At 42.0% G+C, this 144179-nt stretch overlaps 3 protein-coding genes across 3 annotated transcripts; 1 reads left to right on the top strand and 2 right to left on the bottom strand.

Moving 5' to 3' along the window:
- Positions 1 to 10413: 10413 nt before the first annotated feature.
- On the bottom strand, positions 10414 to 55119 carry LOC121570116 (V-type proton ATPase subunit B, brain isoform). The gene is made up of 14 exons (XM_041881611.2): positions 54844 to 55119; positions 26292 to 26347; positions 25554 to 25652; positions 25379 to 25472; positions 24703 to 24780; positions 23887 to 24026; positions 21488 to 21589; positions 20516 to 20613; positions 20165 to 20288; positions 15663 to 15813; positions 14934 to 15016; positions 14612 to 14716; positions 12909 to 13038; positions 10414 to 11349 (listed from the first exon to the last, which is right to left on the bottom strand). The coding sequence occupies exons 1-14, from the start codon at positions 54947 to 54949 to the stop codon at positions 11207 to 11209; spliced, it is 1509 nt and encodes a 502-aa protein (XP_041737545.1). The 5' UTR covers positions 54950 to 55119; the 3' UTR covers positions 10414 to 11206.
- Positions 55120 to 76661: 21542 nt separating this feature from the next.
- Positions 76662 to 87761, bottom strand: LOC121582917 (ventral anterior homeobox 1-like). Its single transcript, XM_041899075.2, has 3 exons — positions 86675 to 87761; positions 84031 to 84218; positions 76662 to 78766 (listed from the first exon to the last, which is right to left on the bottom strand). Exons 1-3 carry the CDS (start codon positions 86889 to 86891, stop codon positions 78239 to 78241), a joined length of 933 nt encoding a protein of 310 aa, XP_041755009.1. The 5' UTR covers positions 86892 to 87761; the 3' UTR covers positions 76662 to 78238.
- Positions 87762 to 104950: 17189 nt separating this feature from the next.
- LOC121583283 (cytosolic phospholipase A2 beta-like) lies at positions 104951 to 140954 on the top strand. The gene is given in 16 exon segments (XM_045226397.1): positions 104951 to 104959; positions 105347 to 105419; positions 105624 to 105760; positions 126160 to 126288; positions 126387 to 126427; positions 126568 to 126581; positions 135284 to 135417; positions 136290 to 136320; positions 136323 to 136404; positions 136563 to 136785; positions 137045 to 137167; positions 137450 to 137585; positions 137792 to 137935; positions 139865 to 140034; positions 140239 to 140425; positions 140713 to 140954. Coding segments are annotated over 16 exon segments (1875 nt in total).
- The last annotated feature ends 3225 nt before the right edge of the window (positions 140955 to 144179 follow it).

Genomic DNA, 144179 nt, shown 5'->3' with positions numbered 1-144179 from the left:
ATGCTGGAGGAAACAGGTACAAAAGTATCTATATCCACAGTAAAACAAGTCCTATATCGACATAACCTGAAAGGCCGCTCAGCAAGGAAGAAGCCACTGCTCCAAAACCGCCATAAAAAAGACAGACTACAGTTTGCAACTGCACATGGGGAGATCGTACTTTTTGGAGAAATGTCCTCTGGTCTGATGAATCAAAAATAGAACTGTTTGGACATAATGACCATCGTTATGTTTGGAGAGGGGGTGGCTTGCAACCGTGAAGCACGGGGGTGGTAGGATCATGCTGTTGGGGTGCACTTCACAAAATAGATGGCATCATGAGGAAGGAAAATTATGTAAATATATTGAAGCAACATCCCAAGACATCAGTCAGGAAGTTAAAGCTTGGTCGCAAATGGGTCTTCCAAATGGACGATGACCCCAAGCATACTTCCAAAGTTGTGGCAAAATGGCTTAAGGACAACAAAGTCAAGGTATTGGAGTGGCCATAATAATATGCCATCACAAAGCCCTGACCTCAATCCTATAGAAAATGTGTGGACAGAACTGAAAAGGCGTGTGTGAGCAAGGAGGCCTACAAACCTGACTCATTTACACCAGCACTGTCAGGAGGAATGAGCCAAAATTCACCTAACTTATTGTGGGAAGCTTGTGGAAGGCTACCCGAAACGTTTGACCCAAGTTCAACCATTTAAAGGCAACGCTACCAAATACTAATTGAGTGTATGTAAACTTCTGACCCACTGGGAATGTGATGCAAGAAATAAAAGCTGAAATAAATAATTATCTCTACTATTATTCTGACATTTCACATTCTTAAAATAAAGAGGTGATCCTAAATGACCTAAGACAGGGAATTCTTACTAGGATTGAATGTCAGGAATTGTGAAAAACTGAGTTTAAATGTATTTGGCTAAGGTGTATGTAAACTTCCGACTTCAACTGTACATACACTATATGAAAAGTATGTGGACACCCCTTCAAATTAGTGGATTCGGATATTTCAGCTACACCTGTTGCTGACAGGTATAAAAATAGAGCACACAGCCATGCAATCTCCATAGACAAACATTGGCAGTAGCATGGCCTTACTGAAGAGCTCACTGACATTCAATGCGACACCATCATAGGATGCCACCTTTCCAACGAGTCAGTTTGTAAAATGTCTGCCTTGCTAGAGCTGCCCCGGTCAACTGTAACTACTGTTATTGTGACGTGGAAACGTCTAGGAGCGAATCTGGGTTTAGCGGATGCCAGGAGAATGCTACCTGCCCAAATGAATAGTGCCAACTGTAAATCTTGGTGGAGAAGGAATAATGGTCTGTTTTTCATGGTTCGGGCTAGGCCCCTTAGTTCCAGTGAAGGGAAATCTTAACGCTACACCATACAATGACATTCTAGACGATTCTGTGCTTCCAACTTTGTGGCAACAGTTTGGGGAAGGCCCTGTCCTGTTTCAGCATGACAATACCCCTGTGCACAAAGCGAGGTCCATACAGAAATGGTTTGTCGCGATCCGTGTGGAAGAACTTGATTGGCAGGCACAGAACCTTGACCCCATCGAACACCTTTGGGATGAACTGGAACACAGACTGCGAGCCAGGCATAATCGCCCAACATCAGTGCCCAACCTCACTAATGCTCTTGTGGCTGAATGGAAGCAAGTCCCCATAGCAATGTTCCAACATCTAGTGGAAAGCCTTCCCAGAAGAGTGGAGGCTGTTATAGCAGCAAAGGGGGGACCAACTCCATATTAATGCCATGATTTTGGAATGAGATGTCCGACGAGCAGGTGTCCACATACTTATGGTCATGTAGTGTATCCCAACCAGAAGCCATCGATTACAGGCATCATCCATACTGAGCTAAAGGCTAGGACTGCCACTTCCGATGAGCAGGACACTAATCCAGGCGCTTATAAGTAATCCTGCTATGCCCTCTGACAAACCATCAAACAGGAAAAGCTTGTACAGGACTAAGATCGAATCCTACTACACCGGCTCTGGCGCTTGTCGGATGTGGCAGGGCTTGCAAACTATAACGGATAACAAAGGGGAAAACAGCCGCAAGCTGCCCAATGACGCAAGCTAACCAGACAAGCTAAATGCCTTCTATTCTTGCTTTGAGACAAGCAACACTGAACAATGTATGAGAGCACCAGCTGTTCCGGACAACTGTGTGATCACGCTCTCCATAGCCAATGTGAGTAAAAGCTTTAAACAGGTTAATATTCACAAGGCTGCAGGGCCAGACGGATTAGAGCATGCGCTGACCAGCTGGCAAGTTTCTTTACTGACATTTTCAACCTCTCCCTGACCCAGTCTGTAATACATACAGTGGGGAAAAAAAGTATTTAGTCAGCCACCAATTGTGCATGTTCTCCCACTTAAAAAGATGAGAGAGGCCTGTAATTTTCATCATAGGTACACGTCAACTATGACAGACAAAATGAGAAAAATAAATCCAGAAAATCACATTGTAGGATTTTTTATGAATTTATTTGCAAATGATGGTGGAAAATAAGTATTTGGTCAATGACTAAAGTTTCTCAATACTTTGTTATATACCCTTTGTTGGCAATGACACAGGTCAAACGTTTTCTTTAAGTCTTCACAAGGTTTTCACACACTGTTGCTGGCATTTTGGCCCATTCCTCCATGCAGATCTCCTCTAGAGCAGTGATGTTTTGGGGCTGTCGCTGGGCAACACAGACTTTCAACTCCCTCTAAAGATTTTCAATGGGGTTGAGATCTGGAGACTGGCTAGGCCACTCCAGGACCTTGAAATGCTTCTTACGAAGCCACTCCTTCGTTGCCCGGGCGGTGTGTTTGGGATCATTGTCATGCTGAAAAACCCAGCCACGTTTCATCTTCCATGCCCTTGCTGATGGAAGGAGGTTTTCACTCAAAATCTCACGATACATGGCCCCATTCATTCTTTCCTTTACACGGATCAGTCGTCCTGGTCCCTTTGCAGAAAAACAGCCCCAAAGCATGATGTTTCCACCCCCATTCTTCACAGTAGGTATGGTGTTCTTTGGATACAACTCAGCATCCAAACACGACGAGTTGCGTTTTTACCAAAAAGTTATATTTTGGTTTCATCTGACCATATGACATTCTCCCAATCCTCTTCTGGATCATCCAAATGCACTCTAGCAAACTTCAGACGGGCCTGGACATGTACTGGCTTAAGCAGGGGGACACGTCTGGCACTGCAGGATTTGAGTCCCTGGCGGCGTAGTGTGTTACTGATGGTAGGCTTTGTTACTTTGGTCCCAGCTCTCTGCAGGTCATTCACTAGGGTCCCCCCGTGTGGTTCTGGGATTTTTGCTCACCGTTCTTGTGTTCATTTTGACCCCACAGGGTGAGATCTTGCGTGGAGCCCCAGATCGAGGGAGATTATCAGTGGTCTTGTATGTCTTCCATTTCCTAATAATTGCTCCCACAGTTGATTTCTTCAAACCAAGCTGCTTACCTATTGCAGATTCAGTCTTCCCAGCCTGGTGCAGGTCTACAATTTTGTTTCTGGTGTCCTTTGACAGCTCTTTGGTCTTGGCCATAGTGGAGTTTGGAGTGTGACTGTTTGAGGTTGTGGACAGGTGTCTTTTATACTGATAACAAGTTCAAACAGGTGCCATTAATACAGGTAACGAGTGGAGGACAGAGGAGCCTCTTAAAGAAGAAGTTACAGGTCTGTGAGAGCCAGAAATCTTGCTTGTTTGTAGGTGACCAAATACTTATTTTCCACCATAATTTGCAAATAAATTCATTAAAAATCCTACAATGTGATTTTCTGGAAAAAATATTCTCAATTTGTCTGTCATAGTTGACTTGTACCTATGATGAAAATTACAGGCCTCTCTCATCTTTTTAAGTGGGAGAACTTGCACAATTGGTGGCTGACTAAATACTTTTTTTCCCCACTGTACATGCTTCGAGCAGACCACAATAGTCCCTGTGCCCATCCCTATAGCCTCTGATCTGGCGGACTCACTAAACACAAATACTGTGTTTGTAAATGATGCCTGAGTGTTGGAATGTGCCCCTGTCTGTCCGTAAATTTAAAAAAATTAAATAATTATGCTGTCTGGTTTGCTTAATATAAGGAATTTGATGTATAGCATTTACTTTTACTTTGTACTTTTACTCAAGTATGACAATTTAGTACTTTTTCCACCACTGCTCTATACAAGGCAGTGTCAAAGGAAGGCCCTAAAAATGGTCATAGACTCCAGCCACCCAAGTCATAGACTGTTCTCTCTGCTACCGCACGGCAAGCGGTACCGATGCACCAAGTCTGGAACCAACAGGACCCTGAACAGCTTCTAACCCCAAGCCATGAGACTGCTAAAAAGCTACCCAGACTATCCGCTTTGACACTTTTTGCACTAACTTTTTGGACTCATCACATACGCTGCTGCTACTGTTTATTATTTGTCACTTTATTCCTAGTTATATGTACATATCTACATCAATTACCCCGTACCCCCGCACATCACCTCGGTACTGGTACCCCATGTATATAGCCAAGTTATCGTTACTCATTGTGTATTATTACTTTTATTACTACGTGTTTTACTTATCTATTATTTCTGTATTTTCTTTCTCTTTGCATTGTTGGTAAGGGCCCATAAGTAAGCATTTCACTGTTGTTTACAAAGCATGTGATGAATAAAATTTGATTTGATTGAATTGGAGCCTAAGTACTAAACTCAGCAAAAAAAGAAACTTCCCTTTTTCAGGACCATGTCTTTCAAAGATAATTCGTAAAAATCCAAATAACTTCACAGATCTTCATTGTAAAAGGGTTTAAACACTGTTTCCCATGCTTGTTCAATGAACCATAAACAATTAATGAACATGCACCTGTGGAACGGTCGTTAAGACACTAACCGCTTACAGACGGTAGACAATTAAGGTCACAGTTATGAAAACTTAGGACACTAAAGAGGCCTTTCTACTGACTGAAAAACACCAAAAGAAAGATGTCCAGGGTCCCTGCTCATCTGCGTGAACGTACCTTAGGCATGCTGCAAGGAGGCATGAGGACTGCAGATGTGGCCAGGGCAATAAATTGCAATGTCCGTACTGTGAGACGCCTAAGACAGCCCTACAGGGAGACAGGACGGACAGCTGATCATCCTCACAGTGGCAGACCACGTGTAACAACACCTGCACAGGATCGGTACATCCGAACATCACACCTGCAGGACAGGTACAGGATGGCAACAACAACTGCCCGAATTACACCAGGAACACACAATCCCTCCATCAGTGCTCAGGCTGTCCGCAATAGGCTGAGAGAGGCTGGACTGAGGGCTTGTAGGCCTGTTGTAAGGCAGGTCCTCACCAGACATTACCGGCAACAACGTCGCCTAAGGGCACAAACCCACCGTCGCTGGACCAGACAGGACTGGCAAAAAGTGCTCTTCACTGACGAGTCACGGTTTTGTCTCACCAGGGGTGATGGTCGGATTTGCGTTTATCATCGAAAGAATGAGCTCTACACCGAGGCCTGTACTCTGGAGCGGGATCGATTTGGAGGTGGAGGGTCTGTCATGGTCTGGGGTGGTGTGTCACAGCATCATCGGACTGAGCTGGTTGTCATTGCAGGCAATCTCAACGCTGTGCGTTACAGGGAAGACATCCTCCTCCCTCATGTGGTACCCTTCCTGCAAGCTAATCCTGACATGACCCTCCAGCATGACAATGCCACCAGCCATACAGCTCGTTCTGTGCGTGATTTCCTGCAAGACAGGAATGTCAGTGTTCTGCCATGGCCAGCGAAGAGCCCGGATCTCAATCCCATTGAGCACGTCTGGGACCTGTTTGGATCGGAGGGTGAGGGCTAGGGTTATTCCCCCCAGAAATGTTTGTGGTCCTCTGTAGCTCAATTGGTAGAGCATGGCGCTTGTAACGCCAGGGTAGTGGGTTCGATCCCTGGGACCACCCATATGTAAAAATGTATGCACGCATGACTGTAAGTCGCTTTGGATAAAAGCGTCTGCTAAATGGCATATTATATTATTTATTATTAAATGTCCGGGAACTTGCAGGTGCCTTGGTGGAAGAGTGGGGTAACATCTCACAGCAAGATCTGGCAAATCTGGTGGCCACACCAGATACTGACTGTTACTTTTGATGTTGACCCCCACTTTGTTCAGGGACACATAATACAATTTATGTTAGTCACATGTCTGTGGAACTTGTTCAGTTTATGTCTCAGTTGTTGAATCTTGTTATGTTCATACAAATATTTACACATTAGGTTTGCTGAAAATAAACGCAGTTGACAGTGAGAGGACGTTTCTTTTTTTGCTGAGTTTATATCTATTTTTTATTTTGATTAATAGCAGAGTTACACTACAGAGGTAGGCCTAAACTAGCTTTGTTGTTAACATACTGTAGGCAACACAAATGTTGCCATGTGGTCTGATCCTAAGGTTGACCTTATTGGAGCTCATCTCTTTATGTTTCTTTATGTTTCAATCTTGAATATCATACAGATTATTATATATTTTTTTTTTACATGTCTTTGGTTGGTCATGTTCAGTTGCTTTCACAATTAGCTTTACATCTCAAGGTCAGAGGTAACGCTGAAGGATGAGACGACTAGGACATAAACATGAGCATTTCTGTAGACTCACTTACTGTGAAATCTGATACTTTACTAAGAAATGTACTTGACACACTTGACAATATAAGTATGTATGTTTGCATTTTCTGTTATGTCAAAGCTTTGCCATGAACCACATATGTTCTCTTTTCAATTTAAAAGGTGAACTAATATTACCAATGCGACTGAGGTCTTATCTATTCTGCTTTCCGGAAAAACCACATCAGTGGAACTATGAAAACATTTTCTAGCCCCTGATGTTAGACTTTGTAACTTTGAAATATAAAATCTTACTTTAGCCAGTTTGGAGTTGTTAAAAAACAGAAACATTCAGAGAGATGCTTAATACTCTAAACATTGACATAATGTGCAGGCATAATCACAAACCTCAGTGAAAGAGAACAGTCTTACTGCCACTTAACTAATTGAACATTGTAGTCGAAGGGGAAACATAGGAATTAATGCCGTTAACACAGGCCGTTCCCTTCCCAATGACACCTAATTAAAACTTGATGAACGTCTCTGCCTGCGATATAAAAGTTCCTCCGGCACCCTCTCCACGTCAGTCATTCAATAGCACTTAGCTGCCAGTTTCATCCCAGCCTCTCTCTTGCTCTTCTCTTTCACAGATTCCATAGTGCCCAACTCACTCAACACCAGCAAAGGAGGTCTTGAACTAAATGACACGTTAATTGTAATTACTGGTAGGCATGGTAAATAAACAGGCCTGGAAGTGGAAAGTGTACAAGTGCGGGGCGACAGGGGTTCCGACACGTCAGAATTGGCAGTGTTAATTGTAAGTTTCGGCCTCACCATCATCGCTCCATCTTTTTCTCCCCTCTTTTCCTTCCTATTACCCCAGTGCCGACGTGCTGCATAATGGTATCAGCGCAGACAGAGCAGTGAATGAAATTGTATCTGCAGCCGTACGGAAGCCTTGATGAGGGGGCAGATGCCTTTGTGGTGTTATCATTACAACACAATGGTCATTTTGTCATCAACCTTGCCATCGCCAATTGAAAAGACATGATTGTGTGTTGGGGGCTTTTTCTCTCTCTCTCTGTAGCCCAGTTGTTTCGTTGTGAATAGGAGCAATTTTCTAAGAGCTATGAAATCACGTAATAGGTCCTAATATGCAGCTGCTTGGCATAGCAAAGCAGCCTCTATTAAAGTGGAAGTCAAACACAATATGTGTTTTTTGACTGGAGAAACACTGGATGTAAATTATGAGCAAAGGCCACATTTATTCAGATAAAAATCCCTCGACTGCAGTGATTACAAAGAACAACCATTTCAAACATCTGACATTTTTCTAAAATTCCAGAGATCAAAGTCACTGGCTTGAGTGGCTTGTGTGATACATTTTGGTTTTAAGAAAAACTGTCCCTGCGAAATAACACAGAAATACATTGTATTTCAAGCACATTTGTATGTGTAAGGAAAAAGTAAAAGTGGAGAAGTGGCAGAGACGATGCTTTAGGTGTAATTTTGCATTCTGAACACTGTTTCTCTATTAAACTAAAGTTTAATACATTGTGCATTGACAGGAGCGCAGCAAGAGTAAATAAAGCTGTGCTACCACTGAAAGTAAAGGGTGTGCCTTTTACCCAAGGTAAATGTCAAACATACACAGTTCATAGCGAGTCCAATATCTCTTTTTCATTAGTGTCCTACCTTCACTGAGCCAGTCAATGCAAGATCAGACTCCACTTAAACTCAATCGGAGTTAGCTTTTCTCCCTCTGAAAATCTGAGGTTATGAGGATGATGGGCTATGTAATAAAGCTTCCCAATATGAATGAAGATTATGTGAACCTTAACAAGTGCTATATAAACCACCACCACATAGCTTTAAAGTGAAATAATAAAAGCAAAATCATCCAAAAGTCAGACTATATTGATGGCCCTGAGGCACAATGCATACACTCTTAGAAAAAAAAAAAGGTGCTTTCTAGAACCTTAAAGGATTCTTCAGATGTTCCCATAGGAGAAACCTTTGAAGAACCCTTTTTGGCTGCAGGTAGAAATATAACCCTTTTGGTTCCAGGTAGAACCCTTTCTATAGAGGGTTCTACATGGAACCCAAAAGGGTTCTACCTGGAAGCAAAAAGGGTTATCCTATGGAGACAGCCGAAGAACCCTTTTGGAACTCTTTTCTTCTAAGAGTGTAGTGTATGAGATTGTTGGCCAAGATCTCGCGATACATGGCCCCATCCACCCTCCCCTCAATACGGTGCAGTCGTCCTGTCCACTTTGCAGAAAAGCATCCCCAAAGAATGATGTTTCCACCTCCATGCTTCACGGTTGGGATGGTACTCATCCTTCTTCTTCCTCCAAACACGGCGAGTGGAGTTTAGACCAAAAAGCTCTATTTTTGTCTCATCAGACCACATGACATTCTCCCATTCCTCCTCTGGATCATCCAGATGGTCATTGGCAAACTTCAGACGGGCCTGGACATGCGCTGGCTTGAGCAGGGGGACCTTGCGTGCGCTGCAGGATTTCAATCCATGACGGCGTAGTGTGTTACTAATGGTTTTCTTTGAGACTGTGGTCCCAGCTCTCTTCAGGTCATTGACCTGGTCCTGCCGTGTAGTTCTGGGCTGATCCCTCACCTTCCTCATGATCATTGATGCCCATGATGTGAAATCTTGCATGGAGCCCCAGACTGAGGGTGATTGACCGTCATCTTGAACTTCTTCCATTTTCTAATAATTGCGCCAACAGTTGTTGCCTTCTCACCAAGCTGCTTGCCTATTGTCCTGTAGCCCATCCCAGCCTTGTGCAGGTCTACAATTTTATCCCTGATGTCCTTACACAGCTCTCTGGTCTTGGCCATTGTGGAGAGGTTGGAGTCTGTTTGATTGAGTGTGTGGACAGGTGTCTTTTATACAGGTAACGAGTTCAAACAGGTGCAGTTAATACAGGTAATGAGTGGAGAACAGGAGGGCTTCTTAAAGAAAAACGAACAGGTCTGTGAGAGCCAGAATTCTTACTGGTTGGTAGGTGATCATATACTTATGTCATGCAATAAAATGCAAATTAATTACTTAAAAATCATACAATGTGATTTTCTGGATTTTTGTTTTAGATTCCGTCTCTCACAGTTGAAGTGTACCTATGATAACAATTACAGACCTCTACATGCTTTGTAAGTAGGAAAACCTGCAAAATCGGCAGTGTATCAAATACTTGTTCTCCCCACTGTATGTGACCAGACTGGCAGTGGATAATCAAGTTAGTTCAGTGAGTCCTGAGAAGTATCATATGATTTGCACAAGACTCACCTTTGGCCATATTTTACGATCTCAGGTCTGATCTAGGCTACGAGTGCATGTTTTTGTTAACTTGGGCCTATATACGATCTATGACTCGGACAATTAATATAAAAAAATATTATTTGAGTTTGGATTTCGATTTGGCTTTTTTGCTGAGTCACTACTAAGCCCTACTGCAAGTGTGAGACCCATCAACCTTAAAAGGGGCAATCTGCGATTGCTCCATCCTTTTTGGGATTTTTTTTATTCATAAATACCCATTGATTCTTGAAAAGTATGACTTAAAAATGCCTCATGAGCTTAGTTCAATGGTCTTAACCCATCAGAACCCAAAATGTAAGCTTGTTCTAATCCTTTATTTGTAAACAAACACTGTATAGCCTCAAAACATGGTTTAGAGTATAATTTTGTTATCATGGATGGTCAGTCCTTGCATCCATAGCTCTATCTATGAATTTGACAGTGGTCACATTTCTAAAGCCCCATGCCTCAGGTGGGATTACAAACATGTCATATCCTTCATAGTTCTAATATAATTTATTTATGGACAGAAAACAGAAGAATCATAACACACGTATTCGATTCCTGCAAACAAACAAGAGAATGAACAATGAAACAGGGGAATGTTTACTATTCTTTTTACAGCACATACATATAGCAATAACAAATAATGTAAACATCCTTTTCTTTCAATAGTAATTACATCAAGCAAGAGGCCAAGAAAAAAGCAATTAGTCTACAAAGTTTGACATCTACAATATAAATCAATTTCAAGTTGCCCAAAAGTTTGTCCAATATCGAAACCCTCACCTCAAGCCTATAAAAGTAAACATTTAAGTATCAATGATGTTCAGTGTAATAAATTAAAGTATGTCATGACACTTTCAGACCTCCTGGGTGTTTGATGAAGTCCTACAATTTGACATATGGTTCACAAGTAATTGCCCCCCCCATCTGAAATAAGTGATTGAAGTGCTATCTTCAGGGTGACAGTAACAAACATATTGGACAAATTTAAACCATTGAAATTTGAAAGAGAACACACAATCTAAATGTATAGGATGTTTTACCTTTTTGGAAAGTTTCATTTACTTTAGGTGGGGACAACATTCAATGAACAAAATCCAACAGTAACATACCCCAATAAATAACAGGATAATTATTTGATTTAAGGGTAAGTTTAAAACTCTAAATAAAATGTAGAGATATAATCACAGACACTACCCATACTAGATTCTGGACACAGATACAGTACAATACATATACAGAGGGAGCTGAGATTATTGCTCTGTTCTCTGAGTTGAGGGGCTCTCAGTGACGAGCTGCAGACTCCCTGGGGTAGAACTCAGCCAGGGTGCTCTGGGGAATCCGCTTCAGCATTTCTTTGGGGAAGATTCGGAGCAGCTGCCAGCCAATGTCCAGGGTCTCATACACAGTCCTGTTGTCATAGGGGCCTGAGGGGTGAGGTGACAGTGTTTTAGGTATTGAATGCTATGACATTTGACAATATTCCGTATGACGACTAGTTGCCAATTTATTATTTTATTCAGAGGTTTTAATAAGAGTATGAATAAAACAATATTCCCCAGTGATTCACTGATATTTTTCATGACACTTGTTGTGGGCGTCATGTTCAACTCAGGTCATAGAGCGAACATGTCTGAAATGCACCCAACACTACATCACAGCTTACTCTATTGGAAAGAGATAATTGATAGGCTTGATATTAAGTCAATAATCATATTGTGTCACAATCGGATTACAAGCATTAGGTCCCTGTGAAGCATAGCCTACAATAGTGCAATCCCTGCTTTGTAATCTCATTATCTGAAGGACAAGAAGACTGAACGGCAGGCACTTGTTCTTTGCCCAAAAGCCGGCCCCATTTGTCTATTTCAGCTGAGAGAGAAGATGCAAAAGTCTGACATGATAATTTCATATTATTTCTATGGAGTGAGGTATTCTATATGAGGTTTCAATTCACATCAGTAGACTCATCAATTCTAATGAGATTCTCATTTTAATGGATCGCATTAGGCTTTGACTCATGTTGAAAAAGGAATTCAGGCTCACTATAAACTAGGCTGGATAGAAAAACACACAAATCCTTCCTTTAGCAATCTCATCAATCCAAGGACAAGTGTGAGAATAGGTTTGGCATAATGCTTTGACGACATGCACACATTATCGCTGAATGTCACCAAGTTGTTGGAAAATCTATCCATTGGTTTTTGTTTCCCTCTGCTGATAAAAAAATAATCATGCCTGAAGGCATTGAAAATTAACAACTTTTACTAACAAAGACCTGAAGGAAAGAAGCATAACATGCAGCATTTATTCATAGTTCTTGGTTAGAGCTAAGAACTGGCAGATAAAAAATCCAGCGATGTAGCATTATACGATAATATCTGCAATTAATGACAAGAAAAACAAAATGGTTTATTAAGAAACATCTAACAAACCTAGCTTAAATGTGATTCAACAATGCAAACAAAATATTATTAATCCATTAATTCATTTCAATATCATTGGGCAATATCAATCTCCATTTTAATATCACACTTGAATGATACCGCTATGCAGGCAGAATTTCTGGTAATAAGGTCAAAGACCTCGGGCAACACATAATCAGTCAATGATTTAAAGGAATTTGCGGAATAAAAGGTAGCACAACCATAAGATAAAGGAGAAGCCAAGGTGGCAAAGGTATAATATCTCATATTTAACGCGACAATATTTAGACAAGCAAATAAAATCACCAGAAAAGATCTCCGTGCAGGAGTGTCAATGACCTGGCCAAGCCTCCCACTTAACGGTGTGAAAAGCCTGCCAAAACACCCATTCATTCTGGTACAAAATACTGGACCCTGGGAGAATGCGACATACAGTGCGGTTGCCATGCCACCGTTTTCACCTTTTGATTTGATCATGCCATACGACTAGAATATCACTACGCACGCTCTCTGGTTGTGGTGCTACTGTCATAGGTCTCATCTGTTTTTCAGCATCTTACCCTGAGCGATGAAGTTCTTCTCAAACTTCTGCAGGAACTCCAGGTAGAGCAGATCATCGGAGGTGAGGGCCTCCTCTCCCACCACGGCCTTCATGGCCTGCACGTCCTTACCAATGGCATAGCAGGCATACTGAGAGGGATAGAGGCATGGGAAAAGAGGTAGATAAAGACATGGGGATTCAAATCCAATCAAATTCTATTTGTCACATGCACCGAATACAACAGGTTTACCTTACCATGAAATGCTTACTTACAAGCCCTAAACCAACAATGCAGTTAAGAAAAATAATTACTAAATAAAATAAAGTAAAAAATAAAACAATAAAGAGGCTATATACAGGGGGTACCGGTACCGAGTCAATGTGCGGGGGTACATGTTAGTGGAGGTAATTTAGGTAATATGTACATGGAGGTAAAGTGACTATGCATAGATAATAAACACCGAGTAGCAGCAGTGTGAAAAAAAGAGGGGGAGGGGGTAGCCATTTGATTAGCAGTCTTATGGCTTGGGGGTAGAACCTGTTATGAAGCCTTTTGGACCTAGAATTGGCGCTCCGGTACCACTTGCCGTGCGGTAGCAGAGAGAACAGTCTATGACTAGGGTGGCTGGAGTCTTTGGCAATTTTGAGGGCCTTCCTCTGACACCGCCTGGTATAGAGGTCCTGTATTGAAGGAAGCTTGGCCCCGGTGATGTACTGGGCCGTACGCACTACCCTCTGTAGCGCCTTGCGGTCGCAGGCCTAGCAGTTGCCATACCAGGCAGTGATGCAACCAGTCAGGATGCTCTCGATGGTGCAGCTGTATAACTTTTTGAGGATCTGAGGACCCATGCCAAATCTTTTCAGTCTCCTGAGGGGGAATAGGTGATGTCGTGCCTTCTTCAAGACTGTCTTGGTGTGTTTGGACCATGATAGTTTGTTGGGGATGTGGACACCAAGGAACTTGAAGCTCTCAACCTGCTCCACTACAGCCCTGTCGATGAGAATGTGGGCGTGCTCGGCCCTTCTTTTCCTGTAGTCCACGATCATCTCCTTTGTCTTGATCACGTTGAGGGAGAGGTTGTTGTCCTGGCACCACACTGCCAGGTCTCTGACGACCTCTCTATAGGCTGTCTCATCGTTGTTGGTGATCAGGCCTACCAACGTTGTGTCGTCGGCAAACTTAATGATGGTGTTGGAGTCGTGCTTGCCCACGCAGTCATGGGTGAACAGGGAGTACAGGAGGAGACTAAGCACACACCCCTGAGGGGCTCCCGTGTTGAGGATCAGCATGGCAGATGTGTTGTTGCCTATCCTTACCACCTGGGGGCAGTCCATCAGGAAGTCCAGGATCCAGAGGGAGCTGTTTAGTCCAGGGTCCTTAGCTTAGTGACGAGCTTTGAGGGCACTATGGTGTTGAACGCTGAGCTGTAGTCAATGAACAGCATTCTCACGTAGGTGTTCCTCTTATTCAGGTGGGAAAGGGCAGTGTTGAGTGCAATACAGATTGCGTAATCTGTGGATCTGTTGGGGCGGTATGCAAATTGGAGTGGGTCTAGGGTTTCTGGGATGATGGTGTTGATGTGAGCCATTGAGAGAGAAGCGTGGAGGGAGGTCAGTGAGTTAAAGGTGCTGTATGCAACAAACGATTAATGTGTATTGTTGTTCAATAGAAATTAGGCTTGGTTATAGAAGATCTTTGGCTGTGGGTGAAGTGACAATTACCAGTTGGTTGGAGACATCAGCATGGTCTTTACGGGTCATTCCTTCACCGATGGCAGACTTCATCAATCGAGACAGAGACGGCAGCACATTGATGGGTGGGTAGATCTGAAAGAAAAGCATGAAATAATAGAAGTTAATTCAATGTTCAACAAAGAAGTTGTAAACAAATGAACATTGGGCAACAATTGGACAATTGTCAGGAGAGATAGAACTACAGTACTCAACAGCTATAGACAGTCCTCAATAGTCAGGTACAAAGGGTGGGTTTGAGACATTAGTGAGAATGTGAATACATGTCTATCATCAGTGAGTATGTCTGTACCTGTCTGTTGTGCAGCTGTCTGTCCACATAAACCTGTCCCTCAGTGATGTACCCAGTGAGATCAGGAATGGGATGGGTGATATCTGGAAAACACAGTTAACATGGAGGTCAACATCAATAGATAATATCCAGGGTTAAAGTCACGATAAATCAAGTGGCCTTTATCAAAAGGATATGCACGCATACTGTACATTCAAAGCATGCACTGAGCACGGTCGTAAATCACTTTTCCCAAAATAAATGTAAATGAACCAGGCATACACTTTAAAATGTCTACAACTTACAGTAGAATGCTTATAGATACTGAAATGCAGATCCAATGTAAAGTTTCCCAATTTAAGGACAATGAGTGTTTTGATCTACATCCACAACTTGGGAGTGTTTTGATCTACATCCACAACTTGGGAGTGTTTTGATCTACATCCACAACTTGGGAGGATATTGCTCTAAAATACGCTGGCACAAATTTCTCTGTGATGTTAAAAAGGTGGGACTCCCATTCAAAAACAGATTGGACGCCCATCAAGATGTTACCATAGTAATGGCAAGCAACAATTTGTTCCCTGGCAAAAAAAAATATTGACCGCATTTCAGTGACGAAACAGGAGATTCAACAATATTGCTAATGTGACAAGTAAATAAATAAAACAAGAATTAAACATTTATAAATAAATTATTTTCTAAATATATCTAGGTTGTTTTTCTCTGAGAAAAGCCGGCATGTCTCACCATCGTTGGGCATGGTGAGGATGGGGATCTGAGTGATGGAGCCGTTCCTGCCCTCCACTCTCCCGGCACGCTCGTAGATGGTAGCCAGATCAGTGTACATGTAACCTGGGAAACCACGACGACCAGGGACCTCCTCTCTAGCAGCAGACACCTGGGGAGACATGGGACAAAGAAGTGAGCCATAGGTGGAACCAGGTAATAAGAGATGGGTCCCTGAACACAAACTACTGAACATTTCATTGCTAGAGCATATGATTGAATCAATGAGCATGAACTCGTTCATTATTTTATGGTATTGGAATGTGCATCGGGATTTAAAGTGAAACTGACTGCATTTTAGCAACATTAAATCTTATTCAAATCTGTTCATATACACTCCCAGGAAGAATGACACTTTAAAAAAAAGATTTTCTGACGTAATTTTCATGTTTTCATAAATTATTAGAATGTTTGGGAATTACATATACTAAGACATTTGTGAAATTTCTATAGCAATATAGAGTGGGAAAGTGGCCGTGCGTTTGGACAATTAATAGACAATGCTGTAAATTAAACCAAATAAAAACAACAAGCAATTTGCCAAAAGGGCCTGCCATCATTCACTTTGAATTGGACTGGGTGTTTACAGGCAATTGCAACAGCGCGACTTTAGATTATTAGAACGCATTCGGCAAAAGCCACAAAATACACTTGAATGGATTTCTGCAAATATGTAGCTAAATACCACAAGAGTCCTCTTACATTTGGGAACTTTACAGTCCCATTGATCAAACAACCATAAAAAAGGTAGAACATCTTTCCCTATATGCACATCAACAACAAGATCAACAACTAATGCTAGCCAGAGCAAGATTAGCTAAAAACTAATGAAGGAACATTAGATAAACCCTGTCAAACTTTTTCAGCTAGTTGGCCGTCAAAATTGCACTGATAAACGATGGGGAATAGCCTGCTCGAGCCTTCTGCAACTTGCCTGCCAATGCATGCCTTGTCCCAACCAAGCACCCAAGCTAACTGGCTAAAGTTGGCTAGCTTAGTAGCTAGCTACTTCCAGACACAAATGAGAGAACACCTCACTGACCATTTTACTCGCCCTAGCAGAGCTGGTTAGGCTGTTGACATGTTTTATAGCGTGTTCGTGACTAACTTACTTATTTTGCCTATGTTTACTGACACCAGTCATATTCAGCGGGTCTTGCTCGTTCGTAAATTCATCAGTTATTCTGCGCTCGGCACACTCAGACAAAAAGTGCTAGATAGCTAGCCAGAGTGAATTTGTTAACTGGATAACAGTCGTTCAGCATACCTAGCTAGCGAAGCGATTCACATTTCTTACTAGCTAACCAAATGACACATGCATCTCTAGCTGTGTAGCCACCGAAAAAAGATACGAGGGGTAAAAAAAGTCAGTCACTCAAACTTCTCCAATGACATTATGTCCTCCTAGCAGCTAGCTAGCTAGTTAGCTAGCTAATGTTAGGCTCTTTGTTTTTAGCTTGCTACATAAATAGATACGCTAGCATATTAGCCACATGACAGACTTGTGATCATTGCCCTTGCTAGTTTGATTGTAGTGACATTCCCAGCCTTAGTTAGATTCGTCTGTTTTTGTCCAAAATATTGAGTCATTGAAACTGAAACAGTGCATCCTGAATGGAGGCAGCAAACAATGTACCAGGCCAGCTGTGATTTACAACCTGATTTTTTGGACTACCAAGAAATGTATTGGTGAATTATATGAATCATGCATTTAACTGCATCCATCTATTCTGGCAATAATGCCTTAGTGTACGTCATGGAATGTTGAGTCAAATAGAACCTATTTTTAAAACCTCTTATAAAGTTGGTTTTGTAGCATAAACTGGGAATTTGATATTGTTGACTGATATGATCGTCTGTTTCATATCTGCACAAGTAGTTAAAAACACTGTCAGTTCCACTTTAAAATTCCCTATTCATTTCTTTCCCATATCAAACCACTCCCCCTAAAGGAGGACAAACTAATAATACTGTACTATATTCTAATGTAATCACCTGTTGGGAGCAGGTTGAGAGCTTCAAGTTCCTCGGTGTCCAAATCACTAAAAAGACTTAAAATGGTCCAAACACAGTCGTGAAGAAAGCACCATTGAGAGCAATTTCACTGGCTGCATCACTGCCTGGTATGGCAATCGCACCGCCCTCGATCGCATGGCGCTACAGAGAGTGGTACGGACAGCCCAGTACATCACTGGGGCCGAGCTCCCTGCCATCCAGGAAATCTATTTCAGGTGGTGTGGTAGGAAGGCTCGGAAAATCGTTAAAGAAACCAACCACCCAAGCCATAGACTATTCTCTCTGCTTCCGCACAGCAAGCGGTTCCGGTGCATCAACTCTGGCACCAACAGGCTCTTGAACAGCTTCTATCCCAAAGCAATAAGACTGCTAAATAGCTAACAAAATAGCTACACAGACTATAAGTTAACCTTGTATCCTCATTGACCTTTTTATTTTTGTCTCTATGCACACTCACAGGGCCCTACACACTCACTCCAACATCATCTGCTCACTCACACATAACATACATTTACAGTGCCTTCAGAAAGTATTCAGACCCCTTGACTTTTTCCACATTTTGTTACATTACAGCCTTGAATTCTAAATAAATCCCTGACAGTGTCACAAGCAAAGCACCCCACACCATCACACCTCCTCCATGCTTCACGGTGGGAACCACACATGCGGAGATCATGCATTCACCTACTCTGCGTTTCACAAAGACACGGCGGTTGGAACCAAAAATCTCAAATTTGGACTCATCAGACCAAAAGGACAGATGTCCACTGGTCTAATGTCCATTGCTCGTGTTTCTTGGCCCAAGCAAGTCTCTTCTTCTTATTGGTGTCCTTTAGTAGTGGTTTCTTTGCAGCAATTCGACCATGAAGGCCTGATTCACGCAGTCTCCTCTGAACAGTTGATGTTGAGATGTTTTGGTTACTTGAACGTGAAGCATTTATTTGGGCTGCAATTTCTGAGGCCGGTAACTCTAATGAACTTATCCTCTGCAGCAGAGGTAACTCTGGGTCCTCCATTCCTGTGGCGGTCCTCATGAGAGCCAGTTTCATCATAGCTCGATGGTTTTTGCGACTGCACTTGAAGAAACGTTCAAAGTTCTTGAAATTGTCTTAAGTAATGGACTGTTGTTTCTCTTTGCTTATTTGAGACCCCTTGACTTTTTCCACATTTTGTTACGTTATCGCCTTATTCTAAATGGATTAAAATAGTTTTTTTCCCCTCATCAATCTACACACAATACCCCATAATGACAAAGCAAAACAGGTTTAGACATTTTAGCAAATGTATTAAAAATAAAAAACTTAAATATGACATTTACATAAGTATTCAGACCCTTTCCTCAGTACTTTGTTGAAGCACCTTTTGGCAGCGATTACAGCATCGAGTCATCTTGGGTATGACGCTACAAGCTCGGCACATCTGTATTTGGGGAGTTTCTCCCATTCTTCTCTGCAGATCCTCTCAAGCTGTGTCAGGTTGGATGGGGAGTGTCACTGCACAGCTATTTTCAGGTCTCCAGAGATGTTCGATCTGGTTCAAGTCCGGGCTCTGGCTGGGCCACTCAAGGACATTCAGAGACTTGTCCCGAAGCCACTCCTGCAATGTCTTGGCTGTGTGCTTAAGGTCGTTGTCCTGTTGGAATGTGAACCGTCACCCCTGTCTGAGGTCCTGAGTGCTCTGGAGCAGGTTTTCATCAAGGATCTCTCTGTACTTTGCTCCGTTCATCTTTCCCTTGATGCTGACTAGTCTCCCAGTCACTGCCGTTGAAAAACATCCCACCACCATGCTTCACCGTAAGGATGGTGCCAGACGTGACGCTTGGCATTCAGGCCAAAGAGTTCAATCTTGGTTTCATCAGAGAGTCCCTTAGATGCCTTTTGTCAAACTCTGCCATAAAGGCCTGATTGGTGGGAGTGCAGCAAAGATGGGTCTCCCATCTCCTTCTGGAAGGTTCTCCCATCTCCACAGAGGAACTCTAGAGCTCTGTCAGTGACCATGGGGTTCTTGGTCAACTCCTTGACCAAGGCCCTTCTCCCCCGATTGCTCAATTTGGCCGGGCGGCCAGCTCTAGGAAGAGTCTTGGTGGTTCCAAACTTCTACCATTTAAGAATGATGGAGGCCACTGTGTTCTTGGGGACCTTCAATGCTGCCGAAATATTACTAAACTGTTGGAGCTAGGAACATAAGCATTTCGCTACACGCCCAATAACTTCTGCTAGATATGTGTATGCGACCAATTTGATTTGTGGAGGTTTTCAATATCACAACCATGTAGGGTGTACTGACCAGCACATTGAATTTGCTACCCATATTCAAAAGAAAAGTTGTGTCTCTCAAACGTTGACAGAATTAATGTGCAAGTCTGACACTTCACAAAAATAAAGTATGAGTTATTTTTTTCCCCAGGAGTAAACAGTAGACTTCCTTGAGTTAGTTTGGTTGCCCACCTCTCTCAGAGCTTCGGCGTAGGAGCTCATGTCAGTCAGGATGACCAGGACATGCTTCTCACACTGGTAGGCCAGGTACTCAGCTGAGGTCAGAGCCAGGCGAGGGGTGATAATGCGCTCAATACTGGAGAAAGGAAAGAACAAGGAAGGAATTAAATGTTTCCACCATTAACATAAAAAAAAGGTAGGAATAGACAATACTCTGTTGAAAAGGTGAAAATGACAGTCTTGCCTTTATACAGCAATATTATACAGACACTTTATTGCAGTGAATCCATGATTCCATAGATGTACCATACAATTATTTATTAAATTACTGATTTGGCACCGAGCTTATGCACATAAACTCACGTGGGGTCGTTGGCTAGGTTCAAGAACAGGCAAACATTGTCCATGGATCCATTCTCCTCAAAGTCTGACTTGAAGAAGCGAGCAGTTTCCATGTTCACCTGAAAAGATAGAAGGTTAGAAAACAGTTAGGTTCAAGATTACACACCAAGTTGATAGTAGAAGTCCTTGAACATTCTTCAACAAAAGCAGGAATATATTAAGTCGCCCATGGGCAAGAAAAACAAAAACATGCCTACATCAGAAAAAGGAGCTCCTGGTACAAATATCACAACAAATTAGGGTAAATTCTTCCTAAAAACTATACAGAGAGCAATGTAGTGCAAATTATGCTGCAGCTTACTGGTTCAGCAGGTTTCAACTCAAGGTAACTTAATATGTTCTGATATGTGAAAACAGGGTTAAGTGTTAATCAGATGTTAAAGAGGCTTAATACGCTGTCCTTTACACAGTGTCCTTTTCCTAAATTGGAATCTCCTTTACATATGCTTTAAAATGTCCTCATCCCTTTTCATACCCGTCCGTCCCTATGCATTGCATTTCCGCTACCCTGTTACAAAGTTAGTGCTTATGTTACAAAGCCCTCAATGGTGTGTGAATTAGCCATCAGCAGGGAGAGGATAAGGGGGGCCAGAGGAGCAGAGGTGGGGGTCACTAACATCTCTGCCACAGGTCACAGAAGATTCCCCACCCAGCGTTAAATAGGGATGAGCAGCTGAACTAGAGAGAATTTGATACTGGCCGGCTGAATGTGTTCAAGACGGCTGAATAATAACCTGTCGACGTGGCCAGAATCTGCTCAGAGGAGCAGACGTAACAGGGGACTTAAACGCTAAGTCACTTGGTGAATGAGAGTGAGAAAAGGAGAGGGGGAAGTGTCACGGTGGGGTTAAGAGGAAGGATTAGCCACACACACTAGAGGAAAAAACAGACAATTTATATTTTTTAAAGTATATCTAGTGCCGCTCAGCTCACCCCCATGGCGGCAAAGACGATGGCAAAGTTATCATCGCTGTAGTCCATCACATCCTTGGATTTCTTCACCAGGCCGGCCTGACGACAAATCTGGGCAGCAATCTGAAAACCAAAACGAAGGATTCAAAATGATGAAAATTGAAACATTTAATGTTGATAAAACAGCCAGTCTATTAAAATGTTTGGACATCAGCGAGCGCCCCGTCCAGCTAGCTAGTTACTGGCGTGTTCTGTGTGTATCCACGTGCTCCCAACTATGCTTGTGTCTGAGGTGCATAGTTGGATAACAACTCTGTGATTAGGAATCTAGAGGGGAGGAATTTCACGCTTATCGCTTAATGTAACGGTTGCTGCCTGTTAAATCAGGGCTGACCTCTCAGTGCACCCTGAGCTGAGACACCTGGCCCATAGAGAACAGCGGCACAAATGACCCCATGACAACTGTTTAATGAAACGAGAAGAGTTTTATACCATTCCAGTGACACGAGAAGTCGACCAGCATCATTAGTCAGACAAGGCGTACCCTGTTCACTGTTTTTAGTACAGTGACGGTCATAAGGTCATAATGAGGCTGTTTGCAAACAGTGACGACTGGTGAGAGAACAGCCACCTCAAGCGTTAACGACCTCATGGCTGGGCTACCAATCCTACATTAAATCAGTGCTATTCACACAATCACCTAATCTCCTCTCGCCACCATTGTCTTATTAGTTTAATTCGTTTACCAGTTCAACCACAGCGGCCATCACGTTCTTTCTCCAAGGCTTTAGAAAAGAGCATTCCTTCAGTCATGGGAAACCACGGACACTGTCTGATATGACAATATGAACTCATGAAACTATGCAGTATAGTCTTAAACTTGTTTAAGACTGTATACATGAACTATTGAAACTCCTAACCTTGTTTTCAAAGTCAATGTGCAATAGATTGGTGATCCAGACTTTTTGGGTTAGTCCTTTAGCACTGATATTTTTTATATTTTACCTGAGATTTCAAGTGCTCATCGATTAGTGGAGAGGTAGTAGAGACTGATAAAACTAACATAGAATGAGGCTTGTAATAAGAACATGTTGGAATGGACAATGATTCTGACTTCCTTAACACTGCCCCTGCACTTATGATGAGCCATAAATCCCAAGATTGAGTCAGATGAACAACAGTTAAGCTGGCAATGACAGAGATTATTTGTCATCCCATTCCAAGTTCAGTCAAAGATAAAACCCTGATGAAAACACGTTGGTTTTACTTTTAACAATAAATAAGCCCTTTTACCAACTTCTTCTGTCCTCCAAGAGTTGCCGAATGTCCTCTTCACTTGAGTTCACTCCAAGTAAGTGAACTCTGGCACTTTTCCACAATAAGTTAACTTTTCCAATGAATCTGATTTTAAATGACTGTCTGCTATAAGCAAATCGTTTCAACTCTGTTCTCCAAATCAAAATTAAATACTTCACGGCACCAGTGGAACTCTGGAGGTTTGGTTGGTCCATTCTATTTTTAGGCGGTGAGACAGGAAGTGAAGTCCAGACGGCTGCCATGTGCCCATAACTAACACACTGACACACAGAGACATGGATCTGACTCATGCTTAGAGGCAGGTTGGCAACTAATAGCGTTAACTTAACACTACTCATTTTTGACATATTCAATAGCTTTCAGGTAGTGCCGTACAATAATGCTATACGCTACCTTCAGGTTCCTCTTTAGTAGGTTTAATGCAATGCGTTCAAACCATTTGGACTAAAAAGGCTGTTAATATATGAGCCTAAAATGAAATGGAGAACAAGCATCTAGTTTAACAGTGTGTCTGATACACAGACTATCAAATGTGACAGGTGCATGATTGTACAAACACTACAAGACATATGGAGTGAGTAAAATGAGTAGATGTGTGAATTTCTGGAGTGCTGTGTGTGAAGATGGAGAGACAGGGAGAAATAAGAAAATGCCCTCCACAAGCAGTAAAATGTCACAGTGGATATCTGAGATGTCCTCCAGACCCACTTTTCTGGTTCTACTAGCTCCTGCACCACAGGAACAAAACAATTTAATCTCCTCCGCCTATTAGCACAAATCATTTCAATTAGCTGGTAACACACACACACACACACCACAAGGGTGTTTGGCAGATAAATTAAGCACAGAAGAATAGATTACAACATACCAAAACAGACAACACTAAATTAGAATCAACCTGGCAGCGATAATAAAAATCGCTGAGGTGTCTAACAGAATGGACTGCCTCATGTTTCAGATCACATTAGTCCATTGGTAATGATAGAAAACCCATCTCCAATGCTATTGACTGAGGCTATAATATGGCAAAATGCAGCCGAAGGCACATATAGCTTATGCATTTGTGTGTCCTAGCCTTGTCAGACCTAGCATCTCCATCGTACCTCGTTGTGGGGCAGGCCGGCTGCAGAGAAAATGGGGATCTTCTGACCTCGGGCGATGCTGTTCATCCCATCGATTGCAGAGATACCGGTCTGAATCATCTCTTCAGGGTAGATACGGCACTGAGGGTTGATGGGCTGGCCTGGGACAGAAACACAGACCAGAGGGTTAGCCACTTCCAACCAAGGTATTGCCCAGGTAGAACTCATATTAGGGATATAAACAGTAGAGATGGCCTTATAATAGTTTCAATTCAGCTTTTTACACTGTATGTGCAGTTGCACACATACGTAAACATAAACGAAGGTTTAGAAAAGAAAATGAAATGAAATTAGTACACTTGTGGGAGATGTTCGAAATCCACAAAAGGTTTCACATCCATACATGGTGCCGAGATGGAACGAAAGGTCAGACCGGAGGTCAGGGTCAAAGACCTTATTGCCCTTCAAGATGGAAGACTTATGACGCTCAAGTCATCTATTCATTGGGATGCCATGCCTACACAATGGCATGCTACATGTGACAGGGCTCAGGGATGGGATCAACAGTCAAAATAAAGACAGTGTTTGGCCTTGTGGCAGTGAGATGCAACTAAAGACTGAACTCACACTTTACAAGCTAATGCATAGCTTCACATCGAAGTCCACTAGCAGAGTAAAGATGGGGTTGATCCGCTGTAAGCTCAGTATACTAAGAATATAGTCGAGGTACCATGTTTCTATTTTTGCACATCAGGGTCAATTGCATTTCAACACAGACAATGTTATCTAGGAATATCTTTCACTTCCTGAATGAACTGAATTATAGCTCCGTCCTACCCATGATGTCCAGGTAGTCCTCAGCCAGCACAGTGGGGCCACGGTCAATGGGCTTGCCTGAGCCGTTGAAAACACGTCCTGAAATGAAAGACATTCTCTATTAGTTTAATTTCATATTACATGGATCGCTATCCACATAATTATCTCTATCTCTGATTCGTTAAAAAATATGAGCAGTTACTTGAGGTTTCAGACAATGGTAGAGATGCTGCATTTTATATTTTCAATTCATTTAGGCCCATTATTAATGATCCTTGCAACAGATGGTTCACTCAACTATCAAATACACCTAACCTTGAGTCCCACTGAGGTGGTATGACTGGGATATAAATAACAAGTCATACAAGCCTCAAAGATTCTCTTCAATGCTTTGTTGCCCTAATTTGCTCACGGAGAAGACTCAATGCAGGACTCAAATAGAGGCATTAACAGGGACGAGGTAAAATGGAGCAGAACAATTGTATTTAGCACACTAAGAGAGTAAAGCTTGCATGGTATTTTCTTCTTTGTGTGAGAAGGAGGGTGGGCGGAAACAGTTATACAGAGTGATGAAAACAGATGTAGAAGAGCTCTAGAGAGCAGCCTAATTTAGTCTTAATCAGTGGTAGATTTCATGCTTCCTCCTGCCTAGCGCCCGCCGGATGCCACTCAGCTTGTTTTGGAAAGCTCATCTTACCCAGCATGTCCTCAGACACAGGTGTGCGCAGGATGTCACCAGTGAACTCACAGGCCGTCTTCTTGGCATCAATACCAGATGTCCCCTCAAACACCTGAAAATGACATTAAACAGTATCTTTCAGTCATTTGTGGTTTGTGTGTGTGTGTGTGTGTGTGTGTGGCGAGGTACTCACCTGTACGACAGCCTTGGTGCCAATCACCTCCAACACCTGGCCACTCCTCCTGGTGCCATCAGGTAAAGTCAGGTGCACAATCTCGGCATACCTGGGAAACTGCCACATAAAAAGGTCGGAAAACTCCATTTAACAAGCATGTTTCTTTCAGTCTTTCAAAACAGAAAACATACATGACCAGCAATTAGGCTAACCCTGCAGAAAAGAACACTATCAATTTCACTAAGCAAGCCAGAACACAACTGATTAAAGAGAAGTAAGCTCAGAAACACAGAACAAAAATCTCGCATAATTGCGTCACATGCTCTTTTAAGTTCTGGGGATGATGGGAGATGTTAAGGGAAAGATACAAACGCGATTTGCAAAGTCTCCACCCCCCTTAACGGAAACTCTCTGCAAGTTTCAGGCAAGTCTATGGGCCAAATGTTCCCTCCCCTTTCTAAATTCAAATGATGCAAGCATCGAGAAATCGTGATTTGTTCTAAATGATCAGTGATGAAAAATCTGCATACCGGAAAAAAGTTCCTTGTTAGTCATCGCATCCCAGTCTGTTGACAGAAGCTACGATACCATTTATGTTACGTGCGTCTGTCCAAGAGAGATTAAAGGCTTGCACACATCGCACCGAACGTGGATCTAGCGTTTGTCTGCTGATCGAGGTGCTAAGTACTCTTGGTCAGGAAATGCTATTGGTGCGTCTGAGCCCTAATAGAGAAGTTATTTTAAATCTTTAGTCACCTTCACATTATCCAGAATCACCAGGGGGCCATTCACTCCAGACACAGTAGAATATGCTGAAATAGAGAACAATAATAGTTTTTTTTAAAAATTGCATCATATATGCAAAATGAATGACCTTCAGTATAGGGGAAAAAACATATCTGACAGTCCCAAGAGTGGGCTTAATGTTAGACAAGAGTTGCATCACCTTTTAACTAAAATGTTAAAAGCAACAGTGACTGAGTTCAAGAAAGGTGCATGGTGTTTTTGCATGAAAGCCAACAATCATATAGTAATAAATTAAGTAGTCTTTCTTAAAGACACTTATGTTAGTAATTACAAAGTTACCTTTTGTAAAGGCGTTTAAATGGCTTTCATGCATTTCATGGCCAAATGTTAAGACCAGGCAAATATCAAGGAAAACATGAGATGCGCTTTGAACATATGGGATAAAATAGAATTTAAATAGGCCAAAGTCTACAATTTATTAAACAATAGGCCAGACATGTAGAGGTGAACGTTACTTAATTACTTTGAATTTTGTAGAACTATAAGTTAGGCCTGCCTAAGCACAATCCATCATTAATTCCCTGTACTCACAGATTCACCCCAGTGTCTCTGATTTGGCTAGTTTGTTAGGTTTTTTGGCTCCCACCATCTATTTTGTCTAAGCAATAAAACAATTAATGATTAGCCTAATTACTCATTTCTTAAAATTACTTTCACCCATCTCCATAACATCCGTTTTAGATGGATCAAGGAGAATTCAGCCATCTTTTGTGTTCACTTGGTTCCGGGACCCTTTGAAAATACACATATTAGAACACTAACCGCCTGAAGGGCCACATCCCTCCCCTAAGGGCGGGCCAGGAGCCCAACACCACACCAGCGCTCAAAGCCCTCCCAAACACACATGGTATGGTAGATACCAAACTTTCTACTATAGCATGGGTGGGCCGCTTTGGTTCTCTTTTGTTTATTTCCTGCTTCCAAAACACAAACACCGGCTCTCCCCATCAAAACCATCAATTGGCCAACCAAGGCAGGGCAAACTAGGCGATCATGCCCAATAATTAAAAAGAAAATGTTTTGGTGAATCTTTTCATCTGAACTAGAACTTTTAACTAACCAAACTCACCACACTGGGTATTAAGGAGCCCAAGCAGTCACTGTCATGGGAAATATGCAGGTGGATGAATAGGTGGAGGCGGGCCAGGAGGCTATCATTAAAATAATGACTGCCCCTAAAAAGCAACTTATCATTTTGAAAACAGCCTAAGTGCATCAATACGAGTCAGAAACATTTATTCTAGTGTCAAAATTGACTACAAAGTGTAAATAGGATAATTTGTCATAAAGTTAATCTTATCCAAAACAGAGATTTGCGAGATGCTAGAAAAAAAGTGTCACGGAATGAAGGGTACCGTAACAGTTTTCTACTTCTTCTAGGCTCTGTCGCAGCCGGCCGCGACCGGGAGACTCATGGGCGGCGCACAATTGGCCCAGCGTCGTCCAGGGTAGGGGAGGGAATGGCCGGCAGGGATGTAGCTCAGTTGATAGAGCATGGTGTTTGCAACGCCAGGGTTGTGGGTTCGATTCCCACGGGGGGCCAGTATAAAAAAATATGTATTCACTAACTGTAAGTCGCTCTGGATAAGAGCGTCTGCTAAATGACTAAAATGTAAATGTAATGATATCATGGTGGTCCGCAAACAACCGTTTAAGTGCATGCCGCCACCTACTGTGCTGGAATGTACGATCAATCATGATCTGCCCAATTCTGTACTACCACGAAAATAAAATAAAAAGCAAATAAATCCCTACTAACTTATACCACACCCTCCCCCCAAAACCCCTCCCCAACCCACCTACCCCATTAAACTTGATCTATATCATGCTGAAACACTCATGTGCCGTAACAGTTGTCCTTGGGTTGGGTTTATTTAAATCCTGCCCACATGCCCACAGCCCCCAAGTAATCATAAATTGGGTGCGACCCAATCGTAATTCCCATGGGCAATTTGCTTTGACATTTGATATCCCTATGGGGCTAGTTAGGGACCATCAGTAAATTACATGGGACAATATTTTAAAATGTCAATTGCTCCAAATTTCATTGACTATAACAACTAAAAGGGTGTGCAACATGAAAATAATGTCCCATTTACATTGTGGAATTTATTGACGGTCCATTACTAGCCCCAGAGATAGGCTATCCAATGTCAAACCAACTTTGTCACGGTTGCACACCAGCCAGCTGATGCTAATTTGCGAAATAAATTGGCTAGCACTAGCTGGCCTAGGAGACTTCAAGACAAGACCTGGTTAGACTGTTTCAAGTTATCTAGAAGAGTGAGGGACTTACTGTGTACTGTTTTGGCAGAGTGAATGTACAAACGTTTGCAACGTGCGAACACACACAAGAGACACTCACATTAAACCACCGCCCCAAGACAACTCGTTTGGCTTCAGTCATGGCCGCTGCATTTCTTAATGACCAAGCCGAAAAACTAGGCCAAATCAGGAAGGTCAGCCCCCCTTTAAAGGCCCAAGTATGGACAAACAGAAGAGCATAGGTGTGGTCCAAAACTTTGTCCTCTTACTTTCTTTGGGAAAACATTAGCTCTGCTGACATTGGAGCCAATTTTGCAGTGTCTGCAAAAACCGGGGGCCTCCCGTCTGCTTCTCCTCGCACATCTATAGCACGGGGAGGCGAAGTGAAGAGGCGTACGGGGGCATTGTTTTCACCAGGTCTTCCATCATGCCCTTGTGTTTCTTTTTTTGTGTGAACCGTCAATCTCTTGGCCAATATCAAAGCTGCAAGGGAATTAGAGCAGACTGGTTCTAACACAGAGCACTAAAGCCTGGCGGGGTGCATCCACTATGCCACTAATTAGGCAGCGGCCAACAAATAACCTGTCAATGCACTATAGCGCTATAGCCATTTCCCACACACACCTGCATTTCAACCCCTATTACCCAGACAGGCTGTAAGAGAGAGATGGGGAAGAGAATGAGAGAGTGTGAGACAAAGGGAGCGCTCAAGTGTGATAAAAGGACCACCACAACAGAGGGGCACTAGTTTCCCCTTCCTTCTCCAAATAAACTGCCTATGCTCGGCCGACTGTCTATCAACTCCCTGCACCGGGAGTAAAAATACATTTGTAGGAGGCGAAAAGAGACTATTTAAGATTTCAAAATCTACACTGCAATTATGCAGCACCTCATCTCATCTGATCCTGATAGAAACATAGAGCCTACCGGTGAAAAGGCAATTACAAAGTCACTGATTAATTCCCTGTTTTGCCTCCCTCTACCCTACGGCACAGGCCTTGAATGTAGGCTAATGAGTAGTCTAGCATTAATTAACATTGCTAAGTCGCAGTGCGAGACCACGATCCCCTCCGTCTCAAAACTGTTTTATTGAAATGATCTCCTAATTAGCTATGAATCCTGGTTAGCTCTATTTCATAACTTGGCACAACATGCAAGTAGGCCTATATGAATGAAAAATAAGCATGCAGTGGTGATAATCATGATGTAGGCTAGCCTTAATGCTATCTTGACTCCTGATATATTAAATTATGAACTATGCCACACCATAATATAGCCTAGCATTTGAGTTTTGGTTATAACTAGCCTGTCGATAAAAAAATATATAGGCCCATCTTTGATTATAATTTTCTTATTTAGGTTAGGGGCCACTTTGATGACATTTTGTCAGACTAGAAACCTTGTATTTAAACATTTAAATTAACCTCGCATCTAAAATCAGGAAAAATTTAACCTAATCTCTGAGGACTTCTCCTTCATAGCCTAAAACCCTCGCGTTTCCACTTGAAATTGTTCCCAAAACTAAAAATACAAAACCATAGATGCAGAAATATGCAGAAGCACCGTAAATATCCCAACAACAATGAGTAGTGCAGGCCATCAAAAATGTGTCATATACTCCTAGTCATCAGCACGCCCTTCTCTCCTATTGGCTCACAAGCTCAACAGTCATGGCGGAATTAAATAAAAGATTAGCCTCATGATTGACATGATTATGCATTCACCTCAGACAAATCTTGTATCCAAAAGCCCCCTTTAAAAAGCAGGTAAATGTATGCGTTGTACAATTTTTCTGTTTGCCCCTTTCACCTGAGACAAATTGCAGAATGTATGTTGGTTGGTCATGTTAGACCTGTTATGGACTTAATAGCTACACTTACCCTACAAATTATCCATATATGGCTCAAAGGATATACATATGGCTACTTACTGAAGGGTTATAATAATTGATGTAAGAAAACTGTGGATGTATAATTGTACATCAACCTTTTATGATCTTTCCATAAGTCCAAAAAGCTGTAATGGAAAATATTTGAAAACAGAAATGGGAACATAAGCCCAATTTCAAGATAAGCCTATTTGCAAACGTTATCTTCGCATTTATTGTGTGAAAAAATGACACTAGTTGCATCTGGTGGATGGTACCCTCTTAGAACACAAAAAGTCCTTCCAACAAAGCAAATACAAGGTTGTGGTGCATTGCACTGACACATTTCAATTATGGTTTAGACTAGGCCCACCAGAACTTCCCTAATAATGAAAAACAATTCAGAGACGTCCTCTGAGACAGTTGCACACTGCTCAAAAAAAAAAAAAAAAAAAATAGTACCCACTCATTACACAACATCATGATTAATCAATGCGCTACACATTCATATAATGTGATGTAGCAACATTTTCCATTAGTTTCGAAAAACTTTCTCCACCCCTCTTTTGCTACTTGAGCTCAAGTGCAGCGGTCCCCTGGCTTGGCATGCAACGGCAGTGTGGGTCACCCTCCGGCCTGTTCAGCTGCCAGAGCCCTTTGTGTACAAAGATGTTAATTGGTCCTAATCCGCCACTAGAAACTGTTTTGGTAGCCTGACCTCACACCCTGAAGGACACCTTGGTGTGAAATACTAAAGGGCCCATTCAAGTACAAGAGAAAAGAGGCACAGAGCATTCCAACACAATTCAATTTCCCAGCTAAAAGCGGGGGCTCTGTGGGTGCTGGGATTGGGCACAGCATCATCCAAACACATGGTACAAAGCAGTGGTAACAGTGATGTGCAGCTCACAATCAAGTTCTACCCGACCACAAGCACGCACAGGGGGCTTCTCACAGGCCGCCAGGAGATGGGAATGCTAATTGGCCCAAGCCTGAAACCAGGGAACCTCCTTAACTCAAACATGCAACTCTTTGCCAACAAACCCACTCAACAGAAATTTGCTTGGATCATTCTAAACCTAACTCAACCTCCATGTCATCAGAAGGTGGTTTGAAGTCTGATACAAATCTGATTCCTGGCCATGTAACTTGTTTCTGAATGGTCAAATCTGATTTATTTGCCCTCAAGTGGTTTTTTAGACTGTTATTTGGCATATCTTGTTGCTTGCTAGCTACTCTGTTGACAGTTTGACAATTAAAAAACGTGGTAGCTAACTAGCTTGTCAATCAACCTGGTCTCAGGGCATTTTGTATTATTCTGTATGTAAACCCGAGACGCTTCATTTAGTTTGATATGTTACGAACGTATTTTTTTCAATGTTAAACGGCCTGAACGGGACATCGTCCTTTATACACCATATTTCCAGCAATACTCTGGACCTCGTAGGGTAAGATTTTAACAGAGACAGAAAAGGAAGCGAGACATCCCACTCCCTCATTGTTTCTGGTTCATATACAGTCAATTAACTAAGTGACCAGAACCAGCTGCTATCGCATTGGTGTCTATGGTTAGACAGGATCTGACCATTTTCTTCAAATGGTAAATGGCCTCAGTGAACTTTCTCAGAGAGGGTTTACCCCCGTCAGAATCTGTCCACGATGAGCAGATAGTCTGCTTATCCTGTCTGCCTTAATTCATTTGGGACAACGACTCCCATTGTTAGGGTCGGAGACAATACCATCTCGTCATTATATACAGTATCTCTGACTATCTTCATTTATCCACCATCTTCGATTTCCTTGCTATAGGAAAGGATGTATAGAAATATGACAATTCCAAAAATTTGCCCTAGAACTGTGGTCCCGTGTGGCTCAGTTGGTATAGCATGACACTTGTAACGTCAGGGTTGTGGGTTCGATTCCCATGGGGGACCACTATGAACAAATATGAAAATGGATAAGAGCGTCTGCTAAATGATTAAAATGTACTGTAGACAAGCATTAACATACCAATGTCAAAATAAAACCATAAACATCCTCATCCTCATTAGGCTAACAGTTTTTGTGGTGCAATTTCAACAAGATGTAGGCCTAACTGTTAACAATTCAATCATTTTTCAGGCTGGTGGGTGAAAATAAGCCTATTTCTACCACAGCACAAATAAAAGGAATGTAAATACTATTGGGTGGCAAGAGCCATGTTCCCTCAACATTTTTTGGTCTCTGAGCAAATTTCATGTCTGCTGAGCACAAACTTGAATGTTGTGAAAATTCTGTGCAAATTCCAGCACGCATTTACTGTGAACACAGACTGTACCCGCTTTAAGTTACAGTTTTAACAGTGGTCAAGTAGGCTACTGTGGCTATTTGATCATAATGTAGGCCTACCAGAGTGGCCTACCATCAACAACAATAGAGAAAATGCATAACATAACATTTGAACATTGAAATAGCTGTTCTATCATTCAGCTTACAGTAGCAACCAATGTGTTGTGTTCAATGTATGCCTACATTACATGAGACTTTGAGAAAAAAACAAAATACATGGCTTGACATTAACCTGTTTATCCACTTGTCCTTCAGACAAGGAGGTGACTGAAAATGTGTTGTTTGATGCAAGAAACCACTTTACAAAATAAAATACATTATTATTCCCATACCATTATTACAGAGAATCAGACAAATTATGCTACCCTCTGCCTATTGGCTACTTAGCTTATTCAAGCCTGTCTCAAAATAGAACACTGCCCCTTTAAGACAAAAAAAAACAGCTCTTTACCTGACTCGCTTTTCAAAGATGTCTAGAAATGTACACATTTTGTGCTCTTGTAGGAAACAATCACTCCCCTATTGCTGACTACAAATGATCTATGACTGGGCTAATAACTCACTAACTAGCAAAGGATATGAACAAAATGTGCACACGTGGCTACATGCAGCTTTTGCTTTGATCTCAAAACAAGCGCATCTACTCGACCGCTCATGCTGTAAACACAGTCCAGTTCAAAGTAAATGGCATAGATTCATATATGGCAATGGTCTATTTGCATATAGGTCTACCGCAGCTCTGATTGGTTATGCCACACTCGTCTGTATAGAGTACGGGCTGAGTAGTGTGTGTCAATACAATATAATTCTACTCCGATGCATTCGGTCTACAACAAAATCTCTTGCATAGTTCATTTGGTTTCGGTATGTTGCATTGAAAGTGGCTAATATTGCGTAGATTCGATCACAATTGCCACAGTAAAGGGAAACGCTGAGTGTTAAAAGGGAAAACTCTAGAACAGTGGTCACCAACCTTTCCTGAGTCAAGATCACCGAGTCAAAACGCAAGCCAAGAACTACCAAAGACGCAAGCCAAGAACTACCACTCAGATTTCTACAGTTAGTGCATTCATCTTAAGATAGCTAGGTGGGACAACCACATATCACAGGCATAGAAAGTAAATGTTTCCTAAATAACGTAGCTATCAGTAGAGTCAGAGCTAGGGAGGGGGGCTATTTGAGGTAGGCTATATGATCACACCGGTAATCGACCCGTTCTTATATTACTTGTGAAGCACAGATGAGTGACTATACATTTAAATAATTTGCTTTTTATTTATTTTTTACTGGGCTGATGGTGCCTGCATCTGATGGTCAGTCTCAGTGGAGGGAGAGAGCAGCAGACAGAGTCTGCCTCAACATCCCTCCACTGACACTGACCAAAAAGGGACATCTTCAAGCTGATGGCGAAACTCGAGTCGCACCGCATTATTTCTCCCTCATGCACAAATTCATGTTGTTACTCCTATGAACAGAGAAAGTGAAATATTCCTCAACCTTCAAAAAAGACTCAAGCCGCTAATAATAACAACGACGCAATCCAGGCTCTGTCGTAGCAACCGGGAGACCCATGGGGCGGCGCACAATTGGCCCAGCGTCGTCCAGGGTATGGGAGGGAATGGCCGGCAGGGATGTAGCTCTGTTGGTAGAGCATGGCGTTTGCAACGCCAGGGTTGTGGGTTCGATTCCCACGGGGGGCCAGTATGAAAAAATTAAAATAAAATAATGTATGCACTCACTAACTGTAAGTCGCTCTGGATAAGAGCGTCTGCTAAATGACTAAAATGTAATGTAAATGTAGCCTATAGATACACTTTCCAACACATTCATTACTTCTGCAGTGCTTATTGTAGCGCTGAGTGGAAATAGGAAGAACACACATTTTATGGCTTATAAAAGTGTTGAATGCAAAGTGTTGACAGTGCCGAGTAAGAACTTAAACATGAACTCACTCATAAAAACAGCAGCCCTTTGCTGTATTCGTTGACAGTCTCTCTAGTCATGTTTTAAACTTTTTCAAATCTCACAGTATCAACTTTGCTGTAGCTTTCTTTTATACCTGCTACGTTACTGCTCTCTGGGCCCACCGGGAAGGCGGAGTTTGTACCTTCAGCCATATGAAATGGTTAAAAATGGAAACAGTTCACCTACCTGGCGCGCAGGGCAGCTGAATCGGGCGCCAACAGCCCGAGAATATAAATAAATAAAAAAGGAACACAATGCTTTATCGTTGGGTTTTTTACATAAATGTTTGCCGATCGACTAGGAATGCCTTGGAGATCGACCAGTCCGGGTTCGTGACCACTGCTCTAGAAAGTTGAGTGAAGTTCAATCTCGTGCTTCTCTCTGTTGGCGGATATTTCTGAGCAGCAGTCCCGGGAGAGCTGCATGGCAGCTTAGAGGGAACATTGGACGAGTCAAGATGGACCTTGTCAAACTGAATGAAAGCAACCTTCAGAGAAAATCTCAAATCAGTGTAAGAGAGATCACAAACGGAAACCAATTAATAAAAATATATATTCTATGGTACAAGGACAGCTGAGCAGGATTATGTTAGATGAATATGACATTGAATAGCCTAATCAGCCTGCTTCCTGAAAACACTAAAGGCTATAAAAGCCTCCATACAGGCATTGGTATGTTACAGACTAATTTCTTGAAATGGCAGAACCTCAAACTAGAAAGTGTCACACGTTTCTGAGAAGCCAAATTCCAAACCAATAGAACGTCTCCCCCTGTATGATGGATTGGGGAAAAAAAAAAAAAAAAAAAAGGAGGTTTAAAAAAATTAAGTATCTGTTGAAATATTCCAACAGTGATCATACAAAAATGTAAGCATGTAAATAATTAAAGACGTTTATCAAATAGTATGAATAGGTTTAATTAATGAGTAACCTAGGTCAGGGGCATTCACCAAAAATGGGGATGCTGCCAAATTCGCCGTTACCTTGCTCTTTCATGTTTCTAATGCTCGGCTCTTCTAACAATGCTTCTTATAGTGATGACAACCCCATCAAATGAGCAGGCTTTTAACCCTGCAGGTAGATGGCCCCAACACGTATAGGACTCCCCACCTGACTCCATTGATTGGGTAGTGTATAATCAGGCTTGAAACGGGGTAGAATTGGCTGGCAGGGTGGGAACACTAATCTGTGGGATATTTTTGCTGGCAGGGAGCATACTGATGGGGACACCTATTCAGAGAGACAGCTGGTTAAACCCAGAGCCTCTCTGCAAAAGGTGGCAGAGTAGTGCAGTTACTATAGATCGAAAGAACAGCCACGCCACAGCAGCAGTTTAGAGCCATTTGCTGGGGCGAGGAGCATTTCGTCACTCTTGGTAACCGGTCTTTACATTTTCTGCCTTAAAATTAAATCTAAATAGGGATTAAATTACATAGTTTTTCCTACAGATCTACACAAAATACTGCACATTTTCTAAGAGAAAGAAAGTTACAGAACATTTTCCAAATTATAATAAATAAAATGAACTAAGATGTCTTGACTACATATTTCTTCACACCCAAGAGTTAATACTTGATGGATGCACTTTTGCCAGCCATTACAACTGTGAATCATTTACAATAATATTCTACTAACTCTGCACAACTCTTAAGGCAACATACACCCACCTGCCAGTTTATTAGGTACACCCATCTAATCTCAGCAAAAAAAAGAAACATCCCCTTTTCAGGACCCTGTCTTTCAAAGATAATTCGTAAAAATCCAAATAACTTCACAGATCATTGTAAAAGGGTTTAAACACTGTTTCCCATGCTTGTTCAATGAACCATAAACAATTAATGAACATGCCCCTGTGGAACGGTCGTTAAGACACTAACAGCTTACAGACGGTAGGCAATTAAGGTCACAGTTATGAAAACTTAGGACACTAAAGAGGCCTTTCTACTGACTGAAAAACACCAATAGAAAGATGCCCAGGGTCCCTGCTCATCTGCGTGAACGTGCCTTAGGCATGCTGCAAGGAGGCATAAGGATTGCAGATGTGGCCAGGGCAACAAATTGCAATGTCCGTACTGTGAGACGCCTAAGACAGCGCTACAGAGAGACAGGACGGACAGCTGATCGTCCTCGCAGTAGCAGACCACGTGTAACAACACCTGCACAGGATTGGTACATCCGAACATCACACCTGCGGGACAGGTACAGGATGGCAACAACAACTGCCTGAGTTACCACAGGAACGCACAATCCCTCCATCAGTGCTCAGACTGTCCGCAATTGGCTGAGAGAGGCTGGACTGAGGGCTTGTAGGCCTATTGTAAGGCAGGTCCTCTCCAGACATCACCGGCAACAACGTCGCCTATGGGCACAAACCCACCGTTGCTGTACCAGACAGGACTGGCAAAAAGTGCTCTTCACTGACGAGTCGCGGTTTTGTCTCACCAGGGGTGATGGTCGGATTCGCGTTTATCGTCGAAGGAATGAGCGTTACACCGAGGCCTGTACTCTGGAGCAGGATCGATTTGGAGGTGGAGGGTCCGTCATGGTCTGGGGCGGTGTGTCACAGCATCATCGGACGGAGCTTGTTGTCATTGCAGGCAATCTCAACGCTGTGCGTTACAGAGAAGACACCTCCCTCATGTGGTACCCTTCCTGCAGGCTCATCCTGACATGACCCTCCAGCATGACAATGCCACCAGCCATACTGCTCGTTCTGTGGGTGATTTCCTGCAAGACAGGAATGTCAGTGTTCTACCATGGCCAGCGAAGAGCCCGGATCTCAATCCCATTGAGCACGTCTGGGACCTGTTGGATAGGAGGGTGAGGGCCATTCCCTCCAGAAATGTCCGGGAACTTGCAGGTGCCTTGGTGGAAGAGTGGGGTAACATCTCACAGCAAGAACTGGCAAATCTTGCGCCGTCCATGAGGAGGAGATGCACTGCAGTACTTAATGCAGCTGGTGGCCACACCAGATACTGACTGTTACCTTTGATTTTGACCCCCCCCTTTGTTCAGGGACACATTATTCAATTTCTGTTAGTCACATGTCTGTGGAACTTGTTCAGTTTATGTCTCAGTTGTTGAATCTTGTTATGTTCATACAAATATTTACTCATGTTCAGTTTGCTGAAAATAAACGCAGTTGACAGTGAGAGGACATTTTCTTTTTTTGCTGAGTTTAGTACTGGGACCCCCTTTGCCTCCAGAACAGCCTCAATTATTCGGGGCATGGATTCTACAAGGTGTCGGAAACGTTTGTTGCTCAGTTAGTATCAAGGGACCTAACATGTGCCTGAAAAATATTCCCACACCAGTACACCATCGCCACCAGTCTGTACCAGGCAGTATGGGTCCTCACTTGGATTGATTTCTGCAAAAATTGTGTGGCACGTTCTTAGTCCACATTTTCATTTTCTTTCATCTTAAGACAAACACCCACAGAAAAGTTATCTGACAAGCCAGTTGCTTAATTACTTGCAGAGAGAAAGAATGAACACAATAGAATTGTTCAAAGAAATAAGATTAGGTTGGGTTTTGTACATAGAAATTATTTCATTGTGACATCTGAGGCATTTGTTTATCATTAGCCTACTACATCATTACCATTCTTTGCTTCTTTACAAAGAAATAGACTGCCTTGTCTTTTTATAACGCTGTCCGTGTGCAACTAAAACAATGGGAAGCCATCTACTGGGTTAATTGCTTTTGTTGCAATTGACATGAGAGACAAAGGACCTTTATACAATTAAAGTCAAAGACTGACTGTACACCTCTGTATATTTTCCTCCATTTCAGAGAACATTTTCATTGCCTAGCTCAGACGCCTGTTGAGTCAGTGAAGTACTACAAAGCATTGGTACATCGTGATCTTATAGCCTAGGTTGCATTCATATACTGTAGCTAGCTAAGGGAAATGGTTTCTTTCAACCAAGTCTCTGAAGGTACAGTAGGCTATATAGCAGTCCCTCCAGGATTTCATAGGAATTTGTGATATTTCCATCCAAAAATGCTAGATTTTTAAAAGACGTGCCAGCTCATGCACCATTAGAAGAACACAGAGAGGGCTAAACTGTTTTGTAAAGATTGCTTTAGATTGTCATTCATCATTTGTGTGTTCAAATGGCTGCCCGGACTATCAGCACGCACTCTGAATGGCGGCTGTTCAATAGGCTATGATGTTTGATGAGAATTAAAAATGGTGCAATCTGGCATACCTACATTAGAGGGGATATTTGAAAAATAGATTAGAGGGACAGTGAATAACAGTCAGATGGACAATGAGGCATGTGTAGCCTACAACATATGAGGTACCATCTATTTTCTATGCAAAGATAAATACATTGAAGCATTTATCAAAATCAGATTTTTCATTGGTAGCACTGGTGCTGCAAACTTTTAAAAGGTAGGAGCACTAGAATACATGTTTCTATTGATTGAGATATTGGGCCTATATTAATTCTAGCTACTTTTTAAGCACGTTATGAAACTAATATTTAACCCTGTAAAAGACGTGTTTATTATAATAATTAAAATGTTGATACAGAAACGTTATTGAAATTGCAAAGTCATTTGTGGAATATTAAGTTTCTATATTGTGTAAAAGCACTACCTATTGAGATGCAGGGCTTGACATTCACTTCCAATATGGAAGTTTACATACACCTTAGCCAAATACATTTAAAAACTCAGTTTTTCACAATTCAGTCCCTGTCTTAGGTCAGTTAGGATCACCACTTTATTTTAAGAATGTCAGAATAATAGTAGAGAGAATGATTTATTTAATATTTTATTTATTTCATCACATTCCCAGTGGGTCAGAAGTTTGCATACACTCAATTAGTATTTGGTAGTATTGCCTTTAAATGGTTTAACTTGGGTCAAACGTTTTGGGTAGCCTTCCACAAGCTTCCCACAAAAAGTTAGGTGAATTTTGGCCCATTCCTTCTGACAGAGCTGGTGTAACTGAGTCAGGTTTGTAGGCCTCCTTGCTCACACACACCTTTTCAGTTCTGCCCACAAATGTTCTATAGGATTGAGGTCAGCGCTTTGTGATGGCCACTCCAATACCTTGACTTTGTTGTCCTTAAGCCATTTTGCCACAACTTTGGAAGTATGCTTGGGGTCATTGTCCATTTGGAAGACCCATTTGTGACCAAGCTTTAACTTCCTGACTGATGTCTTGAGATGTTGCTTCAATATATCCACATAATTTTCCTTCCTCATGATGCCATCTATTTTGTGAAGTCCCTCCTGCAGCAAAGTACCCCCACAGCATGATGCTGCCACCCCCGTGCTTCACGGTTGGGATGGTGTTCTTCGGCTTGCAAGCCTGCCCCTTTTTCCTCCAAACATAACGATGGTCATTATGGCCAAACATTTCCATTTTTGTTTCATCAGACCAGTGGACTTTTCTCCAAAAAGTAAGATCTTTGTCCCCATGTGCAGTTGCAAACCATATTCTGGCTTTTTAATGGCGGTTTTGGAGCAGTGGCTTCTTGCTGAGCGGCCTTTCAGGTTATGTCGATATAGGACTCGTTTTACTGTGGATATAGATACTTTTGTACCTGTTTCCTCCAGCATCTTCACAAGGTCCTTTGCTGTTGTTCTGGGATTGATTTGCACTTTTTGCATCAAAGTACATTAATCTCTAGGAGACAGAACGTGTCTCCTTCCTGAGCGGTATGACGGCTGCGTGGTCCCATGGTGTTTATACTTGCGTACTATTGTTTGTACAGATAAACGTGGTACCTTCAGGCGTTTGGAAATTGCTCCCAAGGATGAACCAGACTTGTTGAGGTCTACAATTGTTTTTCTAAGGTCTTGGATGATTTCTTTTGATTTTCCCATGATGTCAAGCAAAGAGGCACTGAGTTTGAAGTAGGCCTTGAAATACATCCACAGGTCCACCTCCAATTGACTCAAATGATGTCAATTAGCCTATCAGAAGCTTCTAAAGCCATGACATCATTTTCTGGAATTTTCCAAGCTGTTTAAAGTTACAGTCAACTTAGTGTATGTACACTTCTGACCCACTGGAATTGTGATACAGTGAATTATAAGTGAAATAATCTGTCTGTAAACAATTGTTGGAAAAATTACTTGTGTCATGCACAAAGTAGATGTCCTAAACGACTTGCCAAAACTATAGTTTTAACAAGAAATGTGTGGAACGGTTGAAAAACGAGTTTTAATGACTCCAAACTAAGTGTATGTAAACTTCCGACTTCAACTGTATGTAGCATAAGAAGCAAGGTTCACGAAATCAATAATTTGCTAGTAACAGATGACATTCATATTCTGACTATCTCTGAAACTCACTTAGATAATACCTTTGATGATACAGTGGTAGCAATACATGGTTATAAGATCTACAGAAAAGACAAAAATGCCAAAGGTGGAGGTGTGGCTGTTAATATTCAGAACCACATTCCTGTAAAGCTTAGAGAGGATCTCATGTCAAATACTGTTGAAGTTATATGGCTACAGGTTCATCTGCCTCATCTAAAGCCCATTCTGGTGGGAAGCTGCTCTAGACCACCAAGTGCTAACAGTCAGTATCTGGATAACGTGTGAAATGCTTGATAATATATGTGATATCAACAGAGGTATATTTTATGGGTGATATAAATATTGACTGGCTTTCATCAGGCTGGCCACTCAAGAGAAAGCTTCAAACAGTAATTAATGCCTGCAACCTGGTACAGGCTATCAATCAACCTACCAGGATAGTTACAAACAGCACAGGAATGAAATCAACATGTATTGATCACATCCAAATCCATCGGATGTAGGGATCACAATATAGTAGCCATATCTAGGAAAACCAAAGTTCCAAAGGCTGGGCCTAATATAGTGCATAAGAGGTCATACAAGAAGCTTTGTAGTGATTCCTATGTTGTTGATGTAAATCATATTTGTTGGTCCGTGGTGTGTAATGAGGAGCAACCAGTTACTAAAAAGCATGCACCCATTAAGAAAATGACTGTAAAAACTGTTAAATCAACATGGATTGATGAGGAATTTAAAAATTGTATGGTTGAGATGGATGAGGCAAAATAAATGGAAAATAAGTCTGGCTGTAAAACCAATTGGCAAACGTACTGCAAATTGAAAAATCATGTGACTAAACTCAATAAAAATAAGAAACTACACTATGAAACAAAGATAAATGACACAAAGAATGATAGTAAAAAGATTTGGAGTACCTTAAATACAATTTTGGGCAAAAAAGCAAACTCCGCTCCATCATTCATTGAATCAGATGGCTCAATCATCACAAAACCCACTATTATTTCCAACAACTTTTTTAAAAAATTGTATTGCCAACTACTTTTTCTCCCCAATTTCGATCGTCTCATCGCTGCAACTCCCCAACGGGCTCGGGAGAGGCGAAGGTTGAGTCATGCGTCCTCCGAAACATGACCCGCCAAACCGCGCTTCTTAACACCCGCCCCCTTAACCCGGAAGCCAGCTGCACCAATGTGTCGGAGGAAACACTGTTCAATTGACGACCGACGTCAGGCGCCCGGCCCACCACAAGGAGTCGCTAGAGCACGATGAGTCAAGTAAAGCCCCCCCGGCCAAACCCTCCCCTAACCCGGACGCCGCTGGGCCAATTGTGCACCGCCCTATGGGACTCCCGGTCACCGTCGGTTGTGACACAGCCTGTGATCGAACCCAGGTCTGTAGTGACGCCTCAAGCACTGCGACGCAGTGCCTTAGACCTCTGTGCCACTCGGGAGGCCATTGCCAACTACTTTAATTCATTTTTCATAGGCAATATTAGCAAATTTAGGCATGACATGACAGCAACAAACGCTGATACTACACATCCAAGTATATCAAACCAAATTATGAAAAGACAAGCATTGTAATTTTGAATTCCGTAAAGTAAGTGTGGAAGAAGTGAAAATATTATTGTTGTCTATCAACAAATGACAAGCCACCGGGGTCTGACAACTTGGATGGAAAATTACTGATGATAATAGCGGACAATATTGCCACTCCTTTTTGCCATATCTTCAATTTATGCCTACTAGAAAGTGTGTGCCCTCAGGCCTGAGGGAAGCAAAAGTTATTCCCCTACCTAAGAATAGTAAAGCCCCCTTTACTGGCTCAAATAGCCGACCAATCAGCCTGTTACCAACCCTTAGTAAACTCTTGGAAAATTGTGTTTGTCAAAAGAATTTTCCTGTAAAATAGCATTGTATCTGGTCAGACTTTCAGCACGCTTATTGGGAAGGACATTCAGCAAGCACAGCACTTACACAAATGACTGATGATTGGCTGAGAGAAATTGATGATGAAAAGATTGTGGGGGCTGTTTTGTTAGACTTCAGTGCGGCTTTTGACATTATCTATCATAGTCTGTTGCTGGAAAAACATGTGTTATGGCTTTACAACCCCTGCTATATTGTGGATAATAAGTTACCTGTCTAACAGAACACAGAGGGTGTTCATTAATGGAAGCCTTTCCAACAAAATCCAGGTATAATCAGGAATTCCCCAGGGCAGCTGTCTAGGCCCCTTACTTTTTTCAATCTTTACTAAGGATTTGAGGAAAGCCAGTGGGTCTATGTATGCGGATGACTCAACACAATACACATCAGCTACTACAGCGACTGAAATGACTGCAACACTTAAAGAGCTGCAGTTAGTTTCAGAATGGGTGGCAAGGAATAAATGAGTCCTAAATATAAAAAAAACTAAAAGCATTGTATTTGGGACAAATCAGTCACTAAACTCTAAATCTGAAGTAAATCTTGTCATGAATAATGTGGAAATTGAGCAAGTGAAGGTGACTAAACTGCTTGGAGTAACCCTGGATTGTAAACTGTCATGGTCAAATCATATTGATACAGTAGCTAGGATGGGGAGAAGTCTGTCTATAATAAAGCGCTGCTCTGCATTCTTAACAGCACTATCAACAAGGCAGGTCCTACAGGCCATAGTTTTGTCGCACCTGGACTACTGTTCAGTCGTGTGGTCAGGTGCCACAAAGAGGGACTTAGGAAAATTACAATTGGCTCAGAACAGGGCAGCACAGTTGGCCCTTGGATGTACACAGAGCGCTAACATAAATAATATGCATGTCAATCTCTTCTGGCTCAAAGTGGAGGAGAGATGGACTTCATCACTACTTGTATTTGAAGTACTGGCACACAGCTCGGACACCCATGCATACCCCACAAGACATGCCACCAGAGGTCTCTTCACAGACCAAATCCAGAACAGACTAAGGGATACACACAGTACTACATAGAGCCATGACTACATGGAACTCTATTCCACATCAAGTAACTCATGCAAGCAGTAAAAATATATATATATATATTTATTTTTTTAGATTAAAATATGGAACAGAGGGGACCATGAAGCAACACAAACATAGGCACAGACACATGCACAGAAACACACGATAACATACGCATACGTACACATGGGGTAGTAGAGTAGGGGCCTGAGGACACACCTTTATATGTTGTGAAATCTGTTGTGAATGTATTGTAATGTTTTTAAAATGGTATAACTGCCTTGGCAGCAGCTAATGGGGATCCATAATAAATACAAATACAAGTGTTAAGTATATTTAAAAGCAAATACTTAGACTCTTACTCAAGTAGTAATTTACTGGGTGACTTTCACTTGAATCATTTTCTAAGATTGAGAGATTGAATATATCCGTAAACACTCCAGCCAGCTTGTCTGTTTCTTGCTCTGAGGACGCGGCTAGGGATGCCGTCTGGCCGACTTGAGTAATACATTTAAGCGTGTTAACCCTCGCAAGTTAAGGATCATATCACCTCCACCTTACCAGCCACCCTAGACCCACTGCAATTCGCATACCGCCCCAATAGATCCACGGATGAGGCAATCGCCATCGCACTGCACAGTCCCATCTGGACAAGAGGAATACCTACAGTATCTAAGAATGCTGTTCATTCACTACAGCTCAGCCTTCAACACCATTGTAACCTCCAAGCTCATCATTAAGCTCGGGGCCCTGGGTCTGAACCCCGCCCTGTGCAACTGGGTCCTGGACTTCCTGACTGGCCGTCCCCCAGGTGGTGAAGGTAGGCAACAACACCTCCACTACGCAGATCCTCAACCCAGGGGCCCCACAAGGGTGTGTGCTCAGCCCCCTCCTGTACTCCCTGTTTACCCATGACTGCGTGGCCACCCACGCCTCCAACTCAAATCATCAACTTTGCAGACGACACAACAGTGGTAAGACTGATTGCCAACAACTATGAGACAGCCTACAGGGAGGAGGTGAGGGACCTGGCGGAGTGGTGGCAGGAAAATAACCTCTCCTTCAACAAAATGAAGGAGCTGATAGTTGACTTCAGGAGACAGTAGAGAGCACGCCCCCATCCACATCGACAGGGCCGCAGTGGAGAAGGTGAAAAGCTTTAAGTTCCTCGCCGTACCCATCACTGACAATCTGAAATGGTCCACCCACACAGACAGTGTGGTGAAGTCGCAACAGCACCTCTTCAACCTCAGGAGGCAGAAGAAATTCAGCTCGGCCCCTAAGACCCTCAAAAACTTTTACAGATCCACCATTGAGAGCATGCTGTCGGGCTGTATCACCGCCTGGTAGGCCAATTGCACCATCCGCAACCGCAGGGCTCGCCAGCGGGTGGTGCGGTCAGCCCAACGCATCACCTGGAACACATTGCCTGCCCTTCAGGTGATTTTAACATGTGTATGAATACTTATGTACACTGAACAAAAATATACGGTCAGTCCCGTGTAGCTCAGTTGGTAGAGCATGGCGCTTGCAACGCCAGGGTTGTGGGTTCGATTCCCACGGGGGGCCAGTATGAAAAATGTATGCACTCACTAACTGTAAGTTGCTCTGAATAAGAGCGTCCGCTAAATGACTAAAATGTAAAAATGTAATCTGTCACACTGATCCTCAACACGGGGTCCCCTCAGGGGTGCGTACTCAGTCCCCTCCTGTACTCCCTGTTCACCCATGACTGCATGGCCAGGCACGACTCCAACACCATCATTACGTTTGCCAACGACCCAACAGTGGTAGGCCTGATCACCGACAACGATGAGACAGCCTATAGGGAGGAGGTCAGAGACCTGGCCGTGTGGTGCCAGGATAACAACCTCTCCCACAACGTGACCAAGACAAAGGAGATGATTGTGGACTACAGGAAAAAAAAGAGGACTGAGCACGCCCCCATTCTCATCGACGGGGCTGTAGTGGAACAGGTTGAGAGCTTCAAGTTCCTTGGTGTCCACATCACCAACGAACTATCATGGTCCAAACACACCAAGACAGTCGTGAAGAGGGCACGACAAAGCCTATTCCCCCTCAGGAGACTGAAAAGATTTGGCATGGGTCCTCAAATCCTCAAAAAATTCTACAGCTGCACCATCCTGACTGGTTGCATCACTGCCTGGTATGGCAACTGCTTGGCCTCCGACCGCAAGGCACTACAGAGGGTAGTGCGTACGGCCCAGTACATCACTGGGGCCAAGCTTCCTGCCATCCAGGACCTCTATACCAGGCAGTGTCAGAGGAAGGCCCTCAAAATTGTCAAAGACTCCAGCCACCCTAGTCATAGAATGTTCTCTCTGCTACCGCACGGCAAGTGGTACCGGAGTGCCAAGTTTAGGTCCAAAAGACTTCTCAACAGCTTTTACCCCTAAGCCATAAGACTCCTGAACAGCTAAATCATGGCTACCCGGACTATTTGCACTGCCCCCCCACCCCATCTTTTTACGCTGCTGCTACTCTTAATTATTTATGCATAGTCACTTTAACTCTACCCACATGTACATACTACTTCAACTACCTCAACTAGCCGGTGCCCCCGCACATTGACTCTGCACCGGTACCCCCCTGTATATATAGCCTCCCTACTGTTATTTTATTTTACTTCTGCTCTCTTTTCTCAACACTTTTTTGTTGTTGTTTTATTTTACTTTTTTATTAAAAATAAATGCACTGTTTGTTAAGGGCTGTAAGTAAGCATTTCACTGTAATGCCTGCACCTGTTGTATTCGGTGCAGTTGTGTCACACAACACAATGCCACAGACGTCCCAAGTTTTAAGGAAGCGTGCAATTTGCATGGTGACTGCAGGAATGTCTACCAGAGCTGTTGCCAGAGAATGTCATGTTAATTTCTCTACCATAAGCCGCCTCCAACGTCGTTTTAGAGAATTTGGCAGTATGTCCAACCGGCCTCACAATCTCAGACCACATGTATGGCGTCGTGTGGGCGAGCGTTTTGCTGATGTCAAAATTGTGAACAGAGTGCCCCATGGTGGCGGTGGGGTTATGGTATAGGCAGGCATAAGCTATGGACATTTTAACGATGGCAATTTGAATGCACAGAGATACCGTGACGAGATCCTGAGGCCCATTGTCGTGCCATTCATCCGCCACCATCAAGTTTCAGAATGATAATGCATGGCCCCATGTCGCAAGGATCTGTACACAATTCCTGGAAGCTGAAAATGTCCTATTTCTTCCATGGCCTGCATACTCACCAGAAATGTCACCAATTGAGAATGTTTGGGATGCTCTGGATCGACGTGTACGACAGCGTGTTCCAGTTCCCGACAATATCCAGCAACTTCACAAAGCCACTGAAGAGTGGGACAACATTCCACAATCAACAGCCTGATCAACTCGATGTGAAGGAGATGTGTCACGCTGCATAAGGGAAATGGTGGTCACACCAGATACTGACTGGTTTTCTGAACCACGCCCCTACTTTTTTTTTTTTTTTAAGGTATCTGACCGACAGATGCATATCTGTGTTCCCAGTCATGTGAAATGCATAGATTAGGGCTTAACTTAATCATTTCAATTGACTGATTTCCTTATATGAACTGTAACTAAGTAAAATCTTTGAAATTGTTGCGTTTATATTTTTGTTCAGTATAAATTAGATTTCTGGATTTCATTTTCAATAACGTGTATAATCGTGTAAAAACATGTTTTCACTGTCATTATGGGGTATTGTGTGTAGATGAGTGAGAATGTTTTGTTTAATCAATTTTGAATTCAGGATGTAACAACAAAATGTTGTTCTTCACATTACAGTCTCTGGTAAACATACACTATATCAAATAAAATCTGTGTTTATTTGTCACATGCACAGGATACAGATGGTGTAAACAGTACAGTGAAATGGTGGATTCTTGTATAGACATGTAGCTAGGTAGCTAGCTTGCTAAACAATTAACCATAATCCCAACTAATGCCACATTCAAAACAACTGGGAAAGAAACTAACTGGGAAAATGTGATTTGAACGGTCATCCAACTCGGAATTCCGACTCGGAAAGTCAGGCCTCTTTCTAGAGCTCCTACACAGATCATACACGTAACGTTAGTTAGCGAGCCAGTCAGCTAACGTTAGCTAGCTAACGGTACGCTTTAACTTGCAATGAAAATGAGTTATTTTTCCCATAAATCAGGGGTTTCCTCATTGGCTAATTCATTTTCAGAGTCAGAGAGAGTAAGCATGGCACGATCATCCTCTAGAAAGTACTCCAACATTTTCCCACTTAGCTTTGTCGATAGCGCTATTAACTTCAGGGCAGCAATGTTGAGAGCAGTTGCAAAACATTTTAAAAAGCTGCGGTAGACAGGATTATCCACAAATACTTAGCAGTTCATGTTATAGACAGAAGCATGCTACACCAATCTGAACTAATTTCTCAGCATGTCCAGCCCATCCATTATCTCTGCCAATCATAGCTAGCATGAAGGTTCCTGTATTTTTCAGTGGGTAAACCAACTAGGCTCGTTATTTAACTATTTAATTAACAGATGGCATACAAGTTTGTTATTAAGGCACATGAAAGTTCACATGTTCCAGAAGGAATTTCTGCCTTTTTAAACAACGTTCAAATGCTATGAAGTAGTGACGTGCGAAATATGCCTAGTTTATTGAAACGGGTCACATATGGTCACCAAGAGCAGAAGGCTGAATTCAGACTACAATATGGTTCGAAGGTTGTGTTTGTACTGCCTTTAGCCGGAATCAGAGACAGCAGAATGTTGGCCAGGCCTATTTTCACACTGTGGTGAAGAATAGATGGCTGAAAGGCCCAATACACCACTGTTAAAATGCCTGAGAGATGGAGGCATATCACAGATGGATGGTGACTCCATTAACCATTACTTCAAATAATATGATTTCTCTCTATGTTCTCTTTCATATGATCCTGTATTAATTATTTTGGCCACTACTCATGAACACATCAAAGGCACAAGTTATCAGTTATGTAAATAGTTTATTTTAATTTGTATGACTCTGAGCTGCAAAAAGAGACTATTAGCCAAGGACGTCGGAATTTAGCAACAACACAAATGCGGACGGGTATTTTTGTCCTGACAAGAAAAAGGCATTGCAAGTTCCAGTTCAATTGATAAAGCTAGTCATGATTTGTTATTATTCACCAAAGAGAGTACTTTGATAATGGGCAGTTACGCTGAGACTCAGATTTTTCACTTTAAAATGTATGATAAACAAATACCATTGATTCTAAAGTTAAACTAACCATACAACTCTATGCACAATGACTACTTTGAAGAATTCACAGTAAATAAAAAAATACACATTTACTAGAAAAACTGTGCAGATGAAAAGTTTGGTAACAGAAATCAAACTTTGTATATGCACAGTTCTACCTTTAAATGTGTTGTACAATTTTATGTGGAAATTGTTGAAAGTAGTCATTGTGCATAGATTTCTATGGTTTGTTAAACTTTGAAATAAATTGTTTGTTTGGTATACATTTGTAAAGTGAAAAATCTGAGTCTCAGCGTAATTTCGCTACCATGGAATTTGCCCTACTGCTAACATGAGTCAATTCACCTAAATTGCAGTTGGCTAGGCTATATCTTGGGTGCCAATTTCAACCATTTAATGGATATTTTAGAACGGGGCATCAGCTAGGCAATTAGTTTTAATATTTGCAGTGTCGTAGACAAAGTCATTGTCAAACATGTTTAAAATATATATTTACACAGGATGGCAATACAAGAGGGAATGAATCAATGAAAGAATGCATGACACCATCAGAGACGAATGGCAGCGAGACGCCCCACAGGCAGTTTTTTTCTGGTTCAGTAAAAGTAAATGAACTTAGTAGACCAGACCAAGCTGCTATTGCATTGGTGTCTATGGGAGACACATCCCGTTAAATAGACCGGAACTAACCATTTTTTCAATCAATGGTAAACCAAAGACTGTATGAAAATGCTTCTCCAATAGAAATCCCCGACCACACTTGTAGGCGATGTCATGTCGACGATGGCTAGCTAAGCTTATGCGCAGGAACAAGTCATTGGGTCTAGCTGTCGTCTCGAGCCTAACTGCACAGGCCGTCAAATCAAAGGCACTCCTTCGATATAAAGTTGTCTTTGACGAAAATGAAAACGTGTCAGTTTGTCACTTTCACAGGGTTGGAGTAATAACATGTTGAAGTACTTAAGACATTGGCTCGAATCTAGGTTGTGCCTTTACATTGAGAAATTTAACAACTAAGGAAGAATTGTTTGCTTCTCTCATTGACTTCTCAAACCCCGGCCAGGTCTGTTTCACAAGCGTTCCCGGAAGTCTTGCGATGTTGCACCTCTGGGTTTAGAAACTCTGTCGGTAAACTGCCTGAGTGAACCATCTTCATTTAAACAACAGCTGATTTGGAATTCCCATTGTTACAGTCTATCCTGCACATGATATACTAGACAACATAAACACATGGCCAGTACATTCCTAAAAAGTGCCATTGTTTACAACGTTACCTAGCAACTACTACTTCTACAGATCCACTGTCTCTTCTGCCCAGCCACGCAATTTATAAATTTGATATCCACTGTAAAAAGCACCTAGACATTATCTTCGACATTTGCAACACTTTTGCAATACTTTACATGGCAGCCAATACGAATAGAACTAACGACCAGAGAACGCCTAAAATTGCACTTGACAACCAGTTTTAGTGAACGTAGTATCACGTTTTGTTGAAGAAATGTATGATTTGGGAAAGAATGTTGCTTTTTTATGCTTGAATCATGATAAGCTGTTACCATACTATTTACCAAGAAAGTAGATCTATATTTTTCGTAGCTGTCTATTTACCACCACAAACCGATGCTGGCACTAAGACCACACTGAACGAGCTGTATAGGGCCATAAGCAAATAAGCAAATGCACATCCAGAGGCGGCACTCCTAGTGGCCGGTGATTTTAAGGCAAGCAACACTGAACAATCCGTGAGAGAACCAGCTGTTCCGGACGACTGTTTGATCACGCTCTCCGTAGCCGATGTGAGTAAGACCTTTAAACAAGTTAACATTCACAAAGCCACAGGGCCAGACGGATTACCAGGACGCGTACTCAGAGCATGCGCTATCTAGCTGGCAAGAGTCTTCATTGACTTTTTCAACCTCTCCCTGACCCAGTCAGTAATACCCAGGGGTCACGTTAGAGTTCAGAAGTCTGCATTTACAAAACGTAGACCATCAAAAAATCTGCGCTTTAAACAATTTCACCTGTGTTTTATATTAAAAGTCAGTGTTTTTCTACTTCAATTGTGATCAGTGGCGTGCAACTATAGTTTTCCTTCACAGAAAATATATTATTACAACACATTCGGCTGAAAATAGCTTCATTTTCATCAGATGACAAAAGAAGTGCAATGCTATTTGGCTAGCAGCCACACAAGTAAATGATCTTACAATTAGCTTTTTTGCAAAAACGATGCATGCCCATTATATCTCTAAATGTTTATTAGAAAGAATGTAGCCAGCTACATTTCCTAATGTTTTGTTTGAAGTGAATCTTACATTTCACTGGAGAAAGTAGGCTATGCTGAGAAAAGTACCGGAAAAAAGTAGCTACACATCTGTCAGAGCGCTGCCATTGGTGAATTATCCTACGAGTGGAGAAGTGCAACTGAAGCACAAAATGTGTCTGATGCCGGGCAGAAATTACAATAAGAAGCATTTTAGATCTGCATTTACAAAACGCAGCAAGATTTCTTAGGAGTAATTTTTTATTCTTCATGAAAAACACACAATTCTGCATTAACGCGAGCCCTGAATACCTATGTTTCAAGCAGACCACCATAGTCCCTGTGCCCAAGAACGCCAAGGTAACCTGTCTAAATGACTATTGCCCCGTAGCACTCACATCTATAGCCATGAAATGCTTTGAAAGGATGGTCATGGCTCACATCAACACAATCATCCCAGACACCATGGACCCATTCCAAATCGCATACTGCCCCAACAGATCCACAGATGACGCAATCTCGATTGCACTCCACATTTCCCTTTCCCACTTGGACAAAAGGAACACCTACGTGAGAATGCTGTTCATTGACTACAGCTCAGTGTTCAACACCATACTGCCCTCCAAGCTCATCACTAAGCTAAGGACCCTGGGACTGAACACCCTCTGCAACTGGATTCTGGACTTCATGACAGGACGCCCCCAGGTGGTGAAGGTAGGCAACACATCCGACACACTGACCCTCAACACGGGGGCCCCTCAGGGGTGAGTGCTTAATCCCCTTCTGTACTCCCTGTTCACCCACGACTGCGTGGCCACGCACGACTCCAACACCATCATTAATTTTGCCAACAACACAACGTGGTAGGCCTGATCACCGACGATGATGAGATCGCCTATAAGGAGGTCAGAGACTACAACCTCTCCCTCAACGTCAGCAAGACAAAGGAGCTGATCGTGGACTACAGTAAACGGCGGGCAGAGCACACCCCCATTCACATCAACAGGGCTGTAGTGGAGCGGGTCGAGAGCTTCAAGTTCCTCGGTGTCCACATCACTAAGGATCTATTATGGTCCAAACACACCAACATTCTTGAAGAGGGCACGACAACACCTCTTCCCCCTCAGGAGGCTGAAAAGATTTGGCATGAGCCCTCAGATTCTAAAAAAGTTATACAGTTGCGCTATTGAGAGCATCTTGACTGGCTGCATCACCGCTTGTTATGGCAACTGCTTGGCATCCAACGCAAAGCGCTACAGAGAGTAGGTCGGACGGCCCAGGCGGTGTCAGAGGAAGGCCCTAAAAAATTTTAAAGACTCCAGCCACCCATGTTAGACTGTTCTCACAGCTTAAGCACAGCAAGCAGTATCAATTCAAGTCTGGAACCAACAGGACCCTGAACAGTTTCTACCCCCATGCTAAGTCTGCTAACTAGTTAGTTAAATAGTTCACCAAATAGACCCTTTTTGCACAAACTTTGACTCATCATATGCTGCTGCTATGGTTTATTATCTGTCACTTTATTCCTAGTTATATGTACATATATACCTCAATTACCTCATCCCCCTGCACATTGACTTGGTACTGGTACACATTTACATTTACGTCATTTAGCAGACGCTCTTATCCAGAGCGACTTACAGTTAGTGAGTGCATACATTATTGTTATTTTTATTTATTAATTTTTTTCATACCCCCCCCGTGGGAATCGAACCCACAACCCTGGCGTTGCAAACGCCATGCTCTACCAACTGAGCTACCATCCCCTGCCCTAGACGACGCTGGGCCAATTGTGCGCCGCCCCATGGGTCTCCCGGTCGCGGCCGGCTACGACAGAGCCTGGATTCGAACCAGGATCTCTAGTGGCACAGCTAGCACTGCGATGCAGTGCCTTAGACCACTGCGCCACTCAGGAGACAGTGGTACTCCTTGTATATAGCCAAGTTATCATTACTCATTGTGTATCTATTACTACTTTAAGTTTTACTTTTGTCCATTTTCTTTCTCTCTGCATTGTTGGGAAGGGCACATAAGTAAACATTTCACTGGCCAAGGTGGTCACACCAGGGTTTCCCAAACTCGGTCCTGGGGCCCCCCCTGGGTGCACTTTTTGGTTCTTGCCCTAGCACGACACAGCTGATTCAAATCATCAAAGCTTGATGATGAGTTGGTTATTTGAATCAGTTGTGTAGTGCTAGGGCAAAAAACTAAAAATGCACCCTGGGGGGGGCCCAGGACCGACTTTGGGAAACCCTGGTGTACACCACTTGGCTTCGCCTTGTGGCTATGACCAAGTCACAGCCATGATAAAAATGTCTGAATACAGGGCCTCATGTATTATTGCTTAATTATCCACCATCTTTGACGCAATCCTCTCAGCTGGGTCGTCACTAGTTACCACAGCCACAAAGTCACAATCCACGCCTATTCCTACAATGTCTTCTTAAAATCGGATTTTAAGCCTAACTTTTACCACACTGCTAACCTTATGCCTAACCTTAAATTAAGACCAAAAAGCACATCTTTGTTTTCATGAATTGTTACGTTATAGCCAATTTGACTTGTGTCTGTGGTAACTAATGACAATCAACTGCAGGCCTGCAGCCTCACGTGATTACGTCATATAGTAGGCTAATCAACCCATTTGTCAGTCTATATCCTTCCTAGCAATAATTTCCACACCACAAACCAATACAATTAGTTAGTTACAATTTCCATGACATGCAGCAAAATCTAAATCTTCTGTAAATTACAGAGTAAAGGCGTTGATTGCCTGACACGCTATATTTTGTTATCGCATGGTTATTCATTCTGTCAGGAGCAGTCAGCTGACTTGGCTATGCTAGCTAGTTAGCTTATTTTCCCTTGAAATCTAGCTAGCTAATCAAATCAAATCAAGCTAATGATGTTCACATAACGCTTGATGATTAACCAATATAGTAAATAGTTACATGCATAGCTATATTTATAAGTTAACGCTAATATTAAACTGGCAGATTACATACTTTTACATAACATACAAGCAAAGATTATAAATTGATTGTTTTGCAAAACAGCTCCACAGACAGGTTAGCTAGCTAGCTAGCTGGCTAATATTAGCTTGCAAGCTAGCCATTTCACTCCTTCAAGCATTTTACTTGTCGCTGCAGTGACAGTCGGTAAAGTTCTATGTTAATGCAAAATGCATTTTATATTGGATATTTCACATAGACTGTAAGTATTTGTTTTCGAGCAAACAATCCAGCAGCTAGCTAGCAAGCTATGGAGAATCACGCATCTGGCTAGGTAGCTAACTACGTACTCAGCCTTGGTTGTGAGATGTAGTTTCTGGTCACAGCCTGTGTGTGTGTCCTTGCCACAGCAGGACCGTTGATGTCCATTGTCCTGTTTCCCACCAATGTTGCCATACTTAAATAAACGAAACCCTCTACCTGAGCTACAGTATAGCTGGTGTGATTCTAGCTAGTAGCTGAGGGTATTAACTCAAAGATACTGGTAACAAGCTAGCTCCTTCTGTATGGTACTAAATGACACTGCAGCGGCTAGTCATATGACATTGGAAGTCACGACAGAGGGCGCGTTCACATTATCTTTGCAGTTGCCTGCGCGCGCCTCTGTGTATCAAAGACAGCACATTTTTCTGAATATAAACGCTACATAGTGAATATGGGATACAGACCGATCCTATGCTAAATAATGATTTAACACGACTCTCAACCGAAAAATTGGAGTAAGGTGACCATTTTACACACTTGATAGATTTGATAATGCCAAATTAAAATGTGATTATCTATACTGAACCAAAATATAAACGCAACATGAAACAATTTCAAAGATGTTACTGAGATACAGTTCATATAGGGAAATCAGTCAATTGAAATGAATTCATAAGGCCCTAATCTATGGATTTCACACAACTGGACAGGGGTGCAGCCATCGGGCCTTGGAGGGCATAGGCCCTCCCACTGGGGAGCCAGGCCCAGCCAATCATAATGAGTTTTTCCCCACAAAAGGGCTTTATTACAGACAGAAATACTCCTCAGCTCCAGCAACATTCTGTCAAAAAATCATCTAACATAAATCATGTAGCAGATATACTGTAGCCTATGGTTGAAATACTTTGTGGTCTTTCTGTATTCTACAGGCTGTAGATAAAATGTATGACAATGTAATAAAACATCATTTTTACATCATGCACGTTTCTCTGATCAAATAGCCTAACCTAAATGGCGCCCAATCAAAAAAAATGTGCTGACATGTTAACAAACACCATTTCATAAAAACAGGACTGGTCAAAGTAAAATGGACAATATGGAATGGACAATCAGGCTACTCACAACTGCTGTCCAGGAGTTTTACCCTGTGGGATGAATTGTCTGTGGTTTAAAGTTTATGTCAAGCTGATCATAGCGAAGAAGAAAATACTTCTGCATTTCCCACTGTGTACAGTCGTGGTCAAAAGTTTTGAGAATGACACAATTATTGGTCTTCACAAAGTTCGCTGCTTCAGTGTTATGAGATATTTTTGTCAGATGTTACTATGGTATACTGAAGTATAATTACAAGCATTCCATAAGGTTCAAAGGCTTTTATTGACAATTACATTAAGTTTATGCAAAGAGTCAATATTTGCAGTGTTGACCCTTCTTTTTCAAAACCTCTGCAATCTGCCCTGGCATGCTCTCAATTAACTTATGGGCCACATCCTGACTGATGGCAGCCCATTCTTGCATAATCAATGCTTGGAGTTTGTTAGAATTTGTGAGTTTTTGTTTGTCCACCCGCCTCTTGAGGATCTCAAGTTCTCAATGGGGTTAAGGTCTGGGGAGTTTCCTGGCCATGGACCCAAAATGTCAATGTTTTGTTTCCCAAGCCACTTAGTTATCACTTTTGCCTTATGGCAAGGTGCTCCATCATGCTGGAAAAGGCATTGGTCGTCACCAAACTGTTCTTGGATGGTTGGGAGAAGTTGCTGTCGGAGGATGTTTTGGTACCATTCTTTATTCATGGCTGTGTTCTTAGGCAAAATTGTGAGTGAGCCCACTCCGTTGGCTGAGAAGCAACCCCACACATGAATGGTCTCAAGATGCTTTACTGTTGGCATGACACAGGACTGATGGTAGCGCTCAGCTTGTCTTCTCCGGACAAGGTGTTTTCCGGATGCCCCAAACAATCGGAAAGGGGATTCATCAGAGAAAATGACTTTACCCCAGTCCTCAGCAGTCCAATCCCTGTACTTTTTGCAGAATATCAGTCTGTCCCTGATGTTTTTCCTGGAGAGAAGTGGCTTCTTTGCTGCCCTTCTTGACACCAGGCCATCCTCCAAAAGTCTTCGCCTCCCTGTGCATGCAGATGCACTCACACCTGCCTGCTGCCATTCCTGAGCAAGCTCTGCACTGGTGGTGCCCCGATCCCGCAGCTGAATCAACTTTAGGAGACGGTCCTGGCGCTTGCTGGACTTTCTTGGGCGCCCTGACGCCTTCTTCACAACAATTGAACCTCTCTCCTTGAAGTTCTTGATGATCCGATAAATGGTTGATTTAGATGCAATCTTACTAGCAGCAATGTCTTTGCCTGTGAAGCCCTTTTTGTGCGAAGCAATGATGACGGCACGTGTTTCCTTGCAGGTAACCATGGTTAACGGAGGAAGAACAATGATTTCAAGCACCACCCTCCTTTTAAAGCTTTCAGTCTGTTATTCTAACTCAATCAGCATGACAGAGTGATCTCCAGCCTTGTCCTCGTCAACACTCTCACCTGTGTTAACGAGAGAATCACTGATATGAGCTGGCAGCTGGTCCTTTTGTGGCAGGGCTGAAATGCAGTGGAAATGTTTTTTGGGGATTAAGTTAATTTTCATGGCAAAGAGGGACTTTGCAATTAATTGCAATTCATCTGATCACTCTTCATGACATTCTGGAGTATATGCAAATTGCCATCATCAAAACTGAGGCAGCAGACTTTGTGAAAATTAGGGTTGCAGTGGTGATTCTGCAGTGGTGATTCTGACGACACAACCCATTCCCGTAGTCCCTTGAGAGCCTATCCAAAAGTTTTAGACTGCATGCAAAAAATAGCACATTAATACTACTGAAGGGCTCCCGCCCACAGGAGCACTGCCCTCATTTATCATATATGATTTCACGCAAACACCTTTACTACCTACCTAAGCTACCTGGAATCTTCATAGATGCAAGTATAGTGCTGTTATATTTTGTCCGGCTCATTGTGTTACTGTAAAGACGAGGCCACTGTACATTTGGTGTTGGATAAACCAACACTTTGTGGTAATTGATATGTAAGATCAACCAACATTTAGAGTTAGTTGATATGTTAAATCAACTAACACTAAATGTTTTTTTTATTTTATTTTGCTAATTTCCTGATATTCTACACATTTTGCCATGAGGCTGAATGAAAAATGTGAAGTTTTATAGCTAATTTTCTGTAGTTCTATTTTTTTTTACCATGGCTAATGACGTGTTCAAATACTATGTGGGGAGGGGGGTCATGACCTCCAGGGGGCCCCCAACCCCACCTTAATAATTATTAGTAATTTAGCAGACGCTCTTATCCAGAGCGACTTACAGGAGCAATTTGGGTTAAGTGCCTTGCTCAAGGGCACATCGACAGATTTTTCACCTAATTGGCTCGGGGATTAGAACCAGTGACCTTTCGGGTACTGGCACAACGCTCTTACCCACTAAGCTACCTGCTGCCCCTTGCGGGGGTTTGTGCTACAACAGTGGTTAGTTGATATGTTAGATCCAAAAACAGAAATGGATAAAAGAATAAAGCCATATTGGCTGTTAGTGACCACACTTGTATTATTTAATTTGACTAAAATGTATTGATATGACTACACAAAGATATCTATAATCTTGTACCTCAAGGCCAATTGACCTACATGAAATTCCTTGAAAATGTTTAAAGCCCTTTGAAACACATTACTTAAGGTTAAGTCATCATGCCTACAGAATGCCATTATATAAGAATGACATACTGTCTGTACAGATAATGGTAAATACTGCAATTAAATGGTTATTGTTTCAAGTAAGGCCACTTAAAGGTACAATCCGGGATTCTAAAAACAAAAAACCCTTGTGAAGCTATACAGTGTTTGTTTCCAATTGCATTGTTTATAAACATTGGAGTAAAAACAAGCTTATATTTTGGGTTCTGATAGGGTAAGGCAGTTGAACTAAGCTTGAAATATGAGTTATATTGTAACAACCTTAACCCAATACCTAGTGACCTCGTCAAGAGGCCTAATGGCTAAGGTGTCGGGTTAACAGTCTCTGGACCTGGGTTTGAGTCCTGGTCGGGGCTACCCCCCGAATTCGCTACACTGGTGTCAGAAGTGGGAGGGTTCCCGCAAGGCCATCAGAAAGGCATGTACACATAAGGGACTTGGTATAGACAAGCGTGGGGAAACTCTATGCTGAAGGAAGGGGGTAGTGTAGTGATGTTAACCTATCACCTAGCTACCTTGTCAAGAGGTTCAGCTCTCTTGGCGTAACGGCTGTGTTGGGTTGATAGTCGCTGGACCCAGGTTCGAATCCCAGTCCAGGCTTCCCCCGAACTCGCTACAATAGTCTTCAAGAATCAATGGCTACCTGATCATTAATCTAAATGTCCCAAAATGTACCAATCCCTTTAAAGTGAACTAATACAACTTTCTTAACAAAGACAGTGGATAATGTATATTCTCCCCTATGTATTTAAGTATGACAGACTGTAAATTATTATAATAAGCAATCTTTCACAAGAGGGAGCTCCTAAGGATGGCTTCAGATAATCAAGGTAAACTGACACTGTACAGGTGAAGTGGTTAGTGCACAGATAGTGGTATGAGAAATGCCCTTTTGATTGTGGGGTGTTTTTAACTAATTACTTTTATTTTATTGGAGTATTTTACTTTTTTGTATCTTTAAATGTAACCTATTGCCCAACTACATAATTAAATGTCTTGAATCTGCGAGCAGGGCAGTGCGCTGCTGCGCTAATCCTGCATTCAGAAGCTACCTACCAGCACCGGGTGTAGTTGTGATGCACCGATGCTGTCCCTCTTGGACATCATGGATGTGCAACAAACCTGAAAACTAGCTTCACCCCCTGTGTGTCACAAATGTTGAATAGAATTCAATTTTAACTTACTCTGACGATTGTCCGGGGGATTGATCCTTATACTGCTGGGAATTTAGACAAATATCCAAGGGAACGTATTATTAAGCAGACTTTCCAAACGTGGGTCTGCTGCAGACCCACTTTCTATCCGCTTATATAAAAGTCCTTCACAAGTTATCGTTTACTTGCGTACATATAGCGCATTTGCAGGACTTTTACTTTGACATGAGGTGAAGTAGTGAGGAAGTAATTTGTCAGGCAGCAGACCCACCCAGACAACCAACAATAAGTTGAAATTGAATTTTATCTAACACCTGGTTTTGCATGGACTGTTCTGTTATTTTGTAACCTGATTGTTAGCAACGCTAGTGTACATGTCAACACCACCAGCGTAGCTAAAAGTGGCTATGCCAGATGGTAAGTTTCAATAGTATGTTACTTTGGAAGTTTCATGTGTCATCTCAGGGTCAGGGACAGGAAAGGGGGCAATTGACAGTTCAACTGTTTGTTAGTTAAAGGCAGATGTCAGCAGCAGAACAAATTAAAATCAAGTAAAGACAAGGTAGCTTGTTTCAACAGCATAGCTAACTAGCTAACTAACTAGCTGATTCATTTATATTTGTTAGTATGATCAGCTTATAGCCAATGTTCCCTCATCATTTTTTGGGCACTGAGCAAATTTCAGGTCTGCTGAGTGCAAACTTGAACATTGTGAAAATTCTGTGCAACTTCCGCCGCGCTTTTACTGTGAACACTGAGGCTGTACCCGCTTTAAGTTACAGTTTTAACAGTGGTCAAGTAGGCTACTGTGGCTATTTGATCACAATGTAGGCCTACCAGAGTGGAGAAAGTGCATCTCATAACATTTTAACATGGAAATAGCTGTTCTATCATTCAGCCTACAGTAGCAGCCAATGTGTGGTGTTCAATATAGGCCTACATTCCATGAGAAAACATGCAGAGCTTGACATTAACCTGTTTATCCATTTGTCCTTCAGAAAAGGAGGTGACTGAAAATGTTGCTGTGTTGTTTTACAAATATTTTACAAATATTTACAAATATTTTACCAAATAAAATGCATCATTATTCCCATACCATTATTACAGAGAATCAGACAAATCATGTTACCCTCTGCCAATTGGCTACTTAGCTTATTCAAGTCTGTCTCAAAATAAAACACTGCCCCTTTAAGATAAAAAAAGCTCTTTGCCTGACTCACTTTTCAAGATGACTAGAAATGCAGACATTTTGTGCTCTTGTAGGAAGCAATCACTTCCCCATTGCTGACTACACATTATCTATAACTGGGCTAATAACTCACTAACTAGCAAAGGACTGGAACAAATGTGCACAATAAGCTACATGTAGCTCTCTCTTTGATCTGAAAACAAGCACATCTACTCATGACTGATCATGCTGAAAACAGTCCAGTTCAAAGTGAACTGCACAGATCCATATATGGCAATGGTCGATTTGCATATAGGCCTACTGCAGCTCTGATTGGTTATGCCGCACTTGTCTGTGTAGAGTAGGGGTACTCAAGTACTATTTGAGAAGGTCCGGTCACAAAAATGTCCAAGGTGGCAAAGGTCCGGATGGATAATGTAATTTATCAGCGTAGTTACAAACCCCCACCTCACAACCCATACCAACCCCAAACTGTTCACACCTCTCTTGTTGGGGGAGAGATAATGTTGCAGTTTTAAAGCTAATATCCCGCAATTCTACACATTTTGCATGGGGCAGAGATACTTTTTTGCTGTTTGAAGCTAATTTCCTGCAATTCTATGCATTCTTCCATGTCTTATGTGTGTTTATATGATACCAGGTAACGAGTTCAAACAGGTGCAGTTAATACAGGTAATGAGTGGAGAACAGGAGGGCTTCTTAAAGAAAAACTAACAGGTCTGTGAGAGCCGGAATTCTTACTGGTTGGTAGGTGATCAAATACTTATGTCATGCAATAAAATGCAAATTAATTACTTAAAAATCATACAATGTGATTTTCTGGATTTTTGTTTTTCCGTCTCTCACAGTTGAAGTGTACCTATGATAAAAATTACAGACCTCTACATGCTTTGTAAGTAGGAAAACCTGCAAAATCGGCAGTGTATCAAATACTTGTTCTCCCCACTGTATATATATTTTTTAATGTAAAAACTAAAAAATTTAAAGGGTCCGTATTGCGGTCCGTATTGACCCAGTTCTGGGTCCGGATCCGGTCCGCGGTCCGCCAGTTGAGTATAGAGGGTGGAGACTATGGGCCTGAGTCGTGCCTGTCAATGCAATAGAACCCTACTCCGATGTGTTCTGCCTAAAACAAAATCTCTTGCATAGTTCGTTTTGTTTCGGTAATTTGCATTGAAAGTGGCTAAAATTGCGTTGATTCAATCACAATTCCAACATTAAAGGGAAACGATGACAGTGTTAACTAATGGGGAAAACTATAGAAAGTTGAGTGAAGATAAGTCTCGTTCTTCTCTGTGCGGGCTGATATTTCTTCACCACTGCACTCTCCCCCTGCGCAGCTTAGAGGGAACGTTGCTTATAGCCCACCCCAGTGGTTCTAGGTTGCTTACAAAGTGTTATGCGTGGGGAACACCATGTAAGAATATATGCACTGGTCACCTTGACTGCAGGTCATCTCATGTCCAAATTTGACACAATTTTAAACGAACTATGTAGGTACTAGGGCAATTCCAGTGGAATGTCAACCTGAGATTTTTTTTAGCCTTTTCTAAATGAAATTATCCTTAAGTTATAGGCTATATTTTGGTGTGCCGACTTTATTTTACAAGTGTATGTAGGCAATTACATGTTTTTATTTTACGGAGTATGAACAAATAACACTTTTCGGTCAATCATATTTCATTTGTTTTGGAAAGGGCTCACAGAGCTTGTTTTGCCACTCACAACTACCCCCCAGTGTTTGTTAGGAAAAATCATATTGCTTCATTTCCATATTTTAGTACAATATTTCAGAAAATATGTAATTCATATAATATCTTATTTTTGTCTACATTAAACTGGTAATGATCATTTTGATATATACAGTGCATTCGGAAAGTATTCAGACCCCTTCACTTTTTCCACATTTTGTTACGTTACAGCCTTATTCTAAAATTGATTAAATAAATGTTTTTCCTCATCAATCTACATACAATACCCCATAATGACAAAGCAAAAACAGGTTTTTAGAAATGTTTGCATATTTATTAAAAAGAAAAAACAGAAATACCTTATTTACATAAGTATTCAGACCCTTTGCTATGAGACTCAAAATTGAGCTCAGGTGCATCCTGTTTCCATTGATCATCCTTGAGATGTTTCTACAACTATATTGCAGTCCACCTGTGGCCAATTCAATTGATTGGATATGATTTGGAAAGGCACACACCTGTCTATATAAGGTCCCACAGTTGACAGTGCATGTCAGAGCAAAAACCAAGCCATGAGGTCGAAGGAATTGTTGTAGAGCTCAGAGACAGGATTGTGTCAAGGCACAGATCTGGGGAAGGGTACCAAAACATTTCTGCAGCATTGAAGGTCCCCAAGAACACAGTGGCCTCCATCATTCTTAAATGGAAGAAGTTTGGAACCACCAAGACTCTTCCTAGAGCTGGCCGCCCGGCCAAACTGAGCAAATGGGGGAGAAGGGCCTTGGTCAGGGAGGTGACCAAGAACCTGATGGCCACTCTGACAGAGCTCCAGAGTTCCTGTGTGGATATGGGAGAACCTTCCAGAAGGACAACCATCTCTGTAGCTCCACCAATCAGGCCTTTATGGTAGAGTGGCCAGACGGAAGCCACTCCTCAGTGAAAGGCATATGAGTTTGCTAAAAAGGCACCTAAAGATTCAGACCATGAGAATCAAGATTCTCTAGTCTGATGAAACCAAGATTGAACTCTTTGGCCTGAATGCCAAGCCACACGTCTGGAAGAAACCTGGCACCATCCCTATGGTGAAGCATGGTGGTGGCAGCATCATGCTGTGGGGATGCTTTTCAGTGGCAGGGACTGGGAGACTAGTCAGGATCGAGGGAAAGATGAACGGAGCAAAGTACAGAGAGCTCCTTGATGAAAACCCGCTCCAGAGCGCTCAAGACCTCAGACTGGGGCGAAGGTTCACCTTCCAACAGGACAAAGACCCTAAGCACACAGCCAAGACAAAGCAGGAGTGGCTTCGGGACAAGTCTCTGAATGTCCTTGAGTGGCCCAGCCAGAGCCCGGACTTGAACTCGATCGAACATCTCTGGAGAGACCTGAAAATAGCTGTGCAGCGACACTCCCCATCCAACCTGACAGAGCTTGAGAGGATCTGCAGAGAAGAATGGGAGAAACTCCCCAAATACAGGTGTGCCATGCTTGTAGCATCATACCCAAGAAGACTTGAGGCTGTAATCGCTGCCAAAGGTACAAAGTACTGAGTAAAGGGTCTGAATACCTATGTAAATGTGATATTTTAGTTTATTATTTTTAATACATTTGCAAACATTTCTAAAAACCAGTTTTTGCTTTGTCATTATGTGATTTTGTGTGTAGATTGAAAAAAATGATTTAATCAATTTTTAAATTTAAAAAGTGAAGGGGTCTGAATACTTTCCGAATGCACTGTATATAGAGAAAAATATGCTCTAATCCGGTGTGGTGCCTGGCTTTAGTCTATGCAGTATGCAATTCAAGCTACCTTATTTAGTTCTTAATTAATATGGCTTCTGTTGACATTTAAAAACGTTCTAGATGTCAACAAATGTGTTATGATAGATTTTGATCATGAAATCAGACTCTGTGTCAGACTCTCTAACGCTGATAACGTAGAGAGTAACATTCCTCTCCAAAGTAATAATAGAAATGACCTTTTCAAAATGATATTTTTTTGGCTATTATGTTCAGTCTCCCCAAAAATGTAAATGTCACATAACATCCATAACGCCTCTTATTTGCTTTATTTCTCCAACATGCCAATATTTAGAAGTCTGCTTTTTGTCCATTCTGGGAAACATTAAAGTTGTGATTTTGCATGCAAATGTAATGTCCGTAACGCTGGAATGACCCACTACTCAAAGTAGTCTCATAGTACAGACAAGTTAACAGCCTGTCAAAGGTAGGCGGGTCACTTAACATGCTGGGAAGGCTAGAAAAACCTCTAGATTTGGCGCACTTCAGGAACTGAGGTCACTAATTCTTGGCTGGTCTTATGTGGCATGAGAGGGTTGGCGCTTTGATAAGGCCTGTACTTTCTAATCCCCATACATACGTACAAATAGGAAGAGGAAAGAGGTGGACAAAAAGAACAGAAACAGACTGGATGCAGCTTTTATTTCCTCCCAAGACCTTAGCTTAAAGACAGGTTGTGTGTTGGGAGAAATGTGTTGGTGGTCTCAAGCTATGACACTCCCCCCAACAAATCCACCGGCTCCCTAACCCCCCACTTACAAAACCTCCCGACCATCTGTCTAATTGGACTGCAGGAGAAGAGAGAGAATGAGTGGGGGTAGAAAGAGGGGGGGCGAGCATAAATGTGACTGTTTTTTCTCCAGGGAGATTGCCAAGACACAGTGGGGAAGGTAAGATTTTCTGGCTATGTTCATACTTCTGATAGACAAAAGACTGTCAGTTTCCAATGCCACTGAAGCATTACTTCACTCATCCACAGAAGAGAGAGGGATGGATGGACTAGAACTGAGTCTTAAAATTTTACTTGAGACCCATGGCAAACATGCCCTGAAAAACGTTATAACTGTATGGCATGTTAAATTGAAACAGGGTCTTATGTTCCCATGGTAGCCCAGACTATGTGCCTCTTTGTCCTTCCAGTCTCAAAATTGCCCTAAATGTGTTGTTGTTTTGAACCCACTGCCCACAAGTCGTCGTTAAATTCTCATCTATGCTTTAGAACCAAAACGTTGCATGTCTTGATTGTTGACCAATGACCAGTCATCAGCATTGGCGCGCAAAGGCGGCGCATATTTCCAGGTTAGTGACCTGAAATAACTTGTTTCATTTCCTCCAGTTTTGCCTGGCAAAAACAGAGTAGAGGCAGCCTTCCTGCAGAGTGCTTGTTGCCAGCCCTGTTCTTTCTCACAAATATGTTAAATAATTCACATGAATATGTTACATCATCATCCTATAATATGGAAGGCAGTGCGATGTTACAGCTGCGTATCTTTAGACATATAGCCAGTAGCCACCCAAACTACCCACTGGGCACTCTCTGGTTGAATCAATGTTGTTTCCACTTAATGTCAATAAAATTACATTGAACCAATGTGGAATAGACATTGAATTGAAAATGATCAATCAAAATGCCACGTAACCTATTGTTCTGGCAAAGATGAGTCAGTAGTAGATTGCTAAACTGTATTTTATATGGATGATAAATGTAGGCCCACTCTGTTTTTGCCAGACAAAACTGAACTTTCTGGTCACTAATCTGAATATGCGTGCCATCTTTGCGTGCCATTTTTGCAACCCGTCATTCAGGGCAGGTTGCTGCCTGTTTTGCATGTCACTTATCAGTTTGCAAACAATGTAAAGACAAATGAATTGAGTAAATAAAGCTGCATACAACATGGTCTCATTATTGCTTTCTTGAGTAAGGCAGCTCCAAAATGCAGGTGTTTCAGCCTAGCTCAGTGCTTTCTGTGGTGGAGGGGCAGCCAGCGGAAAATACAGAGTGTAGGCATTAGTAATCTTCTCTAGTTGCACCATGATTGTCTCAGTGTTCTGTCACTCATGGGGACACTATGTCACCGCAGAATCTACAGGGAGAGCTAGGCATTTCAAGCCCCCTTGGCTGCTGCCATAGATTTACTTTAGAAGTGCCCATCCAAGAAGGCTCAAGGTCATTGGCCACAGATAAAATTACGTCAAATCACATATCTACCGTAGCTTTGATTGGACTGATCATTTCAACATCATACTTTCAAAATCTTAGCTAGCAAGCTAGACAAGCAGTCATCATCATGAATCACGTCGACAATCTACTGGCAAATCCTTGTCATATGAAGAGAAATTATAGATAAAACGTATCGGTGCTCATCGGCCATTGGACATAAACATAACACAACAAGTCGGAAATCTCATATTCAACAATGAGTGGTTTGGAAGGAATCAGTGGCTAACTGCAAGCGTTGCAAAGCAATCACTATTTTGCTTCCCCTGCCTGCTATTCGGTGGAGAGGGTGTGTGGTCCAAGTCTGGTTTTAAGGATTTAAAACATCTGTCTGAAAAGGTATTTTTTGCATGTTTAAAAGTATAAACATTCACACGAACACCATGGGCCAGAAAAGGTTGGATCAATCCAGCATGACTTCTGCCGCGTTCAAAACAACTGGAAACTCTGAACGGTCATCCACTTCATTGAGTTCAAGACAACTCCGACTGGGAAAATACGTTTTGAACGGTCATCCAACTCGGAATTCCAAGTTGGGAACTCTGGCCTCTTTCTAGAGCTCCGACCTGAAGATCACTGACGTCATGATTCAACTTTGTTTTTTTCAGAGTTCCCAGTTGTCTTGAAAGCACCATAAATCCAGAGAATGCCAGACTTTGATGACAAAGTTTGATGACAAAATTTGCCCGCAAGAAGGATCGCCGCGCCACCTTCCTGTTCAAGTGAGCACAGCACAACAACAGTGAGTCCAAAAATGTATTGTATGCTGCTGCATAAATTATGTAATATGCCAGGGAGATATCTATACTGTAGCTAAGAAAGTAATACTAAGTGTATGTTGTGTAGTAAGCTGTTAGTAGTCAATGTACCTCACCCTAATAATTTGGTCCCTTTCCCCCTCATAACTTAGCCTACTGTTCTGACTAGGTGGTGCACATGTAGCCTATAGCCTGTTTTAGAGAAATGTCATCATCAAATATTATAAGCGCTTTCTTTGTCTGCTTATACTTTGTGCATTATAATTAGCTCATGTGCTTTTCTTGACGAGAAGGAGATACTATATAATGTTGTTGGGTCTGTAACCATGTTTGCCAGTGACAGTCTCTTCCCATTCAAATATTTGTTTTCAACCTAAAGTTCACTAATAGACCCATGTAATTCCATTTGATATTGCGAGGGTTGTTTTGTTTGTGCAATGTGCTGTCTGTGCGTCGATATATTGTATATAAAAGTGGATCCTCATGATTGTATTTTCCTTCCTTTTTAGACCACATAGGCCTAATAAAATATTTCAAATGGTAGGCTAACCAAGTGTCTCTCTCTCTCTCTGTGGTGACTTAAAGAAGAGTAAAGTTAAGGCCTCAACATCTTGCTGAATTTATCTGAACTAACATCTATCTGAATTTCTATCGGTGTCCATTTTGAAAGTGCTGAACAAATAGGCCTTCCTCGTCGCAGCTCGTTTGCTTGCACTTGCTTATACTAAGAGCTAAGTGTTAACGATATAAGAATACACATGATGAATCTACTGAACATAAATGTAATAATGTTTGTGTATGGTTCAAAAGTCAAAACTCATTTTGGCGTTCGTTATTATTGAAGGAGAATGCGGTTCTTATCGACTTACACAAATCCACAAGAAGTCAATAGTAACTACATTTGTTTAAGCAAGTAAGCCATATCAGCTATGTTTTTAAAAAGGCAGTAAATGAGGCTGAATGAACTGTATCGCTGCCAGACAAGACTCCGCTGATAGCCAGGTGTAGCGGTGGTAAGGATTCACTCCACGGTGCTGAACGGAAAGCTCTGCTGTTGGGACAGCGTTATGTAGGCCCTAACAGTTTGTGGGCACCGTTTGTCACCGTTATAGTGGAATTAATGTATTGTTTAGTGATGTGTTGTGTAGTGGCTTTGCTGGCATGCATAAAACATGTTTGTTGTTGTTTGCCCCACCAAGAGTTACATGCTAAAATCGCCACTGGTGCAAATGCTGATGACTGGTTATTGGTCAAGAAGCGCCAGTTTTTGGTTCTGAAGCATAGATGAGAATTTAACAACAACTTGTGGACAGTGGGTTCAGAACAACAATGAAAACATACTTTTTTTTCAAAATTGGGAAATTACCACCAACGAAAAGGGCACTTTGGAGACTGGAAGGACAAAAGGCCATGTGGTCTGCATAAGTAGAGCCCTATCTGTGCATGTGCCTGGCAATAGGATTTTGCTTGCTGTCGACTCCAGAGAAGTGACATGATAGCCTATATCCCTATTTGATATTGGCTGTTAACATGAATGACTTTCAGCTCCAAATCCAGGTGTAAAAATTCAAAAAAATATAATTTAGAAAATGCATCACGTTTATGGCTGTAATGACAGGTTACATTTGCGCAGCGATTTTGCATACATGTTCATGTGTGCACACCTGCATGTGCTTGCGTGGATGTCACAAGTTTTGTATCACTCCTTTTTGGGGGTTGTGGGTCAAAATGTTTGAAAACCACTGGGATACATGATAGTGTCAATAAATGGAGTTCGGTTGAATATAAATAATGGCGCTGGAGAAGATGGCTGCCATTTTACAGCCCTCTAACCAATTGTACTATTATGTGTGTTTTTCCGCGTTATTTGTAATTTATTTTGTACATAATGTTTCTGCCATCGTCTCTTATAACCAAAAAGAGCTTCTGGATATCAGGACAGCGATTACTCACCTCGTATTGGACGAAGATTTTTTCTTCAACGAGGCGGTCGCGAAGGATATCCTACAGACACCCGACAAGGCCCAAATCCGCGTCATTTGCATGAGGAAGAGACGGAGATATCGTGGACGTAGGTCGGGGTGCCTTGTAAGGATCCGACGGCGAGCGAGTAAACTGCCACTCCCATCAATCCTATTAGCCAATCTTCAATCATTTGAGAATAAATTGGATGACCGAAGATTACGGTTATCCTACCAACGGGACATTAAAAACTGTAATATCTTATGTTTCACCGAGTCGTGGCTGAACGACGACATGGACAACATACAGCTAGCGGGCTATACGCTACATCGGCAGGATAGAACGGCTGACTCCGTAAGACAAGGGGTGGCGGTCTGTGTATATTTGTAAACAACAGCTGGTGCACAAAATCAAATACTAAGGAAGTCTCAAGGTTTTGCTCGCCTGAGGTAGAGTATCTTATGATAAGCTGTAGACCACACTATTTACCAAGAGAGTTTTCATCTATATTTTTCATAGCTGTCTATTTACCACCACAAACCAATGCTGGCATTAAGATTGCACTGAATGAGCTGTATAAGGCCATAAGTCAACAGGAAAACGCTCATCCAGAGGCAGCGCTCCTAGTGGCCGGGGACTTTAATGCAGGGAAATTTAAATCCGTTCTACCTAATTTCTACCAGCATGTTAAATGTGCAACCAGAGGAAAAACAACTCTAGACCACCTTTACTCCACACACAGAGACGCATACAAAGTTCTCCCTCGCCCTCCATTTGGCAAATCTGACCATAACTCTATCCTCCTGATTCCTGCTTATAAGCAAAAACTAAAGCAGGAAGCACCAGTGACTCGGTTAATAAAAAAGTGGTCAGATGACGCAGATGCTAAGCTACAGGACTGTTTTGCTAGCACAGACTGGAACATGTTCTGGGATTCTTCAGATAGCATTGAGGAGTACACCACATCAGTCACTGGCTTCATCAATAAGTGCATCGATGATGTCGTCCCCACAGTGACCGTACGTACATACCCCAACCAGAAGCCATGGATTACAGGAAACATCCGCACTGAGCTAAAGGGTAGAGCTGCCGCTTTCAAGGAGCGGGACTCTAACCCGGACGCTTATAAGAAATCCCGCTATGCCCTCCGACGAACCATCAAACAGGCAAAGAGTCAATACAGGACTAAGAATGAATCGTACTACACCGGCTCTGATGCTCGTCGGATGTGGCAGGGCTTGAAAATTATTACAGACTACAAAGGGAAGCACAGCCGCGAGCTGCCCAGTGACACAAGACTTCCAGACGAGCTAAACCACTTCTATGGTCGCTTCGAGGCAAGCAACACTGAAGCATGCATGAGAGCACCAGCTGTTCCGGATGACTATGTGATCACGCTCTCCGTAGCCGATGTGAGTAAGACTTTTAAGCAGGTCAACATTCACAAGGCCGCAGGGCCAGACGGATTACCAGGACGTGTACTCCGAGCATGTGCTGACCAACTGGCAAGTGTCTTCACTGACATTTTCAACATGTCCCTGACTGAGTCTGTAATACCAACATGTTTCAAGCAGACCACCATAGTCCCCGTGCCCAAGGACTCTAAGATAACCTGCCTAAATAACTACCGACCTATAGCCATGAAGTGCTTTGAAAGGCTGGTCATGGCTCACATCAACACCATTATCCCAGAAACCCTAGACCCACTCCAATTTGCATACCGCCCCAACAGATCCACAGATGATGCAATCTCTATTGCACTCCACACTGCCCTTTCCCACCTGGACAAGAGGAACACCTATGTGAGAATGCTATTCATTGACTACAGCTCAGAATTCAACACCATAGTGCCCTCAAAGCTCATCACTAAGCTAAGGATCCTGGGACTAAACACCTCCCTCTGCAACTGGATCCTGGACTTCCTGACGGGCCGCCCCCAGGTGGTAAGGGTAGGTAACAACACATCTGTCACACTGATCCTCAACACGGGGCCCCTCAGGGGTGCGTGCTCAGTCCCCTCCTGTACTCCCTGTTCACCCATGACTGCATGGCCAGGCACGACTCCAACACCATCATTAAGTTTGCCGACGACACAACAGTGATAGGCCTGATCACCGACAACGATGAGACAGCCTATAGGGAGGAGGTCAGAGACCTTGCCATGTGGTGCCAGGATAACAACCTCTCCCTCAACGTGACCAAGACAAAGGAGATGATTGTGGACTACAGGAAAAAAAAGAGGACTGAGCACGCCCCCATTCTGATCGACAGGGCTGTAGTGGAACAGGTTGAGAGCTTCAAGTTCCTTGGTGTCCACATCACCAACAAACTATCATGGTCCAAACACACCAAGACAGTCATGAAGAGGGCACGATAAAGCCTATTCCCCCTCAGGAGACTGAAAAGATTTGGCATGGGTCCTCAGATCCTCAAAAAATTATACAGCTGCACCATCGAGAGCATCCTGACTGGTTGCATCACCGCCTGGTATGGCAACTGCTTGGCCTCCGACCGCAAGGCACTACAGAGGGTAGTGCGTATGGCCCAGTACATCACTTGGGCCAAGCTTCCTGCCATCCAGGACCTCTATACCAGGCGGTGTCAGAGGAAGGCCCTCAAAATTGTAAAAGACTCCAGCCACCCTAGTCATAGACTGTTGTCTCTGCTACCGCACGGCAAGTGGTACCGGAGTGCCAAGTCTAGGTCCAAAAGACTTCTCAACAGCTTCTACCCCTAAGCCATAAGACTCCTGAACAGCTAATCATGACAACCCGGACTATTTGCACTGCCCCCCCACCCCATCTTTTTACGCTGCTGCTACTCTGTTAATTATTTATGCATAGTCACTTTTACTCTACCCACATGTACATATTACTTCAACTACCTCAACTAGCTGGTGCCCCCGCACATTGACTCTGCACCGGTACCCCCCTGTATATATAGCCTCCCTACTGTTATTTTATTTTACTTCTGCTCTTTTTTTCTCAACACTTTTTTGTTGTTTTATTCTACTTTTTTTATATTAAAAATAAATGCACTGTTGGTTAAGGGCTGTAAGTAAGCATTTCACTGTAATGTCTGCACCTTTTGACTGAAATTGTGTTGGTCATTGTTAATAAGTGCAGAATCTATTCCAGTTCAAAATAGTTTATTAAAATACTTTACTCATCAGATTGTGCTGCTTTCCCATGTTCTTGTAATAATTGCTCAACAAGTCTGTGACCGCGGTTGTGGGATTTTTATTGGCCCTTTTCTTTATTTTTACGTCCCCCAAAAGGTCTGTGTATGGCCCTGCCACACTTAATAGGAGTTTCAGCATTAGTACTCTTAGTTCAAATATCTAAATGGACAAAGACTATTCTCGTATCATCAGGTTTCCTTGTAGTAAATATTTCACGGTAACGCATGGCTAAAATGCTCTTTTTAAAATGTAATTTTTTTTATCAAATTCCCTCTGCACACAGGGAAATACACTGAACGAAAATATAAATGCAACATGTAAAGTGTTGGTCCCATGTTTCATGAGCTGAAATAAAAGATCCCAGAAATGTTCCATACGTAAGCTTATTTCTCTCAAAGTTTGTGCACAAATTTGTTTACATCCCTGTTAGTGAGCATTTCTCCTTTGCCAAGATAATCCATCCAATTGACATGTGTGACATATCAAGAAGCTGATTAAACAGCATGCTCATTACACAAGTGCACCTTGTGCTGGGGACAATAAAATGCCACTGAAATGTGCAGTTTTGTCAGACAACACAATGCCACAGATGTCTCAAGTTTTGAGGGAGTGTGCAACTGGCCTGCTGACTGCAGGAATGTCCACCAGAGATGTTGCCAGAGAATTGAATGTTCATTTCTCTACCGTCATTTTAGAGAATTTGGCAGTACGTCCAACCGGCCTCAACCGCAGACCACGTGTATGGCGTTGTGTGGGCGAGCGGTTTGCTGATCTCAATGTTGTGAACAGAGTGCCCCATGGTGGCGGTGTGGTTATGGTATGGGCAGGCATAAGCTATGGACAACGAACACAATTGCATTTTATCGATGGCAATTTGAATGCACAGAGATACCTTGACGAGATCCTGAGGCCATTGTTGAGCCATTCATCCGCCGCCATCACCTCATGTTTCAGCATGATAATGCACAGCCCCATGTCGCAAGGATCTGTACACAATTCCTGGAAGCTGAAAATGTCCCAGTTCTTGCATGGCCTGCGTACTCACCAGGCATGTCACCCATTGAGCAAGTTTGGGATGCTCTGTATCCAGCAACTTCGCACAGCCATTGAAGAGGAGTGGGACAACATTCTACAGGCCACAATCAACAGCCTGATCAACTCTATGCGAAGGAGATGTGTCACGCTGCATAAGGCAAATCGTGATCACAGCGGATACTGACTGGTTTTCTGATCCACGCCCCTACCTTTTTTTAAGGTATCTTTGACCAGTGCATTCTGAAAGTATTCAGACCCATGACTTTTTCCACATTTTGTTACGTTATAGCCTTAATCTAAAATTGATTAAGTCGTTTTTTTCCCTCAGCAATCTACACAGAGTACCCCATAATGACAAAGCAAAAACAGATTTTTAGAAATTTGTGCAAATGTATAAAAAATAATAAACTGAAATATCACATTTACATAAGTATTCAGACCCTTTACTCAGTACTTTGTTGAAGCACCTTTGGCAGCGATTACGCTACAAGCTTGGCACACCTGTATTTGGGGAGTTTGTCCCATTCTTCTCTGCAGAGCCTCTCAAGCGCTGTCAGTTTGGATGGAGAACGTTGCTGCACAGCTATTTTCAGGTCTCTCCAGAGATGTTCGATCGGGTTCAAGTCCGGGCTCTGGCTGGGCCACTCAAGGACATTCAGAGACTTGTCCCGAAGCCACTCCTGCGTAGTCTTGGCTGTGTGCTTAGGGACGTTGTACTGTTGGAAGGTGAACCTTCGCCCCAGTCTGATGTGCTGAGTGCTCCAGAGCAGGTTTTCATCAAGGATCTCTCTGTACTTTGCTCTGTTCATCTTTGCCTCGATCCTGACTAGTCTCTCAGTCCTTGCAGCTGAAAAACATCCCCACAGCTTGATGCTGCCACCACCATGCTTCACCGTAGGGATGGTGCCAGGTTTCCTCCAGACGTGACGCTTGGCATTCAGGCCAAAGAGTTCAATCTTGGTTTCATCAGACCAGAGAATCTTGTTTCTCATGGTCTGAGAGTCTTTAGGTGCCTTTTGGCAAACTCCAAGCGGGCTGTCATGTGCCTTTTACTGAGGAGTGGTTTCCATCTGGCCACTCTACCATAAATGCCTGATTGGTGGAGTGCTGCAGAGATGGTTGTCCTTCTGGAAGGTTCTCCCATCTCCACAGAGGAACTCTAGAGCTCTGTCAGAGTGACCATCGGGTTCTTGGCCACCTCCCTGACCAAGGCCCTTCTCCACCGATTGCTCAGTTTGGCCGGGCAGCCAGCTCTAGGAAGAGTCTTGGTGGTTCCAAACTTCTTCCATTTAAGAATGATGGAGGCCACTGTGTTCTTGGGGCACTTCAATGCTGCAGAAATGTTTTGGTACCCTTCCCAAGATCTGTGCCTTGACACAATCCTGTCTCGGAGCTCTACGGACAATTCCTTCGACCTCATTGCTTGGTTTTTGCTCTGACATGCACAGTCAACTGTGGGATCATATATATACAGGGGTGTGCCTTTCCAAATCATATCCAATCAATTGAATTTACCACAGGTGGACTCCAATCAAGTTGTAGAAACATCTCAAGGATGATCAATGGAAACAGGATGCACCTGAGCACAAATTCGAGTCTCATAGCAAAGGGTCTGAATACATATGTAAATAAGGTATTTCTGTTTTTTGTTTTTAATAAATTTCCTAAAATTTCTAAAAACCTGTTTTTGCTTCGTCATTATGGGGTATTGTGTGTAGATTGCTGAGATTTTTCATTTATTTAATCAATTTTAGAATAAGGCTGTAACGTAACAAAATGTGGGAAAAGTCAATATGTCTGACTACCCACCCGAAGGCACTGTATATCTGTATTCCCAGTCATGTTAAATCCATAGATTAGGGCCTAATTAATTTATTTCAATTGACTGATTTCCTTATATGAACTGTAACTCAGTAAAATCAAAAAAAATTGTTGCATGTTACGTTTATATTTTTGTTTGGTATAAATGTCCAACATGGAACCAGAACTTCCACCATATTGGATTATTTTCCTCTTCATTTATTAATCACTGGTAGAAATTCCATGTCATTTCATATCAATGCTCTTTGTACTGGTCCATATTTAAATTGTTGCTGTGGCAAAAGAGGCCTATAGAATTTTAGAATATATGACAGTTTGACACCAGTGTACCAAATGCAACTTAATGAACTTGGCTGACATAAGCTAACGCTAATACATTTCTTATATTGTATTTCTTATACAATCATATTTCGATGCAATTTCCATTGTCTCAAACAAACATTAAACTGTATGACACACAGTCGTGCAATTTGGGACACATATAGTAGGGTAGAGCATTAGCCATTCCAGGAGTATTATGCCATTTATCCACATGGTGGGCTATGTGCTTATTTGTTTGGAACTGTACTACCTTTATTGTTGTTATCATCACATTCGTCCCCATTTGTTTTAGTCCCCAGACTTCCATGGTTTTGGTCACTGCAACTGCTTTTTAAAGAGACAGTTCCCCTCCTTGTGTGACATTGTTGTGTGTGTTTTGAATGGTTAAACTCAATTATTTTCATAGGCCAAAGTGGGATTTTTCCTATTCCATTGAAATCACTTCTATTGAAAAGGCGTCCAAGGGTTCTTAAATACAGAGACTGCAAAGGTCCTTTTCGCTGCGTAGCCTGGCTTCCAGACACAAAGTTTTTCCAGTGTCCATTTTGACAGTTCTACAACTCTCTTAAGAATTGTAATTTTTCAACTAAGCCCATCTAGTTCCGAAACTTTATAGAGGTGAGTCAGACCATATTCTCAATATCACTTTCACTGCCTCAATCACATTTTTGAATGTATGTACAGTTTCCCATAAGGTAGTGGTTATGGTTAGGGTTTATGTTAGGGTTAGGGTAAGATAACAAACAAAAACACTCCCCCCAAACACGTATGCTACTATTTAACATGACCCTGGTTATCAGCTTAGGGGGACTAATACAACAACTAAAATGTCCTTCCCGTTGTGTCAGCATTTCCTTTATAGTGCTGTATGAGTTCACCATACACAGAAAAGGCTACACTAGGTAGCATTGCAACCCAAAATAACACAGATGAAGGTCCTCTCCATAGGGCATAACACTTCATTTGAATACCAAATAAATATTAAATAAACAGCTATTCAAACCCATTGTCGATGAAGGTACAACATGGCCTTTTTTTTAATCATTACTGGATTATCATCATGATGAATGTATGAAAGAAATTGAAAAAACACACTTGACTTTTTTGGTAGCCATATATACTGTATATAATATGTATCCACACTCGTACCACACGTCACAAAGTTCAAGTTATTTCACAACAACAGCACCAAAGAGCTTTGACTGATTTATCCCTTACATTCATTCATTCATTCATTATTTTTCAGATATACATACTAATCATCTATTAATTACGGACATGAATAATTTACAATAAAATAACAATTTTAGGTACAATTCTAATTTTTCTTTCTTTTATACTACAGTAATTTCACTCAGTCACCTCATGTTCCTTTCCTTCTAAACCTTCCGCCATGGTGACTGATCTTAAAACATTTTACATGGGAAAAGGTCTTAAAAGATTGCAAAACCTTCTGCACTGTTTTCAATCATGTAGCATCAAGCTAAATTCAGTACTTCCAACTATGCAAGCTGCTTACTGAAGTTCAAAAGCTTTTCCAGAACCCTTTCCTCCATCGTCTCTTTCCTCAACCCCACATTTCCAAGCTTTTCTCCAACTCGTACCTGTACATGAAAATCTGGACTACCACTCAGTATTATAAAAATCACAGACGAAAAATTGGAACACTGCAGCTTTAAGACATGAAAGTCACACATTTAGACTGTGTTAAAAATCATATTGGGAAAACCCTCACAAACCCATTTATAAAACAACTAACACAGAACAATTGAACTATCATACTGTATGACAACATTTTTCTTTAGTTTGTTTTGGCCCAAACATAAAAACAAATACAAACTGGTATAAAATACTGTTATTGTAGCTTAATATTGCAAAACATCTGCATATGTAAATGCATTTGTATGTTAATTGCCTGTGTTCCTCATGAGTATCTGCAAATGGAAAAAGAATCCTGTGATATTTCCGTAAACTGAAATGTCATATTTGACAAGGGCCGAACTAACTCCAAGTTCACCATGCCGTCCTGAACTGACAGTCTGTCACCTGAACTCCACAAGCTGTAATGCTTGTTAACTCTCTACATCTACACACTGTGACATAAGTCTACCCCAAACAAGCAAATAATAAAACACAAAATCAAAAAGATACCATCATGTTACACCCATGGCCAACCACTGAAAAGCTTTGTGTGTAATGTGTCAATTACCTCCAGCAGCTAAACATTTGTGATGTGTTACCAAAACATAAAGACTCATTTTTGGGGCTTTTTTTCTGAATAAATGTGAGAAAATGTGGCAGAATTGTTTTATGCTGCCCCTTTGCAATCTCATGGATAAATGTTTCTCATAGCATTTATATTGAAATTCAGAACATGGAGATGAAACTTTAATTTAGTGCAAAAGCTTTAAAAAATCTCCCTGTTTTTATAAGAATGAAAATGTGTTTGTCTTTGTTTTCCTCCCTCTGAGAGGCATCAGATGTTCAGTTGGATTTACATGAACGACAACCACAACACAAACAGGACAGAAGAGGGCGAAACAAACAAAACCAAGACAATAAAAAGCAAGGAGAGCAACGAAATGAATCAAAAACATCATTCGAAAACGTTTTTGTCCATACTCTCCTTGCCATTGGTCCGTGAGTAAGGTTCAAAAGCAGAAGAGCTCAGATAGCGGGCAGACAGTTCCTGCAGGTTCCCGGCCATAGAAAGCGGATTGGAGGACATGCGGGTGGCCACGCTGCCCAGCAGAGAGGGCATGGGGAAGCTGAACAGGCCATGAGCTGACGGGGAGCTCTGGAGGCCCGCCACCGTCCCTGAACTGGTCACTATGGGCAGAGGGGGACTGCCGCCGGCCGTCCCTGAGCTGGCACCACTGCTGCTGCTGCTGCTTCCATTGCTGGCCATGCCCATGGAGGGCCCTCGCAGGGCGGCACCCAGGGTGCCATTGCCACAGTGCTGCAGGAGCCCCGGCAGACCTGGCGGCGTGAGGAGCCGGCCCTGCTCCAGGAGTCTTAATACACTGCAGGTGGCCGCCGTCTCCGACACCACCGAGCGCAGCTCTGAATCTTTGCCCTGGTCCTTCTTCTGCTTTGTGCGTCGGTTCTGGAACCAAACTTTAACCTTGAGGGAGGACAGAAAACCAATTCAAAATCAGCCAGAAAATAAGCAGTAGAGACCTTCAGCAACATAGGGCCTATTAATATACTTTGGTTAATATGTATTTTATCTAATCTCTGTAGGCATTTATTGCAACACCAATGTTTGTAGAAAATGAATGAATGATTTGGATTGTTGTGAATAATTATGAATTCCCTTGTGGTCTCAGTATAGGTCACACTTTGATGTCCACGTTATTTGAATTGTGATAGTAATAACATTGGTAGCATGATCAGGGAATGAGACCAGGGGGCATCAGAGTCACACATAATTTGTCTTTTTTCATAGCAGGTATGAGCATACACTATACAGTACGCTGTTTTGGGTCTAAACTTGAGCTAAACTTTCCGTAAAGAAAAATATGTTATCACGGGAGGCATGAATAACTCTATAACATATTTTTCTCCTAGTAAAATGCAGAATGTAAGAAAAAAAAATGATCAAATGTATTTCCATGACCTTTAAAATGTTTAGCATGAACTCAAGGACATGAAAGCAACAAAAGCATGGTCAGATACTAATGAGTATCAGGGCCGGCCCTAGCCTTTTGGTGGCCCTAGGCAAGATTTGGTTTCGGGGCCCTCGCTGGAAAAACTTTTGTGGACCCCCTCTATAATCATAATAAATAATAATAATACATCGGAGAGAAAAACAAATATTAATTAATTTTAGTTAATTTCCTGCAATTCTACACATTTTGCCATGGGGCGTAGAGAACATTTAGCAATTTTATAACACATTTCATGCAATTCTACTCATTTTGCCATGGGGCAGAGAGATCAAATGTGCAGTTTTACAGCTAATTTCCTGCAATTCTACACATTTTGCCATGCCTTATGCCATGTTAATGATATCTGAGTGAGGATGATTTACAAAATCAATGGGGGCCCCTTGAAGGTCAGGGCCCCGGGGCACATCCCTTGCATGCCCTGCGTGCCTGGTTGGTATTTGGCCATGATTACTTCAAGTTTAGATAGCTGGCTAGACTAATTTACCAATCTAAAAATAGTTAGCTGACATGGCTAATTGAGTGACTGGCAGTGACTGACATAACAAGAGAAAAACTGCAGATGCACAACCAAATTTCAAAATTGCACCTTGTGTATTCTACTATGCTAACTCTCAACAGTAAGTTGAGAAATGGATTGAGTTGAGGCTGGTCCTGATGAGTATATCTGTATGTGTGTGTCTGAAGTATAACAAGGACTGGGGTGTGACAAAGTAAAGTGTGTATGACAGATAAACATGGCTATTGTATTCCTATTCAAGTGGATAAAGAAAAAAATGTGTTTGTGAAGAGGCCATTTTGACATTGAATAGTAAAGTAAACGCATTTCTATTCCACATGTTTGATAGTCATTCAACAATACAAATAGACCTATCTTTTCCCATTTGGGTTTTATAAATATCAATTGTACATATTATATTCCTTTAAAAAATGTTTTGCATTTTCTTCATGTTTTTCCCCACCTCTATCATGTCTGTGGCAATCAAACCTGATTGCTTTCATATGTGCCATAATTAGAGTGAATGTGTCTCAATCAATGAGCCTCCAGCTACAGTACCTCAAACTGCAGCTACTTCAATCACATCTGAATAGCATGTTTTCCTTCATGTTGTTGTTGTTATAGATCAACAACTCAGTAAATTCACAATGTTAGTGGGTATATCGCAAATCTATTTTACACTCTGGAAGTAAGGAATTACATTATGATAACCATATACCCTCATGTTATAAGAATATCCTAAACTATTGGTGAACATATTTTATCTGAGAGGATACATTTTCAACAACGTCCAACAAGGGGCTCTGAAGCCAACAACCCAAACAAAGATGATTAGGTGTGCACACTTCAGCAAATGGCTGTCATTTCTTAATGTAACACCCCAAGAGTGCCTTGGAACAAAATGTTAATTTCATGATATCGTCATTAGAGACCACTTAATCAATGCATGAACAAGACATTTGAAGATTTAAAGTAATCAAGTAGCATGGCTGCGTGGAACATTTAATGTTGCATGTGAAAAGACGTTAAGAAATTCAAGCCTATTGTCCTCCCCGTGAATGGGGACCTAACGGCTGTGTGAAGTCTAAAGTACCATTATTCTCTTCTAAAAACCACCAAAGAATTCTGAATTCAATGTGTGCTGACATGGTAAACCACATGTATACTGTAGCTACATACTAAATAAAAGCATCAAATGTATGGCTCAGAATTTTATTTATTTATAATTTTTAAATGTTGTAAATGCTACATTATAAATTCCGCCAGATCATAATGAATATTTCTTATAATGATCAGAAATGTGTGAGAGAAACACGGGTCTATGTTGTGACTCACAGAAAATACCTGAGCATAATGCTCCAGTCTAACCTCTGTCTAAAGTCTAGCTTGTTTAGGCCCAATGAAGCATTCATGACATACGTAATAAACATATGCAAATGCAGCTGACTATGCCATTGGCCAGCAAGATAAATCAATAAATACAATTGTGCTGCAAATATGTCGGCCTGAGAGCAGGATTTCCCTGAAGTGAAAATATTGAAGGGTAATAAATAAGTTTGGTATCTCTTGTCAAATCAAATCAAATGTTATTTGCCACATGCGCCGAATACAACAGATGTAGACCTTACAGTGAAATGCTTATTTACAAGCCCTTAACCAACAATGCAGTTTTAAGAAAATAAAAAAAAGTGTTAAGTAAAAAATAAAAATAGCAAATAATTAAAGAGCAGCAGTAAAATAAAATAACAGTAGGGAGGCTATATACAGGGGGTACCGGTACAGAGTCAATGTGCGGGGGCACCGGTTGTCGAGAGCGAGCAGACGAGTGAAAATACAGTTCACCGACAGTGGGTGCAGCATGACCTTTCCCTGACCCCCAAAGCTAAGGCCTGTGGACTAGAAACTGAAAATATGGCTAACATGGCTATAGAATATACTGAGATTGCAGTGAACTGAGATTGCATAGTTCACTAAGCAAAATACAACAAAATATATTTGATTTGAGTTTTGCATATGATCATTAACTAACAATACTATTGCTTGAACTATATGATCAGTGAAACAGTTTTCCACATTTCTTAATTATCTTAAATTATTTTTGTTAGAAACAATGAACTAATCAGTATGCTAAATAAAATGTCAGCTGGGTTATAGTAACATTTAAATAGACTGTATTGGAATGGGATATGACAACAAGTATGATGACAATATGTAAAGCAACATTTTTCACATTTGAGATTTGAAAATACATAAGGGTCGTTCCTTGAGTGCCTTTTATGCTCGTGACATTATGTGTGTAGATTTTGATAAAACACAACAGTTGTATCACATACACTATATATACAAAAGTATGTGGACACCTCTTCAAATGAGTGGATTCGGCTATTTCAGCCACACCCGTCGCTGACAGGTGTATAAAATCAAGCATACAGCCATGCAATCTCCATAGACAAACATTGGCAGTAGATTGGCCTTACTGAAGATCTCAGTGACTTTCAACGTGGCACAGTCATAGGATGCCACCTTTCCAACAAGTCAGTTAGTCAAATTTCTGCCCTGTTAGAGCTTCCCAGGTCAACTGTAAGTGCTGTTATTGTGAAGTGGAAACGTCTTGGAGCAACAACGGCTCAGTCGCGAAGTAGTAGGCCACACAAGCTCACAGAACGGGACCGGCGAGTGCTGAAGCGCGTAGCGCATAAAAATAATCTGTCCTTGGTTTCAACACTCTCTACCGAGTTCCAAACTGCCTCTGGAAGCAATGTCAGCACAAGAACTGTTCGTCGGGAGCTTTATGAAATAGGTTTCCATGGCCAAGCAGCCGCACACAAGCCTAAGTTCACCATGCACAATGCCAAGCGTCTGTAGGAGTGCTGTAAAGCTCGCCGCCATTGGACTCTGGAGAAGTGGGAATGCATTCTATGTAGTGATGAATCACACTTCACCATCTGGCAGTCCGACAAACTAATCTGGGTTTGGCGGATGCCAGGAGATGCTACCTGCCCGAATGCATATTGCCAACTGTAAAGTTTGGTGGAGGAGGAATAATGGTCTGGGGCAGTTAAAAAAAATGTTCGGGGGGGGGGCTAGGCCACTTAGTTCCACTGAATGGAAATCTTAACGCTACAGCATACAATGACATTCTAGACGATTCTGTGCTTCCAACTTTGTGGCAACAGTTCGGGGAAGGCCCTTTCCTGTTTCAGCATGACAATGCCCCCATGCACAAAGCGAGGTCTATAAAGAAATGGTTTGTCGAGATCGGTGTGGAAGAACTTGACTGGCCAGCACAGAGCCCTGACCTCAACCCCATCAAACACCTTTGGGATGAATTGGAACACCGACTGCGAGCCAGGCCTAATCGCCCAACATCAATGCCCAACCTCACTAATGCTCTTGTGGCTGAGTGGAAGCAAGTCCCTGCAGCAATGTTACAACATCTATTGAAAGCCTTCCCAGAAGAGTGGAGGCTGTTATAGCAGCAAAGGGGGGACCAACTCCATATTGATGCCCATGATTTTGGAATGAGAAGTTCGACGAGCAGGTGTCCACATACTTTTGGTCATGTAGTGTACATCTACGCTCTAACTAAATTTAACCATATTCCAATAATTGTGTTTTCATAAAAGTATTTTTTCAAAAGAAACATTGAACATCTAATAGTAAAATCATAATGTAAAAGCAGGTGAGCTGGTTCTATTCTTTTAGGCCATTTTCTGGTGTTTTGTGGTGGAAAACTGAGCCTGTCAAGCATAACACATCAACCATGTTACCCATGCATAGATAGGCTAGACATTTTTATAAAAGTTCAAATGTTTTGTTAAGCTTGCATTCAATTGCCCTTCCCTGTTGCAAACAACAAGCTTCCATTCTCCCTGTCACAATGGGAGTTATGGCTGATTTAAGATGAAACTGTTAACCCTGTTATGGTCAACCCTTTTACTTTAATTGGCACTTTCATTTTTCTTAATTGAACCTCTTGAGATGGGAAAACATGTGTTTCATGAAGTTGAACATGTGTTCTTTATGACAGAATGTTAAAATTAGGTCAAATAAATAGTTATTATTTACAAAATTACACTACCCAAAAGGCACTTTATTGAACAATCCCATAACATATTATCTATGACAACACAGAATATAGAGTTGGTATTGTGTTTGCCCTTTTTATTTACTGATGGTCAGAGGGAAATAGGCACATATATTGTATGTTGCTTGAATTACCTGAGTTTCAGATAGATTTAGCTGGCGGGCCAGCTCTGTCCGTTCCCTCCCAACCACATACTGGCACCTCTGGAACTCCATCTCCAGACGATAGAGTTGCTCTGCGGTGAAAGAGGTCCGGGTTCGTTTGGGGCGGTCCAAATCCAGTCCCTTTGGCAGAATGATTTCTCGGATAGACCCTTTGGCATCTACAACAAAGAACACGTGACCATTGAAGCTTCATCAATGATAGCTATATTCAAAATTAGAAACACTTGTGGGTCATCAGGTAGCCTAGTGGTTAGAGAGGCGAGCCAGCAAACGGACGGTTGCTAGTTCAAATCCACAATCTGACAGGAAAAATCTGTTGTGAAGTGAGCTGGCAACCAGAGGGTTGCTGGTATCAAATTCTCGATGCCATTGCCTACCATTGAGCAAAGTACTTAACAGCCCCCCTGCACCTCTCCAAAAAACCTGTGTTTTGGAGGGGTTGGGTTAAAAGCGGAAGTCAAATTTCGGTTGCAATTGACCAATAAAGTGATCTATTAATCTGATCTTAAGCACATCAGAATGACCATTCATAATTTTTTGTAATATGTGTATGCCTACTGTTGTCCATGAAATGAATGATTGCCATCAATGAAATACTTAGGTCTTGTTGCAGTACCTAGCATAAAGCTGTATGAACAAATCTATGATGATTTTACTATATTTCCAAAATAAAAGACATAATAGAAAATACATAATGTTAGGCTAATAAAACTGAGGATCTATGTCCATCTCTATTTAATTACATTACACAATACAATATTTTCTGATAACTAAGAATGTCTGCAAAATTGAAAAATGAACCATCCAGGTATGCACATGAATATGGTGCATTATTTATATGAATGCATACAATGCATAATATCAACCACAGTTATATGCATTACTTCAGTTGATACACTGACATTTTCCCAACCAACTAGTGTACTTTGCAGGCTAACTACGGGTAACCTCAAATGCACTTAAACCAGTTTAAAAAAAAGTATTTAATTCATTTGAAAAGTGCAGTTTACAGAAGAAAGTTGATTTTTTTTAAATCTACAGAATATGATGATATTTTATTTTTATTTCATTGTGATAATTTCCTTTGACCAACCTAAAATGAGTAAACTAACCTCAAGTGTTTTTCCTCTAGTTTTCTACAATCCAAATCTAATGTGTAGTTAAAAAGTTGTACTTTTTATCATGTGAATGGAAAAATAATTCAAGGAAATACATTTAAATCATTTGATTTGATATTAATTCCATAGCTGTATTAGCTTTTATTTACTTAATAGAAAAGAGAGAAAATATTATATGAAAAGGTTATTTCTTAAGAATTTACTCAATGAACTCAAAAGTATTATTATTTCTCTCATCATTTAAAAGCAGCAAAAGATAACCTGAAAGTATGAACATTTATGTTTGAAAGTAGTTTTCATTTATTTGCTAAATTATTTCTATACCAATTAGCAAGGATTATTCATGTTTTTAAACAGTCTCTATGTTTGACCAACTGTGTTAAACAGATTAGATAAATGATGTGTGCATATTCTGCTACAATTTACCCCTGAGGCCAGATGACACTCATAACAATTAACAAATGTATTTTATTAACTACATATGAAATACCTTGAATCAAAGATGATATAAGCAAATACATTTGACGTCCTTTAGTATTGCTTATTCAACATCTGTATCTGAATAAGATAAGATAGCGAAAACCTGTGTATCATATCCTTTTACACTTTTGTGAATATTGTTTTCAAATACAAATAGTGTGTTTTCATAGAGACAAATTGTATATTATATAGTAGCATGAAATTCATTCTTAATTTTAAAACCAAATGTATTTAGAAATCTTAAATAAAGGTGTGCTATGATTCTATAAGTGTGCCCTATAATTCAATTGCAGAAGAAACGAAATTGTTGTGAATGTAAATCATTTTGATAGAAGGAGTATGTCACAGGGGTTACATACGTCATGAAAATATGCACATAGTTCATTTTTACAAAAGTGCTCAAAATGTATGTTTGTATTTACTCTTTTATGTTTGTATTTACTATTCATACAGAATGGTTTTAGAAAAAGTCCAAAATACTTGTACAATGACTAAAACTACTATGTTTGTTTTTTTGCTAAATGTTGCACTCTCTCCCGAGAATGCCCCCAGAAGGCTATAGCGCATTGTTAACAGATAGTGCCTCATTTTCCTGTGCCTTTTCTGAAAATGAAAGAGTAATAAAATAACAACATAAACCAAATAGCACTAGGGGAAAATGTGCTTCTGTGTGTCAAATAAAAACAGTATAATTAACAAGTTGAACGTTTCTAACGGTTAAAAAATGTAATCCATCCCAATGTCTCAAACATATTGTAGACACAGTTTAAAAACAGAGAATTTGTTTGGGAACCATGTCGCAGTATGTCTGTTAAACCAAAAGCTATTCCTACGCTTCTTGAGTCTACACAAAGCCTATACCTGAATCCCATATCCAAAACTTCTGTCTGGCAATTCAGCATATCCCACATAGCAAATTATCTTATTTAATCCTGTGGATACATATAAACTAAAGCAATGAGTAAATAGACCCCATACGCTGCAGCATTATTACATACGAGTAGAAATCCTCTCACCTCGGACAAGTATTCTCCGGCAGTAGTCTGGGTCCCCTGTGATCCCACCTTTCTTCTCACAGTTTTCCACCATCCCAGATCGCGAGAAGGACTCCTGCTGATCCTTTAGGAAGGTTTTGGGAAGGTTTCCCTGGGAATCCTTGCCGTCTTTCCCATCCTTTAGTCCATCATCCAGCCCCATCCCCAGTTCTGTCTCCTGGTTGTATCGGACCTCCATACTCACTTATCCTCTCCGATATTTCTTTCTTCCCCCACTTTCTTTACTTTGTTAGGTGAAAAAAGGGATTGCAGAGAGTATTGCACGTTGTGTTGTCTCAACAGTGTGGCTTTGTTTTAAAACAGCACCTTTTAGACCAGAGAGTCAGCTACCTAATGTTCGGGGGACACTTGCCTCACCCGCCAAGGTGCCCTATTATCATTGTCCAACTCACTTGCACAATGATCATGGACTTATCACTGAAACTCAAAAGCGATTTAATGCCACCTCGCCTTGTTACATACACATCAAGCTGATAGATGATCTCCAAATAATCTGAGCGATGGATCGACACACGCTCGCTGTTTCAATTGATTGCGGTAATGTTGCTGCTTCCACATTTGCGTAACCTCATGAATACACTAAATTGTTTGGGAAATATATCAGGTCCTAATAGAGGGGTTCGCTCACTCCGTCCCCCTCTGTCAGCCAGCTCTCAGTCAGGGAATCAAGAGAAATGATTGGTCTCGCTTTGCAAAATAGCCTCCCTGAGCACACAGACACAATCACAGGGGTACAACACTTCCAGAAATGTTCCCAGGCACTTCATTCTTTGATCCCCGGAGCATGGCCAGCCATTTTCAACGTTTCTCCGGAGTTGGTTGTCTGGCCACGATGGCTAACTTTAATCGCATTTATTGTGTCTTTCGCCAATGATCGTCCCCCTGCAACATAGAGCTCTTGCCGCTATAGTGCTTTCACAGGCGAATGGGAGTGAGTGAGTGAGTGAGTGACTGAGTGAGTGTGAGAGTGAGTGTGAGAGTGAGTGTGAGAGAGAGAGAGAAATAAAGGAGAGACAGAAAAAAGTGAATCCACCCCGATTGGAATTTGTACTCTCCACGACAGCTGATTCACAAAAACCACCTGGCTCTGCTTAACAGGAACTGTGTTAAAGTTTCCTGTGTCGTCACTCAGCACGACGAACAACAGCAGGAAGAGCAGCCCACAGGTCCTAGTCATTAACGCAGCGTCCCCACCATTCAGATATATGCACCAGAAGCAGTCTGCTGCACTTATAATCTTAATCTGAAAAACACAAAAAGGGGACAAAACTTTGTCATTAGTGCCTGCACTCACACCAGTGGAACAACCCCCTTCTCCAGCACTCTACTTCCATCCTTCTACCCACCCACCCACCAACTCTTAGCTATTTTCATTGTCAGAGCAACAATATCTCAGGGAGCAGTGGCTAGTAATCCAATAAGACCATTGATTAGGCTACAATGATTCAATTCAAACCAATGGCCTTGTCCAAGGAACATTCTCCGGCCCTTCTCGTCACCTTGCGGGGCCAGAAGCCCTCTTCAAGCTGCCCCCCTCCCTGAACACCAATCATTCCTTTATGGGAAACAGAGAGGAAAAGGAGTGAAAGATGGCAATTATCTAATTGGACTATTAACAAACAATTCTGTGAGTGTGGCTGCCAGGCAGCAGTCTTGGGGTGGGTTTAAGGGCCGCATGTTGCACTAACTTTATTCACTGAGTGTTTGGGGACGGCTGGTTGGAGTGGAGAAGGAGCGATCGTTAAAGAAAGGTAAAAGGGGGCTAAAAAGGGAACGACTGAAGGGGAATTCTGCTTCTCAAGCTGTGTTGCTGAGCTTCAGCCTGGGAAACAGCTTGCACACGCAGCCCTGTGGCCTCTCAGGTTCCAACAATGGCTCATCTTGAAAAATCCAGTCCCCAATTGCTAGTTCTACAGCAATATTGCAAAGACTGTAAATTAGTTTGAATATAATGTGAAAATACAAAATCCATGCAATATGCAAGAAAATAGTATGTACATTCAAAATGTTGAGTATTCAAAAATCAATGGGTGTGCTTTGAGAAATGAAATGCTCTATTCTCTTTTTGACACTTAGCTACTGCGTGTCTTTTCACAGGCTTCACAGCTAGTTCCTCAGGTTTAATTATGAGCTCACTTGAAAGCTTTGTATACATCAAACAAGGCAGTGAAACAGTACATTAGTAACAGTTGCTCTATACCTGTGCAATAATGTTGTAATTACTATAGTAACAACATTGTATTAACATGCTGTTACGTGGCGATTTAGTAATCACTTTATAATGGCATTGTTATGGACTTTGTTGGTGAAATAAGGAACAGTGAACTCCATTACTATGAAATCAGATTGCAACAACTAAAATGCTGGCACTAGTGTATTAACATGGGTAATATTACAGGTAAGAGCAAGTTGATGTAAAGTGTTACCAGGACCAGCGAGTGCGCTAATACTGGTCAAATTGGGACTGGTTGGGCACAATATGAAGAGGCAGTGGTTGTGATGTGGTTATTAAATGGGCATGGCCTTCCCCAGTAACAGTCCTGGCAATGCAGGGTGCCCTCGGATAAGATGATAAAAGCTAAAGGAATACACTTAGAGGCTGCACCCCATGGCGCTGCAGATTTAGTCATTTCCACTCTATCCAAAAAGAAGGTTACATCCCTCCCAATAATGGGCATTATTCAAGAGAGACTAAACAGTCTTAGTTATAGTAACATTTTGCAACAGAGATAGCACTATAGCATTATCCTCCCACAAATACTGTGGTTTCCGCTTATAAGAATCACAGATAAAAGAATCAACCATTTATGGTGGAGAAAGAAAATGGTAGGCAGAAGCCTTTGTAGACTTACAATTACTTACTTTGCTTGTAAGAAGCAATTGGTTATAATATTGTCAAAATGTTCAAAATTGTGTGGGTTGAATTTGGTTCTTTTAAAAGAAGTAAATTGTGGTACACATTATTTATATATGTATCTATATGTATAGCTCTATGGCAGATGGTAGGGAAACTACCCCTAACTTTTCCCTCAACCTGTGTCCCCAGTATCCCACTTAACACTATCCCTTCCTATAACATGCATCTGTAGCTCCATTCAGAACCTCTCTCAGAACACCTAACAGCAGCAGCCCCCCAACTGGAAGCTCTTAACCATAGATATTGGTCATCATGGGTGGGTCATCATGGGTGGGCTAGCGACTGTTTACAGAAAAGGCCAAGTGCAAGCAGGGCCACTACCACCACCAGTTCTAGTAAAGCGATAAGACATTCATCATGATCACAGCCAGCATGATTAGTGGGAACGTTCAGTATCAGAGCCTTGCTCTTTAAGTGTGATTGTGTGTGTGTACAGTGTAATGGGTTGGGAAACAGAGAGAGGACATTTCAATATCCTTCCGTCAATCAAGGCAGAAAACTGGAGGTTTCCTCTAAACACATTTATGCCTGGATAGAAATCAATGTGTTTCACAAACAGGCCCCCGGAAATCAAATAGACCTGCACGTAAAATACAAATCAGTTCAATTGGGGTGGCATGATGATGTGGTGTGAAATTTGTAGCTATCTCAAAGATGAAATGGTAAATGTTGACACAGACCAGACAATAACATCCACCTGTATTTTTATTAGAATTATGTTATGCTGCCTAAGCAAAGGCCCTCCTGGCATTAGTGAAGAACAAGTTCAGTCAGCAGAGAGAACCTGAGAACTATATTTTTGTTAATAGGTAATTCATGCCTAATTACCAAGCTTCCCAGTATTTTCTGTGGGTAATGTTACTTGGCACCCTCTAACAAAGCCTCTAATAGAAGGTAACTTGCTACCACAGGATAAGACTTGGCAAATTATACAAAATGTGGTAATTCAAGGTAAATACATGTATTTAAAGAGTTTTACGTTTACAATTAGCATGATTATGTTCCTTATAGTAGTAAAGCCAGCTGTTACCCGAACTGAATTATGTAGTAAGGAGCTTGTTCTTTCTAGGTACATAGGGGACTGCACAGGCAACTGAGCTGGAGAGTCTTGTGTGGAGGTTTACAGCTGGTTTTACATTTATGTATTATTTCTTGTCAAAACCCTTGAGCCTTACAACAATGGAGTGCTTGTGGTTCCAAGTGATATTGTGAAAACAAACTTTCCTCCCAATTATACTCAACATTTTGAGACATGGGGTTTAAAAATGACCAATTGTTCTTAAAGGTCCTAGCTGCTCCATTGTTTTCAAAGAGAGGGGATGTCAGCTATCTTACGCCTTTTCTCAATCAACAGGTTATAAAGACAAAGTAATGTAAACCTACAGAATCCTAACATACATATTACACCAATGCTGAAATGTAGCCTGTAAATGAAAAAATTACTTAATGTCTTGATATTTAATACTGTCTTGTTGTACTGATGTTTCATTTAACAAGGCCTAAATAAATTATGCTTCATGTCATGAAACAGAAATGAGGCAACATAATCATACATTTACATTTACATTTTAGTCATTTAGCAGACGCTCTTATCCAGAGCGACTTACAGTTAGTGAATACATATTATTATAATTTTTTTTATACTGGCCCCCTGTGGGAAACGAACCCACAACCCTGGCGTTGCAAACGCCATGCTCTATCAACTGAGCTACATCCCTGCCGGCCATTCCCTCCCCTACCCTGGGCCAATTGTGCGCCGCCCAAGAGTCTCCCGGTCGCGGGCGGCTGCGACAGAGCCTGGATTCGAACCAGGATCTCTAGTGGCACAGTTAGCACTGCGATGCAGTGCCTTAGACCACTGCGCCACTCAGGAGTACAATACCCAATTCATACTCCACCAAAGCATTACCGTGAGACCTGTTCTCCCCTCTGTGAGCTCAGTGAGGGGGAGGGAGAGGACGAGGATCAAAAGCCAGGGAGAGTGAGGGGAATATTTCAATAGGTAGGCCCTCATCACATATCGGGCCTGTCTCTATGTAGTGACTGTTCTAAAACTGTACACTGTATAATCGGTACAACTCACAGCAGGAGTAATCCTTTGTAATTCTCTATCACGCAATACAGTTAAGATGAGGTTAAACGTAGAGCACCACAGCCTTCCCCACTCGGTCTCCCATGTTTCCAAACACTCACAAAGATCTACCCCAAAAATCCATCTGCGCGCCTGAAATGACATCCATTGTTGGGTGGGAAAAAGTATCTATTTAGAAAGCCTTTGTGGGTCTTTTCATCACGACTGTCATGCTTAGTCTTAAGGTACACAGTGACTGACAATGGCACATAACTGTTCCAGAGATACAAAGGAACTGCTCAAATTACACCTGTAGCAATTACTACAATGATGAATTATACAGGACAAAGAGTGCTATCTAGAACTACTGAGGAATACTGTAGAAAAATCTAAGGACCATACTTGCTTCATCATAGCTTTTAGGCAGTCTGGTAATGTATATATTTTTTAGTATTTTCAATAGTAGATTAGTGCATGAATGCGGTGATGTTTTCTTTCGTTTTATATACCAGCATCCTGACTATTCAGAATATCCAGAATATTGAAAGATACAGCTGTCAATGTGAAATATTCATATTTTCAAATAAATTAGAAATTAATGGTTTTATTCATTTAAAGCACGTGTCAAACTCATTCCACAGAGGGCCGAGTGTCTGTGGGTTTTTGCTCTTCCCTTGTACTTGATTGATGAATTAAGGTCACTGATTAGTAAGGAACTCCCCTCATCTGGTTGTCTAGGTCTTAATTGAAAGGAAAAAACACAAACCAGCAGACACTGGGCCCTCCATGAGTTTGACACCCCTTATTTAAAGTAACTGTCCAGTGAAAATCTCACTTCAAAAACCCCACCTCAAACGTGTATCTCAAACAGACCATTTCAAAAATTCTTGCTATTTCCTCATAGAGAATGATGTCATCCTGCCTCGTTGGCTGAGCTGGCCAATCAGCGGTCTACACGCATGAATATTTTTAATGACCGGTATATGCCCACACCATTCTGTTGTTGGAACGCCCACACCATTCCAACACAAAAAAGCTACTTTTTAACATACTTAATTACAATTTTTTGGAAGGAAAAGTATTTCGCTGTTATTAACTGTAAGTTTTTCATTGTAATTAATTATATTTCATAGAAATCTGGAAACACTGGACAGTTACTTCATTGGACAATAAGATTAACTGACATGGAGTGATGTAACCCCATGCTTTGGAAGACAACAGCACAATCGGTTCAACACATAGATATTAAAGGAAGGTAGGCAGACAGTGTAAAAACAAGGTGTCCATTTTATTTCCCTCACCATCTTGTGACTAACAGCATGAGTGATCACATGGAGGCCTGAGATGCCTTCATCAAGCCAGAACATGAATATGAAATCTGAATTCATTAAGACTTAAGGGAACACTGTAGTGTTGTAATGAGGAGTAAGTAGCGCTATGGTGATCTAATGAAACATATCTGATCAGATCAAATAATTTTGCTCTGAAATTGGCAGGGATGCAGTATGAAGAGTGAGCTTGCTGATATGCAGTAATTTAACTCTCAAGGCTATGATTTTAAAAGGAACCTCAATCTTGACTTATGAAGAGATGATCAAATCAGATACAGTTTACATCCCAGCTATCTAAACATGCCAGAGTATAGAAAAGCGTAGAAAACAGAAACAATTACACATTACTACATTTAAAGCTGCAATCAGCTGTTGAAACAATGACAAAGCGGGCACCTTGCCACTCATTTTGGTAAACAGCTTAGGGATGGGGCTTGAGAAATATAACCACTCTTAAATTCATAGACAGAGCTAATGATGCAAGGACTGACCATCCATGAGATCAAGGGCTCTATTCAATCTGTCACTGAAGCGTTACAGATTGCGCGATAGAAATGTAACATTGCCTTTGAATTTCAGTCACGCTGTAATGCTGAACTTCCGTGATACGGATTGAATAGAGACCCTTAATTATACATTTAACCATGTTTTGAAGCTATACAGCGTTTGTTCACAATGACTATGTTTACAGACATTGGAGTAAAACAATAATATATTTGGGGTTCTGATGGGGTACGAAAGTTGAACTAAGCTCATGAGGCATTTATAAGTTATATTCTTCAAGAATCAATGGCTATATATCATTAGTTTAACAGTCCAAAAATTGTAGCAACTGCAGATTGCCCCTTTAATGTGTAGCATTGTCCCCTTCTATCACTATCACCAGACAAAATGGACACACTCCGTTCAAGGTTAGGAAAAAAAAACAATAATAATAGTGATGCCTGATGGTTTTAAGTGAAGAATTGTTACAAACATCCTCCAAACCATTTGTAAACGCTGAAACATTTCCTCAATCATCAAACAGCATTTTATCTGGATCTGTAGCCATATGTGATCATTCAGTCTCCAAAGAAAATCAATACCTTCATAAGTACTTCTTCACTGAACAAACCAGTGCAGTGAACCACGTCTGCACAACAATGAATACCTGGATAAATTATGCTCTTTTAAAATATGTCCCCATTACTCTGTGTTTAGTCTGTCTGTATTGGGGTTATATTCTTGTCAAGTGTATGGCCTGATCTTCCTAATCAGAAAGGATTGTAAGTGCTCTCTTTATTGTAGGCTCCTGAAGCCAATATCGACGGGGAAAATACATTCCGTTTGGAACAGTCAGAAGAAACAGAATCTTTCCAACATTGGCAAAGGTTGAAAGAGGAAAGGGAAAGGTGATTATTGTGCTGAGTGATCAATAACTTGATAAACCTTATAGATATGTAGAACCATATATTTGTAAGGAAATACATCAATAACATTTTGCTTGTACCATTGCCCAACATGGCATCAATACAAAGCTATGTATAAGGGTTATGCATAATGCTAAAATCCTTTGACCCGTAAAGCATTTAAGAGCAAACACTTCAAATAAACCATATAAAACACATTAATGTACATAAAGTCCAGATTGCTTTCATTAAGGGAATAAGAAAAGTAGCATCTATATACAACACTGTCATAGATTATAAAATATGTTTATGTTCATGCTTAGTTTAATGAATCTATTTCCTATTCAAATACTGCAGCATAAAACAATGAATAGAACTAGTGTCTTAACTGTAACATTTTGTGCATTTAAATGTTTTTACAGGAGAAAACATTCAGTATTTGAATAATGATTTAGTATGTATGTTTACATACAGTAGCTATTCAACGGCTGCAATTATGAAATGTGTTAATCTTGCATTGTCAACTTCATTCTCTCTTTAGTTTGACAATATAGTCAGTATTTAGACAACAGTGTCTAGAGACGTATTAGCTTAGCTATATGAGATTTTGGGTGTTGGTCCTCATTACTGTATCCAATACAGCCACCATAACCTCTATACAGTCACAATTTGAAACCTATAAGCATCTCATGTCTGTGACTAGTATACCCTGTATAATTATATGAATGTTATGAGGTATAATCATTCTAAAACTAATGGAGGTATGAATATTGTCTATGCACATAGATTGAGTTGTATGGTGCAGCCAGCCACATTTAAGTCTATAGATGAGTATCCCCTCCCCCAGCATTCAACACGGCTGGTCATGAAATATAATTTGCTAAATTGTATTATTACGGTTTTCATGATTAAACATAGAACTATATAATTATGTTTATTATAAGAGAACAATTTGTTAATGCCATGGTTGTGCATCTACCAGGGGCCAGGGCCAAGATATTCTGTGGCGTTCCACAGGGTTCGATCCTTGGACCTTTTGTTATTCCTAATCTATATCAATGACCTTGCTGCTGTGTCTTCTACCATACTTCCCATTCTTTTAGCTGATGATACCAACTTGATTTTATCACACAAGAATTTCAATTCACTAATCAATGAAGCCAACTCAAGCATGGCCAAGTTTTCTAAATGAAAAATCCAACTTCATATTATTCACTGGTAAGAATAAGAAATATTGTTTCAAAAAAACACAGATATATATAAAAATAAAATAAATTAAAGAGCCAGAATCTCAATTGGTGGGAATTAAATTGACCAGGTTTCATCCACTAGATTCGTAGGTGTTCTAGTTGATGAAAAGTTGTCCTGGAAAGATATTCACTTTGTCTGCAGCAAAGTGGTGAAGTCCATTGGTAACATCAGAAAGAAAGTGGTTTGGTTCATCAGGCTTGCTTCCTAAGACTATACTACAGCTTAATTTACCCATATATAATTTTATGCAATATTGTCTGGGCTAGTACATATGCTTCCTACTTACAAAAATGTATCATCACACAGAAGAAATGTGCAAGACTAGCCAGCTCCTCTAACTACTTGTCTCCATCTGCCCCTCTGTTTAAGAAACTCAATATATTGTCTATCTACAACATTAGTATACTCCAATTATGCACATTCATGTACAAATACACATACCTCCCAGACAGCCTACCTAAACCCTTCAATGGATTCCTCCAGGTTAATTCCCAAATCCATGCATACAACACAAGACACTGTGATACCCTTCACCCTCCTCATTGCTGCACCTCACATAGTCAATTCTCTATCAGATACAGAGGTTCCATACTCTGGAATTCTGAATCTTCACATTGCCAAAACATAATCATCCCTCAATAACTTCAAGTGTAGACTAGGGGTCAGCCTGATGAACCAAACTACCCAATAGTCTCCTCCATGTAGCCTAACTCTCACACATGCACACGTTTTTTCTTGAATACTGACTATATCATGTACATTTATAATTAGTACACTCTGTTTAACTGATTGAACACATTTTGTTGTATTTAGATTTGTATATTGGTTTTGTGGTGTGGTTTTCATTTAAGCCCTTTTGGGTTTCCAACCTCACCTGCACAGCGTTTTTAGAGTTTTTTAAATTTATTTTTTAATCTATACTGTTGTGTCTTTCACTTGTTTTCTTTGGTGAGAATAAATAAAACATAAAAACAAAAACAAAAAAAACGTCCTCAAAGCTCTGCATATAGGAATATCCTAAAGACTCCAATCTGTTTGCAAGGTATTTAAACTCGTCTGGTAGTCTCTTACACTTTAGAGCTAAAATCAGTTCAAGTGGGAAATTAGGGGGAAGAAACACTTTTTTTCAGACTCTGATTTGGCAATTAAAGCAGTCTGGATGTGGGCTATTTTACAGTTTTAGATTACAGTTTTAACTGGCATGCCTAATTTAGAACAACAAATCCATTAGATAAATTGATGATTAACGTTACTCTAACAAAATGCTCTGTCATATACCACTGTGAATGCAAGTGAGAAAAACGACATCCAAGCTGGACTACTCTTTGGGTAGAATACCCAAAATGCTCTCCACTGCCCCGTATTCCCAAAGAGCTGATGTGTAAACAGCACTAACTAACATGCGGGCTGATGGTTCATGCTTGCTAATGGTCAATCAGACTATTTCATTTTACATGTTGATGGTGAATTTGTTGCCTTGGTATACAATACATCTCACATTTTTTAAGAGGTAAGGTGAGCCGCAAACATACCATGACAAAGACCTAACAGAGAAGGGATCAAGGACAGATGATAAAATATGGCCATGGGTTTCAATGATCATGGTGTAACAGCTGCAGCATCATCTGGAGGTCTCTGACTAGTGAGGCTCTATCGCCCTCATGTGGCCATTCTCATTCCCTGTTGTGATGATTATGAATTTACATGGGGGGGAGGGGGGGTCCTTCATAATTGATTTATCCGAAATAGAATATCACAACTGTGAACAAAGATAAGTGTAATAGAGACTATTTACAAAGTATTCACAGTTTATTGGTAAAAACATCAACATTTGTATTTGTATTTTGGTATACAACTGAGGAGTGGAGCATGTAAGGAAATGTAACCCCTCTTAAATTATCCTCAAACAACATTCTAGAGACAAGGACTGACAGTCCATGACATAGTTTCAACCATATTTTGGAGCTATACATTTACATTACATTTTTACATTTAGCAGACGCTCTTATCCAGAGTGACTTACAGTTAATGCATTCATCTTAAGGTAGCTAGCTGAGACAACTACATATCAAAGTCATAATACATTTTTCCTCAATAAAACAGCAATCAGCAAAGTCAGTGCTGGTAAGAAAAGACAAGTGCAAGTGTTAGTGCAAGAAGGGCAATGGTTTTAGTAGTTCTTATTTTTATTTTTTAAAGATGGGCAGGGACTCAGCTGTTCTGACATTAGGGGGAAGCTTGTTCCACCATTTGGTTGCCAGGACAGAGAAGAGCTTTGACTGGGATGAGTGGGAACTGGCCCCTCATAGGGGTGGGAGGGCCAAGAGACCAAAGGTGGCAGAATGGAGTGCTCCAGTTGGGGTGTAGGGTTTGAGCATAGACTGAAGGATTCAGATGTTGTGAATCCTTCTTCTTGCAGAGTGGAAGGTATAAACACTATGTAGGCGAGGCAAAATGGGAGGACCCACTGTTTTCAGGCTCAGGCATGTCAAACTCGCGAAACCAGAATTCCAATTGTTGTTTTTCCACAATGTTTGTTTACATTCTTGTTGTTTGTAAACAATTGAGTATTAAAACATGTTGGGTCAATTGCAACCAACTGGCAGAAGTTAACGCTGCTGGATTTCCTAAAATGCTACTTGCCAAAACCCCACAAGAATAAACCGGATGTGTATACTGGGTCGTTCCACCAATTGAGTACCTTCTGAGTAGTGTAACTTCGTAAAATAATTTCACTTCATTTTAACATTCTGTCATAAAGCGCATAGTCAGGTCCAAAATTATTGGCACCCTTGATAAAAATGAGCAAAAAATACTGTATAAAATAAATACTACAAATACTGAGCTATATTGTATGCAACAAAAAAATAAGGAAATTATATTAAATCTTATTTTTCAAAAAGATAAGGGTCAAAATTATTGCCACCCCTGTTTTCAATACCGCACAAGATAATGGCACTGAGCCAGACCTGGGATAACTATAGTTTTAACTATGCTTTGTGGAAAGTCACTATTTTTCCAGGGGAACAAATAGTTACTTTGGAGGTGACTACTCTTTGAATACAGATCCCAAAAAATTACTACTTTTTAAAACTATTTAAATACAGATTTCAGAAAGAAACTACTTTATAAATCTATTTGAATCCAGATCTGAGAAAACACCTACTTTAAAAATATATTTTAATACAGATCTCAGGAATGACTACTTTTCTGAAACTATTGGATTGGCTGCCTTCAACTAATGGCAGGGCTGTATCTGAAACTGCAAGTTGTAGATATAAATAATGAATAGAGCACACACAATCTCCTATACTATTCCAATCTATCTGACAGTCATATCTGATCCACACAATACATTTCTATCTGAACATTTTGGCATGTCCATTCTCCTGAATGTCCATTGCCCCAGGTATACATAATCAAGTCAAACCAATAAACCAATTATATTTTGTACAGATAAGTATACAGTGAGGGAAAAAAGTATTTGATCCCCTGCTGATTTTGTACGTTTGCCCACTGACAAAGACATGATCAGTCTATAATTTTAATGGTAGGTTTATTTGAACAGTGAGAGACAGAATAACAACAGAAAAACGCATGTTTAAAATGTTATAAATTGATTTGCATTTTAATGAGGGAAATAAGTATTTGACCCCTCTGCAAAACATGACTTAGTACTTGGTGGCAAAACCCTTGTTGGCAATCACAGAGGTCAGACGTTTCTTGTAGTTGGCCACCAGGTTTGCACACATCTCAGGAGGGATTTTGTCCCACTCCTCTTTGCAGATCTTCTCCAAGTCATTAAGGTTTCGAGGCTGACGTTTGGCAACTCGAACCTTCAGCTCCCTCCACAGATTTTCTATGGGATTAAGGTCTGGAGACTGGCTAGGCCACTCCAGGACCTTAATGTGCTTCTTCTTGAGCCACTCCTTTGTTGACTTGGCCGTGTATTTTGGGTCATTGTCATGCTGGAATACCCATCCACGACCCATTTTCAATGCCCTGGCTGAGGGAAGGAGGTTCTCACCCAAGATTTGACGGTACATGGCCCCGTCCATCGTCCCTTTGATGCGGTGAAGTTGTCCTGTCCCCTTAGCAGAAAAACACCCCCAAAGCATAATGTTTCCACCTCCATGTTTGACGGTGGGGATGGTGTTCTTGGGGTCATAGGCAGCATTCCTCCTTCTCCAAACACGGCGAGTTGAGTTGATGCCAAAGAGCTCGATTTTGGTCTCATCTGACCACAACACTTTCACCCAGTTCTCCTCTGAATCATTCAGATGTTCATTGGCAAACATCAGACGGGCCTGTATATGTGCTTTCTTGAGCAGGGGACCTTGCGGGCGCTGCAGGATTTCAGTCCTTCACGGCGTAGTGTGTAACCAATTGTTTTCTTGGTGACTATGGTCCCAGCTGCTTGAGATCATTGACAAGATCCTCCCGTGTAGTTCTGGGCTGATTCCTCACCGTTCTCATGTTCATTGCAACTCCACGAGGTGAGATCTTGCATGGAGCCCCAGGCCGAGGGAGATTGACAGTTCTTTTGTGTGTCTTCCATTTGCGAATAATCGCACCAACTGGTGTCACCTTCTCACCAAGCTGCTTGGCGATGGTCTTGTAGCCCATTCCAGCCTTGTATAGGTCTACAATCTTGTCCCTGACATCCTTGGAGAGCTCTTTGGTCTTGGCCATGGTGGAGAGTTTGGAATCTATTTGATTGATTGCTTCTGTGGACAGGTGTCTTTTATACAGGTAACAAGCTGAGATTAGGAGCACTCCCTTTAAGAGTGTGCTCCTAATCTCAGCTCGTTACCTGTATAAAAGACACCTGGGAGCCAGAAATCTTTCTGATTGAGAGGGGGTCAAATACTTATTTCCCTCATTAAAATGCAAATAAATTTATAACATTTTTGACATGCGTTTTTCTGGATTTTGTTGTTGTTATTCTGTCTCTCACTGTTCAAATAAACCTACCATTAAAATTATAGACTGATCATTTCTTTGTCAGTGGGAAAACGTACAAAATCAGCAGGGGATCAAATACTTTTTTCCCTCACTGTAAATAAGTTGTGACGCTCAACTACTGTATGACTCTTTCAACATGCCACTGAAAAGGTTAAAGGTTCAATTCATTTTATGATAACTGAAAATACTGCAGACTAATTCAAATCCATGAGTGATGTTTCATTTGCAAACATTGCAAACAGTAAGTTGGATGCTTAGCAAAAACAACTTTGAACCTCTTTGTCCATCTAAGTGTTCTTGTTTCAAACACACTATACCATCTTTAAAGGGATAGTTTATTCAGAATACAAAACTAACATGTTTTCCACCTGCCTTGGCTGTAGTTGATTCAATAATTATTTTTGGAGCAACATTTTATTAACATGTTGTTACATAATACTGTGGTAATTGCATTTTAATTGCATAGCAATGAGCTGAGAGTTTTTGTAACTACTGTATCCAAGAGGAATAGTAACTGTTCCTTATTCCACTTATGTAATAACTTCATACGGCAATTTCCAAAGTCCTGCGTAACAACATTTACATTTACATTTACGTCATTTAGCAGACGCTCTTATCCAGAGCGACTTACAAATTGGTGCATTCACCCTATAGCCAGTGGGTTAACCACTTTACAAGAAATCTTTCTTTTTTTTTGGGGGGGTATGGGGGGGTGTTGAAAGGATTACTTTATCCTATCCCAGGTATTCCTTAAAGAGGTGGGGTTTCAAATGTCTCCGGAAGGTGGTGAGTGACTCCGCTGTCCTGGCGTCGTGAGGGAGCTTGTTCCACCATTGGGGTGCCAGAGCAGCGAACAGTTTTGACTGGGCTGAGCGGGAACTATGCTTCCGCAGAGGAAGGGGAGCCAGCAGGCCAGAGGTGGATGAACGCAATGCCCTCGTTTGGGTGTAGGGACTGATCAGAGCCTGAAGGTACGGAGGTGCCGTTCCCCTCACTGCTCCATAGGCAAGCACCATGGTCTTGTAACGGATGCGAGCTTCAACTGGAAGCCAGTGGAGTGTGCGGAGGAGGGGGTGACGTGAGAGAACTTGGAAGGTTGAACACCAGACGGGCTGCGGCATTCTGGATGAGTTGTAGGGGTTTAATGGCACAGGCAGGGAGCCCAGCCAACAGCGAGTTGCAGTAATCCAGACGGGAGATGACAAGTGCCTGGATTAGGACCTGTGCCGCTTCCTGTGTAAGGCAGGGTCGTACTCTCCGAATGTTGTAGAGCATGAACCTGCAGGATCGGGTCACCGCCTTGATGTTAGCGGAGAACGACAGGGTGTTGTCCAGGGTCACGCCAAGGCTCTTCGCACTCTGGGAGGAGGACACAACGGAGTTGTCAACCGTGATGGCGAGATCATGGAACGGGCAGTCCTTCCCCGGGAGGAAGAGCAGCTCCGTCTTGCCAGGGTTCAGCTTGAGGTGGTGATCCGTCATCCATACTGATATGTCGGCCAGACATGCAGAGATGCGATTCGCCACCTGGTTATCAGAAGGGGGAAAGGAGAAGATTAGTTGTGTATCGTCAGCGTAGCAATGATAGGAGAGGCCATGTGAGGATATGACAGAGCCAAGTGACTTGGTGTATAGGGAGAAAAGGAGAGGGCCTAGAACTGAGCCCTGGGGGACACCAGTGGTAAGAGCACGTGGTGCGGAGACAGCTTCTCGCCACACCACTTGGTAGGAGCGACCGGTCAGGTAGGACGCAATCCAGGAGTGAGCCGCGCCGGAGATGCCCAGCTCGGAGAGGGTGGAGAGGAGGATCTGATGGTTCACAGTATCAAAGGCAGCAGACAGGTCTAGAAGGACAAGAGCAGAGGAGAGAGAGTTAGCTTTAGCAGTGCGGAGAGCCTCCGTGACACAGAGAAGAGCAGTCTCAGTTGAATGACCAGTCTTGAAACCTGACTGGTTTGGATTGCTGTATTAACTTACGTCTCACTCATTATGAAAATACACTGAACAAAAATATAAACACAACATGTAAAGTGTTTGTCCCAAGTTTCATGAGTTGAAGAAAAAGATCCCAGAAATGTTCCATACACAAACACACAAAGAAAAACGTATTTCGCTCAAATGTTGTGCCCAAATTTGTTTACATCCCTGTTAGTGAGCATTTCTCCTTTGCCAAGATAATCCATCCACCTGACAGGTGTGGTTACCTCTGCCAGGAGGCTGAAACTTGGCCACAAGTGGATCTTCCAGTAAGACAATAACCCCAAGCACACATCAAAATCCACAAGGAAATTCACAATGTGTTGTCCAATCTCATAAAACATGTTAGAAAAAGGCTCAGTGCCGTTATCCTCGCAAGGTGAGGTATTGAAAACGGGTGCAAATAAATTTGACCCCTATCTTTTTGAGAAAAAAATGATTACTTGTTAAACCAAATCCATTTCTTTGAGAAATTGTATTAGTAGAAAATAATATAAATTTTCCGATGTTTTTGTTTTATACAAGTATTTTTTCATCTTTATCAAGGGTGCCAATAATTTTGGAGCTGACTATGTTCAACTTCATAAACATGTTTTCCCATCTCAAGAGGTTAAATAAAAGCTTACTATAGTAAGTGCCTACTATGTGCAAAATAAAGTAACAGGGTTGAACGTAACAGAGTTGACGATTTCATCTTAAATCAGCCATAAATCCCCTCGTGACAGGGGAAGCTTGTTGTGTGCAACAGGGAGGGGCAATGCTAGCTTCACCAAAATACTTGAAATTGTTATCTATGGTTTTTGTCATTGTTATTTTTTTCACTTTTTCACTGTTTTTTCACTTGGTTTGGCAATATAAACACATTTCCCATGCCAATGAAGCCCCTTTCAATTGAATTGAGAGAGCGTTAGTTAGAGAGAGAGAGGTCCTGAGCAGATGAGCTCCTGAATTTTTCTGCATGTTATTACAAAAAGATAGATTTAGAGTTAGATAAACTTAGATATAGGACATATACAGGATACTACCCTCCACCTGGGAGAGACAATTATCACAACAATTGAATCAAACTGGATCATGAAAACCCTTGAATCAAACTGGTAATGAAATGTAAATAAACTGTTGGTTGGTTGAGGAATTGAATAACATGGTTGCCGTGTTATGCTCGACTCGTTTTCCACCACAAAAATGGCCAGAAATCTGACAAGATGGTGGCGACAGACACGGTCGCCCTGTTTCTAACTCCTAGCCAACTTTGCAGTATTTTTACACTGATAGACAAGGACAGTCATGGAAATGTCAAATACAACTATATATACACACACCGTACAACTAAAAAGAATACAAAAAACACAACTAAAAAATACAATATAAATTATTGTTGGACATAAAAGACTAAAAACACCAGGAAATCAGCTCCAAGTCATTTTAATTAGGGACATCTGTTCCAAAGGATTCCCACGCATAATAGAGAGAAACGTGATCGTATACAAATGTAAAAAATCTAACAAAATTGTATTGGTCGCATACACATGTTTAGCAGATGTTATGTTATGCTTGTGTTCCTAGCTCCAACAGTGCAGTAATATCTAACAATATACAACAATACACACAAATCTAAAAGTAAAATAATTGAATTAAGAAATATAGAAACACACTATATGACCAAAAGTATTTGGACACCTGCTCGTCGAAAACCTCAATCCAAAATCATGGGCATTAATATGGAGTTGGTCCCCCCTTTGCTGCTATAACAGCCTCCAGTCTTCTGGGAAGGCTTTCCACTAGATGTTGGAACATTGCTGCGGGGACTTGCTTCCATTCAGCCACAAGAGCATTAGTGAGGTTGGGCGATTACGCCTGGTTCGCAGTGTGCGTTCCAATTCATTCCAAAGGTGTTCGATTGGGTTGAGGTCAGGGTTCTGTGCAGGCCAGTCAAGTTCTTCCACACCGATCTCGACAAATAATTTCTGCATGGACCTTGATTTGTGCATGGGGGCATTGTCATGCTGAAACAGGAAAGGGCCTTCCCCAAACTGTTGCCACAAAGTTGGAAGCACAGAATTATCTAGAATGTCATTGTATGGTGTAGCGTTAAGATTTCCATTCACTTTAACTAAGGGGCCTAGCCCGAACCATGAAAAACAGCCACGGACCATTATTCCTCCTCCACCAAACATTACAGTTGGCACTATGCATTGGGGCAGGTAGCATCTCCTGACATTTGCCAAACCCAGATTCGTCTGTCGGACTGCCAGATGGTGAAGCATGATTCATCACTCCAGAGAACGAGTTTCCACTGCTGCAGAGTCCAATGGCGGGGAGGAACATTGACTAACCATGTTGAAGGTACTTCTCTTTATTTTAAACATGTAGCTAGGATATTTATGCAACAGGTCTTGTGAGAACAGTGTATGCTATAGATCATGCACAAAACATTGTTTATCTCGTCCAGGTGCTCTCATGTTGTTTGAAATGTATCCATTAGAAATGTAACACCACTTTCATGTACATCAAAGAAAGGAAAACTACTAGACATAGGACGTTAATTTATTCATTGTGAGGACCTATGGTTCAGGGAGGGATGTATTTCAGGCGTTGCAGGTGCTTAATGTATCTACTATATAAAAAATATTGTTCCTCACTACACCCTTCAGCACTTCTTTCCAGAATATGTAGGGTGTATGTGTTTGTATTTCTGTAACCATGTCTGTATATTTTTGCCTCCCTTGTTAGAGAAAGGTTAAGACCTACCAGAACCTGACTGTTACCATACTCCGAGCAAAAAACAACCAATCTCATGATTATTGTGAGTCATATTGTCTTCGCCTTGTGCATACTTTTCATAGATTTCTAAATTCATTATCAGAGCAGACACTTTTTTTTTTGTGAAAAAAAAAAAACTGAACTACCACTTTAAGCTTTTTATTTAATGTCTCTGATCTGTTTCTACACACAAATAGTTTTGCCAATAGTGGGTAGGTCTTTGTAACAGTCCTGTTTTGTTTTACAGGGTCTGAGTCGGACTGTTATGTTATTGTACGCCTCCCCACAGCGTCTGCCAGGTCTCACCGTACTAAGACCATGCCCAACAGCAAGACCCCAGAGTGGAATGAGAGTTTCCACTACAGGGTCCACAGTCATGTCAAGGTGTGCCCCCTCATACAGTAGGCCAATCACTAGGCAGAGATACCCCAAAGTGTCCCTAAAACCTATGTATTTACACATGCAGTGCCTTCAGAAAGTACTCACACCCCTTTACTTTTTTCACATTTTGTTGTGTTACAGCCTGAATTTAAAATGGATAAAATTGAGATTTTTTTTGTCACTGGCCTATACACAATACCCCATAATGTCAAAGTGGAATTATGTTTTTTGGAATTTTACATATTAATTAAAAAAGAAAAGCTGAAATGTCTTGAGTCAATAAGTATTTAACCCCTTTGTTATTGCAAGCCTAAATAAATGTGACGGAGCGTGAAGAATTTTGAAAAGAATAATGGGCAAATGTTACACAATCCAGGTGTGGAATGCTCTTAGAGACTTACCCAGAAAGACTCAGAGGTGTAATCACTGCCAAAGGTGCTTCTAAATGTGTGAATATTTCTGCATTTCATTTAGAATACATTTTTAATAAACTTTGGGCGCGAGGAGAACAGAGGATTCCTCTTTATTGCATTTTTACCACCAGCCAATGTGATCACATCACACCAGAGAAGCTCTCGCCATTCAAACTTCCCAGCTAGTTCAGTGTGAAAGATGTAGCCATTTTTTTGTGTGCTTTTTTTCCTCAAATATATATATATATTTTTTAATTGCTCAGAATAAGTGACCAAACTATATAGCTACTACTGGGACACGCATTGAGATGGGCTACTATAGAGAGAGGATGGACGAGAGAGGCCAGTGGCGATGCCAGTGGAGATGCATGAATTGTGCAAGGGAACAGTGAAGACAGATGTGTAAATTAGATATTTCAGCATTTCATTTTGAATAAATTCTGAATACATTTAGAATAAAATAAAATTCTAAAAACATGTTTTCACTTTGTCATTATGGGGTATTGTGTGTAGATGGGTGAGAAAAAATGAATAATTTAATCCATTTTGAATTCAGGCTGTAACACAACAAAATGTGGAATAAGTCAAGGGGTATGAATACTTTCTGAAGGTACTGTATGTAGGTAGGGTGTAATGATATTGTAGCCATACATTTTGGGTGTTCGGGCATGCTGGTAATAGCCTGGTTGCCAGCTCTGTTCAGCTATTACATTACACACCTTGCCACTTCTGTCATTTGCCAAAGAGACTGGCCTTTCGGCAATCTTGAAATATGAACATTCCATCATTAATGAGCTCGAGGTGGTCAGAGGATTTGATCCTGATTCCATAACCCTCACAGCTATCATCCAATCACAGAGTTTATGCAAGTTAGACTGATAGGAAAACGTTCAAACTTAAATTCATGCATTTGATTGGAAACATTCTTACATTGGGCATTCCCGCACCTCTCTGATTCAGAGGGATTGGGTTAAATGCAGAAGACACGTTTCGATTTAATGCATTCATTGTGCAACTGACTAGGTATCCCCTTTCCCATTCTGACATAATACATTTAATTGTAAACATAAACATTGGGCGCGAGGAGAACAGACGATTCCCCTTTATTGCATTTTTACCACCAGCCAATGTGATCACATCACACCAGAGAAGCTCTCGCCATTCAAACTTCCCCGCTAGTTCACAGTGTGAAAGATGTAGGCAATGTTTTGTGCTTTTTTTCCTCAAATATATATATTTTTTAATTGCTCAGAATAAGTGACAAGCATTGAAGCTAGGCTACTATAGAGAGAGGATGGACGAGAGAGAGGCCAGTGGAGATGCATGAATTGCGCAAGGGAACAGTGAAGACAGATGTGTAAATTAAAAGTTAATTAATTGGCTGGGCAATTTAATTCACCATTTGTATGCTAGCCTACAGTGCCTTCGGAAAGTATTCAGACCCCTTGACTTTTTCCACATTTTGTTATGTTACAGCCTTATTCTAAAATTGATTAAATAAAACATTTTCCTCAGCAATCTACACACAGTACCCCATAATGACAAAGAGAAAACAGGTTTGTATTTTGTTGTGCAAATGTATTAAAAATTAAAAACAGAAAACCCTGAATAAGTATTCAGACCCTTTGCTATGAGACTCGTAATTGAGCTCAGGTGCATCCTGTTTCCATTGATCATCCTTAAGATGTTTCTACAACTTGATTGGAGTCCACCTGTGGTCAATTCAATTGATTGGACATGATTTGGAAAGGCACACACCTGTCTATATAAGGTCCCACAGTTGACAGTGCATGTCAGAGCAAAAACCAAGCGATGAGGTCGAAGGAATTGTCCGTAGAGCTCCGAGACAGGATTGTGTCGAGGCACAGATCTGGGGAAGGGTTCCCAAAATATTCTGCAGCATTGAAGGTCCCCAAGAACACAGTGGCTTCCATCATTCTTAAATGGAAGAAGTCTGGAACCACCAAGACTTCTTAGAGCTGCCCGCCCGGCCAAACTGAGCAATCGGGGGAGAAGGGCCCTTGGTCAGGGAGGTGACCAAGAACCCGATGGGTGACAGAGGTCTAGAGTTCCTCTGTGGAGATGGGAGAACCTTCCAGAGGGACAACCATCTCTGCAGCACTCCACCAATCAGGCCTTTATGGTAGAGTGGCCAGACGGAATCCACTCCTCAGTAAAAGCCACATGACAGCCCGCTTGGAGTTTTCCAAAAGGCACCTAAAGACTCTCAGACCATGAGAAACAAGATTCTCTGGTCTAATGAAACCATTATTAAACTATTTGGCCTGAAAGCTAAGTGTCACGTCTGGAGCATCATGCTGTGGGGATGTTTTTCAGCGGCAGGGACTGGGAGACTAGTCAGGATCGAGGGAAAGATAAACGGAGCAAAGTACAGAGCGATCCATGATGAAAACCTGCTCCAGAGTGCTCAGGACCTCAAACTGGGGCGAAGGTTCACCTTCCATGAAGACAACGACCCTAAGCACACAGCTAAGACAACGCAGGAGTGGCATCGGGACAAGTCTCTGAATGTCCTTGAGTGGCCCAGCCAGAGCCCGGACATGAACCCAATCGAAGACCTCTGGAGAGACCTGAAAATAGCTGTGCAGCGACACTCCCCTTCAAACCTGACAGAGCTTGAGAGGATCTGCAGAGAAGAATGGAAGAAACTCCCCAAATACAGGTGTACCAAGCTTGTAGTGTCATACCCAAGAAGACTCGAGGCTGTAATCGCTGCCAAAGGTGCTTCAAAAAAGGACTGAGTAAAGAGTCTGAATACTTATGTAAATGTGATATTTCCGTTTTTTAAATGTTTAATAAAGTTGTTAAAATGTCTAAAAACCTGTTTTGCTTTGTCATTATGGGATATTGTGTGTAGATTGATGAGGGGGAAAAAACTATTTAATCAATTTTAGAATAAGGCTTTAACGTAACAAAATGTGGAAATAGTGAAGGAGGCCTAGCCTACTACAGTGAATTTAGGCAACCACCACTGTGCTATGCAAGCCAGTGTAGTGTATTAAGATTATGACGTTGTTAATGTTTTTAAGTGGAACCGGAGAGGACGTTTATTTTAGTGTCAGAGGGAATGGTTTTAGTGTGACACCCCGGATAGGACAGAGAAGTCTGTGTGTTGTATACAGGGGATTGGACAGTAGAGGGAGCCACCCATATCTTGGGAAGATTATATATACTGGGTAAAAACGACGAAGAGGTTAGAGCGGCCATTGCAATCTGGGACGCCGTTCTCCGGGTGATCTTGACACCTGTAACCTCATGCTGAAATCTTGTGATATGAATAAAACTTATGATCAAAGGTTCAGTATGAGCGGACTCCTTTGTTTATCAGCAATAATTGCCAGCATTGACCCGATACTACAAATGGCGTCACGAAAAGGGAGGGTCTGCATCTCTTCTTTGTTCCATTCAAGCGCCAAGCTAACTCGTTCTGAAGTCATGGCCAGATAAGGGTGAGTTTTTGTTAGTTTGGATGCTATTTGAGTGTGCACTGGAGAGAGGTACCGTTAGGACCAATGTGTGGCTCGTGTGGCTTTATTGCTGAGAACTGGGGGTCTGGCTAATCATTATACATTTTGTGCACTGGTAAACAGCGCAAAAGGGGGGAGAGCCTATACAGTGGGGGAAAAAAGTATTTAGTCAGCCACCAATTGTGCAAGTTCTCCCACTTTAAAATATGAGAGAGGCCTGTAATTTTCATCATAGGTACTCGTCAACTATGACAGACAAAATGAGAAAAAAAAATCCAGAAAATCACATTGTAGAATTTTTAATGAATTTATTTGCAAATTATGGTGAAAAATAAGTATTTGGTCAATAACAAAAGTTTCTCAATACTTTGTTATATACCCTTTGTTGGCAATGACACAGGTCAAACGTTTTCTGTAAGTCTTCACAAGGTTTTCACACACTGTTGCTGGTATTTTGGCCCATTCCTCCATGCAGATCTCCTCTAGAGCAGTGACGTTTTGGGGCTGTCGCTGGGAAACACGGACTTTCAACTCCCTCCAAAGATTTTCTATGGGGTTGAGATCTGGAGACTGGCTAGGCCACTCCAGGACCTTGAAATGCTTCTTACAAAGCCACTCCTTCGTTGCCCGGGCGGTGTGTTTGGGATCATTGTCATGCTGAAAGACCCAGCCACGTTTCATCTTCAATGCCCTTGCTGATGGAAGGAGGTTTTCACTCAAAATCTCACGATACATGGCCCCATTCATTCTTTCCTTTACACGGATCAGTCGTCCTGGTCCCTTTGCAGAAAAACAGCCCCAAAGCATGATGTTTCCACCCCCATGCTTCACAGTAGGTATGGTGTTCTTTGGATGCAACTCAGCATTCTTTGTCCTCCAAATACGACGAGTTGAGTTTTTACCAAAAAGTTATATTTTGGTTCCATCTGACCATATGACATTCTCCCAATCCTCTTCTGGATAATCCAAATGCACTTTAGCAAACTTCAGACGGGCCTGGACATGTACTGGCTTAAGCAGGGGGACACGTCTCGCACTGCAGGATTTGAGTCCCTGGCGGTGTAGTGTGTTACTGATGGTAGGCTTTGTTACTTTGGTCCCAGCTCTCTGCAGGTCATTCACTAGGTCCCCCCGTGTGGTTCTGGGATTTTTGCTCACCATTCTTGTGATCATTTTGACCCCACAGGGTGAGATCTTGCGTGGAGCCCCAGATCGAGGGAGATTATCAGTGGTCTTGTATGTCTTCCATTTTCTAATAATTGCTCCCACAGTTGATTTCTTCAAACCAAGCTGCTTACCTATTGCAGATTCAGTCTTCCCAGCCTGGTGCAGGTCTACAATTTTGTTTCTGGTGTCCTTTGACAGCTCTTTGGTCTTGGCCATAGTGGAGTTTGGAGTGTGACTGTTTGAGGTAGTGGACAGGTGTCTTTTGTACTGATAACAAGTTCAAACAGGTGCCATTAATACAGGTAACGAGTGGAGGACAGAGGTGCCTCTTAAAGAAGAAGTTACAGGTCTGTGAGAGCCAGAAATCTTGCTTGTTTGTAGGTGACCAAATACTTATTTTCCACCATAATTTGCAAATAAATTCATAAAAAATCCTACAATGTGATTTTCTGGATTTTTTTTTCTCAATTTGTCTGTCATAGTTAACGTGTACCTATGATGAAAATTACAGGCCTCTCTCATCTTTTTAAGTGGGAGAACTTGCACAATTGGTGGCTGACTAAATACTTTTTTTCCCCACTGTAGATTGGCTATAGAGATATGTTGTTTGAATAGGAAGTCAAGAACAATCGATGGAAGTGAATAAGGCCAAGATATGTATACAAGTTAGGACATTGTGGATTTGATAAGCCCTCGGAACGAGGCGACCCCAGACGGGTGGGCCATAAATCCTGGTAACGCGTTAGGTGTTTTCAGGTCAGTCTAGGACTGGAGTTTGGTTATAGATTTATTGTAAGTTGCTGCTCATCTTCTATCCAACGGGGTATCTGCTTGGGGGGACCTCTCATAAAATATCCAGAACTCACGGCAGCCTAAAGTTAGGAACAAGGAAAAATAATTTAAGGCGCAATGTCGGGTACATTGTTTTCATGCCACATGTTGCATACAGGCTAATGCTAAATGCTAATGCTAAATGCTAATATGCTGCATGCTAACATGTGACCTTAGAGGTCCACTGCGATGGAATAAAGCCTCTTAAATGATGTTTGTGTGTGTGGAATTCAGGTTCTATGCTTTGTGAGCGCTGTTAAATGTTGTTTGACTATGAGGGGAAAACGGAGTTACAGCAGGACTGTTAACTGTCTGTTTGGGTTGGGGAGACAGCTGAGAAGCTGCCGTCCACGGTGAAATCGTGGTGATGAATGTACTGCGCATGCGTTTGATTTTACGGCACTAGACTACAACACGTTGGATTTTACTAAACTACAACGCGTGTGATTTTACGACACTAGAGTGACGTAGGGAGCATATGCTTCTGACACAGACGAAGGAACAAAGAGGAGAGATTTGAACACGAATGGAATCTTCTAGTTGTTACATCGGCTGTTGGTTAAAGATGAAACTGTTTTTGTGACCTATTGAATTGATAAATGAGAGAGAGATGTTGACGGATTAAAAATAAAAATAATTAAATAAATAAATAAAATACAAATGTTTTTGAGCTATCTATAATTATTCCTGAGTTAATTCTTAGAGCGGATGTGACTGGAGGAATATTGAATGGTTGAAGTGACTCAGTGATTGCATAAACTACTAAAATCTTGTCTGTTTCTATGCTCTTTTGTCATATGAGAGGAAATAGGAACGATGGGACGAGAGGAGAGAGAGAGAAAGAAAGAGAGGTGCTGACGTTTACATCACGTGAAAGGGTTTTGGTGCTGTTCTGTTTACAAAATCTTCCCCTACAGGATATTTGATGTTATGACAATTTCACAGAGACTTGGCAACAGACTGGTCAATTGAATAAAATTTGCATTTTGGAGTTTCTGTGCATGAGTGGGTTTGATTACAGTTGTGTTGGGAATCGAGGACTGACATTATTCTGTAAAATTAAGATAATTGGGTGCTTATAGAGCAAGGGGGTTTATGGGTATTGTAGTGTTGTAGGATTGGAAGTCTTTATTTTTGGATTGCTCTGAAGTTGACTACTTGCATTTACTTTCCGGATGGGTTGTGGTAAGATAGCCACTAATTGATACATTGGTAAAATAGGATATAGAAATAAAAACATGTTTTTGATTATTCATAATTTTTTAATTGATTTTTTAAATTGATTTCTTTTAATTAAAACATTTTTTTTAGAATTTTTTTATTTTTTTTAGAATTTTTTAATATTCATATTTTTGTTGATTCACTTTTTTTTTTTTTTTTGTTTATATTAATAATTAAAGGGGGGAAGCCATAGGCTATATAGTCTAAAATAAAATAATTCACAATAAAGGAATATAAAAGAGTTGGTACAATGGGAAAAAGATATCAGGACTATGAAGGTAATTACACCTGTTGATATAGTACAAAATAGTAATCCTTTAACTAAAGTATTGCTAGGTTATCCGGCAAATGAAACAAAAGTTGGCCTGACATTGAACAAACCATAGCTAGTAGGGGGACTCTTAACCCTGACGTCATCAACATAATGAAAGTGCTTCTGTCAATTCATAAAGCAGATCAAAAGAAGGGAAAAAGGGAACATCGTAAAGAAAAGAGACAAAGAGAGCGGGGTGTTCTTAAGTTGCCCTTCATTCTCAAACAAAAACTGATAAAAGATTCCAGCGATAAGATAAACAAAGGTATAGAGAAAATTGTGAAACAAGGAAAGGCGACAGAAAAACGAATGGCAGAAGTTAGTACACCTTTCTCACATACGGATTCAGCAAAAAGACCCCCACCCTATGAGGAAGAAGTAGAGCTTAGGGACGTTTATCCTCAGCTTCCGGTGATCATCCAGGAGGGTGATTATTGCATCAGAGATGAAGATGAACGAATAATAGATAGAGGACAAGCAGAAACAACAATTAAAATGAATCCAAAACTCCAGAAGTAAGAAAAAACCGAGATGTCTGGAAACTAAGAGAAGAATGAGGTTCGGAAAGATGAAGATAAAGATGAAGATACAGAAGAGAAGAAAAACTGCTGAGAAAAGAATCCCAAGAATTGGAGGAGAAAAATACATTGAGGCCAAGGAAAAAGGCCACTAGTAAGAAGATGATGGAAGATGATATTTCGAGGGCAAAACTTAGAATATAAGCTGTTGAAGAATACTGATATGTCAACAACAAGAAAGAACAGGACGAAGAAACTCTCAGAAAACTCAATCAAATACAACTGGTGTAGAAGAAGAAGGAGAAGAAACAAGCTTTGGTTATGAAGAATCAGAGGGAACCAAATCAACAATCACTGCTACAGCTTCAACTGAACAAGGTCAAATGCAATTGTACCAGCCACCAAGGGAGGTACCAGTTGTTTCATATCCACAGCCAGTTTCTGGACAGACACAGAATTGGAGAGGAAGAGGACGAGAAGGCTTAGAAGGAGGAGGAAGAGTTCAGCTACACTTCCAGCAACTTTCAGAAGAGTGTTATAATTGTGGACAGATTGGTTACTTTACCTGTGAGTGCAATGCGCCAGGAGGAAACAACAGAGGACATTTCTGAGGAAGATAAAGGAGCAAGTGAAGATCACCTGTTCTCCAGGTGAACCCTTAAAGGAGCAAGGATTCTAGATTGCCTAGAAGATCCGAAGGGGGGTGTCAGCTGATAGCACCGATTAGGGATAAGAAAATATCTAACAATTGAAGTGAAAATAAAAAGGACTATGAGAAGTGATGGTGAATAGAGGAAAAGCTTTTATCTGTGTTGAGCCTAAAGAGGTTAAACATCTCACTATGTAAAATTAACTAATTAGGATAGGGATTTGAGGGAGTAAAACAGCTAATTACTCTTAAGGAACCAATTGAGCTCTGCTATAAAAATCAAAGAGAAATTAAAATAGACATACTAATATTAGAACATATACCTATTGCATTGTTGGGAAGAGATGCATGGTGTAAATTGAACTGTACAATAAGATGTACACTAGACGGCTGTCTGGTAGAAGATTTTAAAAGAATAGGGTTTTTGGGAATCATATTTGCTTGAAAAGATAATATCATAGGAAGGATGATAATCTATTAGACTGCCTATTAGACAATCTGTCTGAAAAATACAGTTAAAGGGGTGACTGTTATTCTTGGTTACATTCCTGCACCAAGGGATTTCAAACTAGGCTAAAAGATGTTTAGTCGTTTGTCAAGTCTGTGTGTAAAGAAGTCAGAAGCAGGTGGGGACTTCCCGATCACATATTCTAAAAATTGGTGGTAAAGGGATTTTGTGAATAGATCAGTGGAAAAGTTTTTAAAGGTTAGGAGAAAAGATTAGATTAAAAAAAGTTAGAGAACTAGGGTTGAAGGAGCTCTAGGGTAGTAAGCTAAGTTTCAAAGTTAGTAGTAAGAGAGAGAACAGTGGTGAAGGACATTTTAGAGTTTAGTGGGAAGATAGATATAGTAGGAGTTTAGATCTGTTAGGAGCAGATGCATTGAGAAAGTATGCGTTGCTGAATGATAAGAGAAGATTGAGGGTGATTGAGTATCTATATTTACAGTTCCCAGCAGGAAGATCAAGGTAATTGTAGGTGTATTTTTTATAATCAAAAGTTTGAAATTGAGGGATTACAGTTAGGACTGGGAGTTGATGTAGTGACACTAGTGGTGATAGATGGAAGTACAAGTAAAGAGTTTAAAGCTTTGGGGAAACTAGATGAAACAACGACAATGACATCAACACTTCAGTCTATTATAACAACAGTAGTAAGAACAGCAGGACTTTGATGGTGAAAGATTAGCTTTTGCCTGACAATGTGACTATTGGGAATTTTAGAGATATTTGGAGGGTTTGTGGTGATAAAGCATATATATTCTTACCCTATGGATGGACAGGATGTTGTTACATGTCAACGTTGAAGCTTCCATATGAGGTTTCTACCATTAAAAGAGGGGTAGCACCGGACACAGATAAATCTGAAGCTAGGGTTGGAAGTAGGGTGAAAAGGGACATGGCGATATTTCATAGTCTTGAAGCCTATCATTGGAGGATAAGTCTAAGAGAGAAGGGGGGACTTTTTCCATGGTATGGTGTAACATTTTTGGCAGATCATATTGATAATATTACCTATACTTTGATTCCAGATAGTTATAGATGCCTTGAAGAATATAAGGGATGCGTTTGGTAGATCTGAAGGAGCTGGATGGTCAGCGAAGTCTTGGTTGCAAGATCAGTTAGGCCCAGTGGGAGCAGTGATGGTTTACGATTTAATAGCAGTTTTTATAGCACTGTATGTGATGTTTTCTTTTGTAATTTGTTACTGACCTTTGAGAAAGCTATACATTTACGTACATTTACGTCATTTAGCAGACGCTCTTATCCAGAGCGACTTACAAATAGGTGCATTCACCTTATAGCCAGTGGGATAACCACTTTACAATGTTTTTTTGTTTGTTTGTTGTTGTTTTTTTTTTGGGGGGTTGGAGTAAAGGGGGAGGGGGTAGAAGGATTACTTTATCCTATCCCAGGTATTCCTTAAAGAGGTGGGGTTTCAAATGTCTCCGGAAGGTGGTGAGTGACTCCGCTGTCCTGGCGTCGTGAGGGAGCTTGTTCCACCATTGGGGTGCCAGAGCAGCGAACAGTTTTGACTGGGCTGAGCGGGAACTATGCTTCCGCAGAGGTAGGGGAGCCAGCAGGCCAGAGGTGGATGAATGCAGTGCCCTCGTTTGGGTGTAGGGACTGATCAGAGCCTGAAGGTACGGAGGTGCCGTTCCCCTCACAGCTCCGTAGGCAAGCACCATGGTCTTGTAGCAGATGCGAGCTTCAACTGGAAGCCAGTGGAGTGTGCGGAGGAGCGGGGTGACGTGAGAGAACTTGGGAAGGTTGAACACCAGAGGGGCTGCGGCATTCTGGATGAGTTGTAGGGGTTTAATGGCACAGGCAGGGAGCCCAGCCAACAGCGAGTTGCAGTAATCCAGACGGGAGATGACAAGTGCCTGGATTAGGACCTGTGCCGCTTCCTGTGTAAGGCAGGGTCGTACTCTCCGAATGTTGTAGAGCATGAACCTACAGGATCGGGTCACGCCTTGATGTTAGCGGAGAACGACAGGGTGTTGTCCAGGGTCACGCCAAGGCTCTTCGCACTCTGGGAGGAGGACACAACGGAGTTGTCAACCGTGATGGCGAGATCATGGAACGGGCAGTCCTTCCCCGGGAGGAAGAGCAGCTCCGTCTTGCCGAGGTTCAGCTTGAGGTGGTGATCCGTCATCCATACTGATATGTCTGCCAGACATGCAGAGATGCGATTCGCCACCTGGTTATCAGAAGGGGGAAAGGAGAAGATTAGTTGTGTGTCGTCAGCGTAGCAATGATAGGAGAGGCCATGTGAGGATATGACAGAGCCAAGTGACTTGGTGTATAGCGAGAATAGGAGAGGGCCTAGAACTGAGCCCTGGGGACACCAGTGGTGAGAGCACGTGGTGCGGAGACAGCTTCTCGCCATGCCACTTGGTAGGAGCGACCGGTCAGGTAGGACGCAATCCAAGAGTGAGCCGCGCCGGAGATGCCCAGCTCGGAGAGGGTGGAGAGGAGGATCTGATGGTTCACAGTATCAAAGGCAGCAGACAGGTCTAGAAGGATAAGAGCAGAGGAGAGAGAGTTAGCTTTAGCAGTGCGGAGAGCCTCCGTGACACAGAGAAGAGCAGTCTCAGTTGAATGACCAGTCTTGAAACCTGACTGGTTTGGATCAAGAAGGTCATTCTGAGAGAGATAGCAGGAGAGTTGGCTAGAGACAGCAAGCTCAAGAGTTTTGGAGAGAAAATAAAGAAGGGATACTGGTCTGTAGTTGTTGACATCGGAGGGATTGAGTGTAGGTTTTTTGAGGAAGGGACATGGCCAGCGGTCAAGGATGAGTTGATGAGCGAGGTGAGGTAAGGGAGAAGGTCTCCGGAAATGGTCCAGAATTGTGAGGGGTGAGCCATCCTCAGGAAAGGAACTTATCAAGGCGTCAAGCTCATTGATGAACTCTCCAAGGGAACCTGGACGGCGATAAATGACAAGGATGTTAAGCTTGAATGGGCTAGTGACTGTGACAGCATGGAATTCAAATGAGGAGATAGACTGATGGGTCAGGGGAAAAAGAGAGAATGTCCACTTGGGAGAGATGAGGATTCCTGTGCCACCGCCGCGCTGACCAGATGCTCTCGGGGTATGCGAGAACACATGGTCAGACGAGGAAAGAGCAGTAGGAGTAGCAGTGCTTTCTGTGGTAATCCATGTTTCCGTCAGCGCCAAGAAGTCGAAGGACTGGAGGGTAGCATAGGCTGAGATTAACTCTGCCTTGTTGGCCGCAGAAAGGCATTTCCAGAGGCTGCTGGAGACCTGGAACTCCACGTGGGTCGTGCGCGCAGGGACCACCAGATTAGAGTGGCAGCGGCCATGCGGTGTGAAGCGTTTGTATGGCCTGGGCAGAGAGGAGAGAACAGGGATAGACAGACACATAGTTGACAGGCTACAGAAAAAGGCTACAATAATGCAAATGAACTAAATAAAGCTAAATGAACTAAACATCTGGGAAAGCGAGAGAGCGGGGCCTCCCTCACTTACGTTTCACTGAAACACTCAAATATAACTCTCCCAACTACCACTTTAGAAATTATAATTGTTGTAAACTACAGCGGTTCAATGTTTTCTAGGAATAGACTCTAACTTAGTTTATTCAGCTAGCTAACTTGGTACAGTATTCTTCCGTGAAAACCGCCCAGGGCACCGAATCCTATGACGCCATAGCCAACTAGCATGCCAGCCTCCAATAACACGGTGTAGTACCAATACTCGGTTACAACAAACCACCAGTGTTAACACGCCAAACAGATCATTCGTGTCCGTGTCTAACATTGTGTAAAGTTTTGGGTTAGTTTTGACAGTTTGAGTGAGTACGTCGTCAACTTATTCAGCCAGTTAGTTAGCTAGAATAGTTAGCATACTAGCTAGCCATTGCTCTCTGCCAACGAACCAACCTCTCCTCCCACGGCACGAAACACACAGAGAGAGCCAAGCTAACATTAACTAGTCACCCATGTCCCGAATTCCCTTGAACGACTACGGTTACCAGTATGTAAAAACAAAACAAAAATAAATGTAGGTTAAAACTTACCCTTAGTAGCTACTGTTAGCCAGTTAAGTGCAACGCTAGCCACAAGGATAGTAAAACCAAACACACACACAGGGATTATATATATATTACATGTCCTCTTTACAATCCTCAGAATCTGTGTGATGTTTTCTTTTGTAATTTGTTACTGACCTTTGAGAAAGCTATGATATTGAGATAGGTTGGAGTTGTGATGCCTGGAGACAACGCTCAGATGCCGTTGTTGACTGTTCCTGATCTGGATGAAGATGGACAAGTGGGACTGGATGGAGTATTGATGGATAAATATCCTTTTTGATTATTTGATCATTTTTCATTTTTTTTTTTCAATATTAGTGTGATTTTAGTATGATGTTATGAATCAAAGGGGGGAAATAGGATGATGTGATTCATACATCATTTATATATAATTTTTATATTCTTAGTTGATATTGATGTTTAATTTGAAAATGTTGTTTTGCAAAAGATACTGTTTGGTCTTTTCTTTTCTTCCAGAAGCATTTGGGGGAATATGTAGAGATTGAAATATGCAAACAAGGACAATATGAAGGGACAATATGAAAGGAGAATGACTGGAGGAGATGGAACAAGGAAGGTGTGGAAATGTTCCGATTCCATCATCAACGATGCATTGGAAGAGGAGACTACGGAGGAGATGAAGTGTAGTGGACTACATTCCAGTGTCTGCAATGAAATATAGACATATTTGCATGTGTAATACATAATTTGTGTCATATTCTTAGGTATTAATTTTTGTAGAATGATATTTGATGTTATTGGATACATGTGGGGATCTTAGATGTTTTTGTTTATTTCGTGAATGCTTAGGGACATGGAGTCTAGGCAGGGATAGAGATCCACTGTAGGGTCCGATGGGTTGACCAGCCTTAGAGTGGACATTTTGGATAGTATTTTGTTTGCTGGGGCTTACATGTGTATTTAATTGCATCATAGTTTCAAATGCATTGATAAAGATTTATGAATTCATCGGGAGTACCTAGGTGGTTGCCTGGGGCAGAGGGACCGTGAGAGAATTTTACTGTCTTGATTGATGGATGGATATTTGGAACGAAGGCTGCCAGACAGTTTTTCGCTCTCACACTCCATAAAGATTTGTTCATATTTCATAGTAATGTATTCACACTTCATAAAGATTTGTTCATATTTCATAGAAAGGTATTTACACTCTAGAGGGAAATGTTTTTGGTTTAATGTTAAAGATACTCAATAAGATAAATTGTTACTTGTCATAATCCTATTCTGTTTGTTTTCGAGACTTTTAGTTCGTCTCGAAGGGGGGAATGCAGTGTATTAAGATTATGACGTTGTTAATGTTTTTAAGTGGAACCGGAGAGGATGTTTATTTTAGTGTCAGAGGGAATGGTTTTAGTGTGACACCCCGGATAGGACAGAGAAGTCTGTGTGTTGTAGACAGGGGATTGGACAGTAGAGGGAGCCACCCATATCTTGGGAAGATTATATATACTGGGTAAAAACGACGAAGAGGTTAGAGCGGCCATTGCAATCTGGGACGCCGTTCTCCGGGTGATCTTGACACCTGTAACCTCATGCTGAAATCTTGTGATATGAATAAAACGTATGATCAAAGGTTCAGTATGAGCGGACTCCTTTGTTTATCAGCAATAATTGCCAGCATTGACCCGATACTACACCAGAAGCTAGGTTTCCTCCCAATTGTCGACAAATGTTCATGTGAATATTCTGACATCTGCAGAAAAACAATATGCACATTTTCCCACCAGAGATGTTTCCGTCAAATTGACTTGTTGTGAATAAAAGGCTGTGCGTGATGACGTAGTGCACATAGAAATAACTTTTGCAGTAACATTTTAAATGGGTTTCCATCACATTTTCAACTCTACTGATGGTTTTGTCACAAAACAATTGCGTTATAGGCTATAGCGAATGTGCTGTTCTTGGCACGTGCACTCTAGCCAACAGCTTGCAGATCCAGTGTGGGCATAGTATGCATGATGAGATTATTATGGACAAAGAGCAAGATTATTTATATTTGTCAAACGGCAGCCAAGCATAATGTCATCAGAATAAGACCCTCTATATTTATTGGAAAGGAGCATCAATCACCGCGTGCACTTTCACCACCTTCAGAAGTTCATAATTTATTTAATCTGTAAACTGCATTCTTTCCTGAGTCATAGTGGGAGGATTCCAAGTTTACTTCGATGTGATGGTTATTATATCAATATTTGCGCATAAAGCCATTTACAACGCAATTTCTTGCATAATTACTTTTACAGACACAAAAAGATTGCACCTCGTCTAGCATATTTTGTTTTGTCAACATCTGGAATATTAACCAACAAATGTGCTGTTTCCATCCCATCAGGCCTGTTTTGATTTTTTTAAAATCTTGCATGTAATAAAAAGGTTGGATGGAAACCTGGTTAGAAAAAACAAAAAACAAAAAAGTCTGACGCATGTTTTGTGCCAATGAATTGGAGAGAATAAATAAAGAATTACAGGGGGCAGTTTGGAAAAAACAAATGTCCATTCCGAAATGTCCTACAGTAGCCTGTCTGGACTAATAATCAAATCAAAATGTTATTTGTCGCATGCGCTGAATACATCAGGTGTAGACTTTACTGTGAAATGCTTACTTACGAGCCCTTTCCCAACAATGCAGTTTTAAAAAGTAAGAACATCAAGTTGCTCTCAATGGTGCAGCTGTAGAACTTTTTGAGAATCTGAGGGCCCATGCCAAATATTTTCAGCCTCCTGAGGGGGAAGAGGCGTTGTCGTGCCCCCTTCACGACTGTGTTGGTGTGTTTGGACCCTGATAGGTCCTTAGTGATGTCGACACCGATGAACTTGAAGCTCTCGACCCACTCCACTACAGCCCTGTCGTTGTGAATGGGGGCGTGCTTGGCCCTCCGTTTCCTATAGTCCACGATCAACTTCTTTGTCTTGCTGACATTGAAGGAGAGGTTGTTGTCCTGGCACTACACTTTACAGTCTTTTTTTTAATGTCAGCTGTTATGACCTATTATGACATAGTTATGACTGTGTCATAATATGTTATGACTCTAGGTGTCAAGTAAAGCTTTATCCTTTTGGTATATTTGGGAAAAAAAGATTTTGTAGCATTATTTTAGTTTAAAATGTACATTTAGGGGAATTTTATAAGAGAATAGATTTGTTTTTGGAATTTTCTAAATACTTTATATATTATTAATTTCCATGTCGGCACTATGCCTGGAAATACCCTTGTCCGGAGCAAAGGAACCACATTTCAAACTCTCCCAAAAAGTGGCAATAATGGATATTAACTGAAAAATTATCATAAAGTAGTTTCTTGCAATAGCCCTCTGTGACTTTAAAGAATATTTCTCACAAAACTTTGATTCCTAAAAGATGTGTCCAGAGATTTGGTCAACTCCGTTAGATTTGTCTAAAATTAATCAAGAATGAGCAGGGTCCGCTATAAGGACGCATTATTCATTATTCATGTCCCCCTTAAATATAGTGCAACAAGACAACTCCTGGTAGATTTAAACAAACAATATTGGAATCATCATGGTCACAACCATAAACTCTCAACTCCATCTCCCTTATAGATTAAAATAGAATATGAATTTTGGTTAAAATATTGTACATTTGATTAAGTTTTTGAGTCATAAAGCAACTGAGGAAGCAAAATTAAACCAACTTTATTTAATTTTTATATTTTTTGGGATCATTTCTGAGAAGGAGGCAGTGAGACTTTAAAGAAAGTATCACTGCCTCCTCACAAATGATCCAAAAAATATTAAATAAAGTTGGTTCAACACAGTGGCGGGTCATTTTGACCCTAGGACAACGGGAGGGTTAAGATATATATATATATTTTTTTTTCAATACTCTGAAAACATATCCTAATCACTGTTCTGCAACATATGCTTAAACAATTGAACTATTTGCTGTGCTAGACCTAAGGGATAATGTTTACTCTATAAATGTTGTTTTATGTTCTAAATCTAGAAAAACATGCCAAAATGCTAACGAAATTAGCCCTGGAGGATTTACTAGTGCTCTAAAACTAAACCAAAATAAGTTTGGAGTTGTGTATTAGGCTACATAAATGAATAATCTAATGTTAGAATCAATCAATCAAGGCCTTTAAAAACTTGTTGAAATGAAATGCCTTTTATGATGTCTGACAGAGTTGACATAAATCCAGTTAGTTGCATCTCATAGAATCACAATGCATCACACTCACTCACATGACCTCTCAGGAAGAAATACTGACTGAAATGATGTCATTACTAAACATATTCAAACACAGTGTGACGTGTACTCACACTAAAATCTAAATGTGCACTTGAAGAGCTATTACATTTGCTGGCAATATACGTAACTGTCCTCACAACCAATTTCTGTTTTATGAAGGAAAAAAAACGAATTAGGAGGTTGTTCCTTTACATGGTGTGATGCTTATATTCATTATAATGCCATTATTGCTTTTGTGCTGATTGTCACTATTTATCAAGCACACTTGGCGCTTATAATGATGTTTAGGCTACTGATGTTTTCATCATTTGACCGTGCATCTTGCTAACCATGCGTCTTGGTGGTTGGGGTATTTTTTGTATTTTGTTGTTATAAAAATAAGCTGTTACCGTGTTCCAACACATATGCTTTCTGTTTCATAGTTGTAGCAAACACACTCCACAAATTAAAACATTTGAACACTTCAATGTGTTTTTTTGTTGTTGTTTTCACATACAGTGGAGAGAACAAGTATTTGATACACTGCCGATTTTGCAGGTTTTCCTACTTACAAAGCATGTAGAGGTCTGTAATTTTTATCATAGGTACACTTCAACTGTGAGAGACGGAATCAAAACAAAAATCCAGAAAATCACATTGTATGAGTTTTAAATAATTAATTTGCATTTTATTGCATGACATAAGTATTTGATACATCAGAAAAGCAGAACTTCATATTTGGTACAGAAACCATTGTTTGCAATTACAGAGATCATACGTTTCCTGTAGGTCTTGACCAGGTTTGCACACACTGCAGCAGGGATTTTGGCCCACTCCTCCATACAGACCTTCACCAGATCCTTCAGGTTTCGGGGCTGCCGCTGGGCAATACGGACTTTCAGCTCCCTCCAAAGATTTTCTATTGGGTTCAGGTCTGGAGACTGGCTAGGCCACTCCAGGACCTTAAGATGCTTCTTACGGAGCCACTCCTTAGTTGCCCTGGCTGTGTGTTTCGGGTCGTTGTCATGCTGGAAGACCCAGCCACGACCCATCTTCAATGCTCTTACTGAGGGAAGGAGGTTGTTGGCGAAGATCTCACGATACATGGTCCCATCCATCCTCCCCTCAATACGGTGCAGTCGTCCTGTCCCCTTTGCAGAAAAGCATCCCCAAAGAATTATGTTTCCACCTCCATGCTTCACGGTTGGGATGGTGTTCTTGGGGTTGTACTCATCCTTCTTCTTCCTCCAAATACGGCGAGTGGAGTTTAGACCAAAAAGCTCTATTTTTGTCTCATCAGACCACATGGCCTTCTCCCATTCCTCCTCTGGATCATCCAGATGGTCATTGGCAAACTTCAGACGGGCCTGGACATGCGCTGGCTTGAGCAGGGGGACCTTGCGTGCGCTGCAGGATTTTAATCCATGACGGCGTAGTGTGTTACTAATGGTTTTCTTTGAGACTGTGGTCCCAGCTCTCTTCAGGTCATTGACCAGGTCCTGCCGTGTAGTTCTGGGCTGATCCCTCACCTTCCTCATGATCATTGATGCCCCACGAGGTGAGATCTTGCATGGAGCCCCAGACCGAGGGTGATTGATTGTCATCTTGAACTTCTTCCATTTTCTAATAATTGCGCCAACAGTTGTTGCCTTCTCACCAGCTGCTTGCCTATTGTCCTGTAGCCCATCCCAGCCTTGTGCAGGTCTACAATTTTATCCCTGATGTCCTTACACAGCTCTCTTGTCTTGGCCATTGTGGAGAGGTTGGAGTCTGTTTGATTGAGTGTGTGGACAGGTGTCTTTTATACAGGTAACGAGTTCAAACAGGTGCAGTTAATACAGGTAATGAGTGGAGAACAGGAGGGCTACTTAAAGAAAAACTAACAGGTCTGTAAGAGCCGGGATTCTTACTGGTTGGTAGGTGATCAAATACTTATGTCATGCAATAAAATGCTAATTAATTACTTTAAAATCATACAATGTGATTTTCTGGATTTTTGTTTTAGATTCCGTCTCTCACAGTTGAAGTGTACTTATGATAAAAATTACAGACCTCTACATGCTTTGTAAGTAGGAAAACCTGCAAAATCGGCAGTGTGTCAAATACTTGTTCTCCCCACTGTATATCCTACAGTAACATAAACTAAAGAAATTGCTTTTGCTTTATTTGAAATATATATCTAATGTTACCTAAGACCTTCATAAACACAACCAAATGGTTATTTTTGTGATAGCATATATGACATTTATTAATTACACTGTTAGAATGTTGCAGTCAGAATGACTGCTCATTAGCTTGAAGGGGGGTCCCTCGAGGCCCAGCGGTTCTATTTATTTTTAAATCATGCAGCACATACACACATAGGAGGTCCCGTGAAGAAAACTTGCCCCCCTATGGCAATCGAATATCCGTCCAACTGATTCATTCTGGCGCCGGTCCTGTAATCCGGCTGCATTTTGAAATTTGAGATTGCCAAAATGACCAGAGTGGCAAGGAGTGGAATGTTAGCTAAAGAGATTGGTACCCAGACTATGCTGCTAAGTCACTATTATCTCAAACATGCCCAGGGGTTTTGACTGGGAGTTTACAAGATGGTAAAAGATGGAATTTACTGGATATTTTGCAGACTGTGAGATGCTGACCTTTAAGCTGTACAGACATGTAATCAGAAAACATATTCCTTCCCTACTGGAAATGGAATAACAATAATTACACAATCACACATTTTATTGTAACACAAATTGAATTGTAACACATAAAAAATACATTCTACCCAGCTTTTCTTTCACAAACCCCTGAAAAGCTAGTTTGGAGTACATTGTTATTTCCTTAATATATTGGAAATAGGTTATCAAGTTAATTCACATGCTATAGAACATGTCAGAATTGTGTTATTATTGTGTGCAATTTCCAGTATGTTTCAGAATAAGAGATTATATCTCACTAGTTTACTCATTATAGTATAAAACAATATACTGTAAATGAAAATACATCCAAACGTGATAAAATGGAGTAAGAGATGCCCTTTTCTTTTCAGAATATTGTGGAGTTGAAGATGTACGATGAGGACAGTATCATGGGTGATGACCTGTGCTCCATTATAGTGTTTGACATCAGTAACCTCACACCTGGGAAGAAGGAGACCAAGACCTTCATCAGTGAACCGGTAAGACTATTACAGCACTAAGGATTAGAACTGGAATATGTCATGAATGAATCACATGTAGCCTATGCTTGGTCTCCCATGCCTCCTCTCTATTTCAGACCAAAGATGAATTGTGGGTTGAGTTTGAGTTGTTGGAGAGGTGAGTGACAACTTTGACATCCATGCCATTGTCAGACTGCTTTCAAAGCAGAAGGTGCTGAAATAGTCAAATTTTTGTTGTTGTAAAAATGACTTCCATGACTGACAACAGTTTGTGTTTCTTGTGTTCCCTGTTTGCAGCAAAGAGCATGCTGGTGACTCTCTCTCTAATGGTGTACTAGTGGTAAGGATCAGTGGCGGCTCCTGAAAAAATTCTCAGGGGGGGCAATTTTTCTGATGATTTAGGTGACCTACACACATTTTAAAAAAGATATGTCCAGCAACAACATGAAGACAGGGGCAGCATATAAGTCAATACTGATATACACATTACTTGCTTCAAAAAGGCCTCATGGTTGAATTGGAAATATGTGCACCTGAGCAAGCAGGAGCTTTTGATAGAGGCTACTGAAAACATTGATGCAAGTTATTGGTAATAAGAAATTTTTATAGACTTCCATATTCTGCCCTCTTGTATAGATTTGTGAAAATGAACAGTGATAGACATTTTGCCTGAAAACAGAATTTGAAAATAATTTCTAGAAAAGGTAAACACAGCTATCTGTATGGCTTTGTAAATATGAACAACCATATTCTGGCCAATTGTATAGATTTGTAAAAAAAATTGTTTACTTTTTTAAAATGAAAAATAACTATTTTAAACAACATCAACTGTGAACTGATTTGGGCGTGTGTGTGTTAAAGAGACAGACAGGGAGGGACAAAGAGAGAGAGAGGCTACATTACTTGTACTGAAACTGTTCTCTTCTCTCTTTCAATGCAGCAAAGCGGTCAATGACTTTCTCATTGAAATCAGGCATGCTGAGGACTAGTTTACTAGTTACTTTTTAGCTTGCTGCATTATCAAATTCAGCTGATGCGCATAGCAATGCACGTAATGGCCTTTCTTGAAATGCTCACGCACCTTTTGCCTTCTCTCGCCTCATCACACTGGCTCCATCGCAAGCTTGCGCAATGAGTTTGACTTTCACGTCGTCGGCAAAAAGACCGTTCAGTCTCTCCAAAAGCACACTGGCGATTGAGACTGAGGTTGATTCCGAGATGGGAAGGAACTCAAAAAAGCGCTCCTGCACTTTGTGGTTGTCTCTTTGATGTGAACTTCTTTCAAAGAGACAATCGAGTTGCACTGAACGCTATAGCCATCTTGATAGTAGTACGTGAATTGATTGATGCTGCTACCCGCTCTTTTCTTAGTTACGTTCATGGTTACGTTACGTATGACGAAAGCGCGTTAGTGCAAGCCCTCAGAAACCCATAGAGATTGTATTGAAAGCTCTGAAATTTGAAAAAAATAGATTTTACATGAGAGGCTATGAGAGACTTCTGGGCGATTTTCAACCTGACTGAAATCGCCCCAAAACGGGCGGGGCCATTTGAAGCACGACTTTAGCCTGATTGGACATTTAGTGGCAGATCAGACCAGACGTCTAGATTACAACACTGATAACTACTGTTGCCGTGATATAATTGATTAGAAAAAAAATCCCTTGCTTTTCCCGTTTGGCAGTGCGTCGCCCATATCGCCCTAATGAACACACCGCCCCTGGTAAGGATATTATTCCATTTCTTATCATTCTAAGGCAAAGTCAACATCAAAAGGATGATCATAGAGGGATAATAATGAGGTCAATAATGAAAGGACATGGTAATGTGGTGTGCATTCGGAAAGTATTCAGACCATTCCCTTTTTCCACTTTGTTACGTTACAGCCTTATTCTAAAATTGATTACATTATTTTTTCCCCTCATCAATCTACACACAATACCCCATAATGACAAAGCGAAAACAGGTTTTTTCGAAATGTTTGCTAATTTACTAAAAGTATTCAGACCCTTTGCTATGAGACTTGAAATTCAGCTCAGGTGCATCCTGTTTCCATTGATCATCCTTGAGATGTTTCTACAACTTGATTGGAGTCCACCTGTGGTAAATTCAATTGATTGGACATGATTTGGAAAGGCACACACCTTTCTATATAAGGTCTCACAGTTGACAGTGCATGTCAGAGAAAAACCAAGCCATGAGGTCAAAGGGATGGTTTGTAGAGCTCCAAGACAGGATTGTGTGGGGGGAAAGATCTGGGGAAGGGTACAAAAAAAATGCATTGAAGGTCCCCAAGAACACAGTGGCCTCCATCATTCTTAAATGGAAGAAGTTTCGAACCACCAAGACTCTTCCTAGAGCTGGCCGCCCGGCCAAACTGAGCAATCTGGGGAGAAGGGCCTTGGTCAGGGAGGTGACCAAGAACCCGATGGTCACTCTGACAGAGCTCCAGAATTCCTCTGTGGCGATGGGAGAACCTTCCAGAGGGACAACCATCTCTGCAGCACTCCACCAATCAGGCCTTTGTGGTAGAGTGGCCAGACGGAAGCCTCTCCTCAGTAAAAGGCACATGACAGCCTGCTTGGAGTTTGCAAAAAGGCCCCTAAAGGACTCTCAGACCATGAGAAACAAGATTCTTTGGTCTGATGAAACCAAGATTGAACTCTTTGGCCTGAATGCCAAGCATCACGTCTGGAGGAAACCTGGCACCATCCCTACGGTGAAGCATGGTGGTGGCAGCATCATGCTGTGGGGATGTTTTTCAGCGGCAGGGACTGGGAGACTAGTCAGGATCGAGGGAAAGATGAACGGAGCAAAGTACAGAGAGATCCATGATGAAAACCTGCTCCAGAGCGCTCAGACAATGATATTGTAGGATTTTTAAAGAATTTATTTGCAAATTATGGTGGAAAATAAGTATTTGGTCAATAACAAAAGTTTCTCAATACTTTGTTATATACCCTTTGTTGGCAATGACACAGGTCAAACATTTTCTGTAAGTCTTCACAAGGTTTTCACACACTTGCTGGTATTTTGCTGGTATTTTGGCCCATTCCTCCATGCAGATCTCCTCTAGAGCAGTGATGTTTTGGGGCTGTCGCTGGGCAACACAGACTTTCAACTCCCTCCAAAGATTTTCTATGGGGTTGAGATCTGGAGACTGGCTAGGCCACTCCAGGACCTTGAAATGCTTCTTACGAAGCCACTCCTTCGTTGCCCGGGCGGTGTGTTTGGGATCATTGTCATGCTGAAAGACCCAGCCACGTTTAATCTTCAATGCCCTTGCTGATGGAAGGAGGTTTTCACTCAAAATCTCACGATACATGGCCCCATTCATTCTTTCCTTTACACGGATCAGTCGTCCTGGTCCCTTTGCAGAAAAACAGCCCCATGCTTCACAGTAGGTATGGTGTTCTTTGGATGCAACTCAGCATTCTTTGTCCTCCAAACACGACGAGTTGAGTTTTTACCAACAAGTTCTATTTTGGTTTCATCTGACCATATGACATTCTTCCAATCCTCTTTTGGATCATCTAAATGCACTCTAGCAAACTTCAGACGGGCCTGGACATGTACTGGCTTAAGCAGGGGGACACGTCTGGCACTGCAGGATTTGAGTCCCTGGCGGTGTAGTGTGTTACTGATGGTAGGCTTTGTTACTTTGGTCCCAGCTCTCTGCAGGTCATTCACTAGGTCCCCCCGTGTGGTTCTGGGATTTTTGCTCACCGTTCTTGTGATCATTTTGACCCCACGGGGTGAGATCTTGCGTGGAGCCCCAGATCGAGGGAGATTATCAGTGGTCTTGTATGTCTTCCATTTCCTAATAATTGCTCCCACAGTTGATTTCTTCAAACCAAGCTGCTTACCTATTGCAGATTCAGTCTTCCCAGCCTGGTGCAGGTCTACAATTTTGTTTCTGGTGTCCTTTGACAGCTCTTTGGTCTTGGCCATAGTGGAGTTTGGAGTGTGACTGTTTGAGGTTGTGGACAGGTGTCTTTTATACTGATAACAAGTTCAAACAGGTACCATTAATACAGGTAACGAGTGGAGGACAGAGGAGCCTCTTAAAGAAGAAGTTACAGGTCTGTGAGAGCCAGAAATCTTATTTTCCACCATAATTTGCAAATAAATTCATTAAAAATCCTACAATGTGATTTTCTGGAATTTTTTTTCTCAATTTGTCTGTCATAGTTGACGTGTACCTATAATGAAAATTACAGGCCTCTCTCATCTTTTTAAGTGGGAGTGTCATGAGCCTCTCACTCCACCGGGTTACCACCTTAATTTTCTTCCACTCTGCTCACCACTCTCTCTACTCAGCCTAACTAGCTCCACCTGTCCCTGCTCTGCTCGGCTCTAATTACTCTGCCAGCTGCGCTGCATTACCCACTAACCTCTCCCAGTATTTATAGCCCTGTCTTTCAGCTCTCCTTTGTCAGATCGTCTGCAAAGCTCACACCCGGAACCTGTGTGCTCGCGCTTCTGGCTCACCCCTGTTTTGTGACCCCGGACCTGCCTGATTCCTGGATACTCTTCTGCCCCAGGAAAACCAGACCTGCTTTCTGCCATTACGACTCCTGACTACTCTTCGACCCCGGTAACTCTGACCAGCCTTCTGCCTTGCTACAACGTATTTGGATTTCCCTTGAACTGTACTTCTGCCTGTTTTCATCCGCCCCGTTGTGTCTGTGTTTCCTCCCCCCCCCAGGACTTCTGGACCACCAACCACCGGCGTCATCGGACGCATCGCTGCCACTGGGGGAGGCACAGACCCAGCACATCGGACGGGATAACCCCTGGAGCCTTCACTCACTCCCTACATCCCTTTCCCCTTAAGTTTAAATAAACTTTCTGGTGTGACGCAATTGTGGTCCTCTTGTCGTCTGTCTGAACCGTGACAGTACGATCTGACCATCATGGACTCAGCGCACACTTCCCCCGACATGGAAACCGAAGAACCTGAGCAACCCACCGCCATGCTACGCCTGGAACACACTGAGAGAGAGCTAGGCCGCATGAGCGGCGACATCACCTCTCTGCTTCAGGTCGGCCACCAACAGCATCAGCAGTTCCAGCAGCACCAGCAGCAGTCCCAGCAGCAGCAACAACAACTCGCCATGATCATTCAACTCCTCACCAACCTGACCCCAGCCAGTCTGCCCACCAGCCCTGCCCCCGAGTTACCTGCCCCGGTCATTGCAGCCGCTGCTCCGAACCCAAGATTGGAAACCCCGAGCGGTTCAACGGCGATTCAACCCAGGTCCGGCCATTCCTGACTAGCTGCCGACTTCAGTTCTCCTTGCAGCCAAGGACCTTCGCCACGGAGGGGGCTAAAGTTGGGTATGCCATCACTCACCTGACGGGCCGAGCTCGACTCTGGGGAACAGCAGAGTTCGAACGTCAAACCCCCGCATGTGCAACCTTCGACCGGTTTGCCGAGGAGATGCTGAAGGTGTTTGACCTGGATTCACCAACCGCAGAGGCGTCTCGTGAACTGTTCAGTATTCGACAAGGCAGACGTACAGTCGCAGACCATTCCATCGACTTCCGAACCCTGGCAAGACGAAGTTCTTGGAACACACCATCGTTGGTGGACGCGTTCTTCCATAGCTTGGCTGACTATATCAAGGACGAGTTGGTCTCCCATGAACTGCCTTCCACTCTTGATGAAGCCATCGCACTGACTGTCCGGATCGACAGAGGGATACAGACCCGTCGTCGTGAGAGGGGGCGCCAAGGTCCACCTACTACCGGCATTCGGAGAGATCCGACTGGGCTCCTGTCATCTACTGCCACTCACCCAGGTCAGCTTGATCAGTCTGAGCCTATGGAGATTGGGCGAGCCTCTCTCACTCCTGCAGAGCGCCAGCGACAGCTTCACCTCAAACCTCTGCCTCTATTGTGGAGGTGATGGACATCGTGTGGTAACCTGCCCTTTAAAGGGCCGAAGCTCACCGGGCATAGGGGGAGTCCGGTTGAGTTCAATGACCATCCAGTCCTCCGACCGCAAACCCCCTGCTGCAAGTTCACCTCCGCCTCCCTGACTCAACTCACACCCTGGCTGCTCTGGTGGATTCTGGCGCCGAAGCCAACATAATGGACATCAAGCTGGCACGCCAACTGGGACTGGAGAACCTCCGTTTGACACCTCCTATTCCTGCCCGGGCACTGGACGGACACTTACTCGGATCGGTCACTCATGTCACGGCCCCGGTCTCGATGGGTCTGTCCGGAAACCATCAAGAAACTATCCAGTTTCACCTGCTCCCCTCTCCAGGCCAACCCCTCATCCTGGGTTACCCATGGCTCCGCCCGGCACAACCCTCAGCTCGACTGGGTGACCGGGGTGATCAGGGAGTGGGGAGAGGACTGCCACCGAACCTGCCTGCTTGCCGCCGCACTACCCCCTCGGCCAGTACCTACTAACTCCGCTCCTGACCCCTCCAAGGACCCTGTGTCGATTCTGCCAAGTCCCTGCATCGTTGCAGCTCTGACCTGGGCTGTTGAGGAACAGGTGCTGGAGGCTCTCCGTAACCAGCCAGGTCCCAGCACTTGCCCAGCTGACCGCCTTTTTGTCCCCGAAGACCTGAGGTCCCAGGTCGTTCAGTGGGGACATGACTCCCGCCTAGCTTGTCACCCTGGCTCCACCCGCACTTACAACCTGCTCGCCCAGAGGTTCTGGTGGCCCTCTCTGAGGAAGGATGTACGGGAATTCGTCCAAGCCTGCCCCATCTGCAACCAACACAAGTCGTCCTGCCAGCCCCAGCCGGATTGCTGCAGCCCCTGCCTGTGCCCAGGAGTCCGCTGGTCCCTGCTGCGCCTTGTCCTCCTCCTCCACGGCTCGTCGATGGTGGTCTGGTTTACACCGTCCGCCGCCTGCTTCGGTCCAGACGGAGGGGTAGGGGTCTCCAGTACCTCATTGACTGGGAGGGCTATGGACCTGAGGAAAGGACCTGGGTGCCAGCTAGTCGGATTGTGGATAGGACTCTCATCACCGCTTTCCACCAACGGCATCCTGATCAACCTGCAATCCGTAGGGGCCGCCCCAGAGGGTCTCTAACCGTCCTGCCCGCTCGGCTTCCTGTCCTGTGCCTGATCCGGTCTCGGGACCTGTCCCATCTCCCGACCACGGCCCTCCGGCTTCCTCCGAGGATGAGGACGTTCACTCGGACCGTTCGGAGGAGTTCTAGCCCTCCTCCGGCTCCCCTCCTCCCGCCCGGCGTGGTGTTGCTCTTGGGACTTCTGGGGCCGTCCCTTGGGGGGGGTTCTGTCATGAGCCTCTCACTCCACCGGGTTACCACCTTAATTTTCTTCCACTCTGCTCACCACTCTCTCTACTCAGCCTAACTAGCTCCACCTGTCCCTGCTCTGCTCGGCTCTAATTACTCTGCCAGCTGCGCTGCATTACCCACTAACCTCTCCCAGTATTTATAGCCCTGTCTTTCAGCTCTCCTTTGTCAGATCGTCTGCAAAGCTCACACCGGAACCTGTGTGCTCGCGCTTCTGGCTCACCCCTGTTTTGTGACCCCGGACCTGCCTGATTCCTGGATACTCTTCTGCCCCAGGAAAACCAGACCTGCTTTCTGCCATTACGACTCCTGACTACTCTTCGACCCCGGTAACTCTGACCAGCCTTCTGCCTTGCTACAACGTATTTGGATTTCCCTTGAACTGTACTTCTGCCTGTTTTCATCCGCCCCGTTGTGTCTGTGTTTCCTCCCCCCCCCAGGACTTCTGGACCACCAACCACCGGCGTCATCGGACGCATCGCTGCCACTGGGGGAGGCACAGACCCAGCACATCGGACGGGATAACCCCTGGAGCCTTCACTCACTCCCTACATCCCTTTCCCCTTAAGTTTAAATAAACTTTCTGGTGTGACGCAATTGTGGTCCTCTTGTCGTCTGTCTGAACCGTGACAGGGAGAACTTGCACAATTGGTGGATGACTAAATACTTTTTTCCCCCACTGTATTTACCCACTTTATATGTATATACTGTATTCTAGTCATGGCTCATCCTATATAACTGCTGGTATACACACCTTTTCTATTCACATACTGTCCATACTGCCTATACACACCATTCAAATACATTTTCACATACACTCTGGTCCGGAAGCTAATTTCCTGCAATTCTATACATTTTGCCATGGGGTTTTATACTGTGTATTTAAATACTGTATTCTTGACATAGCTCATAGCTAACTACCGTAAATTGCATTTTAGTTACACTGTTTATACACACTGCATATGTATTTATATACTAGATTATTTACATAGCTCACTCTAATAATTCTTAGTATATCTTGTGTAAATTCATCCGGTGTACATACGTATAGGTTGCATTTGGATTACTGTTACAGTGCTATTTGGGTTATTAATTGGATTCATTCAGAAATGTCATGATTTCTTAAAAAAAAAAAATATATATATATATATATATATATATATATATATATATATATATATTTATGTGCTGTTTGACATTATAAACTTTGTGGTTCGAGCCCTGAATGCTGATTGGTTGACAGCCGTGGTATATCAGACCGTATACCACAGGTATGACAACACATTTCTCTTTACTGCTCTAATTACGTTGGTAACCAGTTTATAATAGCAATAAGGCACCTCGGGGGTTTGTGGTATATGGCCAATATACCACGGCTAAGGGCTGTATCCAGGCACTCCCCCGAAGAACAGCCCTTAGCCGTGGTATATTGGCCATATACCACATCCCCTCAGGCCTTATTTCTTAAGTATACTGCATCTTCAGGAGCTAGTAACATAAGCATTTTGTTGCACCCGCTATAACATCTGCTAAACTGTGTACGCGACCAATAAACTTTGATTTGATTTGTTTTCTAAATACCCCCCAATGTATGAATTGTATATTTCTCTGTGTCTGTCTTTCTGTGTGTCTGTGTCTGTGTCGGCGTGAGCAGAATCAGATCGGCCCACAGTATATTCATAAAGCACTCAACTGAGCAACCAATCTATGTTGTATTGTTCTAGTGGAGCAGAATGTGGTGCTGAAACTGTGTGGGGCCTTTCAAGAAGAACATAAGATTCTTGCTCCTGAGGAAACATCCAACCTGGCCAAAACCTACTACATCATCAGAGACCTGGAGACAGAGCTTGGCGTGACGGTGCGGTTAACTGATTCTTTCTTGACCAATATCTTCCCTATCGTCATCCAAGTTCCATATGATTTTTCAAAATTCCACTATCATATTTTTTGTATCCCCAGGATAAATTGGGTGAGGTAGAAGATGCAACTGTCACTGGTTTATCTGCTGTTCCACTCCAGCACCTTCCAGACAGTAATGACTTCAAAGTATCTTTACCTGTGGGAGAGGGACAGTAGACCACATTCTAGTCTTTGCCGCATTCTAGTGTTTGCATAAAGTGCCAAGGAAAGATTATTGATGAAGGGTGTTTGTAAAGCCTATATGACTTACATGGACACTCCCCCTTCACAGGACATGGTGGATCTACATGTGAGAGCAGAGGACTGGTAAAGTGTTCCTTTTTATGAAACAATCCGTCAGTATTTCATTCAGAAGTATACAAACACATGGCATGAGTTGTTATTAATGTGTTAGATACTGTGTGTGTGTGAATCCACAGCCCAGACGATGAATTTGAGGTGCGTCTTGATTTTGACGTCCGTCCAGAGGAAAAATAATTCCTGAAGAAGAGAAAGGTGCTAGTGGGTCAGGCCTTACAAAAGGAGTTGGGCCTCAGCTCGCCCCCTGACCCTAAAAAGGTACATGGTGATGATTGTTTTTGCACAAATTTACACACTCTGCAGTAATTGCTGCTTATCATCCATAATTTCAACACTAATGAAGACTGAATATTGATGCTGACCAAATATGTTTGTCTTTTTCCAGTCTCATGAAAGACATTGTTGTGGGATTGTTTTTTTTTTCTTCTACTGTGGTGTCATCTACTGTAATTATGAAACAAGTCTCAAACAGGTTGACTGACAGATGGTGTTTGTCTTTTTTTCCCCCAGGTGCCTGTTATAGCTGTGGTTGGCTCAGGGGGAGGTATGGCAGTCTGAAGGGGCTGCGGAGACTGGGACTACTGGATGCTGTGAGCTACATCACTGGTGTGTCAGGCTCCACATGGTGTGCATGGAATTTATCTCCATTGCAATTAAATATGAAGTATCGTATAAGCAAAGTGAATGAAGGAGTGAATGAACAAACTAACAAACTAACACTTGCCAGTTTATACTACTGAGACCCCTACTTATGTGACATCATAACACATTCCTGTTCAACAGGGCCTTAGCTGCGCTGTATCAGGAAGTAGATTGGTCACAGCGTGATATGGATGAGTCCATCTCAGCTATGGAGGGGGAGATCAGCAAGAGTTTCCTTAGTGCCTTCACCCCTGAGAAGCTGCAGTACTATAGACACCAGATGGCAGAAAAAGAGAAGGAGGGACATATGGTGTCAGTCATAGACATGTGGGGTCTGGTCATCAAGCACTGCCTGCATGGGAAGGTACAGCCGCCTACTGTACACTCATACTTTACAATACACACTGTACTAATCACACTCCAATAGGAAGGAGTTCCGCGGAAATGGTTTTGTTTCCTGTAATTATAGTGATTTTTATTCCATTGAAACTATGGAATGTTTTTCCCACAGACACAATTAGTGTCTATTATGTCTTTCACACTGAGTTATGATGCTCTACATAATTAATGTTGGTTGGAGCAGCCTATGTGACAGATTGATTTATCCTATGTGTGATTTGAAGAAGAACACCAGTACCCTGTCTGACCAGCAGAAGGCAGTATCAGAGGGACAGAACCCTTTACCCATCTGCACTGCAGTCAACCTGAAGGATGGAGTGAAAGACACCACAAGAGAACTTGGTAAAGCTGTTCTAGTAACTTATGTTTGATAATATGTATTTTAATGCAACCCAAACAGTGGTCCACATGTTGAAACAAGGAATATTGTAACAGAATTTTGATGGTGTTAACTTGTATGTTATTTACATATCTTTATGTATCCAGGTAATACACTAAAACTTTTGTGTAGCACGTGTCAACGCAAAGATAAAATGCTATACAACTGATTGAAAATAGCAGTTGGAGTATAAATGACATATAAATTGAATAATAAAATAAAAATTATTCCTGTTCCTATCATTTTAGAGTGGTGTGAGTTCACACCATATGAGGTGGGCATTCCAAAGTATGGGGCCTATGTCCATGCAAAGGACTTTGGGAGTGAATTCTACCTCAGTCACCTAGTCAAAAAACATCCAGAGATACGTACCTCCTATCTGCTTGGTGAGAGACCACTTATTTGTGTGTGTGTGTGCGTGCGTGCATGAGTTTGAGAGAGAGAGAGAGAGAGAGAGAGGGTGGGTGGTTACATAGTATCCCTGCACTAATGTGCAACATGTATCTATTAACTTTTTACAGTGGTTGTGGGCACCTCTGCCTCTGTGTTGACAGGTCTTTGGAGCAGTGACTTCTCTCTTAACCTGACCCAGCTTTGGGGATTTGCACTAACACTGCCTCAGCGCTGACCAGCTTGTTTAACAGCCGGCCAGTCATCACTAAGATCTACAACTTCATGCGTGGGTTCTTTCTGCACTTGAACTACAATGACAACAGCAACTTTACAGCCTGGAAAGGTACCATGCATGAACCTCCCCTAACTAGTACTGTTAAAACAAATTCAACATGGATTTATTCAAATACTGTTGTACAATGTGTGTGTGGCACCAACAGTCTATTTATGCATAGGCACCCCAATGGTGGAACAAGCTCCCTCACGACGCCAGGACAGCGGAGTCACTCTTTCTCCCCTCTCTCTCCAGATAAAATCTTGCGACTTGTGACGGCAGGCCGCCCAACAATCTGCCCGCTTGACCCTATCCCCTCCTCTCTTCTCCAGACCATCTCCGGTGACCTTCTCCCTTACCTCACCACGCTGATCAACTCATCCTTGACCGCTGGCTATGTCCCTTCCGTCTTCAAGAGAGCGAGAGTTGCACCCCTTCTCAAAAAACCAACACTCGATCCCTCTGATGTCAACAACTACAGACCAGTATCCCTTCTTTCTTTTCTCTCCAAAACTATTGAGCGTGCCGTCTTTAGCCAACTCTCTTGCTATCTCTCTCAGAATGACCTTCTTGATCCAAACCAGTCAGGTTTCAAGACTGGTCATTCAACTGAGACTGCTCTTCTCTGTGTCACGGAGGCTCTCCGCACTGCTAAAGCTAACTCTCTCTCCTCTGCTCTTGTCCTTCTAGACCTGTCTGCTGCCTTTGATACTGTGAACCATCAGATACTCCTCTCCACCCTCTCCGAGCTGGGCATCTCCGGCGCGGCTCACTCTTGGATTGCGTCCTACCTGACCGGTCGCTCCTACCAAGTGGCGTGGCGAGAAGCTGTCTCCGCACCACGTGCTCTCACCACTGGTGTCCCCCAGGGCTCAGTTCTAGGCCCTCTCCTATTCTCGCTATACACCAAGTCACTTGGCTCTGTCATATCCTCACATGGCCTTTCCTATCATTGCTACGCTGACGACACACAACTAATCTTCTCCTTTCCCCCTTCTGATAACCAGGTGGCGAATCGCATCTCTGCATGTCTGGCAGACATATCAGTATGGATGACGGATCACCACCTCAAGCTGAACCTTGGCAAGACGGAGTTGCTCTTCCTCCCGGGGAAGGACTGCCTGTTCCATGATCTCGCCATCACGGTTGACAACTCCGTTGTGTCCTCCTCCCAGAGTGCGAAGAGCCTTGGCGTGACCCTGGACAACACCCTGTTGTTCTCCGCTAACATCAAGGCGGTGACCCGATCCTGTAGGTTCATGCTCTACAACATTCGGAGAGTATGACCCTGCCTTACACAGGAAGCGGCACAGGTCCTAATCCAGGCACTTGTCATCTCCCGTCTGGATTACTGCAACTCGCTGTTTGCTGGGCTCCCTGCCTGTGCCATTAAACCCCTACAACTCATCCAGAATGCCGCAGCCCGTCTGGTGTTCAACCTTCCCAAGTTCTCTCACGTCACCCCGCTCCTCCGCACACTCCACTGGCTTCCAGTTGAAGCTCGCATCTGATACAAGACCATGGTGCTTGCCTACGGAGCTGTGAGGGGAACGGCACCTCCGTACCTTCAGGCTCTGATCAGTCCCTACACCCAAACGAGGGCATTGCGTTCATCCACCTCTGGCCTGCTGGCTCCCCTACCTCTGCGGAAGCATAGTTCCCGCTCAGCCCAGTCAAAACTGTTCGCTGCTCTGGCACCCCAATGGTGGAACAAGCTCCCTCACGACGCCAGGACAGCGGAGTCACTCACCACCTTCCGGAGACATTTGAAACCCCACCTCTTTAAGGAATACCTGGGATAGGATAAAGTAATCCTTCTACCCCCCCTTACCCCAGAAACAACAAAAAAATAGAATTGTAAAGTGGTTATCCCACTGGCTATAAGGTGAATGCACCTATTTGTAAGTTGCTCTGGATAAGAGCGTCTGCTAAATGACGTAAATGTAAATGTAAATTTAGATTATGTTTGCTGAAGTTTTGCTCCCAATGTTGCTGCAGATATGCATCCAGATGCCTTCCCCAACAGACTGACTCCAGCTGACTCCACATTCCACCTGGCAGACTCTGGGTTCTCCATCAACACAGGCTGTCCCCCTGTCTTGAGACCAGAGAGGGGGGTTGATGTCATCATGTCCCTCAACTATTCGTGGTGCGAGGACCAATTCAAAGTAAATGGGTTGAATTTATGAATAATACAAGAGTGAATTTGTGTTGAAAGATGAACAGAGCAGTTTACTTGATAATTTGCTAGATCCACATTTCGCACAGGGGTCTGCACACACACACTAGGCCAGAAGGTGCACATGACTTGCGTAACGGCCATACACAGTGTTTGAATTGTCTGACTGACATCTCTGTAATCTATCTACCAGGTCCTAAAGAGGACTGAGGTTTACTGCAAAGACCACAGCATCCCCTTCCCCTGCATTGACTTCAGCAGCCTGGAGGGACAGCCCCTGAAAGAGTTATACGTCTTTGAGGATGAGAAGAACCCCAAGGCTCCCATAGCGCTTCACTTCCCTTTCGTCAACATCTCATTCAAAGAGTTCAAGGCCCCTGGTAAGCACTGTCAAGATCATGGTAATTTTAAAAGAAGCAGAGTGTAGGGGTAGTCAATGAGCTACTGTAGCTAGCTAATGGTTCAAGCTGTCAATAAGTCATTGGCTCTGTGCCTGTCAATCAAATCAAAATTCTGTCAATAGAAAATTGTTCATGTGTGTTTTAGAGATCAGGGCCAAAGATCATTGCCCTAAAACTTTGGATTGGATTGCACTTTGTTGATATGATTGATTTTATGGTTGTTTGATGTTTAAGGCTGATGGTATTGTTATGTTCTCATTCTGAAGGTGTGGCACGTGAGGGTGAGGAGGAGATGAAGACAGGGGATGTTGACGTTAACACAAGCAGCTCCCCTTACCTAACCACACACCTGACCTACGCAGCAAAGGACTTCCGGGCACTGACAGACCTTACCTCGTACAACATCCAGAACAACAAGGAGAAGATCCTCCAGGCTCTCAGGAAGGTCCTCGAGAGGAAGGTGCCTGTGGAGGAATCGGACCACCATGAGCAGCACACATGCCATTGACGGGGCCAGAGAATATGGATAATCTTCTTGTACATATGTTATGAAATGATGAGGGCAAAACAGAATAAACATGATTGACACTTTGTAATCCAGATGCATGCCTGGATAGTGACTATAGTCAATACATTGTGCAACTGTTCTTTAACGTATGTATGTATATTATTTTTTGGGAAAGTGTCCGAGTCATGCCACCAATATAATGAGATAAGAGGGAAAGGCCCCACCTAGAGAAACGACACGTAGACCTTGAAAGTAAACAGTACGTGGCACCTGGACATTGAAAGCTAATGGTGGCGTGGCACTGAAAGATGTTAATCTTTTACATAAAGAGGAGTAACTATGTACGCTGTATAAGCATGACTATGCATGTTGTGTAAGCATGAAACTGTATAAAAGGAGAGCTCCGAGTCAAAGCAGGCAGTTGTTCCATGGACCAGCTCGGCTTTGTTGTGTTGTAATAAAGTATATTCTGAATTCACAGGCTCCGGTTTCTGAGAGATATTATTGAGTTAAATATTTCTACCACAAGAACAACATGCATTAAGATCAGATCAGACTCATTACATTGAGAGGAGCAATTCTAACTGCAATTTCTGTCACAATGTATGTTTGGTTACACTGTCCATTTGAGACTGTAGGGGAGAGAGGAAGACAGTGTGAAGACAGCGTCAGCGGCTTGCTGATTTGACATTGTGAATTTATTTTCATGAATTGTATCTTCAAGTTTGGTTTCATTTTATAGATTATAAAGAGTAGAGTATTTTGATATGAGTTGTTATCTTGTATGTTTTACGATTTATGTATTTTCAGAGAGACCGGGTCTCATTCGTTTGCTTGCTTGACCGGTTATCAGATGAGCGCATTCCTGGTGTTCGTTCATAATATTGAAATTAAGTTGTGTGATCTGATTAGAATAGTCTTTGATGTTTCATTGGGTTTTGTTTTCAACAGCAAAGTTATGCTAATTAATGAGGGGGTCTTTAGCCCTGTTTCTGATGGTTTGAAATGAGAATGCATTTTGTTGTAATTTTGGGTTCTTGTTTCCAAGCTCCTAGTCAACGTTCCGTAGGCTATAGTTCCGTAGGCTATAGTTCCGTAGGCTATAGACGCTGTGTGTTGTTTTTCTAGACTAAGTCTTTCTTACATTGTACCATTATGAACCATACGGTATGTTTCATATTATTAATTGTATCTTGGTGAGTTCATTTTAGCACATGTGTGTTTAGACACACGTAGCATGTTATTACTTAGAGGTTATTCTGGAGACACCATCACCTTAGGTGTAACCACGTTGTCTTATTTCATGATAGTCATTTACTTTGCTATATTCAGTACCATATCTTCCATGTGTATGGTTATTGTTTGAGTGTTAATTAATTTGTGCCTAATAAATCTATTAGTTGGTTTGAGTAAATTCATTCCTCATTTATAGTTTAACTCTTTGAGTGGCTATTTTCAGAAGTCAGTAACGGTAACTCTTAAAGCTTACAGCTAATTGCACACACAGATGAATGCTTTGAGATACTCAGTGTACACCTCTGTTCTAGATATATGCAATTATAAAGCTAGACTTTGATTGCTAGTATCAGCTCATCGCTCTAGCCCCTTGCACAGGAGGTTGGTGGCACCTTCATTGGGGAGAACAGGCTTGTGGTAATGGCTGGAGGGGAATTGGTAGAATGGGTTTGATGCCATTCCATTTTCTCAATTCCAGCCATTATTATGAGCCGTCCTCCCCTCAGCAGCCTCCTGTGGCCCCTTGGTAGTTGAAAACGACACTGAGTGTACAAAACATTAGGAACATCTGCTCTTTCCATGACAGACTGACCAGGTAAAAGCTAGGATCCCTTATTGATGTCACCTATTAAATACACTTCAATCAGTGTAGATGAAGGGGAGGAGACAGGTTAAAGAATGATTTCTAAGCCTTGTGACAATTGAGACATTGTGTATGTGTGTCATTCAGAGGGTGAATAGGCAAGATATAAAATATTTAAGTGCCTTTGAACGGGGTATGGTAGTAGGTTCCAGGCGCACCGGTTTCAGTGTGTCAAGAACTGCAACGCTGCTGGGTTTTACACGCTCAACAGTTTCCCGTGTGTCTCAAGAATGGTCCACCACCCAGAGGACATCCAGCCAACTTGACACTTTGAAGCACTGGGAAGCAATGGAGTGAACATGGGCCAGCATCCCTGTTTAATGCTTTCGTCACCTTGTGGAGTCCATGCCCCGACGAACTGAGGCTGTTCTGAGTGCAAAAGGGGGTGCAACTCAATATTAGGAAGGTGTTCCTAATGTTTTGTATACTCAGTGTATATCTTAATTCAAGTTACATTTGGGGGGACTGATTGTGTTACTGACTGACTAGCTCCCAGCCTAAATCCGTTAGTCTCGACTGAGCCTCTTGCTAAAATAGTGTCTATGAACGTTAACATTAAATTGAGTCAGATTATATGTAGATTATCGAATATAATTTAGTCCTACAGGGCTTTATATTGCGAGTGCCTTTATTAGACATTGGAAGAAACAATCAGACTTCACTTTAAAACACTGTCAAATAAATTGAAAAAAAACCCGAATAGCATACTACCTCCAAGTCACACCAGAGCATCACTCACAGGAAAAAATAAATGTTTGCAAAGTGGCTCTTTAACACAGACCTCTACGAAATGATAGAAAGCTTGGTATCTGTTCTAGAGTAAATTATACTTCTAAAGTTCATGCATTTAGTGGTAAGGACCAAGAGCAGGCTCAATGGTAAACTCTTGAGACTCATAATATGGGAATTTGATTGTGTTAATGGCACTGGTTCCGGCATACAGCATTGTATCTGCACTATTGACATCCTCAAGAAATCGAACTCATCATAATGCAACTATAGACTTGATGGAAAATGTATATGAACTTACTTTCAGCACTTAAGTTTTTTAAATGCTTTTGCTATTGACCTAACATTAGAAGTTCCTTCCTTCAAAGTGGTGCAGGTGGTAAAGTGCAGTTCTCTCTGGTTCTCTGGCCAATGCCTGTGACATGTCTGACGCTTCAGTCAAGGTCCAGACGATGGAAAAATAAATAACCTAAATAAACTGATTGATACAAATGTATACCTAATTTTGATCCATTCCTGACATGTTCTACCCATGTATGATAACAATGAGTCCCGAACATAAACACGAACAAAGAGTTTAAAATACTGTGGGCCTACCATGCTAGAAGCTGAGGCTA

Source organism: Coregonus clupeaformis, chromosome 1 (assembly GCF_020615455.1).
Source record: "Coregonus clupeaformis isolate EN_2021a chromosome 1, ASM2061545v1, whole genome shotgun sequence".
In the NCBI taxonomy this organism is placed as follows: Eukaryota; Metazoa; Chordata; class Actinopteri; order Salmoniformes; family Salmonidae; genus Coregonus; species Coregonus clupeaformis.
Note: the sequence above shows the minus strand (reverse complement) of the source record. Positions and strands in the feature narration are given on the sequence as shown.

Bases quoted from the DNA above. Each gene is read 5' to 3' on its own strand.
- LOC121570116 (XM_041881611.2), bottom strand. From the start codon at position 54,949: ATGGCAACATTGGTGGGAAACAGGACAATGGACATCAACGGTCCTGCT. The intron at 25,653-26,291 runs GTGACTAAAGAT...TTTATGTGGCAG, and splicing joins TGATTCTGGATAATGTGAAG to TTTCCCAGGTATGCCGAGAT. The intron at 20,289-20,515 runs GTGAGTTTATGT...TCCTTTCTCCAG, and splicing joins AACCTAGCCAACGACCCCAC to TATTGAGCGCATTATCACCC.
- LOC121582917 (XM_041899075.2), bottom strand. From the start codon at position 86,891: ATGGAGGTCCGATACAACCAGGAGACAGAACTGGGGATGGGGCTGGAT. The intron at 84,219-86,674 runs GTGAGAGGATTT...TCTTTGTTGTAG, and splicing joins CCGGAGAATACTTGTCCGAG to ATGCCAAAGGGTCTATCCGA. The intron at 78,767-84,030 runs GTAATTCAAGCA...TCCTCCCTCAAG, and splicing joins TAAATCTATCTGAAACTCAG to GTTAAAGTTTGGTTCCAGAA.